The sequence below is a fragment of the Perognathus longimembris genome, chromosome 28, assembly GCF_023159225.1.
Source record: "Perognathus longimembris pacificus isolate PPM17 chromosome 28, ASM2315922v1, whole genome shotgun sequence".
Lineage (NCBI taxonomy): Eukaryota > Metazoa > Chordata > Mammalia > Rodentia > Heteromyidae > Perognathus > Perognathus longimembris.
The window spans coordinates 58,630,632-58,759,120 of NC_063188.1; the positions used below are offsets into that span (position 1 = coordinate 58,630,632).

Here is a 128,489-nt window from a genome sequence, read left to right on the forward strand (position 1 = left end):
TTGTGGTTCAAAGCCAGCCTGAGCAGGAAAGTCCACGAGACTAATCTCCAGCAAACTGGAAATGGCTCTATGGCTCACAGTGGTGGAGTACTAGCCTTGAGCATAAAGAGCTCAGGGACAGTGCCCAAGCCCCATGACTGGGAAAAACAAAAACAAAAACAACTTCACAGGGACACAGCAAAGTCAGTATCCAGAGGAAAATATATAGCTCCCAGTGCCTACATCAACAAATTGAAGAAATCTCAATTCAATACTTTAATGATGTACCTCAAACTCCTTGAAAAACAGGAACAAGGAAAACCTCAAACCAGTAGATGGAAACAAATATTAAAAATTAAGCCAGAAATAAGCTAATTAGAGAGTTAAAAAGTAGGATTAACAAAAGAGTTGGTTCTTTGTTAAAAAAAAGTAACAAAATTGACAGACCCTTAGCAAATCTGACAAAAAGATGAAGAGAACACACTCATTAATAAAATTAGAGTTGAAAATGGGAACATCACAACAGAAATAAGCACAATTCACAATATTATAAAGTAACACTCTGCAAATCTTCATGCCAAAAAGTTGGAGAATCTGGGAGAAATGGAAGCATTCCTAGAGAACATTGTTATACTCAAACTCATCCATGAAATTCAGACCAATTAAATAGACCTATAACAGGTAATAAAACTGAATTGGCAATAAAACACATCAAAGAAAACTTACTCCAATACTCCTCAAACTCTTCAATGAAATAGAAAGGGAACGATCACTACCAAACTCATTCTATGAAATTACAATAAAACTCATCCCCAAACCAGATGGGACCCATAAAAGAAAGAACTACCCACCCAGCTCTGATGAAAATTGATGCCAAACTTCTTAATAACGTTTTGGCCAAGGGCTGGGAATATGGCCTAGTGGCAAGAGTGCTTGCCTCGTATATGAAGCCCTGGGTTACATTCCTCAGCACCACATATATAGAAAATGGCCAGAAGTGGCGTTATGGCTCAAGTGGCAGAGTGCTAGCCGTGAGCAAAAAGAATCCAGGGACAGTGCTCAGGACAGTGCTCAGTTCAAGGCCCAGGATTGGCAAAAAAAATGTTCTGGCCAAATGAATTAAACAACTAACCAAGAAAAACACATGCTTTGATCAAAGGAGATTCATTCCAGGGATGTAACACTGGTTCAATATAGGTAGGTCAATAAATGTAATTCAACACATCAATAGAAGCAAGGACAAGACCACATGATCACCATTGAGGTGATCATGATGCAGAAAAAGCATTTGACAAGACTCAACATTCCATGGTAAATGCTCTGGAGAAGCTAGGAATCCATGGAATAATCAATATAATATAATATAATATAGGCTATATATGACAAACCTACAGCCAGCATTATACTTAATGGTGAAATATAAAACTATTTCCTCTAAAATCAAGAATAAGACAAGGATGTCCACTCTCTACTCCTCTTCAACATAGTACTGGAATTCCTAGGAAGGGCAATAATGCAAGAGGAAAACATAAAGAGGATCCAAATAGGGAAAGAAGTAAAACTTTCCATTTTCAGATGAAATGATCCTGTATGTAAAGAATCCTATAGATGCCTCCCCAAGTTACCTGAGCTGATCCAAAACTTTGGCAAAGTAGCAGGGTGTAAAATTAACCCACAAAAATCAATAGCTTTTCTTTATGCCAACAATGAGAAGAGCAAGGCTGAAACCAGGAAAGCAACTCCTTTTGTCATAACCTCAAAAAAAATGCCTAGGAATTAACTAAAGATGTGACAGACCTCTATGAAGAAAAAGTTAAAAACCTGTAAAAGGAAATTAAAGCAGATTTAAGGAAATGGGAAAACCTTCCATGGGAAGATTAACATCGTGAAAATGGCAATACTCCACACAGCTATCTACAAACTCAATGCAATACCCATCAAAATCCAAACACATTCTTCAATGATAGGGAAGAAGCAATCCAAAAATTCATATGAAATAATAAAGACCCTGAATAGCAAAAATAATCCTTAGCAAGAATGCTGCTGGAAGAATACCAGTGACAAACTTCAAACTCTATTACAAAGCCATAGTAATAAAAACGACTTGGTACTGGCATAACAGGCCCGAGGACAAACAGAACAGAACAGAAGACTCACTAATGAACCCACAAACATATAGCCACCTATTATTTGATAAGAGAGCAAAAAACACAGCTTAGAAAAAAGTCTCTTCAACAAATGGTGCCAGTAAAATTGGCTATATTCAGAAAACTGAAGCTAGATCCTTATATATCATCCTGTACTAGAATCAATTTTAAATGGATCAAAGACTTCAATGTAAGGTCAGACACTGTGCAAATATTACAGAAAAAGGATAAGGGAAAAACTAGGGCTTCTTTTTTTTTGTTGTTGTTGCTATTGTGTTGTTTCTTTTTTTTTGCCAGTCCTGGGCCTTGAACTGAGGGCCTGAGCACTGTCCCTGGCATCTTTTTGCTCAAGGCTAGCACTCTGCCACTTGAGCCACAGCGCCACTTCTGGCCGTTTTCTATATATGTGGGTGCTGGGGAAATTGAACCCAGGGCTTCATGAATATGAGGCAAGCACTCTTGCCACTAGGCCATATTCCCAGCCCCCAGCCCCAGGTCAAAACTTCTTAAAGATCTAGAACCAAAACAAATGAAAGAAAGGCTGGATAAATGGGAATGCATTAAACTGAAGAGTTTCTGTATGGCAAAGGACTTTGCTAACAAGATAAATAGAAAGCCCATAGAATGGGAGAAGATTTTTTTGTTTTTACCAGCTATGCATCAAGAGATCTGAGGATTGTGGTTTGAAGCCACCCGGGGCAGAAAAGTCCATGAGACTCGTATCTCCAATTAACCACTAAAATTCCCCCCAAAAGCTGAAAGTGGAGTTGTGGCTCAAGTGGTAGAGTGCTAGCCTTGAGTACAAAAGCTTAGGGGACACACTCAGGCTCTGATTTCATACCCCAGGACTGGCATTAAAGAAAAAAGAGAGAAATCTTCCATGTAAACTGTGACATCCAGAACATGATGCCTCCCCCCCCCCCCGACCCTTAAAAGGCTCCATTTGGGTTGGGGAAATTCCAGAAATAAGAGACTTGGAGTAAATTAGGGAATTGAATACCAGGTTACTAGAATTTGGTGGCTAGGAGTAAAACTCAGAAGAGTGCAAAAACCTGGAATGTGGTCTTGTCTTAGATCCAAAAAGGAGAACCTGGGACGTGTTCTAGTCAGTATTACCTTGCTTACCAGAATTATAATCATCTGTGATCATTAACTGTCAATTCTGCTTCTATATGTCTATTTGTTTGCTTTGTCTAACTTCCTCGACCACCTGCGTGTGGTTTTTGCCTTTAAAAACCCAGGCCTACTGAAGCTCAGGGCTGCACTTTGCTCCCCTAATGGTGGAGTGCAGACACTGTGTGGATAATAAAATCCTAGCCTGATTAACTGAGTGTCTTGGAGTCTCCTTTGAATTCAGGATAAAACACCCCCAGTCTGGCTGTGGGTTACAGTCCCACCTTGGTGAGTGGGATACAACAAAAACCAAAATTAACTAAGCTAATGTTGATAGGGGTCATTTCCAGAAGAGGAACATAAACACAACCATGAAATTATAGGAAAGAATAAACACTAGGTGAGTCAATGATTAGCAAATACGAAGCAAAATAATTGAGTGTTAATGCTCTCACTTCCCCAGTCAAAAGAGACAGACTGATGTATTAGGGTTTAAAAACGCAGGCTTAGAGTGAAAGGATGGAAAAAGGCATTCTAAGAAAATGGAGCCCCCCCCCACAAAAGGTAGCAATACCCATATCTGATAAAATACACTTCAAACCCACAATTAGAAGAAAAAAAGGAAGTCAATTCCAATTGATAAAACAACCAGGAGGATATAACAATTATATCAGTACCCTCAGTTTTATAAAGCCAACACTCCTGGACATAAGAAAACAGAGCCCAATATAATAGTAAATGACTTTTATCCCATTTTCAACAGCCAATAGTTCATCCAGACCAAAAAAAAAAAAAGAAAAAACATCAACAGGAAAATAATAGACATTCATCTCAGCAATTCATGGAATTTTGTCCAAAATAGATCATATCTTAGGATCTTAAGCAATTATTAATATAAGATAATCAATTTCCTGTATTGTATCAGACCACAGTGGAAAAAACTAGAAATCAATAAAAAGAAACCTCAGAAAATACCCAACCACATGAAAACTAAACAATTCACTCGTGATCAATCAGTGGGTCATCAACAAAGTAAGAATAAGCACTAGGAAAAAAAAGAATCCTAGCATTAAATGAAAAATAAAAAAATACAGTGTCAGGCAGAGATTTGTGGTCCTGATTTTGGTGGTCTTTTCTTCTGGCCAGCAACATCGGTAGCTGATTATAGCAACATGGGGCCACAAGTACATCTCAATACCAGGCAATATGTAATATTTATGGGTCTAGTTCATACTCAGTGCTGGGCTGGTCTTGGTGGTCAGTAGTGCCAGGAGTTGTCTGAAGATATGGTCATCAGAATTGTGATTGAATGCTCAAAAGAGAGATTCTGTCCAGAAGTAGGCAAAATTGTGCAATGTTTGACGACAGGTTGGTTATGATAGTCAAAGTATCTGCATTTAAACCAGATCTGGGCAGAGGTTTGCAGAGACAGAGTACCCTTCATCCGCACGCAAGTGCCTCTGGAATAGCCCTGGTGGCAGGCTGAGACACAGGGTCCAAGACTAGCATCTGACTAGCATCACCTGTGCCTAGTTGCAGTAGTCTTAGGTTGTGAGTTTACCTCATCAAGACAAACCCTAATTAGCAGTGTGGAATCTGGTTCTACCCAGTGCTTTACTGGGCTGATAATTATGACAGCTTTTAATTAAAAAAATTAAATTGTTATTATAAAGGTGATGCACAGAGGGGTTATCATTACATAAGTCAGTTAATGAGTACATTTCTTTTTAGACAGTGTCACCCCTTCCCTCACTTTCTCCCTCCTGCCCCCACCCACAAGTTGTATAGTGCATTTTCCACACAGTGTCAAGTGAGTACCACTGCTGCATTTGTTCAGCCTTTGTTCCTCCATTTCTGTGCTTCCCCATTACCCTCTCCAAAACAGATAAATGAACAAACAAGACTAAAAGAAAACAAAAGCAGCAACAAAGACAAAAACCACTTGCTTCCATTTTCTGGAGTTCATTTGGATAAATATTATTTTATATGATCAGATGCTTATAGGCATTACTCATTTGATGACACAAGGTTTTAAAATTATCTTTTTTTTTTTGCCAGTCCTAGGGCTTGAACTCAGGGCCTGGGCACTGTCCCTGAGCTTCTTTTTGCTCAAGGCTAGCACTCTACCACTTGAGCCACAGCGATACTTCCTCCAGCTTTTTCTATTTATGTGGTAGTGAGGAATGGGGCCCAGGGCTTCATGCATGCTAGGCAAGCACTCTACCACTAAGCCACATTCCCAGCTCTAGAATTGTTAAGTAGTTGTACAAAGGCATTGTCAGTCAACAAAGCAGCTCATGAATACAATGTTTCTTGATCAGTGCCACCTCTTTCATTCTGCTCCCTCATCCATCCAAACCTCACCTCTTCCCTCCATTCTTTTTTTTTTTTTTGCCAGTCCTGGGCCTTGAACTCAGGGCCTGAGCACTGTCCCTGGCTTCCTTTTGCTCAAGGCTAGCACTCTACCACTTGAGCCACAGCGCCACTTCTGGCCGTTTATATATGTGGTGCTGAGGAATCGAACCTAGGGTTTCATGTATAGGAGGCAAGCACTCTTGCCACTAGGCCGTATTCCCAGCCCCTTCCCTCCATTATTTTTTTCCATTCTGGTCCTGGGGCTTGAACTCCTTCGGGCCTGGGCACTGTCCCTGTGCTTTGACTGAAGGCTAGCACTCTACCACTTCCTCAATTTTCTTAATTTTGTGGGATATGTGTTGAATTTTCACTGTATTTTTCCCACCTTCCTCTCTTCATTCATGTACCCTCCTCCACTTGATCTCAACCCCCTTTCTGTGGTAATTCTGCCTAGTGCAAGGAAGTAAACAGTCAAGAGTTTGAGGCATTTTGACATACATTAGCCTGAGAGAGGTTTGTGTAGATGGATTAAACATTTTTTTTTGTCTGTTGTGGGGCTTGAACTCTGGGCCTGGGCACTGTCTCTGAGCTCTTCAACTCAAGGCTAGCACTCTACTATGTGAGCCACAGCGCCACTTCTGGATTTTTGGTGGCCCGGGCTGGCTTTGAATCATGGTCCTCAGATCTCAGCCTCCTGAGTAGTTAGGATTACTGGCAGGAGCCACTGGCACCGGCGATTATACTTTAAAGTTACTTTCCCAATGTACATTGAACAATACATCAACTGCAGAATTGTGAAAAAATCTGGGCTTATTTCATTCTGTGGTACTAAAATGCGACTATATAGAGCAGACTCATGGTAAAAATGGTATTTTGCTGCCATCTAGTGTTGAGATAGAAGAAATGATTATAAGCTTAAAGAAAACTGAATTTCTTGAAAAGACGGACAAACAAACCCAAGTTGCAGAGACTGAAATAAATATCTAGCCATTGAATGTACAGATGATACAGCATTCTGATAACCTTTAAGAAATGTAGACCCTTACTCAGGAGGCTGACAGCTGAGGATCTAGGTTCAGCCCACCCAGGCAGGAAAGTCCTTGAGACTGACTCTCTGTCTCTGTCTCTCTCCCTCCCCCCCCCCCCCCCCAACATCCTGGTACTTGAATGCCCTTGGAAAGTCTAATGGACTTTCCAGCAAAAAGAAAAGAAAAAACAAGAAATGTAGATCCCCATCTCTGAAAACACCCAGAGCTTTTGGGCAGCTATGACCGCAACACATGATCAAAATAATGCATCAAAGCACTACACGGTGTGCTGCTTGAAAAATGCATTAAGCTAAACTTAAAATGTGACACAAGATGTAATAGCAGAATAGATCCTAGAGAAGAAGGGACCTATGAGGTCAAAGATATTTAAAAATAAAGAGGACAAAGAAGATACAAGAAGGAAAAAGAATAAAGTAAGAGGGGAAATATGCTGGTTCATATCCAAAGTTACTAATCTAATATTTAGTAGTTAATAATTCAGAATTCTAGAAACGTCCATGATCCCTTCACTAACTCAGGGACCAAGCCTGTTTTTTGGTTTGGTTTTTTTTTTTGCTTTTGTTTTTTTGCCAGTCCTGGGGCTTGAACTTGGGGCCTGAGAACTGTCCCTGGCTTCTTTTTGCTCAAGGCTAGCACTCTACCACTTGAGCCATAGCACCACTTCTGGCTTTTTCTATACATGTGGTGCTGAGGAATCGAACCCAGGGCTTCATGTACACAAGGCAAGCACTCTACCACTAAGCCATATTCCCAGCCCCGAGCCTGTTTTTTTATTTGAGATGGGGTCATGCTATGTAGCTCCGGCTGGCCTCAAACTCACTATCTTCCGGCCTTAGCCTCCTGTTTTTGGAATTTTTTTTGTTGTTGTTGTTTTGTGCAAGTCCTGGGCCTTGGACTCAGGGCCTGAGCACTGTCCCTGGCTTCTCTTTGCTCAAGGCTAGCACTCTGCCACTTGAGCCACAGCGCCTCTTCTGGCCGTTCGGCCTTAACCTCTTGATTTGCTGGCATAACAGGCATGAGTCACCAGCCATTGCTTCTATCTTCTTTAGTAACAGTGATTTTCTTCCAGCAAGCTTGTTCATTCCTGTAAGTTTACGCTTATTCCCCTTCTGCTCTCAGTTCTCAATAATGTGTGTGTATGTGTATAGTGCCAGTCCTGAACTCATGGCCTGGGCACTTTCCTTGAGCTTTTTTGCTCAAATCTAATGCTCTAGCACTTGAACCACAGCTCCACTTCTGGCTTTTTGGTGGTTGATTGGATATAAGAGTCTCACAGATTTTCCTGCCTGGCCAGGCTTTGAACCATGATCTCAGCCTCCCAAGCAGCCAGGATCCCAGGAGTGAGCCAGTTTTTTTAAAGATAAATTCTGAAGTAACAAATGTAGTTGGGAAAGAATGTGTTAGAATTTTTCACATAGAAACGCAAAGATTTCAAAACAAGCTGCATTCATTCAACTCCATAAGTAGTTTTATTGTGACACATACATGACTTTTGATTGTTTTTTAATTACTCAGGGTGAGCAACACTGTTCAATTTTCAAAACACTTAAGATTTAACAGAAATGGTACATTCCAGATTAGTTCACAAATCTGACTACTTTATATACTGACACTGATTTCCTTTGAGGTATATGGAAGAGATGAAGCCATTCATTATCTTTAGGTTGTTTTGTTTGGGGGCAGGGAGGTACTGGTATCAGAAATCTTAATGCTTGTTAGCCAACACTACATCTTTTGAGCCTCAGTTCACGCAATTATCTCTAAAAACCAATTTGTCACAATTTCACTTATGGAGCTAAGCAGATGTTGAGCTTGCATTTTCTTATTCTCCTTCGGTAGTGGTCTTGGTGGTAGAAACTGAAAGAAAGACTCTTAGTTACTTTCTCCTTTCTACTTTCCAGTAATGCACTCCCACCCCCACCTGTAGAAATGGGTACTACGGAGTCGTGCTGATCCTACACAGGAATAGTCAAGTATTATCAAAATTCAGCTGTATTTGATGCCTAAGTAAAAATATAAAAAGTAAAAACTAGAAAATGTCACCTCTAAATCCTCCCGGGTTATTGGAACTGAAGTAAATTAAAAAAATAGAATCCCAGTTTAGATGTGGACCTAGTTATGCTCATAAAATCAATGTAGAATAAAAGAAGCCATCCTTAGTGAGACACAGACTTGACCTGCTCCACCCTGTATGAGTGAATTAAAAACCAAAAGGTCAAAATGGGCTGGGGATATGGCCTAGTGGTAGAGTGCTTGCCTCGCATGCATGAAGCCCTGGGTTTGAATCCTCAGCACCACATATATAGAAAAAGCCAGAAGTGGCGTTGTGGCTCAAGAGGTTCAGTGCTATAGCCTTGAGCAAAAAGAAGTCAGGGACAGTGCTCAGGCCTTGAGTTCAAGGCCCAGGACTGGCAAAAAAAAAAGGTCAAAATTCAATCCAGTATTATCTTTAGATGGCATTTTTTATTGTTTTTTCTCCTTCCTTCCTTTTATTTTTTGGGTATTTTTACCTCCAACTCTTGCCAGTTATCTTCAATTACTATATTATTCTTTTTTTGATCATAAACATTTTAAATCTTTATTTTAAGTCTTTAAGTAGTTGTACAAAAGGGTTTCAATTAAACACATCAGTTTATGAGTACAAGCCATCTAGATCAATGACACCTCTTTCATCATTGGCCTTCTTCTCCCCAGCCCCACCCATCTCTTATTTTATTATTCTTAAAACTTAAGCAAGTCCTATTAAAAAAAAACGTAAGTGAGTATAGTCAAATTTTAAGCTATTGTCATTCACTGACATTCTACCACAACAAGATTTGGGCAATAAGATCTTATGGTTTGTGTACAAAGTGTACTCCCAAAGGCTCCTATGTTGAAGGCTTGCCCCCAGCATGTGGATCAAATTGCTGAATCATGAAGGCTCTGGCCTGATCAATTGATCCATTCACTGATGGACTCATAGTTTGATGACATTGGTAGGAAATAGTAGAAATAAAGAGGTGGGGCCTGACTGGAGAAAGAGGGTCACTAGTAGTGTGCTTTTGAAAGGTATATACCTTATCCTGGCTTGACCTTAACCCTCTTGGCTGCCATAACACGAGAAGCTCTGTTCTACCATGCCCTCTTCACCTTGAACTTCTGGCCAAAAGCAATGGATCCAGACAACCATGGACTGAAACCTCTGAAATCTTTCTTTGAAGCTACTTTCTGAGAAGGCATTTTGTTACAATGAAAAACAACTAGCACATAAGAATAATATTTCTAAGGTATAAATTGAGAGGCTATTGCAATAGAAATTCTGTCTCCATCCTAATTTTACTATGTGCCGAGGATATTTTCCTGAAAAAAATATATCTAGGCATTGTATATGTGCCAACACATAAAGGGTAAGGAGCCAGGCACTGGTGGCTCACGCCTATAATCCTAGCTACTTAGGAGGGTGAGATCTGAGGATTAAGGTTCAAAGCCAGCCTGGGCAGGAAAGCCTATGAGATTCTTATTTACAATTAAGCACCAATAAAGCTGAAAGTGCAGTTGTAGCTCAAGTGGTAGAGCACTAGCCTTGAGCACAAAAGCTCAGGGTCAGCACCGAGGACCTGAGTTCAAGCCCCAGGGCTGGCACAAAAAATGTGTTTATATGGCTCTACCATAAGCTATTGCAATAATACACATTTTGGTCTAGGTTTTTACACTTGTCTATTCTCTTCAGTACTTAAGAACAGTAATGTATGCTGAGGTCATAATAATAATATTATTACTAAATAAGGTAAACTTTTTTTATTGCTCACATGTTTACATGACTCTAAGCCAGGCAATGAGTAAATACTTTCAAACCAATCGTTTCACCTTTATTTTTCTCTGAAACCATTTAATCCAAAGTAGAATGTTTAATTAATAAATTAAAAGACAAGTCCCAAGCCACTTTTGGCTCACTCAGTTAGTGAGTTTTATAGATTCTTGGATCTAGGAAAATCAGATCTTCATTTATGTTGAATAAATCTTGCCTCTTTTCCTCACTAAAAAAAATTCCAGGGCTGGGAGGTAGCTTAGTGGCAAAGTGCTTGCCTAGAAAGTGCAATGGCCTGGGTTTGAGCCCTAGTACCAAAAATGAATAGACAAAAAAATTCCAGCTGGGCATTGTAATTCTAGCTACTAAGGAGGCTGAGATCCGAGGACTATGGTTTGAAGCTAGCAAGGGCAGACAAATCCCCCAAAATTGAAAATGGAGTTGTATGGCTCACGTGGTAAAGTGCCGGCTTTGACTAAAAAAGCTAAGGGATAGTGCCCAGGCCCTGATTTCAAGCCCCAGTACTAGCATACACACAAAAAAAATCCAAGAAAAATCACTGGGTCCTTTGGATCAGACCTACTTATCTATTTTATTGAGCATAGTACTTCTTTTTCTCAGTTTCCAATAACATTTTCTTCATTTCTAAGAACTCACCAGGAACAGCCTTTACTGTCTTAAATCTCTAGAAGAGACCTAAACCAGATTTTTCTTTTCTGTGAATGTAAGACCTTTGGCTACCACAGGGGGGAAAAAACAATTTTCATTGGACAAAACTAGTTCATGGTTCTCTGACTGATACTCAAGGTGGAACATATCACAAGTGGGTATGTCACATAGGACTTCCAAATACCCAGAATATGGACAGGGTATAATGAAACAAATATAACATTAGTAACAATACAAACAAGAAGGAAGATACCTGATGTAGATGCTCCAAAGTTTTCTCTAGTCCGAGACTTTAACAGCATTTGCCTAGGATACAGACGTACATTGTCATTAACTGTGAATACACTGACATCAGCAATTTAAAGAGTCATTTATATGAGTATACATCCATAAAATATTCGTACTGGAAAGGAGGTCGATTGAAGGTTCTGACCTTAATTTTATAACAAGACATCTTCCAATTAGAGGTGGAGAGACAAATGTGAAATTTGTTTATTTTTTACTTTAGTAATAAAGGAAATATGTGTCCCTTTCTTAAATTGTAAACTGCAAACTAATAGGTAGATTACTAAACAAAACTGAAATGTTCTGACTTTCACAGAACACCGATTTGTACTTTATTATATTTTTACTTTATCAGAGATAAGCTGGGAATGTGTGGTTCTAGTGGTGGAGTGCCTGCCTAGCAAGTATGAGGCCTTTAGCTTAAAACGCAGTACCACCTAGAGAAATAGATTTACTGTGTCTCTTACTCTTTTTTTTTTTTTTTTGGCCAGTCCTGGGGCTTGGACTCAGGGCCTGAGCACTGTCCCTGGTTTCTTTTTGCTCAAGGCTAGCACTCTGACACTTGAGTCACAGTGCCCCTTCTGGCCTTTTCTATATATGTGGTGCTGACGAATGGAACCCAGGGCTTCAAGTATATGAGGCAAGCACTCTTGCCACTAGGCCATCTTCCCAACCCCCTCTCTTACTTTTTTAAGCATGAAAGTTCTCAACAAGAATCACAGCATGCTTACAACAGTAAGACAAACTCCTAAAAAAATTGAATACTCAAAATACAAAACAAAACAAAAACCCAAATCAGCTGTCTTATGCCTGTAATCCTAGCTATTCAGAAGGCTGAGATCTGAGAATCATGCTTCAAAGCCAACCCTGGCAAGAAAGTCTGTGAGATACTTACCTCCAGTTAAGTATCAAAAAGCCAGACATGAAGGTGTGGCTCAAGTGGTAAATTGCTAGCCTTGAGCATAAAAAGCTCAGGGACCACACCCAGGCCCTGAATTCAAGCCCTATTACCAGGACAAAAAAACCCACAACAACCTCCCCCCATTTACCGCCCCCCCCCAGATATTTAAAGTAGTCTAAAGCCATGCTAATTACTACTGATTTAATCAAGGCCTACATTCTTTTCCATATCATATCAAGGGTAATATTCCAAGCATAGGTAATGAATAGGCAAGTTTTACTATCTTTCTGTATTGTGTTTTTCCCTAGATATCTAACAACCTAAGTAAGCTTAAGGCACATACTTCAAAATGGCAGGATTTATTGTTATTTTGCCAATGATGACCCTCACATTATCTTCTGGGTCACTGTCACTGAGGTTATTTTCATCTTCATCCTTTGTGGATACCAATGGAGTGATCAAGATTAAGAGGGAAAGTCAAAGAGGAAAACAGAACATTAGATAGAAGTTCCAGCAGTCTTACTGTTCACATTATAAAGTTTAGCCTGAAACAATGAAAAATAAAGTTGGGACAAGGCTTATCAGCTTTACCCTATAAGTAGCTTTAAACAGTAACACACATAAAACAAAGTTACATCTTGATCAATGGATATGAATATGGCCAGAGGCTCACAGGAACCTCATCTGTATTTATTCTAGGAATAATATAGCTCAGTAATTGCTAATTCAGTATTTGGAGCAAATTTACAGCTCATAGTTAACAAGAGTACTTAAAGACAACTACTGTATATTTGTTGGAACCTAAAAAAGGCATTATACTCTTGATTTTATACTGTTATAAAGCTATGTAATCAAAACAGTATGCATTCTAAACAGCGTGTTGTACTCCATACATATTTGCACAATTATTATGTATCACTTAGAAATAAAATTCAGCTGAGCACTGGTGGCTCCTGCCTGTAATCCCAGCCACCCAGGGGGCTGAGATCTGAGGATCTCAGTTCAAAGCCAGGCCAGGCAGGAAAGTCCATGAGACTCTTATTTCCAATTAACCAGCACAAAGCCAGAAGTGAAGCTGTAGCTCAAGCGATAGAACACCAGCCTTGAGCAAAAAAATCTCAGGGACAGTACTTAGGCCTTACATTCAAACCTCAGGACTGGCACACAAAGAAGACATTTTTTCCATGTAAGATATACTAATAGTCAAAAGCAATGTGGAAGGGTACTCAACACATCACTACTCACCAGGGAAGTGCAATTCAAAACCGGTACAATAAGGCATAAGTTCATACCTGTTAGGATAACTATTGTCAAGAGGTCAATACTATGTGTTAGTGAAAAATGTAGAGAAAAAGGAATCCTTGTGCGGTACTAGAATGAAAGTAAATTGGCACAGCCATTATCTCTGTCAGAGGGTCAATCATATGGAAGCAGTATTCAATTTGTTACATAGTGTTCAAAGGAGTTGAATTAGAATAAATAGTTTAAACTATGGCAAGACAGCTCTCCACTTAGCATGAGTAGAAAAGTTCCAGTAACAGCGCTCTTCAAAGATCTAACAGGTTTTCTTAGGAGGCAACTAATTCCCTATCATCAGAAATATTCAATAGCAGGCTAGAATTATTATAGGAACTAAAAGCACAATCTGACTTTATTAGATTAGATCTTCCTATGACTGACCTCTAAACAGTTTGGAGACTTACAAACATATTTAGGAGCCAATTCTCAAAGCTAAATTACACAGATACATTTGTTTTTCCTTTTTCAAACAAGAGTGGGAAATGCTGTAGTTTGTCTGTCTGTCTATCTATCTATCTATCTATCTATCTATCTATCTACCTACCTACCTACCTACCTACCTATCTTCTATTTATTTTTATCTCAAGGCTCTAACAGGACTTAAGAAAAAGACTATGATGCCTAGCCAAATACATTCTCAGTGAAGTTCAAATTTTAGTGGACATCATATCCTAACAATAAACATATGTTAGCATCTTTGCATCTTTCCCTTTGTCATTTTCCATGTTCCTAAGGTTCCTACATATTAGCATTTTTGTGTTCTCCTTGCCCCACTTACATTTTGCTGAGCATTTATGTCATCATCACTGCTGGCCTCTTGCAGAGGAACATCTTGCAGGTGAAGTGAATTTCTTTGGTTAGAAAATAAATCACATAATAAACATTACTGTCCCAATACCTAATTGTATACAATTTAAAATAGAGACCATATAATGAAACCCATTTCAATATTTTGTCAGAAAGTTAAAGGAAGTTGGGGCAAAAAAGTTATAGAGTGGGGTGAATGGGATCAAAGTATATTATATGCATTATGGAAAGGCTACAAAGAAATTCCTCATTTGTCTAATTAAATTTATTTATTTATTTATTTATTTATTTTGGCCAGTCCTGGGCCTTGGACTCAGGGCTTGAGCACTGTCCCTGGCTTCTTTTTGCTCAAGGCTAGCACTCTGCCACTTGAGCCACAGCGCCACTTCGGGCCATTTTCTATATATGTGGTGCTGGGGAATCGAACCCAGGGCTTCATGTACACGAGGCAAGCAATCTTGCCACTTGGCTATATTCCCAGCCCGTGTCTAATTAAATTTAAAATTTAAGTACTCCAAGAAAACAGAGACCTAAATAGGACTATGTTTTTTACATGGAATACAGGGATTAAAATCAAATGAAGGAATAAGTGGAAATTGATATAAGAATGCATTGAACAGAATGTTGAAGCTGAGTTATTAGGAGTGATGTACAACAATTTCGTTTCAGAGGGATGGATCTGTTTTCACCACAGTTCTACAGCCAGAGGTTTGAATTTATTCTCATTTGGTTGTTTTAAAATATCTTTGTAATTTTAAATGGGTCATGTAATATATTTATTTTGTGTTTTGACCACTTTGTTTTGTTTAGTGACTACCTTAAGAAAAGCTCCAGTTTGGATTTTTTCTCAGTTTGCTCTTGTTTGCTAACCTAATTTTTTATGTATGCTGGTTTTGGGGCTTGAACTCAGGGCACTATCCCTGAGCTTTTTTGCTCAATGCTAGTACTCTATCTTTTTTTTTTTTTTTTGCCAGTCCTGGGCCTTGGACTCAGGGCCTGAGCACTGTCCCTGGCTTCTTCCCGCTCAAGGCTAGCACTCTGCCACTTGAGCCACAGCGCCGCTTCTGGCCGTTTTCTGTATATGTGGTGCTGGGGAATCGAACCTAGGGCCTCGTGTGTCCGAGGCAGGCACTCTTGCCGCTAGGCTATATCCCCAGCCCCAGTACTCTATCATTTAAGCCACAGCTCCACTTTTGGCTTTTTTTGTGGGTAATTGGAGATAAGAATTACACTTTCCTGCCAAGATTGGCTTCACATCTTGATCCTCAGATCTTAGTCTCCTGAGTAGGTAGGATTTCAGGCATGAGCCACTGATGCCCTGCTTATGCTAACCTAATTTTGATTTCCAATATTTGAAATAAAAGTTGGTTTATTAAAGCCAGATGCTGGTGGTTCATGCCTTAATCCTAGCCACTCAGGAGGCTAAGATCTGAGGATATTGGTTCAAATACAACCTGGGCAGAGAAGTCTGTGAGACTATTATCTCCAATTAGCCACCCAAAAGCCAGAAGTGGAGCTGTGGTTCAAGTGGCAGAGCACTAAACTTGAGCAAAAAAAGCTAAGGGACAGCACCCAGACCCTGAGCTCAAGCCCCTGTACTGGCACACACAAAATAACAACAAAAAAGAAAACAAGGGCTGGGGATATAGCCTAGTGGCAAGAGTGCCTGCCTCGGATACACGAGGCCCTAGGTTCGATTCCCCAGCACCACATATACAGAAAACGGCCAGAAGTGGCGCTGTGGCTCAAGTGGCGGAGTGCTAGCCTTGAGCGGGAAGAAGCCAGGGACAGTGCTCAGGCCCTGAGTCCAAGGCCCAGGACTGGCCCAAAAAAAAAAAAAAAAAAAAAAAAAAGAAAACAAAACAAAAAAACCCAAAACATATGCACAAACCAAAACAGGTTTATCAGTAACAAAGTTTTGTAACTAGTAAGATGATGATCCTAAATCATGTGTGCTTTTCTAATCAGTGTAGGCTGTGCTTCTCCAAGAGAGAATGGTTGCTCTCATTATGAAGTAAATAAGCTCCAAGAGAAAAAATCTAAACTGCTTTCTCTCACAGCTCCCAGGAATTCAGTTATCAGTTCTGTATGGCAGGATACATTGCACTTCACTCTTTAGAGTTATTAGAAATGCTGATTTGCTTAGTTTTAGAGGGGGGATTTTCAGCCAAAAACTGAAAAAAGTAGAAATTGATACCAACCACACTCTCTAACAAGGGCTGCAGAATAAGACAAGAGATTAAGATCCCAAAGAACTTGTCAGATGTGCGCTTTTTTGTAATTTATTTATTAATTAAACAATTTTTTTGACAAGGTGTTGTGCAAAAAGGGTACAGTTACATAGTAGGGCAGTGTGTACATTTCTTGTGATATCTTATACCCTGTTTTTCTTTCCCTTCCCTAGGTCAGGTATTGTCAGGTGTTCTAACAGCAATCTTTTTTAAAAAAGACAATCACAGAATCAGCAGGTAGAAGTTTTCTGTGTTGGAAAAGAAACTACTGGCTACTGTTCTTCAGTGCCCTATGGCAGAATGGAATTATGTACTGTTTATCAAAGCATATCAAAGATAGCCTGTTTTCATTTAGCTGAAATCAACTATTTCCACAAAAAAGCAATTACTAATGTGAATAAAAAGGTTTGTATTCAGGAGGCTAAGATCTGAGGATGGCAGTTCAAAGCCAGCCCAGGCAGGAAAGTCCATGAGGCTCTTATCTCCAGTTAACCACTAGAAAACAGGAAGTAGTGCTGTGCCTCAAAGTGGTAGAGTGCTAGCTTTGAGCAAAAAAGCTCAGGGACAGCGCCCAGGCCCTGAGTTTAATCCCCATGATCAACAACAAAAAAAAGTTTTGTAACTTACCCCAGTGATAAGACATCATTCAACTTCCTGGTGAAATCATCTATAAATATGAAAAATAAAGTTAATGTAAAAACCCAAATCAAAAGCAAAGAGGAGTGTGGAAGGAAAGGGAAAGGGTTGGAGGACACATTGAACTTGATCTGAGGATCAAGATTCAAAGCCAGCCCGGGTGGGAAAGTCCGTGAAACTCTTATCTCCAATTAACCACCAGAAAACCAGAAGTGGCACTGTGGCTCAAGTGGTAGAGGGCTAGCCTTGACCTGAAGAGCTCAGGGACAATGCCTAGGCCCAGAGTTCAAGCCCCATGACTGATGAAAAAATACGAATGGACTGCCAGGCACTGGTGGCTCAAACCCATAAACCTAGTTCTCAGGAGACTGAGATCTGAGGATCAAGGTTTGAAGCCAGCCCGAGCAGGAAAGTCTATGAGATTCTTATCTACAATAAACTGCTCAGAAAAAGCCACAAGTGGCACTGTAGCCAGAGCACTAACCTTGAGCAAAAGATGCTCAGGGACAGCTCCTAGGCCCCTAGAGTTCAAGCCCCATGACAAAACAAAAAACTGGAAAACCACCTCTTCAAAACCCAAATAACAACTAATGGATTTAAGTTTAATGGCTGAACCTAAAGATAGCCAACATTTTGTTACCATCCTATAACAAAGTTGGAGGAGAGACAATAACATTTAGCAATGTTGGAACTGGAACCTTTATTGCGAGTGGGCCCATTAACAAGGAGGGGCTGGGATGTAGCTCAGTGGTAAAATGCTTGCCTAGCAAGTGCAATGTCCTGGGTTTGAGCCCCAGTACCAAAAAAGGAAAGACTAAAAAAAATACAGTTAAAAGAAAACACCCACTGGACGCCCGTGGCTCACACTTGTAATCCTAGTTATTAAAGAGGCTGAGATATGAGGGTCATAGTTCCAGGCCAGCCCAGGTAGTAAAGTCCCTGTGAGATTCTTACCTCCAACTAACCACTCAAAAAACTGGAAGTGGAGCTGTGGCTCAAAGTGGCAGGGCTCTAGCCTTGAGCAACAGAGCTCAGGGACAGTGCCCAGGAACTGAGTTCAATCCCATGACTAGCCTCCCCCAAAGCACCCGAAAACCCCCAAAATAAAACAAAACCTTCAAAACTAACAAGGACAAAGAAGGAAGGGGTGAACTGAAAATATTTTATGAAATATTTTTTCTATTTTTGTCAGTCGTGGGTTTTGAACTCAGGGATTAGACGCTGTCCCTGAGCCCTTTTGCTCAAGGCTAGCACTCTACCACTTTGAGCCACAGCGCCACTTTCAGTTTTCTGGTGGATAATTGGAAATAAAAGTCTCATGGACTTTCCTGCCTGGGCTGGCTTTCTAATCAAGATCCTCAGATCTCAGGATTACAGGCAGGGGCCACCAGCCACCAGCTTGAAATATCTTTTTCTGTCTTGGTGCTCTTTAAATGTGCTGGCCTGCTGTAATAGCCTAGGATTCTAGATTTTTTCTCTCTCAGAGCATTGTGTGTGTGTGTGTGTGTGTGTGTGTGTATGTATGTATGTGTGTACATACTGGGGTTTGAACTGAGGGGTCTTGTGCTCTTGCTTGGCCTTTTTGCTCAAGGCTGGTGCTTTGCTATTTGAACCACACCTCCACTTCTGGCTTTTTGCTGGTTAACTGGAGATAAGAGTCTCACGGACTTTCCTGCCAAAGGCTGGCTTTGAACCTGGACCCTCAGATCTTAGTCTCCTGAATATTTAGGATTACAGGTATGGGCTACAGATGCTAGGCTCTCAAAACATTTTATGTGATTTTTTTTTAAAAGGCAGGCCAGATGCTGGTGATTCATATCTGCAATTCTAGTTACTCAGGAGGCTGAGATTGAGGTTCTTAGCTCAAATCCAGCCTGGACAGAGAAGCCTTTAGACTTTTATATCCATTTAGCCAGCAAAACTCCAGAAGTAGAGCTGTGGCTCAAGTGGTAGCGCACTAGCCTTGAGCAAAAAAGCTAAGGGACAGGACCCAGGCCCTAAGGTCAAGCTCCAGTACTGGCGCATGCACGCACACACAAAACAAAAACACAACCCCCTCCCTACAAAAACACCCAACACAAAAACCACACACACATAAGTTGAGGGAGAGGTGGTGGGACAATAAAAAATCCTGAGGAGAGGGGATATGAGCTGGTTTCCCCTCTGCTGCTCAGTTATTTCAATGACTGTGACACAGGAACAGATCATAGGCTCAATAGCTATATGCATATGATCACATAAAATAATATTTTTTGAAATGAACTTCAAGGGGCTGGAAATGAAACCCTGGTTTGATTCCTCAGTATCACATAAGCAGAAAAAGTGGTGATAAGAGTTTCACAGACTTTCCTACCCTGGCTGGCTTTGAACCCTGATCCTCAGATCTCAGCCTCCTGAGTCCTGAGTTGGTAGGATTTTAGGCATGAGTCATCAGTGCTCAACCGTGTGTGTGTGTGTGTGTGTAATTTTTTTTTTTGCCAGTCCTGTGGCTTGGACCTAGGGCCTGAAGTGGTGCTGTGGCTCAAGTGGTAGAGTGCTAGCCTTGAACAAAAGAAGCTCAGGGACAGTGCCCAGGCCCTGAGTTTAAGCCCCAGGACTAGGAAAAAAGAGAGAAATAGAAATAAGATATTTTTCTTGTTGTCTTTTCCATTTGTCTTATTTGTTAGTTTGTCTTTAAGAGGGCAAGTGGGGGCACAGAAAAGGTTGGACAAAGGGTGAACAAATACAGTAGTGGTACTCACTAGAAACTGTGGAAAATGAACTACACAACTTGTGGTTGGGGATGGGAGAAGAAAAACTAGAAGGAAGCGACAGAAGGGGTGATGTGGTTTAAAAACATATGTATTCATTACCACCTGACTTATGTAACTGCAACCCCTGTGTATATCATCTCTACAAAACAATTACATATATGTGTGTATGTATATATGTATATGTATATGTGTGTGTGTGTGTGTGTGTGTGTGTGTGTGCATATATAGCCAGCCCTGGGGCTTGAACTCTGGGTCTAGATGCTGTCCTTGAGCTTTTGTTCAAGGCTAGTGCTCTACCAGTTGAGCTACAGCGCCTCTCCCAGCTTTATTTGTCAAAGTAATGTACAGAGGGGTTATAGTTTCATATGTAAGGCAGTGAGTACATTTCTTGTTAAACTTGTTACGTCTTCCCTCATTTTTCTCCTACCTTCTCCTCTCCCCAACTCCCCCACCCCCAGTAGTACAGTTGGTTTATAGCATATTGTGTTGTAAGTATTGCTGTTATATTGGTTCGCCTTTTACCCTTTGTGTCTCCACTTTGATGATCCCCTTCCCTTCCCTAGTTCTGATAAACATATACAATACCCAGGGTACCAAAATCAGTTTCAGTGACATCAGGGGTAAAACCGTGGGGAAGAAAGACAAAAGAGGAGGAAGATGGCGCTGCCACAGTAGGGAGGCACCCCAACTCGCTCCAACTGAATAGTGAGCTGGGAACTCCAGCACCCAACACCCCATCAAGAATACAGGAAACCCAACAACCAGAAGCAACAGGGGAACTCAGGAAATGAAAAAGAACAAAAAAAGAAGAGCCTATAACCTGCACGGAGCTGGAAAATCTCCGGGGTACCCCTCCCCCACCCGCTGACCCTGGCCCGAACAGGGCCAGGCTGGGAAAGGGGACCTGGCGCCAGCAAACCAACTGCCGAAAAGTCACACCAGGAGCGCAGAGTCCAAACGGCAGGAGCTCCATGGACCCCAGAACTGAGTGCAGACCAACAGAGACACCGGAGCTGCGGGACCGAACGGCCAGGATCAGATGTAAGCAGCAGGGGAACCGGGCGGTGCAGACGGGGAGAGCCAGGGCCACCACCACCAAACGACCGATCACCGCACCCCAGCACCACAGCCCCGAAAAGCCCACGGTGGCGTGACGCTCACACAACCCAGGACCAGTAAGTTCCCCATTACCGCCCCCCCCATGGGAGACCAGATCTAGCAGAGACCCAAAACCTACAAAGAAGCTAGAGCTCCCTTCCTCCCCCTCCCTACTCGGAGGAAACAAAGGAGCCAGTCACAAATCAGGGGGCAAAAGGTCCCTACAGACTCTGGGAGGACACAGGAACTAGCGGGGCAGTGCCAAGGCAGCAGAGGAGCCTGAGCCGGGCTGCACCGGCCCCGCCCCCTCCCCAACAGGGACCCGGGGACCGGTGGGCATTGGAAGCCCCACCTGAGGCTCCTGGTCCTCGCAGACTTTTTGAACAGCAGTCACAGGCTCACTGGGCCCGAACACACGCCCCCCCTCAGCTGAGGCACAGAGTCTGTGGGCACCAACCCACGCCCGGACACTTGGCCCAGCTAGGGCTCACGCATACCGCCTCCCACAGCAAACTTGTGAGAGGGCACAAGCACCCTCTAACAGCTCGGGGCAGCACATCCCCAGAGGAAGCACTAGAGTGCACACGCACATGCCCCCCACCCCCCCCAGGGACAGTGTGGGCCAGTGTGCTAGCCCTCCAGCAAGAGGACTTCCTGCCCAAACCTCTGCAGGAGCTTCGCACAGGTGGGCAGGGCCCCCCAGTGGCAGCACCTGCTCTGGTAGGTGAATCTTGCACAGGTGGGTGGGCCGACCCTCAATGACACCGGCCCTGGAGCAACCCACACAGGAGGGCGAATCGCCTCTCAGCGGCAAATCTTTTTTTTGGCCAGTCCTGGGCCTTGGACTCAGGGCTTGAGCACTGTCCCTGGCTTCTTCCCGCTCAAGGCTAGCACTCTGCCACTTGAGCCACAGCGCCGCTTCTGGCCGTTTTCTGTATATGTGGTGCTGGGGAATCGAACCTAGGGCCTCGTGTATCTGAGGCAGGCACTCTTGCCACTAGGCTATATCCCCAGCCCCAGCGGCAAATCTTAATCTGAGAGGTAAACTACTCTGACCAAGGTACCGAGTGGAAAAAAGAACCAAAGAAGAGAAAAGCCTCCATGCCATGCTGAATCAGCGACCCGCAAACCACCACCAGGGGCACGCTAGGGTCTGCATAACACAGCGGCAGGTCACTATCCCGCAGAGAAGGACACAGAACCTACTCACCCCCAAGTGCAGTGAGGGTGACCACACCAGCAACAACCGAGACGGTCACACTCACAGATTGGGCAGTAAGGTACAACAGCCAAACTCAAACCCAGAGCCAGGACACAAACAAGTCTCCCACTGATGGGCCAGCGGGAACCAGCACAAAGACAACCCAAGGAAACCACCTACAGATCCCCAGATGTGCAAATCACAAAGAAATATTGCAAACTACGTGAAAGGGCAAGCCAACTCCTCAGCTCCAAAAAGCAGTACGACCAAATAGGAGATGGAGAATAAAAAAGCAACCGAGGCTACGATAGCAGAAATGATGGAAAGCCTCAGAAACTAAATCACAAAACAATTCCAGGAGTTTAGAATGGAAGTCTTGAAGGACCTTCAGGAAACCAAGAAAGAAATGGAAGCAAAATTGGATACAGTGCAAACCTCCGTTAAAGATCTTAACATCCTGAGAAGCGAAATGCACGAAAAAATAGATTTAAAATACAACTCTTTAAAGGAAGAAATTTCCACAATCAGAGCTGATCTGGCAACCATAAATAGCTCCCTGACATCCATAAACTACACACTTGAATCCACAGCACAAAGAATTGACCATATTGAAGCAAATAATGTTGAGCGAGACAAGCCTAGAACACAGAAAACAAAGGGGCATGATCTCCCTGATATATGACTGTTAACAAAGGGAGACGGAGAGACAGTAGAGACCAGGTCTGTGAAACCAAAAACTTCTAGTCAATGGTATTTCCCACAGGTTTGGGTCAGCGACCCTACATTATGTAACTAAAACGAAACAACTACTCAACATATAAAGGTCAAAAATTGACCTCTCAGTGGATCGCAATTGCTCAAAAGCTATGTATGTACATTCATATAAGACTATTGTCGACATATTGTCTATTGTCGACATTACATTTTTTTTCTTTTTCTTTTTTTAAGTTTTTATTATAAAACTGATGTACAGAGAGGTTACAGTTTCACACGTTAGGCATTGGATACATTTCTTGTACTGTTTGTTACCTTGTCCCTCATACCCCCCTTCCCCCTTCGACATTACATTTAAAGCACTAGGCGAATTTTCTTTGGCGTCGGCCATGTGGCTATTGTGTATATTCTTGGTACATTTTATATTGTATATATGTCAACCGACCTAGGGAAGGGAAAGAAAAACAGGATGAAAGATATCACAAGTAATGTACACACTGCCTTACTATGTAACTGTACCCTTTTTGCAGGACACCTTGTCAAAAAAACCCTTTTCTTTAATTAATAAATAAATTACAGAAAAAAGAAAGACAAAAGAAAAAGGCATAATTTCACATGGCATGTTGAAAATAACAACAATGATAAACCACTTATTTCCAAAACTTGGAGTTCATTTTGCTTAGCATCATCTTATGTGTTCATATGTACATAGCTATTGAGCTATTGTGGCCTTCTGCTAGGCCTATCTAGGCATGTACTAATTATTACCAATGAGGGAAACCATAGAGTCTATGTTTCTTTGGGTCTTGCTCACTTCCTATGATTTTTTTCCAAGTCTTTCTCTTTCCTTACCAATGAGGAAATGTCATTCTTTCTGATAGAAGCATAGAATTCCATTGTGTATATGTACCACATTTTATTGATACATTCATCTACTGAGGGAAATCTCTGTTGGGCATTTACCCAATTATTACAAGCAAGATCACACTAAAGGTACCAGCACAACTATGTTTATTGCAGCACAATTTACCATCACTCTCTGCTTTTTCTGAGTAGCTTATTGGTGATAAGAGTTTCACAGACTTTCCTACCCTGGCTGACTTCGAACCCTGATCTTCAGATCTCAGCCTCCTGAGTCCTGAGTTGGTAGGATTATAGGCATGAGTCATTAGTGCTCAACCGTGTGTGTGTGTGTGTGTGTGTGTGTGTGTAATTTTTTTTTGCCAGTCCTGGGGCTTGGACCCAGGGCCTGAGCACTGTCTCTGGCTTCTTTTTGCTCAAGGCTAATACTCCATCACTTGAGCCACAGCACCAGTTCTGGCTTTTTCTGTTTATGTGGTGCTTGGGAATCGAACCCAGGGCTTCATATATACGAGGCAAGCACTCTTGCCACTAGGCCATATTCCCAGCCCCCTGCACATTATTTTTTTGGTGTTTTTTTTAAGGACATAGTATCACTTGCATTTTATTTTATTTTATTTATTTATTTTTTTGGCCAGTCCTGGGCCATGAACTCAGGGCCTGAGCACTGTCCCTGGCTTCTTTTTGCTCAAGGCTAGCACTCTACCACTTGAGCCACAGCGCCACTTCTGGCCGTTTTCGCTATATGTGGTGCTGATACGAGGTAAGCACTCTTGCAACTAGGCCATATTCCCAGCCCCTAAAGTAAATTATTATTAAAATAATGAATAATTTAAAAGAAAACAAAGAAAGAAAAGATCGTATGTCTGAATCCAAGACCAGGGCAGGTGCCCTTACTCTTGAGTACAAGGATATGAAAGCAGGGGCTTACCATCGTTGAAATGGTCTTCATTGCCTTTGGGTCTCAGAGGAACATTCATTTGGCAGTTCTCTTTAGGAAATTCGAGTTCGTACTTTTGAGACATATCTACAGAATCAGATGTCTACCTTTGGGGATAGGATAAGAGGAGAAATGTGAGAGGCACCCTGCCCCAGGAGATCAGTGGGGGGCAGCAAGTAGCCCAGCTATGAAGGGAAATGGAGCATCACCGAGCGAGGTGGCAGCAGGGCCTGAGAGGAGGTCAAGTTGAGGGAGTGGATTGGGTGGGGGCAGTGGGGTGGGAATGGGGAACGGGAGTGGGGAGGGGATCGCGGCGGTGACCAAGCCAAGTTGAGGAAACAAAGAACCAAAAAAGTGGTTGAATGGCTTAGGCCTTGACTGGCAGAGTACACCAGAGAAATTTAAGGCCACCGTTGGGGTCAAATTGAGAGGAAAAACAACAAAAAAGGCGATTTCCCCCCAAACCCCCAAACCTAAAACTGGTCGGTCAAGGCCCTTGGTAATGACGGAAAGGTGAGAGTCTATTTTTTTTTTTTTTTTTTTGTCAGCGGCCGGCAGGCAACGGCGGCGCCGGCCTTCGTCCCTTCAGGGACGGGATCTCCATACCTGAAGAGGCTGGTGGCGATCCACTTTCTTTCCTGTCCCCCGGCAGCCAACTAAGATGGAAGTCCGGGTGGCCGTTGGGCCACAACGGAAGACTGCACGTGCTTTGCCTTTTCAACGGCTGAATAGAAGGTTCGAGAGTGGAGCGCGCTCCCCGTGAGGTAAGCAGTCAGTGTGCACACGCATGCGCGCAGTCCCCTTGTGAGGGAGGGGGACGTGGTGCTCACAGCGCGCTCAGCTTCCGGTCTGTCACCTCCAACAGCTGCCCCACCCCCGCACCTGCTTCCCCCCGGTCTCCCCCCCCCCCCCACATCCCAAGTCTTGTGTGAAGCAGTGCCTTTGCTTCTGATTTCTGGGGTGGGGGTTGGGGGAACGCCACCGGTCTGAAATAGGATAGTCTGGGGGAAAAATGAAGCATCGAAAATACTAGCTAGGAGTTCAGAAAAAAACAACAACTAGGGCTGGGGATATGGCCTAGTGGCAAGAGTGCCTGCCTCGGATACACGAGGCCCTAGGTTCGATTCCCCAGCACCACATATACAGAAAACCGCCAGAAGCGGTGCTGTGGCTCAAGTGGCAGAGTGCTAGCCTTGAGCGAGAAGAAGCCAGGGACAGTGCTCAGGCCCTGAGTCCAAGGCCCAGGACTGGCAAAAAACAAAAAAAAAACAAAAAAAAAAACAAAAAACAACAACAACTATATCCATGAATAGCTTGATTAAAAACATACAGGCATTTTTTATTTTGTAATTTTTGTCTTAGGTCTTAAACTCATAATATGCTACAACATTTAGCAGCAAGAGGGGAAAAAAGAGAGAAAAGTACAAAAGAGCAGGTTTCTCCCTGCAACCTTCTCTTTGGAGCAAAGATATCTTTTATTTTATTGTATTGTCAAGGTGATGTACAGAGGGGTTACAGTTACATAAGTAAGGTAATGAGTACAATTCTTCTCCAACATTGTTACCTCTCTCCCTCCTTTTTCTCCAACTTTTCCTCCCCCAAGTTGTAAAGTTCATTTCCAACCAAGTGTCTAGTGAGTGTCATGGGTGCCTTGGTTTACCCTTTGTCCTTTGTCTCTTAACCTGGAGAAAAACTCATTAGAAAATGATTCTGCTCTTGAAAGGAGTGTGTATGTCTTTAAGATTATTCTTGGATTGTAATTATACAGGAACTATATTGCCTTTAAGTATCTCAGTTTTTCTTCCAGGCAATTCAAAGGTTAACTTTCAAGCTCTAGCCTAAAGAAAATCATGTGTCATTTTATTTCTTTCTATTGATAAAAAGCTGGAAGTGGAGCTGTGTGTGTGTATATATGTATGTATATATTTAATGTATATATGTGTGCATATATGTATGTGTGTGTATATATATATGTATATAATATACATATATATATATATATACACACACATGCCAGTCCTGTGGCTTGTACTCAGGGCCTCAGCACTGTCCTTGGCTTCTTTCTCTCAGGGCTAGCACTCTAGGGAACCAAAGTTAAAAAAAAAGATTAGCACTCTACCACTTGAGCCACAGCGCCACTTCTGGCTTTTTCTGTTTATGTGGTGTTGAGGAATCAAACCCAGGGCTTCATGCAGGCAAGGCAAGCAAGCACTCTACTGCTAAGCCATATTCCCAGCCCCTCTACTGATTTTATGTTTTGTGACAGTCCCTAGGGTTTGAACTCAGGGCCTGGGTGCTGTCCCGCTTTTTCCTCCCCTTTCTCCCCCCTCTTTTTTTCTCTTCCTTTCTTTCTTCTTTTTTCCCCCTCAAGGCTAGCTCTTTACCAATTGAGCTACAGCTCCACTTCCAGCTTTTTTCATGTATTGAACAATCTGTTTTTTTAAATTTTTAAATCTTTTGTTCTTATTATAAAGGCAATGCATTTCCACCTTTTTGATGGTTAATTGACGATAGAATGGTAAGGAATTTTCTGCCCAGGCTGGCTTCGCTACTGAGATCTTTATACAGATGTGAGCCCCCAGTGCCCAGGCAGTGTTTTATTTTATATCACTGTTGTAATTACTTTCAACATTGCCATGTGAAACTGTAGCTTCTTTTGTTGATGATCCTCTTGTATCCTCTTGTATCCCCTTCCTTGTATCCCCTTCCTGAGGTTGTCCCCTCGCTATCATTGCATCTTATCTGAGTACCCTGGATACTGTATATACTGGTATTAGAATTAGGGAAGTGAAAGGGAATATCAAATTGAGAGAAAAAGGATAAAAAGACAAACGACTCCAAAAGCAATACTTGCAAAACCATTCGGTGTAAACCAACCAAACAACTCAGGGGGAGAGGGAAAGAGAGAGGGGGGAGGGGGGAGAGGAGGGAGGAGTAACAAACAGTACATGAAATGTACCCATGGCCTAATGTATGAAACTGTAACCCCTCTGTACATCATTTTGTCAATAAATAAGTAATTATTATTTTTAAAAAACTCAAATGGCTGTTGGCATTGCATAATTAAAACATCACAGAAGGCATCCTGGAGTTTGATTATTTAAACAAATGATCTTAATCTGTTTAATTCTGTTTTAGATGCAATTTGAATTTAATCTTCTTTACAAAATATTTAGGTATATTGAAAAGTTTGTTTTTGTAAATTGCTACTGTACAAAATTAAAAATTGCTTTCTTCTGAGCCTTTGTTAAGAGTAAGACTACTGCCAGGTACAGGTGGCTTGTGCCTGTATTCCTAGCTACTCAAGAATCTGATATCTGAAGAACCATGTTTTTTTTTTTTTTTTTTTTTTTTTTTTTTTTTTTTTTTTTTTTTTTTTTTTTTGCCAGTCCTGGGCCTTGGACTCAGGGCCTGAGCACTGTCCCTGGCTTCTTCCCGCTCAAGGCTAGCACTCTGCCACTTGAGCCACAGCGCCGCTTCTGGCCGTTTTCTGTATATGTGGTGCTGGGGAATCGAACCTAGGGCCTCGTGTATCCGAGGCAGGCACTCTTGCCACTAGGCTATATCCCCAGCCCTGAAGAACCATGTTTAAAGCCAGCACAGGCAGACAAATACAAGAGATTCAACTCCAATTACTATCCTAAATTGGAAGTTGGGGTGTAGCTCAAGTAGTAGAGCACCAGCCTTGACCAGAAAAATCTAAGCAACAGTTTGAGGACCTGAGTTCATGCCCTGGTACCAACACACACACACAAGAGAGAAAAATGTCTAAGAATTATTTTATTGGGTAGAAAAGTAATTTTGTCTAAATAATTTTTTGTGTGCTCTAAGCTTTGCTTTTTCCTTCCTTCCTTCCTTCCTTCCTTCCTTCCTTCCTTCCTTCCTTCCTTCCTTCCTTCTTTCCTCCCTCCCTCCCTGCTTCCTTCCTTTCTTCCTTCCTTCCTTCCTCCTTTTCTTTTGCTCAAGGCTAGCACTTTTTTTTATTAAATTTTATTGACAAGGTGTTGTGCAGAGGGGGTACAGTTACATTATAAGGCAGTGAATACATTTCTTGTGATATCTTACACCCTCAAGGCTAGCACTTTTACCAATTCAATCTCACCTCCACTGCAGCTTTTTTCATGTTATTTATTAATTGAACACAAAAATTTTCTATTTGTTTATTAAATGAACATAAATTTTTTACAAGGTGTTGTGCAAAAAGGGTACAGTTACATAGTAGGGCAGTGTGTACATTTCTTGTGATATCTTACGTCCTGTTTTTCTATCCCTTGTCTACATCAGGTAGACATAATACAATATACAATGTATCAAGAACATACACAGTATTCACAGACTTGGTCTCTACTGTCTCTCAGTCTCCCTTTGTTAACAGTCATATATCAGGGAGATCATGCCCCTTTGTTTTCTGTGTTCTAGGTTTGTCTCACTCAACATTATTTGTTCGAGTTCTGACCACTTCCCTGCGAATAACAATATTTCACCATTCCTAATCCCTATGTAGTATTCCATTGTGTATAAGTACCATATTTTTTGGATCCATTCGTCTGTGGAGGGGCATCTGGGTTGTTTCCATATTTTGGCTATTGTGAATTGTGCCGCGATAAACACGGAAGTACAAATGTCTTTTTGATATCTTGGGGTTTGCTGTTTAGGATAGATGCCTAGGAGTGGTATGGCTGGGTCATAGGGTAGGTCTATATTGAGCTTTTTGAGAAACCTCCATACTGTTCTCCAAAGTGGTTGTACTAATTTGCACTCCCATCAGCAATGGAGAAGGGTTCCTCTTTCCCCGCACCCCTCCAGCATTTGTTGTTGCCTGAGTTCAGAGTACAGGCCATTCTAACTGGGGTGAGGTGGTATCTCATGGTTGTTTTTCTTATTTGTTTATTAATTGAACACAATTTTTTATACCATTTATTTGTTTATTAATTGAACACAAATTTTTTGACAAGGTGTTGTGCAAAAAGGGTACAGTTACATAGTAGGGCAGTGTGTACATTTCTTGTGATATCTTCTTATGTCCTGTTTTTCTATCTCTTCTCTAGGTCAGGTAGACATATATACAATATATAATGTATCAAGAACATATACAGTTGCCACATGGCCACGCCCAAGAAAGTTTGCCTAGGGCTTTAAATGTAATGTCGATATTAGACAATATGTCGACGGTAGTCTTATATGAACGTACATACCTAGCTTTTGAGCTATTGTATTCCCCTGAGAGGTCAATTTTTGACCTTTATATGTTCAGTACTTGTTTGGTTTTAGTTACAAACTGTTGGGTCGCTGCCCCAATCCTGTGGGGAATACTATTTGACAAGCAGTGTTTGGTTTCACAGACTTGGTCTCTATTGCCTCTCCGTCTCCCTTTGTTAACAGTCATATATCAGGGAGATCATGCCCCTTTGTTTTCTGTGTTCTAGGCTTGTCTTGCTCAATATGATTTGTTTGAGTTCTGACCATTTCCCTGCGAATAACAATATTTCACCATTCCTAATCCCTATGTAGTATTCCATTGTGTATAAGTACCATATTTTTTGGATCCATTCGTCTGTGGAGGGGCATCTGGGTTGTTTCCATATTTTGGCTATTGTGAATTGTGCTGCAATAAACATGGAAGTACAAATGTCTTTTTGATATCTTGGGGTTTGCTGTTTAGGATAGATGCCTAGGAGTGGTATGGCTGGGTCATAGGGTAGGTCTATATTGAGCTTTTTGAGAAACCTCCATACTGTTCTCCAAAGTGGTTGTACTCATTGGCACTCCCACCAACAATGGAGCAGGGTTCCTTTTTCCCCACACCCCCTCCAGCATTTGTTGTTGCCTGAGTTCAGAGTATAGGCCATTCTAACTGGGGTGAGGTGGTATCTCAGGGTTGTTTTTATTTGCATTTCCTTACTACCAGGGATGTTGAATATTTCCTCATGTGTTTCTTTGCCATTTTTATATCTTCTCTTGTGAAGTCTCTCTTTAGCTCCTTTGCCCATTTCCTAATAGGTTTATTGGGCTTGGAGGGGCTTAGTTTTTTGAGTTCTCTGTAGATGACAGATATCAGACCTTTGTCTGTTGCTGTGCTGGTAAATATCCTTTCCCATATCATTGGCTGTCTTTCTATTTTGGTGGCTATGTCCTTAGCTGTGCAGAAACTTTTTAATTTGTAGTAGTCCCATTTGTCGAGTCTTTCCCCTATTTGTAGTGCCCCTGGGACTATATTCAGGAAGTTCCTACGTGTCCCTATAATTTCTAGCGTCTTTCCTACTCTGTCCTTCAGTAGTTTCAAGGATTCAGGTCTGATATTAAGGTCCTTGATCCATTTTGAGTTGATCTTGGTGCATGGTGATAGGCTTGGGTCTACTTTGAGTTTTCTGCATATGGCTGCCCAGTTCTCCCAGCACCAGTAGTTGAAGAGGCTCTGTGTATTCCATTGTATGTCTTTAGCTCCTTTGTCGAATATCAGTTGGCTGTAAGAGTGCGGTTTTATTTCTGAGTCTTCAATTCTATTCCACTGGTCTTCCGATCTGTTTTTATACCAATATCAGGCTGTTTTTGTTATGATGTGTTGGGATCCATCTTTCTCGCCTTGATGGAAGGGGCTTGATGCCCCTCCCCCAGCCCTGGGGAATGCGGCCCTGCTACCCTCTCTGGATCGGAATCCAGAGAAACCGGTTGGGCAAACAACCCCCAACCCTCTAGCCAGCCTGGCGCCTACCAACCCCGCCCTGGCTTATACACAATGGAATACTACATAGCGATTAGGAATGGTGAAATATTGTTATTCGCAGGGAAATGGTCAGAACTCGAACAAATAATGTTGAGCGAGACAAGCCTAGAACACAGAAAACAAAGGGGCATGATCTCCCTGATATATGACTGTTAACAAAGGGAGATGGAGAGACAGTAGAGACCAGGTCTGTGAAACCAAAAACTGCTTGTCAAATAGTATTCCCCACAGGATTGGGGCAGCGACCCAACAGTATGTAACTAAAACCAAACAAGTACTGAACATATAAAGGTCAAAAATTGACCTCTCAGGGGAATACAATAGCTCAAAAGCTAGGTATGTACATTCATATAAGACTACTGTCGACATATGGTCTAATATCGACATTACATTTAAAGCCCTAGGCGAAATTTCTTGGGCGTGGCCACGTGGCTATTGTATATGTTCTTGATACATTATATATTGTATATATGTCTACCTGACCTAGAGAAGGGATAGAAAAACAGGGCGTAAGATATCACAAGAAATGTACACACTGCCCTACTATGTAACTGTACCCTTTTTACACAACACCTTGTCAAAAATTTGTGTTCAATTAATAAATAAATTAAATAAAAAAAAACTGCTGTTCTCGGATCTCAGCCTCCCGAGTAGCTAGTTTTACAGGTGTGAACTACCAGTATGTGGCTTAAATTAAAATTTTAAAATAGGACTTGTTTCAAGTATAAATTAAAAAGAGAGGCTAGGTGTGGGTGGCTCATGCCTGTAATCCAAGTTACTCAGAAAGCTGAGCACTGAGGATCACAGTTTGAACCCAGCATGGGGAATAAATTTCTGTGAGATTCTTAACTCCAATGAACTAGCAAAAAGCTAGAAGTGGAGCTATAGCTCAAGTGGTGGAGTGCCAGCCTTGGGCAAAAAAAGCTCAGGGAGGATGCCCTGTTCCTGGGTTCAGGCTCCAGTACCAGTACACATATACATAAAAAGAGAAACAAAAAAGGACTAACAAAAAAATTTTAAATGTATAAAAAGCTATGGAAAATCACTTTAAATTTTTGTTTTATTGATATTATAAGAGTGATGTACAGAGAGATTACAGTTACATAAGTCAAGTAATGAGTACATTTCTTTTTGTACAGTGTTAACCTTTCCTTTACTCTCTCCCAGTGTCTCCCTCCTGTATCCACCTGCAGGTTGTATAGTTCACTTTCATCAGGGTCCAGTAGCTCCTTGACTGCACTTTTCAGCCTTTTCCCTTGAGTTCTATGCTCTCCACGCCCAAAAACAGACAAATAAATCATACAGAAAAAAAGGAAACAGAAACAACAAAGAAAAAACTTTTGTTTCCATATCTTGGAGTTGGCTTTGATGTGTGTGTGTGTGTGTGTGTGTGTGTGTGTGTGTGTGTGTAGAAAGAGGCACATAGGCATTGTGCCTTTGCGTTTTCTCCCTAAGAGTATCTTCTTTTTGTCCCGCAGTGTGTAAGTGTCTTGAGTCCTATATAATTTTTCATATTCCAGTGCATTTTAGATCTAACTTTGGCATATGAGGAAAAACATGCCACGTATCTCTCTGAGCTTGATTTACCTCACGTAACATCATTTGTTCTAGGTCCATCCATTTCCATGCAAATGACATTATACCAATGGCTGTGTGGAATTCCATTGTGTATAAGCACCATAGTTTTTGGATCCACTCATCTATTTTGGGGCATCTGGCCTGTTTCCATATCTTGGCTATTATGAACACTGTGGCAATGAACATGGATGTACGAGTGTCCTTATCATATCCTGGCTTGTGGTGTTCTAGGTAGATGCCCAGGAATGATATGGCTGGGGCACAGGGAAGGTCTATGTTTAGTTTTTTGAGGAACCTTCAGAGTGCTTCCCAGAGTGGTTGTACTAGTTTACATCAACAATGCAGCAAGGTTCCTTTCCCCCCACATCCCTGCCAACATTTCTTGTTTGAATTCACAATGTTGGCCATTCTAAGTGGGGTGATGTGGTATCTTGGAGTTGTTTTGATTGGCATTTTCTTAATGGCCAGGGATGATGAGAATGGAAATGTACTTTTAAAAATTAAGAAAAGATCCAGGTGTTGGTGGCTCACACGTGTAATCTTAGCTACTTAGGAGGGTGAGATCTGAGGATCATGGTTCAAAGCCAGCCTGGCCAGGAAAGTCCTTGACACTTTTATCTCCAATAAACTACCAGAAAAGGTAGAGGGCTAGCTTTTAGCTGAAGATCTCAGGGACAATGCCCAGGCACAGAGTTCAAGCACCACGACCAGCAAAAAAAAAAAAAAAAAAAAAAAAAAAAAAGAAAAAAGAAAAGAAAAAAGAAAAGAAAAGAAAAAATTGCCATTGGAAAAGGAAAGATCATATTTATAAATATAAAGTATGATTTTTGTCCTAAACAGAGGCTTTCAAAAAACAGAACAAAAGGAGATAAGGACAGGCCCAGAGGATTCAAAAAGTTTTTTTTTTGGTCTTATTTTAGTTTTTCCCAGTCCTGGGGATTGGGTCTGAGCACAGTCCTTGCTTCCTTTTTGCTCAAAGCTTGTACTCTACCACTTGAGCCACAGCACTACTTGCGGCTTTTTCTGTTTATGTGGTGCGGAGGAATCGAACTGTGGGCTCCAGGCATGCAAGGCGAGTATTCTACCGCTAAGCCATATTACCAGCACTACAAAAGGGTTTTAAAATTGAGTATATATTAAAAAATATAAAAGATGCCAGGATGGGCTGGAGATATGGCCTAGTGGCAAGAGCGCTTTCCTTGTATACTTGAAGCCCTGGGTTTGATTCCCCAGCACCACATATACAGAAAATGGCCAGAAGTGGCGCTGTGACTCGTGGCAGAGTGCTAGCCTTGAGCAAAAAGAAGCCAGGGACAGTGCTCAGGCCCTGAGTCCAAGGCCCAGGACTGGCAAAAAAAAAAAAAGATGCCAGGTGCTGGTGGCTATCACCTGTAATCACAGTTACTCAGGAGACTGAGATCTGAGGGTTGAGGTTCGAAGCCAGCACAAGTGGGTAAGTCCAAGAGGCTCTTTATTTAAAATTAATCACCCTAAATCCAGAAGTCAACCTGTTGGCTCAAGTAGTAGAGCACTAACCTTGAGCAAAATAGTTCAGGGACAGCACCCAGGCCTTGAGTACAATCTCCAGAACCAGCACCAAAAAAAAAAAAAAAAAAAAAAAAAAAGAAGATGGAGCTTATTTTAAAAAAAACTTATGCATATAATCATATTGGTTATAATTAAAGGTTATCTGAAGGATTTTCTGTTTTTCCCTGTGAGAGTTTTTTTTTTTTTTTTTGCCAGTCCAGGGGCTTGAACTCAGGGCCTGAGCACTGTCCCTGGCTTCTTTTTGCTCAAGATTAGCACTCTACCACTTGAGCCACAGAGCCACTTCTGGCTTTATATATATATATATGGTGCTGAGGAATCGAACCCAGGGCCTTGTGCATGCTAGGCAAGCATACCACTAAGCCACATTCCTAGCCTCTAAAGGATTTTCTAAGGTCAAATTTTAACACACTAATGTAAAACTGAAATAGAATTCTATGTCTAAAACAATAATGAGCTCTCTCTGTCTTTCTCTCTCTCTCCTTTTTGATCCAGTCCTAGACCAGTCCTTAAGCTTTTTTTGCTAAAGGCTAACACTGTCACTTGAGCCATAGCTCCACTTCTGATTCTTTTTTTTTTTTTTTTGGCCAGTCCTGGGCCTTGGACTCAGGGCCTGAGCACTGTCCCTGGCTTCTTCCCGCTCAAGGCTAGCACTCCGCCACTTGAGCCACAGCGCCGCTTCTGGCCGTTTTCTGTATATGTGGTGCTGGGGAATCGAACCTAGGGCCTCGTGTATCCGAGGCAGGCACTCTTGCTACTAGGCTATATCCCCAGCCCCCACTTCTGACTCTTTTGGTGTTAGTTGGCGATGAAAGTCTCACAGATTTCCTGCGATCCTCAGATCTCAGTCTCCTGATTAGCTGTGATTATGGACATGAGTCAAGGACTGGAATGTTTTCTTAAAAGTATTGTTCTGCTTTAAATAGCATTTACAAAACTACTGACTTAAAGGACAAAGATTGTCCTTCCTTCCTTCCTTCCTTCCTTCCTTCCTTCCTTCCTTCCTTCCTTCCCCTTCCTTCCTTCCTTCCTTCCTTCCTTCCTTCCTTCCTTCCTTCCTTCCTTCCTTCCTTCCTTCCTTCCTTCCTTCCTTCCTTCCTTTCTTTCTTTCTTTCTTTCTTTCTTTCTTTCTTTCTTTCTTTCTTTCTTTCTTCTTTCTTTCTTTCTTTCTTTCTTTCTTTCTTTCTTTCTTCTTCCCAGTCCTGGGCCTTGGACTCAGGGCCTGAGCACTGTCCCTGGCTTCTTTTTGCTCAAGGCTACCACTCTATCACTTGAACCACAGCACCACTTCTGGCTTTTTCTATATATGTGGTGCTGTGGCATCAAACCCAGGGCTTCATGTATGCGAGGCAAACACTCTACCACTAGGCCATATTCCCAGCCCTGTCTGTATTTTCTTATGAAAATAAGATGACAGAGTCTCATTCAAGTCAAGATTCACTTTAGTATCTCCTAATGTCAAAGCTTTTTGTGATCACTTAACAACTATTCATTAATTTAGGTAATTCCAGTATGCCCTATATGATAGTGACTAAAACATGTAAAGCTATGTATCTAAACTTTTAGTGCATCTAAACTTTTTAAAAAATTTGTTTTGTTTTTGTTGCCAGTCCTGGGGCGTGGACTCAGGGCCTGAGCACTGTCCCTGTCTTCTTTTTTCTCAAGGCTAGCACTCTACCTCTTGAGTCACAGTGCCACTTCTGGCTTTTTTCTATATATGTGGTGTTGAGGAATTGAACCCAGGGCTTCATGTATACGAGGCGAGCACTTTACCACTAGGCCACATTCCCAGCCTGCATCTAAACTTTTAATGTTATAGAAACTTAGAGTTAAAGGTAGCCAGGCATCATGCCTAAAATTCTAGCTACTCAGGAAGCTAAGATTTGAGGATCACAGTTTGCAGCCAACTGGGGTAGCAAATCTATGAGACTCTTATTTCCAATTAACTAGTAGAAAAGTAGAAGTGGAGATGTGGCTCAGGTGGTAGGGTACCAGCCTTGATTGGAAAAGCTAATCAGCAGTGCAAGTCAGCTGGGCACTGGTAGCTCATGCCTATAATCATTGATACTCAGAAGGCTGAGATCTGAGGATCAGGGTTCAAAGCCAGCCCTGGCAGGAAAGTCCGTGAGACTCTTATCTCCAATTAACCACCAGAAAACAGAAAGTGGCTCTGTGATTGTAGTGGTAGAGTGCTTGCCTTAAGATGAAGAGTTCAGAGACAGTGTCCAGGCCCAGAGATTAAGCTCCATGATTGACAAAATATTTAAATATTAAAGGCTATGTACCAGTGGCTTATGTCTGTAATCCTTCCTACTGAGGAGGCTGAGATTTGAGAATCTCAGTTCAAAGTCAACCGAAGCCGGAAAGTCTATGAAACTCTCCTCTCCAATTAACTACCAAAATGCCAGAAGTGGGGCTGTGGATCAAGTGGTAGAGCCTTCAACACAAAAGATGAGGAATAGTGCCCAAGCCCTGAGTGCTAGTCCCAGGACACACACACACACACACTATTAAAAACTGTGTGTGGTAACACACACTCACACCCACAATCAAACTTGGGATATTGAGGTAGGAAGATCACAATTCTCAGTTAAACTTGAGCCATATGAAATGTGCCTATCTCAACAAAACCAAACCAAAAGACAAAACAAAATGCTAAGACAACAGTAACAACAGCTAGAAATAAAGAGGGAATGACAAAGCAGGTCCAACTGGTTGGATATTAAATGGAGAAGTAATATGAAGGAATTGTGAGAATGAAGTAAATAGAAAAATTGTATAGAAGTAGAATATAAATTTAGATGGCTGGGTGCTGGTGGCTCAGGCCTGTAATCCTAGCTATTCAGGAACCTGAGATCTGAGGCTCCAGGTTCAAAGCCAGCCTGGGCAGGAAAGTTTGTGAGATTCTTATCTTCAATTAACCACCAGAAAACCGGAAGTGGCACTGTGGCTCAAGTAGTATGTATTTAAAATAAAAAAGAGAACTGGCATCAGTGGCTGATGCCTGTAATCCTAGACACTCAGGAAACTGAGATCTGAGGATGCTGGTTCAAAGCCAGCCCGGGTAGAAAAACCCAGGAGCAGCGTGCGTCTCCAATTAACTAGGAAAAAGCCAGAAGAGGTAGAACTCTCAACCTTGTAAAGCACAATCATGAAGCCGTGAGTTCAAGCCTTAGTACCAGCACACAACAATAAAAGTACAGATTTGTAATTCTCAGCAGTACAATGTTAATCCTTCTCTAGCCATTCCTACTTCTGTTCACCAGGTGGCAGCAGAGACCGCATGCTAGCTGGCACTTTACGTTTTTCCTAGATGTAGTTTGCCTAGCAACCAGAGGGCGTGGTTTGTGAGCTGAGCCAGAGGTAATTTACTCTTCAGGAATTAGGCTCCGGATAGGGCAAGCCAAACGCTGTTACGTGCTGTTTCTGTTTTTTTTTTTTTTCTGTTTCTGTTCTCTCTCTCTCTCTCTCTCTCTCTCTCTCTCTCTCTGTTTCTCTCTCTCCCCCCTCTCCCTCTCCCTTTCTCCCTCTCTCCCCCTCTCTCTCCCCTCCCTCTCTCTCTCCCCCTCTGTCCATCTCTTTCCCCTCTCTCCCCCCTTCTCTCCCCCTCTTCCCCCCCTCTCTCCACCTCTCTCTCTCCCCTTCTGTCTCTCCCCCTCTGTCTCTCTCTCCCCTCTCTCTCCGTCTCTCCCTCCTCTCTCTCCCCCCTCTCTCCTCTCTCTCTCCATCTCTCTTTCCTCTCTCTCTCTCCTCTGTCTCCCCTCCCCCTCCCTCCCCACTCCCCCTCCTCTTTCTGTCACTCTCTCTGTGTGTCTCTCTCTCTTTGTTTTTTTTTTTCTCCCAGGAGTCTTCAAGTGTCTGGTTCCTGTGCAGGGAAGTCCTATGGAGATTCTGGGCAGACCTGCATCATCAGCCCGGACTCTAAACACATGGACCACCTGTTAGGTCTCCTCCCTCTCTTTGTTCCCATGTGGGAAGTAATTAAGTAATTTCCACTCCACTCTCTGACAGTGCCCAGTTTCCCATCCCATGGAACGCTTCATACCTGGTAGCAGATCAATGTCTCCAGGCTAGCAGTTTGTGGATAAGAGTCTGATCTTTGCTGTAGATTCCTGGAGACAGGACAATGCAGGGTAGGCTGATTCCTTCCCGCTCCCCCCCGCCCCCCCCCCCCATTTCTCAGAAATGGAAAATTAACTCAAAGCCTCATGCATGCTAGGCAAGTGATCTGTTTCTTAAGCCAACCCCTCCCAGCCCTTTAGGTTTTGCATTTTGTCTCTGGCAAGGTCTCACTACTTTTGCTTGGGTTGGCCTTGAACACGTATTTTGAGGTGTACATCACAAAACGTTGACTCTTATTAAAGCTGCAGACACAGGACACAATGGCTTCTCCCATTGTGCTATAGCTTATTCTAAGAAGGAAGTAAGTCCTTTCCTAGTGCCTTTATGCTATTTGGACCTCTTTGACTAGCACAAAAATCTGCTTGTTATGGTCAAGTGCTAATTGTCTTTCATCTCTGCAATGCTGCTACTACCCAGTTCACTCACTGAAGCTTTCTGTCTCCTTTTTCTTTTGTGCTCCCTAGTTTTCTGCATTTCCCCTCTGAAGAGTATTGTTTATCCACAACCAGCTTCTCATATGCTTTCTTTTTGGCCAGTCCTGGGTCTTGGACTCAGGGCCTGAGCACTGTCCGTGGCTTCTTTTTGCTCAAGGCTAGCACTCTACCTCTTGAGCCACAGTGCCACTTCCAGCCTGTTCTGTTTATGTGGTGCTGAGCAATCAAACCCAGGGCTTAGTGCATGCTAGGCAAGCACGCTACCACTAAACCACATTCCCAGCCCCCTTCTCATGTTCTTTTGCCTTGGTCCCCTTTCTTTACAACAGGGTTTTCACACTCCATGCTGGGCACTCTATCTCTGTTCAGCTTCCTGAGATTTCCAATTGAAAAGATAAGGCTGTATTTGTTCACTACTGAAACTCCAGTACCTTCTATGGTCCCCCACATCAAAAGGTACCCATTGAGGGATCTACCAATGTGTGTGTGGTTGTGTGTGTGTGTGTGTGTGTGTGTACCACTAGTCTACTACCTCTTGGTAATGGGGAGATTTTTCTTTCCTTCATATTTCTCCTTTTTAATAGACACAAGTATTATTTTGATAAAGGAAAACTATCCTAATAGGCATTCTTTTCATCCATCAGAACCTAATATAGGACCCATTGTAGCAAAGACTGACTTAGTTCTGGTTGTGATATCTAAACATACTGAGTTTAGCCTTTTTTAGAGTCTCCATTGTCTTTTTTTTTTTTCCTCAAATTTTTATTCTCCATTGTCTTTTTAGATTAACATCAGGAAGTGGTGCTTGTGGCTCAATTGGTAAAGTGCTAGCTTTGAGCTAAAGTGCTCAGGGACAATGTCCAGGCCCAGACTTCAAGCCCCATGACTGATCAAAAAAATTGAGATTTATCCCTGGGCTCCCATGGCTCACACCTGTAATCCTATAATCCTAACTACTCAGGAGGCTGAGATATGAGGATCCTGGTTCAAAGCCTGGACAGGAAGGTGTGTGAGATTATCTCCAACAAACTACTCAGAAAAAGCTGGAAGTGGTGCTGTGGCTCAAGTGGTAAAGCACTAGCCTTGAGCACAGACAGGCTCAGGAACAGAGCCCAGGCCCTGAGTTCAAGCCTCAGGTCTGGCAAAAAATTCCAGATTTATGACATTTTGTTGAGAAATCTCACATACAAAGAATCAGCTGGAGTTATTAGCCTGTCCCTTTTAGATGGGGCATTTATTTTCTGATTTCCCATGGTTGCCACTATTTCCTTTTGCTCCTGATTGGGTTGTTTTTCTTACAATATAATTAGAAGGAAAGTAAAATATTTCTTTCCATTTGAGGGAAAATACAGACCATATTTATATTCATTTGTGTATATATATATATACACACACATTCTTTTTACAAATGGAATGGTCTAAAGTGTGTGTGTGTGTGTGTGTGTGTGTGTGTGTGTAAGATGGCAATGTTTTACATATGACCTCGTCACTCTTTGATGTTACTGCTCTACCACTTTGAGCCACAGCACCACTTCTGGTTTTCTGGTGGTTTTATTGGAGACAAGAGTCTCTCAGACTTTCTTGCCTGGGCTGGCTTTGAACCACGCGTGATCTTCAGACCTCAGCCTCCTTAGTATCTCAGATTACAGGCATGAGCCACAGGCACCTGACATAAATCTAGATTTTTATGTTGTCAATCTGAAATACTAGAAACTACTTCAGAAAGTGTGAGAAGAAATCCTGCAGGTGAAAAAGCCATGTGACAGGGCTGGATATAGTTTTGTTTATAACTTTGACTAGCCCAACCCCCTTACCTTGGGTATAACGAACAGAATTAGGCTTGCTGAGTGTCCTGATTTTTGCTAGAGCACCATAACTCAAATTTCCTGGTAATTACAACAGAAGAATTCTTGTATCCTTCAGAGACCTTCCTACACTTATTTAAGTTAAGTATCCTCTGAAGTGTTAAGCATTATATAATGTCAGGTTTAAAGGCATGTGGCTTCTTCCCTTAATGTAAATGTAATATAATGTATTTCCAACCTAGTACACCTTACTTCCCATTTAAGATGTCATCAATAATGGGTACAGATTGTGTATCATCAATGAAGTTTCAAAAACAATTCCAGAGGCTAACGATACAGCTCTATGTCAGAAAACATGCTCAGTACATGCAAGACCTTGTGTTCAGACTAGGAATTCCTGGTATGAAAAGAAAAAGAATTTCAGGGTTGGGGATTTTGCTCTGTGGAAGAGCATTTGCCTGGCAAATGCAAGGCCCTGAGTTCAATCCTCAGCTCTGGAAAAAAAAAGAATTTTAAAACAAAGTATTATGAAACATTATGTCTGCCTTAACCTTTTGTAATCTATAGTCTTTTTGAAATATGCAGTAAAATTACCAAAGATACTGTAAAAAAGTAAACTTTTTTGTTAATTTATAGCTTGTAGATTTTTGATGAATTTGCAAAACTTAGGCCTACGTTTAAAAATTATGCCAAACACTTGGCACAATAAAGACTCTCAAAGCCAATATATAGCATAAATTAGAGAATCAGACAGAACACTGTCATATGGGAAAATGAACTACGTAAAATAAAATCTTTAGAAGGAAGCCTCAAGTAATTATTTTTATAATGCTAAACACATAAAAGGAAAGAAGACACACTCTGAACCACAATTCATTAACATAGATTTGCACTTTATTTTAATTTTGCATCCTGAGAATAAAATGTTATCTGACAAGTGAACAACAACAGAAGCAGCAGTTGAAAGTCTGAGAGGCAGATACCCTTCATTTTGGCACAGCTGTATAAAGGTTGACTTCTTCCAGGGGAGTCATTCCTGGACTCAGGGGAGAATGATGAATTCATTCCACAGGCTATGTAACACTACAAGATGCATGAAAGTTCTTGGTTTCGATGGACATATCCACTATTATTCTTTTTCTGGTAAAGCTGTCCCAACAGGAATTCTTTGCTAAAAAAAATAGAAATTGTAGGCTTTGGGGCCAGATTTTTTAAAAATCAATGCCAACTTTCTAGCTATCCAGATATTTTGTCCTGTTCTTGCAGGTGAGACTCATATTTATATGTGGTTAGTCCAAAGATGGCAAACTAGCTTGTAGATTATATAATTTCAAACATTCGCAACGTGTTCCAAAGTCCAGGCATTAAAACAATTTTACACTATTTTCTTACAAGGAAAACAGAAAACAAAGCCCAGATAAACGTGAATAAAATAATCAGAAATCAAAAGAACATTTGTGAAATTATTGCCTTGAATCATCATGTAGTTTATACACAGATCTACTTTAAGAGACTCCAAAACTGATATTTAGTTCAATGCTAGAGCATGACATTACTACACATCTTACATTTGTAATACTGTGTGCACATGTACACATATCAATAAATTAGCTCAGTTATATAATCCTGAAACAGAAAAAAAGTGACAGCAAATTTTAATCTGAATTTATATAGCCGAATGTATACACACACCACACACACCACACACACACACACACACACACACACACACACACACACACACAGTCTAGCATTGCATTATTTAGGGACTAGGGAAGCAAAATGTGGAGAGGGCCAAATGTTGTTAATTCCTTTATAAAAGTGGCTCCCAACATTTTCCCCATATGAGTCTTATGATTCCTTCTCCATTCTGCAAGTACTTATTACATCACATGGAATAAAAGGCTTTGTAAAACTTTTATTAATCAAAATCACACTGCCACTCACAGCTTCTGATCAGTGTTGATAAGCAGTATTAATAGACAATTAAAAGGATAAGGAAAACACATGGGAATTCCATGTCGTATTTGGCTTATGCAGAAGGAATACTATAGGTCAATGTAAGGTTTCTAGCATAGTTTTTGAAATAAGGAAAGCTCAAGTGTATCTCTTACTGTTATCTTCATCTGCCCCAAGTTGGGAACCACTGGTTTGTCTCCATCTGTTTTTCCTCCCTAAACCAAGTACTAACATAATACAGTTACTCATGTTTAACAAAGTAGAATTAATAACAAAAACTACTTAAAGGATAGATCAACTATAACACTTATTCTGTAGGGTCTTACTGAGAAAGCAAGCTGACAAACATGAATTTAAAGGACTCTCTAAAACAATTATGTATATCTCTCAGCTGATTTCAAAGCACACTAATATATGAAAAAAGTCCTCAATTCTCCTGTGAGGTAGGTCCACATTATTGTCCCCACTTCAGCAATGAGGACATGAGGTACAGAGGAATTAAGCAGCAGAGCTAAGAATTAAATCAGAAGTGACTTGGGTTTGGTTTGAATTCTATACCATTTTCTTTTCCACCTAACTTGATCCATTTGTTCCAACTGATCTTTTTGAGGGTATGGAACTTGTTAAGACATGGAAGCAGATGCTGAATAGGATATGAAACTCTTCACATAGTCCAAGTGGATCCTCCCATATCTCTATTATTGTCACAGCTATAATTCTTGCCTGGATACCAACTGCATTGTCAGATTGCACATAGGCAAACAAAGACCTCAGTCCACTCAGTCCTAGGGAAAACTACATTCATGGAGGAACTAAGGTCTAGCAGGCATCAAGTTCTTTGCATCAGTGATATTATCACACATCAACTAGCAGCAAGATGGCAACTTCACTTTTATTGTGTGCAAGGAAGGCACTGTGAGAGTTTCTAAGGGTAGTAGATCTGAGAATAATTATTCTGAGATTATGGAGAGTAAAAATTTCCTAAAGATTCCTAGTATCACAGAACATTAGGCACTCTCTAATTTTCTGTCCTAGCTCTAGGTTCAACTCCATAATTTTACAGATGAAAAAGACTGACATGCAATTTAAGTGACTTGTCTGGGGCCCACAAGATTAGATCACTGTCATATAGTATGGGTTTGACAAAGTCCACAAAAAATGGAACGTATTCTCAGGTTGCCAACAAACTAAAAAGGCTGGCTCAGAATCAGGTAAGGGAAATCTGGGACAAGATAAGGATATATATATATATATATGTATATATATACACATACATACACACATACATATATACATGTTTATACATATGCATATGGGAAGGTATATACATATATATCCTTCAACTGTTTGTTTTTAGTCCACAAAATATATGAATAGGTATTAATAAAACCTATTCCTTTTCTGTGAAAAAAATCCCAACAGTTAACCATTTAAGGAAACCTTAATAATTTGATAATTGTAAAATAGACTGTTTTAAAGCAGAATTTTTAAGTATTCAATAGGACCTAATTTCAATGAACTTGAGAAATTAGGACTGAATAAGCAAAAAGTATTTCCACTATGTGAAGCTATTCCAATTAATCAGACAAATATAATTTCTACAGCCTCCTCTGTCAATATAGTAGATTCTAATGGAATAGTTTTGGGGACTTTAAGTTCAAGTAGTAAGGTTATTTTTTAAGTGACAGCTTATCTGTAGACAAAAATAAAAATGCTAATGGTGTTTAAAACTGTTTGTTCAAAGGCTTACAAATGGTACTGAACTTTACTCAAATGACCAAAAAAAAAAAAAAAAGAACAAATTTCATTTAAAATAGTAAGGGGGATAAATATTAATATAGTTTAATTTCTCAGGCATTAGTGTTTACAAGTTATAGTAATATGAATACAAGGGCTTCAAAGACTAGTGTTCTTCCACACCATGTTAAATCACATTTACTAGCATTAAAATTACACCAATACTAAGTGACTTATATTCCTGTCCTGCGATATTTTATTATTAATTTATCACATGATTGGAGCAAAATAAGGAAACAAGTTTCACATAATAAATAAATACATTACCCTTGTATCTAGTAAAAACAAAAAAGGATGATTTCTAATCAAAGCAATCCATTTATTCTTCCTCCTTCTGGATAACAAGTTATCTGTTCAAAAAAGACAAGGCACTTCTCCTTCTATTTCTAAAATTTGACAACAATGGTCTCTTTCCTAAATTAAAATGAGTATAGAAGGGTATAAAGTAGAGGACATGTTTGAGAAGGAGTCAAGAAATACGTAAATGACACTTGCTCATGGTTGTTATTAATAATACACATGCTACTGGCCTTCTGGATACCTTTTTTTTGTGTGTATGTGTCAGTCATGGGGAGTGAACTCTGGGCCTGGGCACTGTCCCTGAGCTCTTCAGCTCAAGGCTAGCACTTAAGCCATGGCGCCACTTCTGGTTTTCTGGTGGTTTATTGGAGATAAGAGTCTCATGGACTTTCCTGCTAGGGCTGGCTTTGAATCATGATCCTCAGATCTTAGCCTCCTGAGTAGTTAGGATTACAGGTGTGAGCCACCGGCACCTGGCTTGGATACATTTTTAAATGATCTATTTACTAAGCTGAAATCTGAAATTATAACCTCAAAGCTTAGTTGAGATTTATATACTTTGGCAAATACATGCTATTTTTCTCCAAAAACTAACATGGCAGATTTCATAAAAATATTATGTAACAAAGAAATTAAAAAAGAATGCCTGCAATCTGATAATAACTTTCACAAAAATACTAACTTAATGGAAAAATACAAGTATGGGGTATCCTGAGGATTAAAGAAGCAAGGTTCAGTGGGGGAGGAATTAATCACCACAGTATACTCTGTCATTTCAGCATTTGCTACTGCCAATTTCAATGAAAAGGAAATAATCCCTTCAAAACACTCAACTTCTAATGAGCTTCCAAAAAAAGGGAAAACTGGTTGAAAAAGCAGTCACATAAGGAAGGAAAAAGAAAATTAGTTGTTTACTAGGTAGTTTCAAAAAACTGAGATTAGTCAAACAGCAAAATGAACAACAAAGATAATAAATTTAAGAGCAATTAGTTAAAATTAAGTTTACACATGCTGGCGAACTTTTTTTGGTTTATGACAAACATTATTGTGACTTTGATTATACACTCTATTTCTCTCTTAATACTTGTTTCGTGGAAACAATCACTATATTTCCTGCTTTTTTTCTTTAAGCAAAACTAAGTGTGATTTATACATGGCAGAAAAGTTACTGTAATACCATATGGTCAATTTCTAAGGATACAGAAAAATGACATGATTTTTAAGGGTTGACACTTAAAAAGCAATGATTGTACTAGTGAGAATGAAGTCTGTATTATGATGAAAATCAGTTTTGGTATTAAAATGTCACAGTTTGAAGCATAAATCTGATCACAATAGTTGGAACATACACCATAGATACCATTTTCCCATGATCTTAGTTATAAAACAAGACATTGGATATGCACTTTCAGTTTCCACATGGTCTATATAAAAATACATCTTCCAGTTTACAGTAGGCAGACACAACATATTTCGGATGGTGGGGTAGCATGGGGGAATGGGGTTCCACAGAGGGAAGTGGTAGTGTTTGTGCAAACAATTATAATCACATATCAATTAGCGCATCTTTCTTCCCTCTTCTACTAGTCAAAGACAACAGTTCTCAGGTTAGGCATACACTTTAAAGGTGACTTCACCTTGTATGAAGAAATGATTGTTTTTTCCGCTGGGATGAGGGAGTGCCTAAAAAGCTTACTAAAACAACAGCAGCAAGATGACAAGAATATAATTCAGTCCCTTCACTTGACATTTATTTTCAGTGCTATGAGTTAACGAACAATGCCTACATACAGGCATACCTGTGCAGTTGAATTACTGTGATATAAAGCTGTTGCTTTGCTGAAATTAAAAAATTCAACTGAGTGTGGTAATCTATGGAATGCCAATTAGAGGGCTACATTTGTGGTAAAATTTCAAATGAAAACATTTTTTGTCTAAATACTTGTCTTTCCTCAATAATTTCCAAATGTTTAAAAAAAGATCCTCCAAAAGAAGAGAATATTTTGTCAAGTATGATTTGGCCACTATAGATTTTAGTTATAATTTCTCAATTATCTCTTTCCCAAAGCAGAATAACTGAACTCTAGAAAAGGGTTAGCAGTGGCTTTCACAGGAGTCTAGCTACCTCCCAAGACATGAAATCTCAAAATACTTAATGGGGAAAATTTTGGAGTTTTTTTTAAAGGAGGGAAAGAATATACAAAAGAAAAGAAATGCAGGAGAGTAAGCTAGGACATGTGTCAGATATCAAATAAAGTCTTTTGAAGGTGGGGGGAGGATAAAATGGGAAGTATTGAATTAAATGGGGAAAAATAAGGATCTTGGTTCCAGGTGCAATGAACAATGTTTGAGCTTGATAATGATTTCAATTTGAATCCACTTGTTACAAAGGGCAACCATGCCCTACACCTGAAAATTTAACATACTTGTATGGCTGTACCATAAATAGCATGTTAATAAGTCTCTACATTCAAAAGGATGCTTGCAAACTTCACTCATATTAAAATCTATGCAGAATTGTTGGCAATACAGTAAGATTAATATTACATTCTGTAAACCAAGGCATACCACATTTTACATTATGCAAAGAGACAATATTTACAAGGCTTTAGGAGTTTAAATATTTATCCACTAACATAAGTGATAATTAAGCAAAGTGCAGGACAAAACCAGTGCTATTAATTGCATGTCCTTTAAAAGCAGAATAAAACCATTTCTAAAAGCTACCAAAAGCTTTATTTAAGTGTGTTTAGTAAGGAATTACAGAGCATTAAATAACCTAGAAAAAATGATGCATAATTAGAAACAGTGAGTATGAAAATTATAAGGCAGCATGCTCAGAACAAGGTTTTGTTTTTTTAAAACACCATCACTGATGTTTCCTTTTTGTGGCAACTATATATATATATATACATATATGCATATATGTATATATATGTGTGTAGTAAGTAAAAATTGAAAGTGCAAAACACAAGCTTCATTTAAGAACAAAAAAGATGTGCAAATTTTCTTCTTAAACCAACACAAATAAAAGAGTGAGGAGAATATTCTACCATTATAAGGAATAAGTTGAACACAGCAAAGGAGACCATCTTCATTCCAAAATCATCTACAAGGCACTAAGGGTAGGAAATGACAGGAAACACAGAAGTGACTGAATAAAACTCCTCAGTCAGGTCGGAATATGGGGTATTTTGGTAAGAACTCTATTAGAATTACCTGCAAAATAAAAACAAACAAGGCTATGTTGACAAAATATTTTTCATTTAACATATAACATACGACCCAAAAAGTCTATATTCAGTTTTGAGATGACTGTATTTTGTTCATTGAACCACATACAAACACTTATATAAAGAAATGACAAGTTGCCATTAGACTGGCAATTTAAATATTAAACTGGCAACTCTCCAGTATTACTCAAAACAGTTTGTAGTTTTAGTATATTCAATCAATACCTGTATGCAAAGCATTTAAATTGGGATGAGGACAGTACTAGGGTTTGAACTCAGGGCTTGTGCAATCTAGGTAAGGATTCTACCTTGGAGCTACCCCTCCAGCCCCGGACATTTCATTTTAAGTGTGAGTGTAACAGAGTCAATGACAGTTTCTGTCATGTTATGCAGTGTTCTGTACAGCAACGACAACAACAACAACAGGGAGAAACTTAGGAGATTTTAGGAGCCCTGAAGTGACTTCTTCCACACAGAACTCTTTTGGAACATAAGATGATAGAGTCACAGAGCATCTCTCTGGGCTTCCACCCACACACCCACTGCCTTTTTTTTTTGGCCAGTCCTGGGGCCTGAACTCATGACCTGGGTGCTGTCCCTGAGCAGCTTTTTGCTCAAGGCTAGTGTTCTAAAACTTGAGCCACAGAGCCTCTTCTGTCTTTTTCCAAGTAGTTTATTGATAGTAAGAGTCTCACAGACTTTTCTGTCTGGGCTGGCTTCAAACTGTGATCTTTAGATCTCAGTCTTCTGAGCAGTTAGGATTACAGGTGTGAGCCACCGGCATCTGGCTCCACTGCCATTTCTGACTGGTAAACAAATCTCATTTTTGTAGCTAAGAGTTGTTATGACTGGATTTACAATAGCTAGTGATTTAAAGTGAGGAGAGAAAACTATAAATTTTCATGTTCTCCCCTTACCTTTTCTATTAACAAAGCAGAAGATATTGTAACTATGTTACACAGATTAGGAAAAAAACACCTATGTATATTATGCTCATATATTTTTCAACCCAAGAAGGTGATATTAGTTGAGGATTACTATGTTTTTTAAGTCATTCATGAAAAATAAGTGTCCAAATGGACTGACTAAATGGATTTAATTGCAAAAAGGCTGATAAGTAGAATAATAAAAACCTCAGCTATTTTAAGTATTTTATTTATAATAGAGTTTAGATTGTGTCATTTGTACATTTCCCCTACAACTATTCAAGGTGACAGAATACCATAATAATAATTTAGAGATGCAAATGGGGTGTTTCTTCTTATTATATACATACCACATGTCAGCACCTTGTAACTTGGATAGTTTAGTATTTTTCTTTTCATGCTGGTCCTGGTGCTTGAACTCAGCCTGGATGCTGTCCTTAAGCTTTTTTGTTCAACCACTTGAGCCACAGCTATACTTCTGGCTTTTTAGTGGTTAATTGGAGATAAAGAGTCTCATGGACTTTTCCTGTCCAGGTTGGCTTCAAAACTATGATCCTCAGATCTCAGTCTCTGGCATAGCTAGGATTACAGGCATAGGCCCCCAGCACCTAGCTTGGTTTAATATTCCTTCACAAGTTAATGATATGGAATAGATCACACTGGTTTGATGTGAATTTCTTTTGGTTATGTATGTGCTAGTAACTAGGGCTTGAACTCAGTGCCTCATAATCGTGCTTGGCTCTTTTCCCTTCATAGTCAGGGCTGTCTGCTACTTGAGTAATACCTCCACTTCTGGATTTTTGCTGGCTAAATGGAGATAATAGTCACTTGTATTTGTCTCTCTGGGCCAGCTTTGAACCTCAGTTGTCAGATTGAGGCCACCTGAGTAGCCAGGATTACAGACATGAGCCACCAGTGCCCACCAGTTCTATATGTATTTATGTCTCATGATTAAGATTGCATAGCTTTCAATAGAAACACTGAGCCTATATTAGAATCCATCTCCTTCTTTCACTACAAGTTAAATGTCAGCCAAGAAAGAAAAAGCCAGAAGTATGAAGTCAATTCCAACAAGTTTTGATGAGATTCCAAATTTAGAAATATTTGGTACCACAACAGCTGTTCTCACTATCATGTGTTAAGGATTGTGTCTATGTTACAAGAAATCAGAGTTGCACAATGTTTTCATTCGAGAATACTTGCCGAAATGTTTCTAAGATCTAAATCTCAGCTTTCAACAAATTTTAGTTTGGCTACAAATCTAAAGAAAATGAAAGGAAATGTCTACATTCCAACTGACAAAAGTTCAGGCTGAGAAGAAAAAAGGCAGAAAGAATAGTTGACAGATGCTAAACACAGTAAAATGTTACACTTAGGATGAAATCCAAAAATGTAATTAAAACAACTTCATACTTACATACTCCATCATATTGCTCGTTTCACATTTCCTTTTAGTCAACTTCCAGTGCAAAGCAAGCTAAGAAAGTAGAGTTTCATTAAGAATTCTTATATCTGTTTAAACTTATTACAACGTGAGCATTTGAAAAGGTCACAGAAAACAATCTCGGTTTAAGATATAAAACCCACCTAAATACTTCATAAAGGGTGTGTGTGTGTGTGTGTGTGTGTGTGTGTGTGTGTGAATTCTCTAATCCATTTTTTTGTGGTCTGAAAAATTCCTGTTTAATACAGGAATTTATTTGCTTAATTTTTCTTACCTTGTGATATAATCTGTTATTTTCCCATTCTAGTAACTTCTGAATTGATCTTCTGGTCTAAGAAAAAGGATCAAGACTCTGTTATAAAATGATCTGAAAAACATTGTAAACTACATGCCTCTATATTATTCTGCTTACTTATAAGATCTTGTTAATTTCTCCTGTTGTTTTCCTATTAGAAATAAGAAAAAAGGAAAAGATCTGACTGTAACCATCCAAAGTGAAGGAATATTTTGGATAATTACTATAGAGTTATAATAATGACTCATGGTTTTGTTTTTCAAAATGAAATATGTACAAATTGCTTTGTGTTATGTGGTCATTCACTTGACTATTTATGAAAATATTATCAATATTGCTTTCTTGAAACAGTGGTTTCTTCAGACCTAACCTAGATTTTCACGTACCTTCACAGGATTTCTTTTTTCTTTCGTATGTGTGTGTGTGTGTATGTGTGTGTGTGTGTGTGTGTGTGTGTGTGTGTGTTTGAGCGCGTGTGTGTGCGCTGCTCTTGAGGCTGTCTCTAAATTTTTGTGCTTATGGCTAGTGCTCTACTATTTGAGCCACAGCTCTACTTCCGGCTTTTTTTGTAGCTAATTGGCCATAAGAGTCTCATGAACTTTCTTGCCAGGGCTGGCTTTGAACCATGATGCTTAGATCTCAGCTTCCTGAGTAGCTAGAATTACAAGCATGAGCCACCAGCACCTAGCCAGGATAAGTTTTTCATAAACATCTAATATACAAAGCTAAGCTGATTCCTCACATAAAGTTTCCTAATCAGACCTCCTAGTGTATAACACCTGACATACATAGCAGTAGGTTAAGGTCAAAAGGCTGAGTAATACAAGCCAGAATTTTCCATAAAAAATAACATAACAATTTGCAACCTCGGATCAAATATCCAGCGAAATTGGAGTTCACATTCGAAGGGAAAGCCAGATCTTTCCACACCAAAGAAGAGCTAAAGGAGTATGTGAATAAAAAACGAGCCCTACAGCGAATTCTAAGAGGGGAGCCCCAACCAACAGAGAGTGTAAAAGACACACAGACAGAATCAGAAAGAAACTTCAATAGCCAAAGTCCAACAGAAAGAACAGATCACTAAAGACGAGAAAAAAAAAAGAGGAAAAAACAGCCCAACAAGAAAATGGAAGGAGAAAAAACACCCTTATCCTTGATCTCTTTAAATATAAATGGTTTAAACTCCCCGATAAAGAGGAACAGACTGGCAGAATGGATTCGCAAACAAAAAGTTGACATCTGCTGTCTACAAGAGACCCACCTTACAGCAAGAGACAAAAACAGGCTCTGAATGAAAGGATGGAGCAAGATCTACCAAGCAAATGCACCCACCAAAACGGCAGGTGTAGCCATTCTGATCTCAGACAAGCTGGACTTCTCATTAAAGTCAACTCAAAAAGACAAAGAAGGACACTACATATTAATACAAGGAAAAATCCAGAATCAAGACATCACGCTGATAAATGTATACTCACCGAACAAAAGAGGCCCAACATATGTCAAATAAATTCTCACAGAATTACAGAACAAGATAGATGCAAACACAATCATAGTGGGTGACTTTAATACCCCTCTCTCTCCAAGAGACAGATCCAACACCCAGAGGATTAGTAAGGGAGCTGAGGACCTAAATAACACCATTTCCCAAAAGGATCTAACAGACCTATATAGAACCTTCCACCCTACAAAGACCCAATACACCTTCTTTTCAGCAGCCCATGGATCATATTCCAAAATAGACCACGTCATAGCCCACACAAAGAACCTCAGCAAACACTACAGTATTGATGTCTTCCCATGTATTATAGCTGATCACAGTGGATTAAAGGTAACCCTCAACAACAAAGGATACCACAGAGGCTATACACACTCTTGGAGGCTAAACCCCATGCTGCTATCCAACACTTGGGCCACAGACCAAATTAAAGATGAAATCAACGAATTCATAAGCCACAATGACAAAGAAAACACATCACAAAGGAACCTATGGGACACAGCTAAGGCAGTACTGAGGGGCAAGATCATTGTCCTCAGCACCCACATTAAAAGAATGGAAGCAGCGCAGGTGAATACCCTCACGATGAAACTAAAACAACTGGAGAAACAAGAAATGACAGAATCTAAAACGACTAGGAGGGGAGAGATCACAAAGATTAAAGAAGAGATAAATCTGATTGAAAATAGAAAGACCATTCAACAAATAAATAAGACTAAAGGCTGGTTCTTTGAGAAAATAAACAAAATTGACAGACCCCTTGCAAGACTTACAAAAAAAAGAAGAGAAGAGACTCATATACGTAAAATCAGGGACTCCACCGGAAAAAGTACAACAAGTACACAAAATATTCAAACAATCATAAGGAGCTATTTCCAAAACCTCTACTCAGCAAAAAACAATAATTTTACAGAAATGGATCAATTCTTAGAGAAGTACAAACTACCCAAACTGAACCAAGAAGAAATAAATCAACTAAATAAACCAATAACTTACAGTGAGATACAGGAGGTAATCAAGAACCTCCCTACTAAGCAAAGCCCAGGCCCAGATGGATTCACCAACGAATTCTACAAAACCTTTAGTGAGGAGCTAATACCAATACTCCTCAAACTCTTCCGTGAAATAGAAACAGAGGGAGAAATCCCAACTCATTCTATGAAGCTAATATACTCATTCCCAAACCAGGCAAAGACCCAACAAAAAAAGAGAACTACAGACCAATATCACTAATGAACACAGACGCAAAGCTCCTCAATAAAACATTAGCTAACAGGATCCAGAAACTGATCAAGAAAATCATACATCATGACCTAAGTAGGCTTCATCCCTCAGTCACAAGGATGGTTCAACATCCGTAAATCAATCAACGTAATTCACCACATAAACAGATCTAAAATTAAGAATTACATTGTTATCTCAGTCGATGCCCAAAAAGCCTTTGACAAAATACAACATCCATTCCTATTAAAAGCTTTGGAGAGAACAGGAATAGATGGAACATTCCTCAAAACAATAAAAGCCATATACAACAGACCAACTGCTAATATCATATTAAATGGAGAGAAACTTAAATCATTCCCCCTAAACTCAGGAACAAGACAAGGATGCCCACTCTCCCTAATTCTGTTCAACATAGTGCTGGAATCCCTAGCCATAGCAATAAGGCAAGAGGAGGACATCAAAGGGATCCACATCGGCAAGGAAGAAATCAAGTTATCCCTATTCGCAGACGACATGATCTTATATCTGAAGGACCCAAAAAACTCAATACCCAAACTCCTACACCTAATTAACCAATTTGGCAAAGTAGCAGGATACAAAATCAATCCACGAAAGTCAGAAGCTTTTCTGTACACCAGCAATATATAAACAGAAAAGGAAATTATGGAAACAATTCCATTTACAGTAGCCAAAAAAAGAATAAAGTACTTAGGGATCAACTTAACCAAGGACATGACAGACCTATTTAATGAAAACTACAAAAATCTAATAATGGAAATCAAAGAAGACACAAGGATATGGAAAGACCTCCCATGCTCATGGGTAGGCAGAATCAATATAGTGAAAATGGCCATATTGCCCAAATTGTTATACAAATTCAATGCAATACCTATCAAAATCCCAGCCACATTCTTCACTGAAATAGAGAAACCAATCCATAAATTCATATGGAACAGCAAAAGACCTAGAATAGCCAAAGCAATTCTAGGCAAAAAAAGCAGTGCAGGAGGTATCACAATACCACACTTCAAGCTCTACTACAAGGCCATCATAACAAAAACAGCCTGGTATTGGTATAAAAACAGATCGGAAGACCAGTGGAATAGAATTGAAGACTCAAATAAAACCGCACTCTTACAGCCAACTGATATTCGACAAAGGAGCTAAAGACATACAATGGAATAAACAGAGCCTCTTCAACTACTGGTGCTGGGAGAACTGGGCAGCCATATGCAGAAAACTCAAAGTAGACCCAAGCCTACAACTCAAAATGGATCAAGGACCTCAATATCAGAACTGAATCCTTGAAACTACTGAAGGACAGAGTAGGAAAGACGCTAGAACTTATAGGCACAGGAAGGAACGTCCTGAATAGAGTCCCAGGGGCACAACAAATAGGGGAAAGACTCGACAAATGGGACTACTACAAATTAAAAAGTTTCTGCACAGCTAAGGACATAGCCACCAAAACAGAAAGACAGCCAACGATATGGGAAAGGATATTTACCAGCACAGCAACAGACAAAGGCCTGATATCTGTCATCTACAGAGAACTCAAAAAACTAAGGCCCTCCAAGCCCAATAAACCTATTAGGAAATGGGCAAAAGAGCTAAAGAGAGACTACACAAGAGAAGATATAAAAATGGCAAAGAAACATATGAGGAAATGCTCAACATCCCTGGTAGTAAAGGAAATGCAAATAAAAACAACCCTGAGATACCACCTCACCCCAGTTAGAATGGCCTATACTCTGAACTCAGGCAACAACAAATGCTGGAGGGGCTGTGGGGAAAGAGGAACCCTTCTCCATTGTTGGTGGGAGTGCAAATTAGTACAACCACTTTGGAGAACAGTATGGAGGTTTCTCAAAAAGCTCAATATAGACCTACCCTATGACCCAGCCATACCACTCCTAGGCATCTATCCTAAACAGCAAAACCCAAGATATCAAAAAGACATTTGTACTTCCATGTTTATCGCGGCACAATTCACAATAGCCAAAATATGGAAACAACCCAGATGCCCCTCCACAGATGAATGGATCCAAATATATGGTACTTATACACAATGGAATACTACATAGTGATTAGGAATGGTGAAATATTGTTATTCGCAGGGAAATGGTCAGAACTCGAACAAATAATGTTGAGTGAGACAAGCCTAGAACACAGAAAACAAAGGGGCATGATCTCCCTGATATATGACTGTTAACAAAGGGAGACGGAGAGACAGTAGAGACCAAGTCTGTGAATACTGTATATGTTCTTGATACATTGTATATTGTATATATTTCTACCTGACCTAGAGAAGGGATAGAAAAACAGGACGTAAGATATCACACTGCCCTACTATGTAACTGTACCCTTTTTGCAGAACACCTTGTCAAAAAATTTGTGTTCAATTAATAAACAAATAAAAAAAGAATTTGCAAAGCCTTTGAAAGCATTAAAAGATTACTAGGCATTTTAATTATTATTGATAGAGCTGTATACGGTTTTTGATTTAAAAAACCCTGCTGGTAGGCACTGTTAACTTTGAAAATTACTCTTTTTTACAACTAAAGGATTTATAAGCCAGGCTATATCTGAAATGATTTCTAAAGTGCCCACACAAGAAACTATCTTACCTGTTGAACTGTGCAAGTTAACAACCCATGGCAACTGAATTCTAAATAAATTCTAGCTATTTACAATTGGCTACATCAGCAAAAAAAGTTGAGTGTATTGTGGAGTCATTACGTTTCATAGAGTCTGGATAAAAATCAGATGGATAACAAATAGAGACTGAATAGTAATTAAAAAGCTTTCAGGGGGCTGGGAATACGGCCTAGTGGCAAGAGTGCTTGCCTCGTATACATGAAGCCCTGGTTTCGATTCCCCAGCACCACATATATAGAAAACGGCCAGAAGAAGCGCTGTGTCTCAAGTGGCAGAGTGCTAGCCTTGAGCAAAGAGAAGCCCAGGACAGTTCCTAGACCCTGAGTCCAAGGCCCAGGACTGGCACACACACACACACACACACACACACAAAATCTTTCAGGAAGGATAAAAAAGGCTGATTATTTGCAACTATGAAAACAGAAGGAAACCTGCCATTATGTTTATTGGGAGAAAGGAATAGGAAGTATGAGACAATGGGTGAGATTGATTGGAATACAGTGTAAATGTAAAAATAAGATCCTGCTTGTATAACTAATATAAGCTAATTTTAACAAAGAAAAAAATATTTCCAGAAGGAAAAAAAATTCCAGGATCAGAAGGCTTCAATCATGAATTCTTCCAAACATTTTAAGAAATAATACAAGTCCTTCACAAATTCTTTCAGAAAATAGAAGGAACACTTCCAGTTCACCATATGAGGGCAATATTATTGTTACCAAAGTCAGATAGACATCACATACGCGCACAGTGCCACAGATCAATATCTCTCATTAACACAAACAAAATATTCTCAACTACATTATCAAACTGAATCATGTTCAAATTGAGTCCTGTCAACACAAAAATAAACTCATATTATAAATAAATAAACTCATTATATTAATAGAATAAATGGGAAAAAAACACTTCCTTTTTTTGAGACAGGGTTTCACTATGTAGTCTCAGCTGGCCTGGAATTTTCTATGTAGCTCAGGCTGGTCTTGAACTCACAATTCTCTTGCCTTAGCTTCTCCAGTACTGGGATTACAAGCTTGAAACACCACAGCTAGCTGCATATGATTAACACCCCCACAAATTAATCAACAAACTTCACCATTTACAATAGCATCAATAGTAATACTTAGAAACTTAACAAAAGAAGCAAAAATCCCTGTGTTCATGTAAATATGAATATTGGAGAAGTTCCAATATCCATTCATGACAAAAGCCATAAGACACTAGGCCTAGATGTGACCTTTCTCAGCTTGAGAAAAGACAAGTATGGAAAGCCTGGAGCCACCATCATGCTTCATGGTGACACTAAATGTTTTACCTCTGAAACTGGGAATTTATGGTGGTTTTCTCTCACTGCTTTTTCAACACTGTATTAGAAGTTATTGCTAAGGTAATTAGATAACCCTAATGGAAACCACTAAAACACTTGTTAATCCCTTATCAGATATATGACTTGCAAGTATTTCCTCCTGTTCTGTGGCTTATCTTTTCACTCTGAAAAACACCACTTAATACACAATTTGCAAACTACTAAGTAGTTCAACCAGGTTTGCAGCATATAAGATTGTGGGAGGCACAATTCTTGTTCCTCTGATCTTCAGCACCTGGCATTACACCTTTGACTGTGTGTGTTACATTACAAAAGGGATGGTACAGATGTAATTAAAGTTACTGATCGACTGGCCTTAAAATAGGGAGATAATCCAGGATTATTTAGGAAGAATGAATGAATTCACACAATCAGAGAAACTTTCCTGGCTAGGAGAAGGAAAGATTTGAAATACAAGAGGGATCCAACTCACCATTGCTGGCTTTATGATGGAAAGGGCTACATAAGATGTGTAAAAAGGAAATGAGTTTTGCCAAAACCTGGATGGGACTAGAAGCAAATCAGTTCACCGAGGAATAGAGCCCTTTCAACATCTTGACTTTGGCCATTGAGACTCTTAGCAAGAGAACCCAGTTGAATAGGTTGTGCCTAGACTTTGGACTATAAAATAACATATGGACATTATTGTATACCACTACGTCTATGGAATTATGTTACTGCAGAATGAAACAACAATAAGAGGCTGGAGATGTATCTCAGTTGTACAGTACTTGCCTAGAATGTGTAAGGTACCACACAGAGTAAAAACAAAGATTAAAGTTAAAGAAGAAGTAAATGAATGGGTGAAAACATTCTATGAACTAGAAAGATTTCATGGCAATGCTTTGGAAGCATTCTCTAGGGAAGATCATATGGTAGGTCACAAAACAAGTCTTAAAAATTTTAAGAAGACTGAAATTATAGCAATTGTCTTTTCCAGTAACAACAAAATGAAGTGAGAAGTCAATAGCACAAGAAATCTTGGAAAATTCACAAGTATGTGAAAATTAGACAGTGTGGTCCTAGACAGCCAATAGGGCAAAGAAGACAATAAAGAAGAGAAGAAAAAGGAAATAAAAATATCTTCAGAGAAATGAAAATGGAGACACAACATATCAAAACAAATGAGATGAAGCAAAAGCAGTCCAAGAGGGAAGTTAACAGAAAAAAGTGTACACTGGAGAAAAGAGAAAGCACTCATGTTATATTTCAAAGAATTAGAAAAAGAACAAACTACCCTCAACTTTCATAGAAGAAAGGAAATAAAAATCAGAGCAGAAATAAGACACTGGAAAAGAACAGAAAAGAACAACAGAACTCAGAATCAGTTTTTTTGAAAAGAAAAAGGAAATCAACAAATCAAAATGAACAAATTTGTGTGTTAAGTGGTATTTTTAAGAGAGTGAAAAGATAAACCACACAATAGGAGGAAATTCTTACAAATCATTTATCTGACAAGTGATTAACAATAGGAATATATAAAAATACCCACAACTCAAGAACAAAAAATGTAGTAACAAATGGATAGAGGATCTGAACAGACATTTCTTCAAAAAAGACATATAAGGGCTGAAGGTGGCTGCGCTGGTGGCTCACACCTGTAATCCTACCTACTCAAGAGGCTGAGATCTGAGGATCATGGTTCAAAGCCAGCTTGGGCAGGAAAGTTGTTTGACTCTTATCTCCAATAAACTACTCAGAAAAGCTGGAAGTGGCACTGTGGCTCAAGTGGCAGGGCACTAGCCTTGGGCAGAAGAGCTCAGGGACAGTGCCCAGGCCTCAAGTTCAAGCCCCACAACCAACAACAAAAGAGCTGAAGTGTGGGGCTTAAATTCCACGTTCCCCCCTTTTTCCCGGGGAGATGCCAAGCCCCAAATTGTGAAGGACACTCAGCTCTGCCTCTCCCACCAGCAGGAGGGGTGGAGCGTGTTCCTGTTGGGCTAAGACAACTGAGGTATGGCTGCCGAAATCTCCGCCCCCCCCCTCCCCCTTATGCATTAAGAGCAGATGCGGGACAGAGATTCAGGGGAGCCAGTGCGATGTTCCACCAGTCTCAAAGGATTTTATTCAAGGGAGGGGTTTATATAACAGTAATGGCAGGCAGGAAGAGGAGGGACTAACTGGGTATTAATGATTGGCTAGTGAACTGTCCATCAAGGTGATAGAGGAAGTTCCTCTATGGGCGGAGACCACAGCCCCACCAAGGACCGGGTCTCCAGGGCCTCCCTTGCCATTACACACGTGGCCAAGACAGAAGGTGGGGCTGGTGTGCTTTTCTTCTGGCAGAACCCGGAAGATGGGAGTGGCTAGCTCTCACACTGCCCCAGGGTGGGAGGGAAGGCAGGGTCTCAGGACCGCCTTCTCCCCCTCAAAGCCAAGCTGAATCCACAACACTGAAGGCGTGGCTCAGCAGTAACATGCCAGCCTAGCAAATGTGAGATCTGGAGTTCAATCCCCCCAGTCTTGCCCCAAACAAAGAACAACAAAACAAAAAGACTGACAAATGGCCAATAAGTAAAACTGCTCACAATTTATTATGGGAAAGAAAAGTAAAACCACAGGAAACACCATTTCATATTTATTAACGTGGCTATTATCAATAAAATGGTAAATAAATGTTGGTGAGGATCTGGAAACTCGGGGATGCTTGTGCATTGTTGTAGGGATATAAAATGGTACAGCTACTATGGAACATTTGGTGGTTGCTGAAAGTGCTAAACAATGGCTATTATGATCCAGCAGTTGCACTCCTAGGTAATACTTGTACAAACTGAAAACAAGGAATGAAACAGATACTAGTACAACAGTGTTTATTGGAGCATTATTTATAGTAGCTCAAAGGTAGCAGCAACTCAGGTGTCCAAAAGATAAGTGAATAAACAATATGTGGTGCATAAATAAAATATACTCTAATTCAGTTGTAGATGTGAGCAAACTTTCTGAAACATGATATGATATGGATGAACCTTAAATACTTTATGTAAGTGAAATAAGAAAATTTGTAGAGACAGAATAGGTTACAGATGGTCAATATATAAAGGAAGAGTGAATGGGGAGTTATTACTTAGTGGAGATAGAATTTCTTCATGGAGTAATGAGAAGACTTTAGAAACTGTGGCAATGGATGTACAACCCTGGGAATATATTAAGGCTACTGAACTGTAACACTTGAAATGATTAAAAGGGCAAATTTTGTGTATATCTTAGCAAAATAAAAACCTTTAAATTGAATTACAATACTGGAAACCAAGAGAGAATTTGATCAGTTGACAAAAAATGAAAGGAACTTCTGGATTGTGGAAAGATCATCCCTTCAATTGAAGGCTCTGAGCTCTAAAACATTAAAACTTGATGGCAATGATTTGTAACAGAGGTTTAGGAACCAGAAACAATGAAAGCAAAGCTGTGCTTCAGTGGTACAGTACCTGCCTACTAAGTCTGAAGCCTTGGGATCATACCTCAGTACTGCCAAAAAACCAAACAAAAAGCAAAGATGAATTTGATGCAATTTTAAACATTCACAGCCACACTTTGTGTTAGGGGGTCAGGCAGGTATCAGATGGAGATGAGGACAAATAAGGGTGAATATGATCAAAATACTTTATTTGATTGTAAATATAACAACGAGACCTGTTAAAATTGTTTTAAGAGGGGAGGGGGGATGAAAGACAGTGATAAAAGGGGATGATGGTGATTGAGAAACATTGCATATCTGTATGAATAAAACAACTTCAAAATCCCCAAGCTTGGGCTGGGAATGTGGCTTAGTGGTAGAGTGCTTGCCTAGCATACATGAAGCCCTGGGTTCCATTCCTCAGCACCATATAAACAGAAAAAGTTGGAAGTGACGTTGTGGCTCAGGAGGTAGAGTAGTAGCTTTGAGCAAAAAGAAGCCAGGGGCAGTGCTCAGGCTCAGAGTCCCAAGCCCCAGGACTGGCAAAAAAACCCCCAAAACAACCCCCCCCAAAAAAAATCAAAACTCAAAACCACAAACCTAAAACAAACAAACAAAATGTGTGAAAGAGACAATAGGATAAGAAATTGACCCTGAGGAAACAAAATAAACATCTAGCCAGGTGTTGATGTCTCCCTGCCATGATCCTAGCTACTCTGGAGGTTGAAATCTGATGAATATGATTTGCAGTCAACTTGGGGGAAAAAAGAGTTCCTAGAGACTTATCTCCAATGAGCCTTAGAAGATGGCCAGCCTTGATGGAAAAAGCTAAGGGACAGCTCTCTGGCCCTGAGTTCAAGTCTCAGTGATAGCACAAAAAATGTCAATTAATAGTCTCATATATGACAAAATTAACTTTGTAACATAAGGGTGATCCATTTAGGCAATGTATGGGGCATAGACATAATCTATCCTGGCCACACAATAAGGAAAATACAAGACAAACTGGAGAATAAATAATTCCTCTAAGATGTGTTTAAGAAGTGGGATCATGGTATATACATGTACCTCAAATATTGAAGACATAGGCAATTATGGAGAAGCACAACCTACCGAAAGCAAATTGTAGAAGATAACTGCATTTAAACCAGGACTTGGGTAGCAAAATGTAACTTTAATTATTGAACTGCTGAAAGCTCAGGGGAACAATATTGAGTGTTAAGGAAACAACAAATGAATGTAAAAATGAAATAATACTATCACACTGGTGATTAGCGTAAACATAGGAATTTTGGAGAAATGTAAACAAAGCATGTGTAAGGTCTGTATCAGGAAAATCACAAAACTGATGAAAGTTCTCCTACATGATAAGCATGTCATGAATATGGTGAAAACTCAATATGTCAAGGTATCTGATATTTCTAACTTAATCTACAGATTCAATGCAGTCCCAATTAAAACCCCAACAATTTAGCATGTATTAGTAAACTGTTATAAAGTTTATACAGAAAGGCAAAAGATCCAGAATAAGGAGAATCAAGTCAGAAGACAAGAAGTGGAGGTGTGGTTCAAGTGATATAGTGTCAGTCTAGAGGGAAAAACCGGAAAGGCAGGAGGCCCTGAGTTCAAGCTCCAGAACTGGCACAAAGTTGGAGGACAGATGTAGCTGACCTCAGGACTTATTATAAACATACAGTAATCAAGGTAGTGTGCTACTGATGTATGAAAAAGAACTGATTCAATGATCAGTACAACAAAACAGAGAGGCCAGAAATACATCTACAAAAATAGAGCCATCTGATTTTTGACAAGTGGTGAAAGACAATTTAGTGGTGAAAGGACAGTGTTTTCAGCAAGTGCTGTTGGTACAAGTGGAGATTCACATGCAAAATTATGAGTCCAAAGTCTTTATATCTTTTAGAGAAAATGACTCAATATGGATCACAAACTTCAATGTAAAGTGCAAAACCATAAAGCTTCTACAATACAGCAGCAAATAAAACACAGATGACTTTAGATTTGGCAGATTTTTTAGGTACTATGCCAAAAAAGCATAAAAATGGGTTAAGGCTGGGAATGTGGCTTAGTAGTAAGAGTGCTTACCTAGCATGCATGAAGCCCTGGCTTGAGTTCCTCAGTACCACATAAACAGAAAAGCTGGAAGTGGTGCTGTGGCTCAAGTGGTAGTGAGCTAGCCTTGACAGAGCCCAGGCCCTGAGGTCAAGCCCCAGGACTGGCAAAAATAAATGGTTAAGTTTAAAGTCAATAAAAGAATGACTTCTGCTTTACAAAAGACAGAATAAGAAGGTACACAACAACTTCATGAAACTATTTTCAAAACACACATCATATAGAGTACTGACATCTATGGTATATGAGTATGTTAAGAAAATTCAACGGTAATAAAAGAAATGGCATAATTTGAAAGTGGGCATGGGTGCTTCAGTTTCTGCCCTGCTAGACCCTCCTCTAGAAATGAATGGGTGAAGGTCCTCTGGAGGGCACACAGCTTTCTTCTTCTCCTGAAAGCACTAAGAAAAGAGCATAAAGATGATGTCTAAATAGCAAATAAGCCTACATAAAGCTGTTCAATATGATGTAAGTGAAGAATTGGAAATGATCCAATAGTGAGGTAAAACTACATGTTTCTTAGAATGAGCAAACTATAAAACACTGACAACAACAAATGCTGGTGATCATGTGGAATTGCTGGTATTGAGGCTTGAACTCACTCATTGGGCACTATTCTTAGCATTTTTGCTCAAGGCTGGCACTCTACCACCTGAGCCACACCTCGACTTCCAGCATTTTAGTGTTTGATTGGAGATAACAGCCTCACAGACTTTTCTTGCCCAGGCTTTGAACCTTGATCCTCAGATCTCAGTCTCCTGAATAATGAGGATCACAGGCGAAAGCTACCAGTGGCCAACCAGCAATATTATCTTTATTCATTGTTGACAGGAATGCAAAATTGTAAAGCCACCGTGGAAAGGTATTTGGCAGTTTCTCATAAAACTAAGCATCTTCTTACCAAATGACCCAGCAATCATACTCCTTGCTATTCAACTAAATGGGTTGAAATTTTCTGCTGATTCGTCTTTTTTATAATTGCCAAATCTTAGAAGCAAATGAAATGTTCTTCAATGTGGTGGATAAAAAATGGTATATCCAAACAATGTGGTATTCTATGCTAAAAAAATGGAGTTACAAAATCAGAAAAGATAAAGAAGGTTCTTTGAATAAATATTGGTAAGCAAAAGAATATGAAAAGACTATTTTGTACAGTAATAATAATTATAGCTGGGCACCAGTGGCTCATGCCTGTAATCCTAACTACTCAGGAGGCTGAGATCTGAGGATCGAGGTTCGAAGCCAGTCTAAGGAAAGTCTGTAAGACTCATCACCAATTAACTACCAGAAAACTTGAAGTGGTGCTATGGCTCAAAGTGGTAGAGCACTAGCCTTGAGCAAAAAAGCTCAGAGACAGTGTCCAGGCCTTGAGTTCAAGTCCCACAGCTAACACCACCATCACCAACAAGTAAATAAACTCTTCAAATTGCAAGAAAAAGAAATCTGTTAACTAAAATTACATACAAAAAGTTGAAATCAAAACATTCTTAGATTAAAAACTGAGACTGTACATTTTCCTGCAAGCCTACCTTAGGAGAAACATCAAAGGAAGCTTTGTAGACCTGGTTTCAACCAGGTGATGTCGGGTATTAACTTGAATTTGCACAGATATAAAAAGAAAATTCAAAGAAGCCTAATGAATTCCAAATAGGATAAACTTAAAGTGAGCCATAGGAAGAAAAAGTATAATGCAACTATTAAAACCCAAACAAGCCAAGTGCTGGTGGCTCATGTCTGTAATCCAAGATACTCAGGAGGCTAAGATCTGAGGATTGCAGTTCAAAGCCAGCCCAGGCAGAAAAGTATCCAAGACTCTATCTTCAAAAATTACCACAAAAGGGCTGGAACATAGTTTAGTGGTAGAGTGCTTGCCTAGCATGCATGAAGCCCTGGGTTCAATTCCTCAGTACCACATAAACAGGGGGAAAAATCCAGAAATGGTGTTGTGCCTCAAGTGGTAGACCCAGGACTGGCAAAAAAGAAAAATAATAATCACAAAAACCCCCAACAGGCTGGAGGTGGAACAAGCAAGCTGAGCATGCAAACTAAGCAAATTCAAGGCTCTGATTTCAAACTCCAGAATACTGGCAAAATATTTTCAAAAACAGAAGAATCCTGAAAGCAGTAAGAGAGAAGCAATTTGTATAAGGGATCCTTGGTAAGACTACTAGCTAATTTTATATTAGAAATCATGAAAGTCCCAGGCAGTAAGATGACATATTTTAAAGTGTTGAAAGAAAAATTGTCAACCAAGAATTATGTATCTAGCAAAATTATCCTTTGAAAAAAAGTAGAGGGGCTGGGAATATGGTTTAGTGGCAAGAGTGCTTGCCTTGTATACATGAAGCCTTAGGTTCAATTCCTCAGCACCACATATATAGAAAATGGCCAGAAATGGAGCTGTGGCTCAAGTGCTAGCCTTGGGCAAAAAGATGCCAGGGACAGTGCTCAGATCCTGAGTCCAAGCCTCAGGACTGGCAAAAAAAAAAGTAGAAACAAAGAAATTCCTAATAAAAAGACTGAAGGAATTTATTGCTATTGGAACTGCTTGTAAGAAATTCTAAATGGAGGGGGTTGGGAATGTGGCTTAGTGGTAGAGTGCTTGCCTAGCATGCATGAAGCCCTGGGTTGGGTTCCTCAGCATCACACAAACAGAAAAGGCCAGAAGTGATGCTATGGCTCTAGTGGTAGGGTGCTAGCCTTGAGCAAAAGGAAGCCAGGGACAGTGCTCAGGCCCAGAGTTCAAGCCCCAAGACTGGCAAAAAAAAAAAAAAAGAAATTCTAAATGAAGTCTTGCTGGCAAAAATGAAAGGACACTATAGAATAATTTCAGTTGTGTTATGAGGTAAATAACACTGGCAAAAGCATATGAATATATGAAAAGTCAGTGTGGTAGCATTTTTGTCTGGTAACTTCTTTTTTCTTCCGACATGATTTAAAAGACGAAGCAAAAATTAAAGGTATACATTTATGTTAATGGGCCCATGATAAATTAAGAATAACAATAGGGAGGAAAGGAGATACTAGAAGCAGAGTTTATATACTACTGAAGCTAAACTAGTAGTAATTCAAACTCATGTGTTGTAAAGTTTGATTAATTGTAACAAATGGGAAAATAACAAAAAATACACAACAGGAAATGAGAAGGCCCATGGGCTAGCACAAGACCAGCTAAACACAAAATAAGGAAATAATGGAGGTACTAAGGTGCAATAAAGCTATGAAAGGTTGAAGACAAGGTTGGGTGCTGGTGGCTCACATCCTAGCTACTCAGGAAGCTGAGATCTCAGGATCAAGGTCTAAAGCCAGTCCAGGCAGGAAAGTATGTGAGACTCATCTCCTATTAATCAGCAAGAAGCTGGAAGTGGAGGTGTGGCTCAAGTGGTAGAGTACCAGTTAAGCAAGAGGCCCTGAGTTCAAGTCCCAGTATAGTCCTCTTCTACCCAAAGAAAACAAATAGCAAAACCAAAAAAGTAACTATTCACTTATTTGATGGGCTTAATTACATTGCCTCAAAATTCATACATTGAAGTCTCAACCTCCATACCTCAGAATATGATTTTTGGAAATAGAGTACTTATGAAGGCAATTAAATTAAAATATAATCTTTTGAGTATTCCCTCATCTAATGAATGGTATTATTTTAAGAAGAGGACATTAAGACATAGACATGTACAGAGGAAAGATGGTGTGAAGATGCAGGGAGAAGGCTAGCTAGAAACCAAAAGATTCAGGAAAAAAAAAACACCCCAGCTCCATGCTGACACCTTGATCTTGGACTTCTGGCCTCCAAAACTGTGAAAAAAATTTATTTCTGTGGTTTAAGTATCGACTTGATGGTACTTTGGTACAGAAATATCAGTCAAGTAATATATTATCAGTAATCACTTCAAATGTAAATTAAACTCTCAATTAAAAGGTAGAGGTCTGCAGAATGAATGAAAACCATGAAGTGGCTACATGCTGCCTACATGAGACTCAATTTAGATATAGAGATACAAATAGGTTGAAAGTAAAAAGACAGAAAAAGATATTCCACACAAACAGGAGCAAAAAAATAGAGCTGGTGGTTATATTATCAGACAAAACAGACTTAACATCTATTTACAAAGCTTGCCAGGTACGTGGCTCACTCCTGTAATCCCACTTAGTCAGGAGGCTGAGATCTGAGGATTGTGGTTCAAAGCCAGCCGGGGTAGCAGTCTGTGAGACTCTTATCTCCAAGTAAACACCAGAAAACCAGAAGTGGCACTGTGGCTCAAAGGGGTAGAGCATTAGCTTTGAACTGAAGAGGTCAAGGACAGCACCCAGGTCCAGAGTTCAAGCCCCACGACTGACAAAAAAAAAAAAAAAAAGAAAAGAAAAGAAAAAGAGAAAGAAAAATATAGTGAAAAAACCAATATATATTGGGGCTGGGAATGTGGCTTAGTGGTAGAAGCCCTGGGTTTGAATCCTCCTACCACATAAACAGAAAAAGCTGGAAGTGGCGCTGTGGCTCAAGTGGTAGTGTGCTAACCTTGAGCAAAAGAAGCTCAGGGACAGTGCTCAGGCCCTGAGTTCAAGGCCCAGGACTGGCAAAAAACAAAAACCAACATATAAGTGAAAAAGAGAGTCTAGGCACAGTAATCCTAGCTACTTGGGAGGTACAGTTAGAAAAGTCAGGGTTCAAGGCCAGCCTAGTAAAAAATAGTTGGCAAGACTCTATCTCAAAGAATAAGGCAGGCACGCTTATAATCTCAGCTACTTGGGAGTTGTAGGTTGGAGGATCAGGTCTAAGGCTGACCCTTGGCCAAAAAAGGAAAAAAGCATGAGACCCTATCTGACAAATAACTAAAAGAAAAAGGCCAGAGGTATGGCCAAAGTGGTAAAATACTTGCATGGAAAGTGTGAGGCCTTGAGTTATAAAACCCATATACTGAAGGAAAAAAACCCCAAACTCTCTGACAGTGTGCACATGTGCGCACGTGCACACACACATGCACACACACACACACACACACACACACAAATTGGTCTGTTTAGATTGCTATGAAAAAATATTGTAGACTTTTTTTAAAAAAAATCATTTCTCACAGTTCTGGAGGCTGGCAAACCTGAGTTGAGAGAATCCATATGGCTGGGTTCAGGTGAGGAGTCTTTTCCTGGCTTACAGACAGCTGCCTACTTGTTATATCATCACACGGTAGGGAGATACAGAAAATGGTGATAGAGGAGAGCAGAAGGATGAAGGGCAAGAGGGAAAATTTTCTCATAAAGGCATTAATATCATCATAAAGATCCAGCTCTCACCAATGTATTTAAGCATTATCACTTCCCAAAGGGCCTATCTTTAATACCTTCACATTGGGTGCTAGGACTTCAACACATAAGTTTGGGGGAACATAAACATGCAGTTCATAAAAGCATATGCGGGGGGGGGGTGTGGGAATATGGCCTAGTGGCAAGAGTGCTTGCCTCGTATACAAGAAGCCCTGGGTTCGATTCCCCAGTACCAAATATGTAGAAAATGGCCTGAAGTGGCGCTATGGCTCAAGTGGCAGAGTGCTTTCAGCAAAAAGAAGCCAGGGACGGTGCTTAAGCCTTGAGTTCAAGCTCCAGGACTGGCCAAAAAAAAAAAAAAAAAGCATATACTGGTAAAAGGACAAAGCCATCAAGAAGAAATAAACACACATGCAAGAAGCCCCAGATGCACAAAATATGTGAAAAAAGAAAACTAAGAGGAAAAATAGATAGTTCTACAATAATAAAGATTTCAAAAATGGATAAAAACAACTATACAGAATATCAATAAAGAACCCCAAAACTTGAACAGTATCAACCACTTAGAATGGACATATAGCCCATTCTACCCATAGCAAAGCAGTGACAAATTCTTCTCAAGTGGACATGGGGCATTTTTCTGGTCTGACCATGTGTTATGCCACAAGACAAGCCTCAATAAACCTAAAAAGATTAAAGTGATCAAAGTATCTTTCCAAATAATAAGGGAATAAGCCTAGAAATCGTAAGAGAAGAAAACTGGAGTACTCACTTTGAAATAACCAATGGACTAAAGAAGAAAATACTGTAATAAATGAACACAACGACAAAACATACCAAAACTTATGGTGTGTAACTAAAGTAGTGTTGAGAAGGAAATTAAGAGTTATAGTGCTTACACTAAGAAAGGTCTTAAATAAAACATTGAATTTTATACCTGAAAGAGCTACCAAAAAGGAAAAAAAATTAAACCCAAAGTTAATTGAAGAAAGAAAAAAAGGAAACCCAAGAGTGGTGAAAAAGAACACAAAAACAGGGGTTAGGACCATTACTCAAGTGGTAGAACAGTTCTCCAGAAAGTATAAGGCCACCTGAGTTCAAACACCAATAGCACCAAAAAATGTTATTTCTCTGAAAAGACTGCTAAAACTTACATTACTATCAATTTTATAGAAATTAAAAAGTTGTAAGAGACTAATAAGAACAACTGTAGACTGAGAAACTAGATAGCTTAGATGAAATGAACCTCTTCTTAGGACTCACTCAAGCAGAAACAGAAAATCTGAATAAATCTGTAAGAAGGCCAAATGAGTAATCAAAATCTACCAAGAAAAACAAGTCCCAGGAATAGATAATGTCACTAGTATATATGAATACTAATCTTGTGTGTGTGTGTGTGTGTGTTCATGTGTGTATTTGTGCATATGCCTGTTTCTCTGTCCATACTAGGGCTTGAACTCAGGGCCTGGGAGCTGTTCTATAGCTTTTTCAATCAGGGCTGGAGTTCTACCACTTTAGTCACATCTCGACTTCTGGATTTTTGGTAGTTAACTGGAGATAAGAGTCTCATGGACTTTTCTGCCTAGGATGACTTTGAACCTTGATCCGTAGATCACCATCATTTTCTGATACACGGCTATAGCCTAATGACTCAAGTTCCTTACAACTTAGAAGGTTTAGCCAGGTGCCAATGGTTCACTCCTGCAATTCTAGCTGCTCAAGAGGCTGAGATCTGATGATCATGGTTTGAAGCCATGCTGGGCAGGAGCGTCTGTGAGACTCTTATCTTCCAATTCACTTCCACAAAAGCCAGAAGTGGAGCTGTGGCTCAAGTGGTAGAGCATCAATCAGCCAAAAGCTCAAGGACAGTGCTAAGGCCTTGAGTATTGGCAGGCGTGCGTGCGCGCGCACACACACAGATACACACACACCTTAAAAGGCTCAAAGTGTGGGAAAGGCAGGTTATGACCAAGTTGAAATTGTTTATGCATGTTGTTTTTGCCTAAGTACATACTTTACATTTCTTGAAAAGAGTAAATCAATGGCTTAAATGGAGAGTACATGTAATTTGTGTTAAATTTCAGCAGGTCTGTCTCTTTTATAGAGGCTGATTTTCTTTTCCATATGACATAATGTACAGATGGAGCTCTTGTTCCTATACTTTTCTTTTTAAAATTAGATAAAAATGTGGAACCAAATATGACACGAATTATAATGTTTATCCCCTAAAACAAAATCACATTTGTAGCTGTACACTGGTAGCTCAACCCTGTAATCTTAGTTACTCAGGAGGCTGAGTAAGATGTGAAGATTGACTTTTTTTTTCAAATTTATTTTATTATCAAGGTGATGTACAGAGGGGTTACAGTTGCATGTGTAAGGCAATGAGTACATTTTTGTCAAACATTATTACCCTCTCCCTCATTTTTTGCCCACTTTCCCTCCCCCCAATTTCCTCTCTAAGTTGTACAGCTCATCTTCAACATATTGTCTTATGAGTATTGCTGTTGCATTGGTTCACCCTGTGTCCTTTGTCTCACCATTTTGTTCCCCTTCCAAGCTTGACGTTTGTTTTTTTAAAGTTGGATAGCACATTTAGCACTAAATACCACTTTATTTTTAAAACACGGAGTTTACGTTCACTCCAATCACTGTCAGAGATGCAACAGGCTCCAAGATTGTTCATTTAACATAACAGAAAATTACAAATAAATCATTCCTGGCATCCTCCCCAGGAGGAGACTTGAGATGTCATGGGTAGTTCATGCCCACACACCACACCATACAATGTGTGGCAATGCATTGCAGTGTATCCTCAGGCTGTCCTTTACAAATCAGAGATTACACACACAGGAAAAGAAACATATAATGAGCAGCCCCAAATATTGAAAGTGTAGCTTTAAAACTTCCTCAATAGCTGCATATAAAAATATCCTATTTTCATTTTTGATATTAATGTACTTGAATCTCTATTTCAATTTTTAGGACTAGCAAAAAAACCCTTCACATTTATTTCATTTAGCACTATCAGTTTTTAATAGTGCCTGGTTTCTTATCTTCCTCCTTATTAATGTGTCCCTTACTCTTTGAGGATTGAGGTTTGAAGCCAACCAGGACAGACAAATTCTAGAGACTCTTACCACCAGACAGTAAGCAAAAAGCAGGAAGTGAAGGTGTGGCTCAAGTGGTTAGAGCACTTCTCTGGAGCAGAAAAAGCCAGGTGAGAGCATCAGGCCCTTAGTTCAAGCCCCAGAACTTGCAACCAAAAGTCACATTCATATTGTGAGACAGAAAATCGCTTCTTTCTGAATATCCCTCTCCGTTTATCAAGTAGTAAAGTACAAAAGGGAAATGTTACAGTTAATTTCAAGGGCTGGGAATGTGGCTTACTGGTAAAGTGCTTACCTAGCATGCATGAAACTCTGGGTTTGATTCCTCAACACTATATAAACAGAAAAATCCAAAAGTGGTGCTGTGTCTCAAGTGGTAGGGTGCTAACCTTGAGCATAGAGAGGCTCAGGGACAGAGCCCAGGCCCTGAGTTCAAGCTCCAGGACCAGCCAAAAAAATTAATTTCAAGCTTTAAGAGTTGGGTCAGGCAATGAGCCTGTTCTCACTGCTGTTTAGATGTAAGATCAGGTAAATGACAACCCTAATTTCATACAGCATGTTGCTATGGGAATTCCCACCAGAGCCAAAGGTTATTTGAGGGAGCTCAGATTCAGAAGCAATAACAGAGGTATACTGGTTATTTCACTGAATTTGACTTATTTCCCCTTTACACACAAAAAGCAGGGAGGTGCTTTAAATCTCACCATCATCACAAGCACCTTAAAAGTAAATACTATTATCCTAACTTTATAGGTGAGGACACTGAGTGCCTTTCACAAGGTTATCAGCATGTGCTTAAGTTTTCGTTGTGTACTGCGGTGTTGACAGTATGGCATGTACAAAATCAGGGACCATGAACTAATGTGCCTACAGAGCAAGACAAAGAAGGTAATGCTGAGTGGTTTCGTGGCAAACAAGAAACTATGTGTTCTATTTAAAAGCAGCCTCCACTCAAATGGAACCAATGCTGACAAACAAGTATGTGGATCCAGTACTGCCAGAACTTTAGATTTTATGAGAGTCTGGTTAACACACATTTTATTTTTATTCATTTTATCATTTTACTTGTTTGTGGTGCTGAGAATCAAACCTCAGGCTTTATACATGCTAAGCAAGTGCTCTACCACTGAGCTATACCCCAGCGTCAATATTCTGATTTTTAAATGACAGTTGATTTAAATGTTTAAAAACAGATTGAGCTGGATTTGGCTCCTTGGATGACAGCTTGAAAAGTCTGTGCTAAGTTATCTTTTTTAAACAAAGATTAGACTGAAGATACACTCGTATTTCAACTTCAGTATGAAATCTCTCTCTCTCTCTCTCTCTCTCTGTGTGTGTGTGTGTGTGTGTGTGTGTGTGTGTGTGTGTGTGTGCTCCCATCAGTGCTCATCCTGGGGCTTAAAGTCAGGGCCTGGGCGCTGTCCCTGAGCTTTTGTGTTCAAGGCACTCTATCACTTGATCAACAGCTCCACTTTGGTGGTTAATTGGAGATAGAAATCTCAGGGACTTTCTTGCCCAGGCTCTGGCTTCAAAGCATGATCCTCAGATCCTGAGTAGCTAGGATTACAGATGTGAGCCATTAGTGCCTAGCTTCAGCGTGAACACTTAATTCGTCAAAGTAATGGAGCTATGATAGGAAGGGATCATATCACCAATATTATCACTATTTCCATTGATCATTCTATTAGAAGTATTCAAAGTAAAATTACATAATTGAAAAAATGTTCCCTGTTTCAGGCTTAGTGGTAGAAGTATTAAGAAACAGGCAAAACATAAATAGGTCATCAAAGAAAAAGATCTTGTATGACAATAGCAGAAAAACCTAACCTTGTTTTAAAGTATTTCAGATTGGCTAGATTTACACGATAGGAAATCCAAATCATGATTAATTTACATTGAACTTTAAAAAAATGCAGTGGGTAGAAGTTATTGATTGTAACATTTAAAAGTAAGACTACATTATACTAAGTGAAGTGAGCCAGACCCAAAGAATCATGGACTCTATGGTCTCCCTTATAGGGAATAATTAGCATAGGTTTAGGCAAGTCACAGCAGAGGATCACAAGAGCCCAATAGCTATACCCTTATGAACACATAAGATGATGCTAAGTGAAATGAACTCCATGTTATGGAAATGATTGTTATATCACTGTTGTAACTACTTTCAATGTCCCATGTTTTATCTGTAGCTTCTACTATTGATGATGTTCTTGTATCACCTTCCTGTGGTTGTATCTACACTATCTCTGTAATCTTATCTGAGTATATTGGAAACTGTCTAAACTGGTATTAGAACTAGGAAATTGAAAGGGAATACCAAAATTGAGAGACACAGGGTAAAAAAAGACAAACAACTACAAAAGCAATACTTGCAAAACTGTTTGGTATAAGTGAACTGAACACCTCCTGAGGGGAAAGGGAAAGGGGGAGAAGGGAGGGGGGAATGAGGGACGAGGTAACAAACAGTACAAGAAATGTATCCAATGCCTAACATATGAAACTGTAACCTCTCTGTACATCAGTTTGATAATAAAAATTAAAAAAATAAAAGTAAGACTATGACAATTAAGAGATATTTATACTGTCAACTTTTTTCTTACTTATAGAAAGCCACTTGAGAATAATTTTATGCGCTTTGATCAACAAAGGAAGCTGTATAAAGCAAACCTATTGGTGGCTACCATGGGAATCAGTAAAACGCTTAACGTTTTATTAAAAATGTCATGAAGTTGTAAATATTTTATTAGTTGTCTTTTTTTTTTTTTTTTTTTTTGGCCAGTCCTGGGCCTTGGACTCAGGGCCTGAGCACTGTCCCTGGCTTCTTCCCGCTCAAGGCTAGCACTCTGCCACTTGAGCCACAGCGCCGCTTCTGGCCGTTTTCTGTATATGTGGTGCTGGGGAATCGAACCTAGGGCCTCGTGTATCCGAGGCAGGCACTCTTGCCACTAGGCTATATCCCCAGCCCTATTAGTTGTCTTTTTGAAGTAAATATGAAAGGTAGGAAAAATGGAGAGAAAAAATGAGTTTTTCTTGGGAATATTTTTTACCTTAGTGAAACAATTGTACCATTAGTTATTCTTCTGTAAGGTGCTTGTAATTCTGAATCTGACTTGTAGACTATTATTAAAAAGTTTAAACAAAATCATTAAGATGGCACTGGAAAAGAACTTTACATAAAATCAGTGTTTTCCTCAATGGCTTCCATTATAATTTTTAAAGATGTTTTCCCATGGGAGAAAACTTTCCCAAGACAAAAGTTAAAAAAATTTAAAGTATTTGTTTGAATATTTCTTTTCTTTTGGTTACCTTATTAAAGTATTGTCACCAACAGAACACCAACATATAACTGAAAAACCAACTATAACTGGGAAACCAACATATAACAGAAAAAGCAACTATAATTGAAAAACCAACATATAACAGAAAAAACAACTATAACTTCCACTGTATCTCAGACGTGGCATTTCAATCCAATAGAAGATCTATGATTGTTCAAGCATCATCTCTTATTTGCCTAATGGACTGTACCATGTTTGGTGCAAGCAAGTGGAGACTTGTGATTGATGCAGATTTCCCCTTATAGATATATAAATAGGTCCAGTCACTTACTTTGTGAGAAGCTAGGAAAAATGAAATTGTAAAGAAGACAAGATTAAGAGATCAGTCTTAAATTCATGACATAACTAATTCTGTGCTATGTTAGAACAGTATTATAACAAGTTCAAAAAGAGGATTCCCCCCATCCAACTTTGTAGGTTACATTTTCTGTCTTTCCTTAGGTCAGAGGTAGTATAGCTTCAAGAATTTTTAAGTCATAGCTTCAGTTTTTTTCTTTTCTATAAAAAAATAAGCCCTCTACCTGTATTTATATTTAATTAAGCATATCAAGTACATTGCCCTTATTTAAAATAATGGAAACTCATATATGAAGTGCCAAGTTATATAAAGGTTGGACAAATGACTTAATCTTCCCTTAGTTTTCAATTCTAAAATAAGGACAGCATTGTTATGGGAATTAAATAAATCATTCAAAGTATACAGAAACAGCCTGTAACATAGTATTTAGTAAGTATCTCTAACAGTTATACAATAGAAGGGTTATACTCACTCTTTTGTTGAGGCAAATAACAGGCCACAGGCTGCAACCCAGTGTGCAACAGCAGCAGAGACATCCACACAGCAGCCATTTCACATTGACTGGGAGAGCCTTTTTCAAACATGCATTCACACGGCCAATGCTGGTCTTAAATTCTTCTGGGGCCACCTATAATAAGGGTACTATCTTTAACAATTTTTGGGCAGTTTCCCACTATTTACCTTGAACTTTAAGGAAAACGTCTTATTACAATGGCAAATGTCTCAATAGTTTTCTTTCCCATCTGTCTTACAAATATGTATCACATATTCTTGGAAGACATCAGAAAGTAAAACGATAGGACTGAGGGGCATGGCTAGAGTGACAGAATATCTGCCTAGCAGGTGCAAAGCCCTGGGTTAAAACCCCAGTGCCCCTCAAAAATGTTAAGATGATATATTAGGCGGGGATGTAGTTCAGTGATACAGTGCTTGTCTAGCATATATAAGGCCTTGTGTTCAACTGAAAGCAACATAACCAAAAGGACATTATAATTTCATGTTCACAGAACTTAGCTTAATATTCACAAACATCTTCTGAAAGATCAACAATAAAATATCAGCAGTAAGCAATATGGTAATAGATATCCATCAAGCAGTTTTGTTACCAAATATTATCATTAAAGCAACATTGCTTGTAGACGTCAGATGCTCTAAGACTGGAATAATAAGTAAAGAATAAAGACCTAAATACTACCAGTGAAAACAGAGTTAAAATTAGGCTTTGATAATAATTCCTGGATTATGTGTGCACACACACGCGCGCGTGCGAATGTGAATGCCCCAGACCTAGGGCTTGAACTAAGGGCCTAGCTGCTGTCCATTAAATTTTTTGCTCAAGGCTAGTTCTCTACCACTTGAGCTCACAGTCCCATTTCTGGCTTTTGGGTGGTTAATTGGGATGAAGAGTCTCACAGACTTTATTGTTTGGGTTGGCTTTGAATTGCAATCCTCTGGTCTCAGCCTGTTTAGTAGCTAGGATTACAGGCATAAGCCACCAGTGCCTGCCTGGATTACATCTTTTTTTGTGTGTGGGGGGGTCAAGAGACGCCCAGATTTTTCACTCAAGATGAGTGCTCTACCACTTTGAGCCATAGCACCACTTCCAGTTTTTGAATGGTTAATTGGAGATAATAATCTCATGGGAACTCTTCTGCTCCAGCTGGCTTTGAACCACAATCCTCAACTCAGCCTCCTGAGTAGCTAGGGCTATCAATGCCACAGCACCCGGCTTGAATTACTTTAAAAGGCAAATTTTAAACTTTTTTTCACCCTGGTAAATTTAAAAAGGACTTTAAGGCTTGTCATTGTTGGCAGGGAAATATTATACTAACAAAATAGAATGCTTACTAATTATATTTAAAAGTTTTAATATTCAGCACAAATTGGAATCATAACTGTAGTAAAACTTGATAGTCACTAAATATACAGGTTTAATATTTTTAGTTGCTATCTCTCTGTTCCTGGAAGTGACTGTGTCACACTAAAAACAATGACAAAGTCAATTCAGAGGCACAAGCGTGATCTGCATAATTATATTTACCAAAAATTCTGCTTGAAGGTTAGTCAAAGGCATACTAAAATAGTTTTCTTTATGTTAAATTACATTTCTGGATCCCCCAAATGACTCTCTTGTATTTAGAATGCTGTTCAGACTAAAACTTATGGGAAAATTTTAGTATCTGGCTGTGGAAACAAAAATTCTGTTATTGTTAGGGAAAGTTGCTGTAAAATAAAAGCCCAGCACTATGTTAGGTATCAGAAACAATAGAGCTTTACTGTACCAGATAAAATAATTGGACTAGAAGAATCATTTATTACATTTTTCACTTTTAATAGCTATTTAATAGAGTCAACACTACAGAACATTTGTATTAGCAGATGCTGTAAAGATATATGAGTTCAGCATTATCATGATTAAAACATCAAATATATAATCATTGCTGGAATTATTTGTATCACTCAATAAGGTTTTGGCTCATGAACCTCCTGTTTGACCTATCAATCAATTAGTGACATTGTAAAGCCCAAAATTTGGTTTTTATGAAACAAATAAATGAATTTCATTCTTCATCTATACTGTCAGCAAGGTGACACAATGAAAACCACTGTACATACTTAACAAAAATTTAGGACGTTGAAACATGTCTTCTCTGACCTGTAGGTACTAGTGGGAAGGGGGAAGATGAATAGAGAGGGGGAAGGGTGAATAGAGTAAAAAATACTTTTCTATACATGTGTGAAAATGGAACAAGGCAAAACTTGATGAGACTGGTCTGAGGTAGTGGGAAGGGGAGGAGGAAGAGTGATGGAGTGATTATGATCGAGAAGCCTTGTACATATAAACTTGTTCAAAGGAACCTCCTTTGTATAACTAATTGATGCTAAAAAGAAAAATCAGTGTGCATAAAAAGTTCCAACTACCTGACACAATACCTGGGGTAAATATGAAAATAAATTCGGAGAACTAGGTCTTATTAATTCTGAAAACAGAAAAACACAAGATAAGCACATTAGACAATAAATCAAGACATCAGTATCTTAGTTCTTTTTTTCTTTTGCCACTCCTGGGCCTTGAACTCGGGGCCTGAGCACTGTCCCTGGCTTCTTTTTGCTCAAGGCTAGCACTCTACCCCTTGAGCCACAATGCCACTTCTGGCTTTGAACCTCGAGGCAAGCACTCTTGCCACTAGGCCTTATTCTTAGCCCAGTATCTTAGTTCTTACTAGTTCTGGAAAAAAATCTATGGAAAGATCAACTAATTTTTCTGAGTTTCATTTTCCTACCTATACGTACTCACTGGGAGTGTAAATTATACCTTCAAAAGAACCTCCTGACTAGAATACTTTGCAAAAGAAAGCCTGTAAATCACATTTCTAAATCGATTTGGAGAAAGAAAAAAAAGCTCTCTTTTGCATCAAATCTCATCTGAAGGTAAGGGGTCCCATTGAGCAATTATTAATATTTCGGTCTTATTACATTTTATATTATAACAAAAAGATAATCTGCTACATTTTGAATGTAGATTCAGTGCTCTTCAATTCTTTGAGATCCAATCCTCTCTTCCCCTCTCTTCTGTGCTGAAGATGGAATCCAGGGCTTTGCCCATGCTAAAGTACATGCCATGCCACTGATGTTCTTTTTAAAAAACAGGAATCAACTTGTTATCTAACGATTTACCCTTCAAAACAACAATATTTAACTTTTCCCCTCAGTGAATTTAAAGTAAAGACTAACGAGGAAAATATGTATTGAGATTTAATCTGTTTTATATAACACTAGTACCAAATCTAAATTATGCACTCAGAATCAATAGCACATTAAACATATGGTGAACTGTGATGTAAACATATATCATAAAATTGCTAACTCTGCCCCTTAATAAATTTAAGAGCTTGTAAATGGAATTTAAATTTTTATTTGAAAGTAAGTACACAAGAGGCTGGGAATGTGGCTTAGTAGTAGAGTGCTTGCCTAGCATGTATGAAGGCTTGGGTTCGATTCCTCAGCACCACATAAACAGAAAAAGCCAGAAGTAGTGCTGTGGCTCAAGAGGTAGAGTGCTAGCCTTGAGCAAAAAGAAGCCAGGGCCAGGGGCTGGGGATATAGCCTAGTGGCAAGAGTGCCTGCCTTGGATACACGAGGCCCTAGGTTCGATTCCCCAGCACCACATATACAGAAAACGGCCAGAAGCGGCGCTGTGGCTCAAGTGGCAGAGTGCTAGCCTTGAGCGGGAACAAGCCAGGGACAGTGCTCAGGCCCTGAGTCCAAGGCCCAGGACTGGCCAAAAAAAAAAAAAAAAAAAGAAGCCAGGGACAGTGCTCAGGCCCTGAGTTCAAGCCCCAGGACTGGCAAAAAACGTAAGTACACAAGCACAGATGACAAAACTAAAAGTAAAGGGTGAGATTAATTGAAAAAAAATGTTCATAGCTCCCCCAAATATATGTGTATGAGGGGCCTTAGAATGGAAAACTCTACTTCTACTAGCAAAGAATGACTGAGGGAGACTTAAACTAGAGAAGAAAAGGATGGAAAAGGGAAATGGGCTTTTAACTTAAAACACAATGAATGACATCAATTATATGCCAATGTATATACAATGTCATTAAACTTTTCTTATTATATGCTTCTGAAAATGAAATGAGTAACACTTCTGAAATATGGCAATTTTCTTCTTTCCCACCAATAACATTCCACTTTTAATAAGTAGTTTTATTTTAAACTCTTATTATAGACCAATTCAAAAGTAAAGTACTCAAGTTACTAAAACTGAGAATTCAAATTTATAATCATAACACAAATATACTGAAAAGGGAAGCTTTTAGTGAAATTTAAAGCAACAAACTAGTCTACTTTTTTTCTGTTTTTATTTTCATTTATTTATTTATTTATTTATTTTATTATTTTTTTTTCAAATTTTTATTATCAAACTAGTCTACATTTTTGTCTTTAAAAAAAGGCCAAGATTGTCTTTGGAAAACAAAACAAAACTACCCTGTATTTGAATAATAGTAAAAGTCATAAAATAGAGATATAGTCATAGGAAAGTAGACTTGGTTAGCTCTCAATGTTGTGTACAATGTGAAAGAAATGTTCAGCTAGAATGTTCAGTTTAGAATCACAGTTAATAACTTTTAAACATTCTCTTCCATCTAGTTGAGCATCTCTAGTACTGAGAGTTAGCTTGAAACCCCTCACTTTCTAGCTGAACACTAAGTTGTAAAGAAACATTTCATTCCTATTCACTCTCTTGGAAAGAAAAAAGAAAACCACATCATGAAGGTGGGTGAAAGGGTAATAATATTTTATAACAGGATGCAGGAGACTCCACAAACACAAGAAAATCTAAGCAAACCCCAGCAGGACTGATTCGCCTTCTTTAGTTGTGGGGAACACACCCCTATCAATCACTTGTCATATTGGCTCACAGTAGGAAAGGTCAATTTTTATGGCTTAGGATTCCCAACCCTGCACACTAATTTCCTCATAATACTATTTAATTGTTTCAAGATGGGAGCCAGAAACTTTCATTTCCTTTCTAAAGTTTGGCAATTCTCTCATTTTTCTGCTCAACAGAATCTGTGTGCTCATACCTGCTTGATATTTCTTATCATGAGAGGAGAACTTACCTTTAGTGAAACAGGGAAAAGATCTATTTTCTACACTTCATAGAAAAGATTACTTTATTCTTTGCATGATAAGTATTAACATAAAAGAAGCAAAAATCCTGAGCCACAGAGCTTGTCAAATGATCCTTTAGGTTTTTAGAGTTTATGCAGTTTCGCTCAGCTCAGACTCTCATTCATGCTGGATGACTAATTTTGTAAAGGGCAGTTTTCCCCCCTATTTTTGTTATTGCATTTATTCATTTTAAAACAGTTTCATATAAGGACTATTAACCCTAGAATTCAGACTTTTTTTTTACATTTTACTTTCAAATTGGTATAAAGGTCTTTCTCCCATTAAATCAGGAAAACTTTTTGGTAACCTAAACTAACATATCCAAATAAAACAGTACTTCTCGGAGAAAATTTTCTCATTAACGAAAAATAAGAGTAAAACTAATGTTATAACAATGTGTCTTTTAAAAAATCAGGTCTCAAGGGTGGAAGGTTTATCTCACTATCAGAGCACATGCTCTACTCACACAAAGGCCTGAGTTTGTTCCCCAACAGCAAAATAAATAAATGGCCAGATGCAGGTGGCTCATGCCCGTATTCCTAGTTACTCAGGAAGCTAAGATTTGAGAATCGCAGTTCAAAGCCAGGCAGGAAAGTCCATGAGACTCTTATATCCAATTAACCACCAAAAAATTGGAAGTAGAGCTGTGGCTCAAGTGGCAGACCACTAGCTTAGAACAAAAAACCCAGATCCAGGGGCTGGAGATATGGCCTAGTGGCAAAGAGTGTTTGCACCGTATACATGAAACCCTGGATTCGATTCCCCAGCACCACATGTACAGAAAACGGCCAGGAGTGGCGCTGTGGCTCAAGTGGCAGAGTGCTAGCCTTGAGCAAAACGAAGCCAGGGACAGTGCTCAGGCCCTGAGTCCAAGCCCAGCATTGGCAAAACCCCCCCCAAGCAACCCCCCCCCAAGATCCAGGGTTCAAGGCTCAGGACTGGCACCCTCCACCCCAACAGATGAAGCTAACATTAAGGCTGGTATCATTTTCCAGACAATATTAATAAATTTTCTACTGAAGAGATTTAAATCCACATTCTTTTAAATCTTTTTTTGAAGGAGAATTTATTTTATTTCTTAAAAAAAGGAAGAAGAGAGAGCTAGAGGGAGAAAGAGGAGAAAAAGAAGAGAGAGAAGGAAGGGAAGAAAAAAGAAGAGAAGAAAGAGAAAAGCAAAGGAAGAGGATAGGAGAGAAAAGAAGAAGAGAGGAGCAGAGGCTTAGGCAAGCAGCAGTAGGTGACAATTTGTATATGCACACTGGTCTTTTAAATCTTAATTTTGCAGCTATCATCTTTTTACCAATATGTTATTACTCAATAGGTATTTTCATGGTTATTCATTTGGAGAAAATATTTTAGATTTATGTAAAACTATGTCTCTGCTGATATTCTAATTGGTGAAGTCTTTTAAATGATTAGAAGAAGGTAGAATATTCTAAAGACAGAGGCTAGAGCTTTACCAAAGGATTTTTTGTGTGTCAAAAATAGTCACATATTTTCAAGTCTTAACTTTGCCAGGGACTATGCTTCTAATTCCTTGGCAGGATCTGACATACCTCAGAAGAGATGGAAAGGGCTAACAGCAAAAAGGATAAATTAGTAGTGGGATCCTAGAATAAATTATTACTCAGATGAAGAGAAATTGGGGGCTGGGAATATGGCCTAATGGCAAGAGTGCTTATCTCATATACATGAAGCCCTGGATTCAATTCCCCAGCACCACATATATAGAAAACGGCCAGAAGTGGCGCTGTGGCTCAAGTGGCAGAGTGCTAGCCTTGAGCAAAGAGAAGCCAGGGACAGTGCTCGGGCCCTGAATCCAAGGCCCAGGACTGGCAAAAAAAAAAAAAAAATGAAGAGAAATTGGCAAAATACACCAGTACTGAGAATACCTTATGACTCCTATATATGCTCTCATTTAGTCCTCAGAAGTGGCTTAACTACCAATACCACCTATTTTTTCACCTAAGAACCTAGGCTTAGAAGTAATTTGCCCACTGCCACATAGCTGGGAAGTGGCAGAACTTGGAATGCAACACAGATCCAATGGTAAAGCTTGGTTAACTTCACTATTCTGTGTCAAACTGACTTCAATTTTTCAGGGGGAAAATGAACCAAATAAACTATAAATTACTCTTTAGGGTTAAATTAAATACGATTTCTTACGATTGCAGAGATATCTACTAGAAAAAAATGTCTGCTTTCTATCCTTTTTCTTTTCTCTCAGCCAGGGCTGGAGACATGGCTTAAATGGTAGAGCACTTGCCTAGCCAAGTGCAAGACCCTGAGTTAAAAACTCTGGCATTAAGTAAAGGAAATGCAAATAAAAACAACCCTCAGATACCACCTCACTCCAATTAGAATGGCCTATACTCTGAACTCAGGCAACAACAAATGCTGGAGGGGCTGTGGGGAAAGAGGAACCCTTCTCCATTGTTGGTGGGAGTGCAAATTAGTACAACCACTTTGGAGAACAGTATGGAGGTTCCTCAAAAAGCTCAGCATAGACCTACCCTATGACCCAGCCATACCACCCCTAGGCATCTATCCTGAACAACAGGTCTCAGGATACCATAAAGACATCTGCACATCCATGTTTATCGCGGCACAATTCACAATAGCCAAAATATGGAAACAACCCAGATGCCCCTCCACAGATGAATGGATCCAAAAAATATGGTACCTATACACAATGGAATACTACATAGCGATTAGGAATGATAAAATATTGGTATTCACAGGGAAGTGGTCAGAACTTGAACAAATATGTTGGGCGAGACAAGCCTAGAACACATAGAACAAAGTGGCATGGTGTCCTTGATATATGACTGTTGGGGGGGGTGGACAGTAGAGACCAGGTGTGCAAAACAACAAACTTCTTTTCAAATGGTATTTCCACAGGTTTGGGTCAGCAACTTTACATTATGTATCTAAAACCAAACAACTACTAAACATAAAAAGCTCTGGAATAGACCTATCAGTGGATCACAATAGCTCAACAGCTATGTACACATGATTATATAAGACAAGGATAAGCAAAAACAACTCCAAGAGAAGAACACAGGAGGATTCTATTGTTGACATTATGTTTAAAGTTCTAGGTGAATTTCCTTTGGCGTACCCTATGTGGTTACTGTATATGATTTTGGTACACAGGATATTGTATATATGCCTACCTGAACTAGGGAAGGGAAAGAAAAACGAGGGTGTAAGATATCACAAGAAATGTACTCACTGCCTTATTATGTAACTGTACCCCCTTTGCACAACACCTTGTCAATAAATTTTAATTAATAAAACCTCTGGCATTAAAAATATTTTCCCTCAACCCCCAGTGGCTGTGTGGAGGGGAAGACTGGGATTAGGCTATAAATGAGGAGATTAAACAGCTAGAAAACACAGTTTAACAAAAAGAGCTATTATTTGCCATTCTCAAAGAGTTTAGAATAAGGGAGAGCAAATTAAAAGCAAATTAAGGTTCAAAACGAGATTACAAAGGCTCAATAGCTATGTACATATGAAGATATAAAATGTTTATTGAATAAAGCCCTGGGTTTGATTCCTCAGTACCACAAAAAGAAAAAGCCAGAAGGTGCACTGTGGCTCAAGTGGTAGAGTGCTAGCCTTGAGAAAAGAAGCTCAGGGACAGTGCCCAGACCTTTGAGCTCAAGCCCCAGGACTAGCAAATAAAATGTTTATTGAAATGAACTTCAAGAAATAGAAGCAAGAGGTTTTTTGCTATTTTGCTTTTTATTTTTGTGTTTTTCTCCTTTGTCACTGTTTTTGTTTTCTGTAACTTTTTGTCTTGTATGTAAGTTTATCTGTATTAGGGAGGGTAAGGGAGAGCACAGAAACGGTGGGACAAAGGGTGAACAAATGCAGCAGTGATACTAGATACTATGCTGATAATGAATTATACAACTTGTGAGAGGTGATGATCAGGAGGGAAAAATGAGAGAAAATGAGGGAGCACGTGACAATGTTTAACAAGAAATGTACTCTCCTGAGTGGTCTGTCCAGTTTTCTCCTGTAGTCCCTTCCTGTGGCTGTACCCTTGCTACCACTGTATTACATCCGAGTACCCTGGATATTGTCTATATGGGTAATAGAACTGGGGAAGGGAGAGGGAATACCCAAACCAAGAGATAAAGAACAAAAAGACAAACTATTCAAAAAGCAACACTTAGAAACCATTTGGTGTAAACCAACCGCACAACTCTTGGGGGGAGAGGGGAAGGGGGAGGCGGAGGGGAGGAAATGAGGGAGGAGGTAACAAATAGTACAAGAAATGTACTCACTGCCTTTCATATGAATCTGTAACCCCTCTGTATCACACTTCGACAATAAAGAAAGAAAATGTCAAAAAAAAAAAAAGAAATGGGGGCTGGGAATATGGCTTAGCAGTGGAGTCCTTGTCTTGCATATATGAAGCCCTGGGTTCGATTCCTCAGCATCACATATGTAGAAAAACAAAGCCATAAGTGGCACTGGGGCTCAAATGGTAGAGTGCTAGCCTTGACCAAAAAGAAGCCAGGGACAGTGCTCAGGCTCTGAGTCCAAACCCCAGGACTGGCAAAAAAGAAAAGAAAAGAAAAGAAAAGAAACGTACTCTCATTACCTGACTTATGTAACTGTAACCCTCCATATAGTACCTTTACAATAACACTAAAAAGGTAATATACTCATAGTTCCAGAATTAAAGTAATACTAAAAACTTCATAGAACAGTCTCATCTTTTCTTCCATCTACATCACTCTCCTTTCCCATTCAAGGCAATAACTTGAGTTAGTTTCATGTATATTTTTCTAGAACTACTTTATATAAAATACAATTATCAATGTGTGTATCTCTTATGTTTTTTAAATATCCTAGACACACTGGTTTATACCATGCTTTCCTATTTCCTATCTAACAATACGCAATAAATTAACACAAATTAACACCAAAATAGCATAAAAGTCCTTTAGGGAGCAGAATGATTTTATTGATTGATTGCCAGTCCTGGAGCTTCAACTCAGGACCTGGTCACTGTCCATGAGCTCTTTTCCTCAAGGCTGGTGCTCTACCACTTGAGCCATATCTCCAACTCTAGCTTTTTTTGCTAGTTAATAGGAGATAAAGAGTCTCACAGACTTTTCTTCCCTGAACTGCTTTGGATCACGATTCTTAGATCTCAGCCTCCTGAGAAGCTAGCATTATAGGTGTGAGCCACTGGCACCTGGCTTTATTTTTATTAATTAATTTTTTGGCAGTACTGAGGGGTGAACTCAGGGCACTGTACTTGTTAGGCAGGTACTCTACTGCTTGAGCAATGCCCCCATTTTCATTTATTTTTAAATTTTAATTTAATTATCTTTAAGCAGTTGTACAAAAGAGTTGCCATTCACCAAAGGAGTTTATGAAGACTGCATCTTGATCAATGTCACCACTTTCAACATTCTCATACACCCCTCCCAACCCACCCTTTCCCTTGCTTATCTTAATTTTAGGTTATGTATTGATTTTTTAAAAAATAAATCAGTTTATGTGTACAATGCATCTTAATCTCTGTCACCACTTCAACATCTTCACCCCTCCCTTGGACTCATCCTTTCCATTGTATTCTCAATTCTGTGGTTTATACATGCATTCTTGCCTGCATTCTCCCTTTTCCCTAGGCCTCACCTTCTCTTTTTTTTTTTTTTTTTGGCTAGTCCTGGGCCTTGGACTCAGGGCCTGAGCACTGTCCCTGGCTTCTTCCCGCTCAAGGCTAGCACTCTGCCACTTGAGCCACAGCGCCGCTTCTGGCCATTTTCTGTATATGTGGTGCTGGGGAATCGAACCTAGGGCCTCGTGTATCCGAGGCAGGCACTCTTGCCACTAGGCTATATCCCCAGCCCCTCACCTTCTCTTACATACCAATTTCCTGGTACTTAATTTGTTAGGCTTTGACTTTGATGTTACTTTCTAGTAACTTATTATCATCATTTCAGCTACTCAAGCCTTCAGCTAATAATCATTTAGAAATTATTGAATATTTTGTAATATTTTCCTCTCTTCTACATTTATCCAAGTAGCAAACAAGTAAAAATAACTTTTTGTCTTAGGCAGAGCCTTCTCCTTTTGGCCTAGAAAGCATTGCTGTAAGAGAATTTTCCAAGTGTAGTTTCTTTTCAAATTGTATATATTTAAGGTATAAATATGGTAGATTTTGTTTGTTTTTGTTTTGTTGAGACAGGATTTATGTGGTCTCAGGGTTTATATAGTCTCAGTTGGCTTCATATTCACTAGGTATCCAAGCCCGGCCTGGAACATACAATCCTCCTGTCTCAGCTAGCTAGCATTGCAGACATATTCCACTATGACATGCTCAACATGATGTTTTGATACACACACATATACATGGTAAAATGATTACAGCTCTTAAAATTTTAACATATAAATCCTGACAAGGATTTTCTTTTGTGCTGTGGGGCCTTGAAATCTAGTCACTTAGCAAAATGTCAGTATGTAATACAATATTATTTACATTGGGTCTCCAGTTTTGTCATTTTGAATCCTGAGGAGTCTGAATTCTGAACCTCAATGCTAGAATATACTAAAATGCAGGCAATAGAAAGGTAATGATTTATCGCCACAAGTCCAAATTTAGAAACTCAAACTATATGCATCATACCACAATTTTAAAATAATAGACTAAGACAGATATTGGTGGTTCATGCCTGTATTCCTAATTACTCAGGAAGCTGAGATCTGAGGATTGAGGTTTGAAGCCAGCATGGGCACAAAAGTCTGTGAGACTCTTATCTCCAATGAACCACCAAAAAAGCTGTAAGTAGGGGTGTGGCTCAAGTGGTAGAGCATCAGCCTTGAGCAAAAAGGCTAAGGGACAGCACCCAGGCCTTTAGTGCAAGTCCTGGCACAAAACAATAGACCAATACAGTTAAAAATAACTTTGGTAATAAAACATTGGAAATTATTGACCTAAATAAAAATAATTACAGCTACCTGCCCTGGGGGAAAAACACAATTGCAAAAGCTGAAGAAGTAAACCATGTATACTGGTATTAGAACCAGGAAATTGGAAGGGAATACCAAAATCGAGAGACACAGGGTAAAAAAAAAGACAAACAACTACAAAAGCAATACTTACAAACTGTATGATGAAAATGAACTGAACAACTGAACATCTCGTGGGGGGGGAGGGAAAGAGGGAGGGGGGAGGGGGAATGAGGGACGAGGTAACAGTACAAGAAATGTATCCAATGCCTAATGTATGAAACTGTAACCTCTCTGTAATTCAGTTTGATAATAAAAATATATTTTAAAAAAAGCTGAAGAAGTAAATAAAATGATGGTGAGCATTAATAAACAATAGATGCAATAACTGGACAGAGATTGGTAGTCATGAGAATAGCTTTCAGTTACTAACACACCTTCAGTTATGGAGGCCTCTTGTTCTTTGAATTCATTACTAGTAAGTCAAAGCATTTGTCATAACACTGGATAAGCCATAAAAATGTATTAGAATTCAAAAGTTCAAAGCAAATTCACACTTACCTTCCCTGTTAGAACTGAGGGAAATTCAGTATCAAACTTGTTGCTCAAGCCAAACCTTAAAAACAAAAGACAGAACAAAATATATTCTATCCAGTATATTTAACACTCTTATTTTCTTTTGTAAAAATGCCACATATCCATGCATTTTTCTATTTGTCTTTTGATTAAAAAATCTGTCCTGAATATGTACAACTTTTATGGTTTATGTGCAGTAAAAATTAAACTTAAATTTTAAAAAGATACAGAAGTCCTAGAATAACATAAAAATATACATTCTAAATTAAATTTTACATTAAAGAAAATAAATAATTGACTATTAATCCATATTAACATAAAAAGCTCAACAAAAGCAACCATTACAGTAGGATTCTAACTACAATCATGACATGGGATTTAAGAATTAATAAATTTGAGAAACATTTTACGAGAGCCAAAAATGTCATAGTATTTGACTAAAATGTTTTTCTGTTAAAAACCCACTTTAGTTAATAAATTGTTGGACCAGGTGATGGGTTGGTAGTATGCAGGAATGCATTATACTTTTCTTACTACTTTTATGTATATATAGAAACGTTCCTAAATAAATGCCTCTCCTCTCCCACTAATCTAGCCTTTGGAGCTATAGAACTTGGTAACTTTGTTCAGTTACTCTCCAGATATCCAAAGGTTGATCTTTATGAATGTATTTCATGTACTCAATTAATTTTGAGAAGAAATTCCAGTCTCTAAAAGACTTTCTCTTTTAGTATACTCACTAAAATTTGTAATAAGAAGCCAACATGAATTTTATAAGTCTTTGCTAACCTAATTTTGACTTTAGCAGAGATAACACAGGTCATACTCTAAATGTTAGATGATACCACATCATTGTTATTACAGTTTTCTTTTTTTGTTTGTTTGTTTGTTTTGGCTAGTCCTGGGGCTTGGACTCAGGGCCTGAGCACTGTCCCTGGCTTCTTTTTGCTCAAGGCTAGCACTCTGCCACTTGAGCCACAGCGCCACTTCTGGCCGTTTTCTGTATATGTGGTGTTGGGGAATTGAACCCAGGGCCTCATGTATAGGAGGCAAGCACTCTTGCCACTAGGCCATATCCCCAGCCTGTTATTACAGTTTTCTGTTAGTGGATGATAGGTTGTAAGCAGAAAGGAAGATACTAACATTTACTGAGAACTCCATGTGAGGAAGGCAATTACAGTAACAGCTACCAATAACTATGTACTTACCAAGCTAGACACTGTGCTAAGTAGTGTAGTTAGTACTACATTACTTCAAAATTTTAAAGGCCTTCAAGAGAAGTATTGTCATCCCCATTTTTCGGACAAGGAGGCTGACATTCAGAAAAAAAATTTAAAAACAGATTAATTAAATGACTTTTCAAAGTCAGGTATCTATCTCGTTAATAAGTAGGGATGATTACAATTCAAATACTGACCCCTGTATTAAATTTATTTTCTGTATTAAGTTCTTTGAGAACAGAAATAAGTGATTGTTTTGTTGTTTTCTATTATGTCTAGCAGTATAGTGTAATCTAGTAGATGTTTACTAAGTTTGTGAAATAATAGTGATTGCACTGTTTGATTCACCTGATTTCTGGCACTCTGGTCACTTTAAAGAAATGTAGGGGCTAGGAATGTGGCTTAGGCACTTGGGAACTGCTCCACTGTCATTTTATTGATTTCATGAAATATAAAATCTATTGTCTTTGAAGTTGACCCAGCTGGTGGTTCTCAACTATATTTTCTTTGTTAAGTATCTACAGTGCCCCGATTTTTAACTTATTGGAACAACTGTTAGGAGTAAAAGAAACCGAAACAAAGAAGAATGGGTTCTTTCAGTTGCACTCTCTTCCTCCTTCATCTCTAACTTTCCTTTTTTTTCCTGTCCTGGGGCTTGAACTCAGGGCCTGAGCACTGTCCCTGAGCTTCTTTTGCTCAAGGCTAACACTCTTATCATTTGAGTCACAGTACCACTTCCTGTTTTTTCTGCATGTATGGTACTGAGGAATCAAACCCAGGGCAAGCTAGGCAAGCACTCTACCACCAAGCCACATTCCCAGCTAGCTTTTTAATTTTATACTTAGTCATTTTCTTGTTATTGCTCTTGCTAATGGGATTGTTTTCTTAATTTTGGTGCCTATATAGTTTGACTTTAGTATATAAATATGGTTCTAGTGGTTGTGTGTGTATGTGTGTGTGTGCACATGTACGCCAGACCTGGGTCTTGAGCGCAGGGCCTGGGTCCAGTCTCTTGATGCTTTTTGTACTAGGCTAGTGTTCTACCACTTGAGGCACTCTCCATCTACTTGGTGCTTAATTGTAAGTAAGTGTGTCACATAGAGTCCTGACTGGGCTGGCTTCTAACTATGATCCTCAGAGCTTAGCCTCCTCAATAGTTGGGATTAAGGGCATGAGCCAAAAGCAGTCTTTCAGGGTGCTGGGGGCTCATGCCTGCCTGGTTAGGACTCAACATTTGCACATGGAATCCTAGCTATTCAGAAGGCTGAGATGTGAGGAGAATGGTTAGTATCCAGCTGAGGCAGGACAGCCCATGAAACTCTTAGGTCCAATTAATCACCAAGAAGTCAGAGTTGGTGTTATAGCTCAAAGGGGAAGGATGCAAGCTTTGAGAGAAGAATCTTGGGGACAGCAGCCACTCCCTGAGTTCAAAAACCAAGTCTGCCACTCACCTTTTATTATGTCTATGCATCAATGTGACAGACAGGTTCTATGCTGGACTGCAGCAATTTGTTTTTAAAAGTCTCCCTTTGTGCCTCACTAACCTGCAAGGGATAGCACCCAATTTGAATAGATATTGCAATACTTGTGGGCCTAAATAAAAAGGGAGAAAATATAACTTGATCTGAACCAAAGGTAAGTTACCCCCTGACCTCAGTGTGCTGTGGTGATTGGAATTCTCTGCATTGGGGTGAGTATTGGGGTGCCGTTAAATGATAGGACATTCTATCTCATGGGTTCTTTTTGGCCATTCTTGGGGCTTTAACTTTGGTCTTGGGCACTGTTCCTGGTTTCTTTTTGCTCAAGGCTAGCACTCTACCTCTTGAGCCATAGTGCCACTTTCAGCTTTTTCTGTTTATGTGGTGCCGAGAAATCGAACCCAGGGCTGCATGCATGCTAGGCAATCACTCTACTGCTAAGCCACATTCCCAGCCCACACTTCCCATCTTTTGAAAATGGTTGTACACCCACCTCTCAACACCTTATGAAAATTAAAGTTAATGTGCTCAGGTTGCTTATAAAAACAATGCAATCAAATTCTGCCAAGAAGAACCACAATTGTGCTAGAAAACTCTGCACTTAATAGTAACAACGATTCTAAAGCACATTCACTGGAACTCTATTATACAAAGGCAAAGGCAAGTCTGTGTCATACAGTTACAAAGAGGTTTTTGAAAGTATCTCTGAGGGAAGGGGGGATGTTGAGAGGGAGGGATGAGAATCTTCAAAAGGGTGACACTGATAAAGATATGTATTCATAAACTACTTTGTTGAATGGCAACACCTTTGTACGACTAAAGATAATAAAAAGATGAAATAAAATTTTAAATAAAAAATAAATGACAATGGAAAAATAGATACTAGTTAGATATCTTTAATCTTTTATGTAGAAAGAATCATGTCTTACCACACTGTATAACACTAAATAGACAGATTTGCTATTCTCAAAGTCTGAAACTTTATATTCATCTTTATTTTAATACAACTTAAATGTAACAGTATAATTTCTTAAAGACAACCATTGTTTGAGTTGAGAAGTATCAATATGCATAGTGCTATTTTTTCAGAAAATGTACTGCTTATCATATTTAATCATCTTTTTCAATTTTTATTTAATAATTTCAGGTGTGTGTGTGTGTGTGTGTGTGTGTGTGTGTGTGTATATACTAGTATTGGGGCTTGAATTCAGGGTCTTGAGCTCTCATTTGGGTTTTCAGCTCATGGCTGGTGCCCTACCACTTGAGCCATGCCTCCAATTCCTATTTCAGCTTTTTAAAGTTAATTTTAATGAGATAATTTTATTATGCGTCCATGAAAATTGCTAATCTATTATCTCTATGAGCTGATATACAGATGCAATACCAAGGGTAAATGCTATACATTTTAATTAGTACAAAAATATGTGAATGTCTATAAGAGGGGGGTCCTCTGTAATTCTTTTTTTCTTGTTTTTTTCTTTGTTCTGTGCTGGTACTGAGGCTTGAATTCAAGGCCTCACATTCTTCCTTAGCTTTTTCTGCTCAATGTTAGTGCTCTAGCACTTGAACCACAGGTCCGCTTCTGGCTTTTTGTTGATTAATTGGAGATAAAATTTCTCAATTTTGTCTGCTTGGGTTGGTTTCAAACCATGATCCTTAGCCTCGTGAGTATCTAGGATTACAGGTATGAGCTACTGGCACCTGGTAAGGTATAACTTTTTTCTGTATTTCTATGTATTGCACACAAGTATTTATCCTGAAAAAAAAATCACAAAGAAAAGTGATATATACACTTACATGTGCTATCACTTAGAAATACAGAATTTCTGAAACAGTTAATATTTCCAATAATTTTTTTTATCAATTTAGAACATCAAATCTTTCAGAGTTAATTTTGCTACATAAATACTTTTTTAATTTGGGAAAAGATCCCCAAATTCTAATTCATGACTTCATTTCAGAATTGGAATTACAATTAATGTGATTAGGTCATTCTATTTTTATGAAATAATAATTAATTGCATATTAAAGGATTACCATTTTGTTATAATAATTAGCTAAAATATTAAGATAACAGAAGTAAACAGGGATACTCTGATACATAGGGGCTGGCTTAGCAAAGCTTGCAGAGATAAGGCCATGTCATTAACCCCATTACTGGAACTGGGGATATTGTATCCATATATATGTACTACCCAGAAAAAGTCCTCTCCACAGCATGGTTCATGATTCAACTAACAAATATCTTAGAGGGACTATAGTGTAATAGCTTGCACTATGATATTCATTCAACTCCCTTTATGCCAGGCATTATGCTATGCTCTGAGGATTCAGAGGTAATGAGAAATTGTTCTTGCTATTGCAGCTTACAATCTAGTGGGGGCAAAGAAGATTTCTAAGAGGTGGTAACACAGAGAGCTAGGATGAGAGGGAGGTGGGCATCTGAATGTTAGATAGAACAGAGGTATGAACTAAGAAATAATATGCTGTGAAACACAAGCAATGGTAGGAGTTGATGCCGACTTAAAGGTAGGATATAGTTCTGTATGCCATGTTCCAGAGCTTACACTCTATACTGTAAGGGGAAACTATACAATAATTTTGAGCAGGAAAGTAATTTGGTTAGATCCACACTTCTTGTGTCTTAATCTAGCCGCAGGTTGAAGGATTTTGTCATGTGATAAGGATGGAAGCAAGAAAACTAGTTAGGGTAATGAAAAGGGTCTGAATCAGAGAAGTGGTAGTAGAGAGAAAAAGAAGCAAAATTTAAGTCGTTTCTTATGAATTGCTGATTGTTTGGCTGTGGGAAATGTGAGAAAAGGAGATCTAAGGATGGGTAATGAGATAGGAAGAGAAGGAAAACACAGAAATAGAAGGAGTTCTTGAGAGTTTGAGGGTGTGCAAGGATGAGATTTGTTTCAATATAGTGAATTTAAGATGACAATAGGTTGTTATGCATAATGATAAGAGCCTAAACAGAGTGGGGAGGAGAGATACACATTTTAGGAAACATGGGATCACTGAAACCATGAGAAATAAAATGAGAGAGGAGAGAATAAGAAAAGTGGAGGGTTGAGCACAAAATTCTGGAGATCACTGATTTTAATAGGCAAGAAAGGAAGAGGAGCCATCATTGAGATGGTTAAGGAACAAAAGGCTGAAAAAACTATATTTGAAGTTGTAATCTATTCTTTCCTCTCAGCACTGGAGATTGAACCCAAGGCCTTGCACATATTGAGCAAGGACTCTACCTCTGAACTACATCCCTAGCCCATGATCATGGCGATTTTAACTGAGGCTGGCTCCTCTTTGGTTGAAGTAGCAGAATTCATATCAGAGGAAATAAACATGGTATCTGTGTCTCTTCACAAATACTTTTCAAAAAGAAATGTACTTATTACCTGACTTATATATAACTGCAATGCCTCTGTACATCACCTTTACAATAAAAATTAACTAGTAGCTTTAAAAAATTAAAGGTAGCTTAAAAATGGGAGTTTGGAGGAAAAAGAAGAGAGATCCAGTAGCCAAAGGGAATAAAAAATAATTTAAAAATCAGAAGGATTAAATATGATTACAACCAAACATAGCAGAGTGGCACAGAAAGGTTATACTGGAGCCTAGAGGTGTTTGATACAGTAAGACTTGGAAGGAGGGTGGAGGAAAAGGGTATGGAAGGCCCAAGAGAAAGGAGAACTTCAAATAAGTGGAAGGACTCCTTGAACTTTGAGGTTGGAAGAACTCAGATCTAATTAAGATCCAGTGCAGCTCTGCAGCAGGAAAGGGGCATGACTGAGCTGTGTTTTAGAAAATTAGTTTGGCACAAGCATGCAGATGGATTGAAGTGCAGGAGAGACAGAAGACTTGTCACAATAATTCAAGAAAGAGATGAGGGAAAGCCAAACTAGAGTTGTGCCAAATAGAAATAGAGAAAATGAAAATCTAGAAGACATTTCAAAGTATGGTGGCAATTCTGGGGAAGACTGGCATAGAGCAATTCAAGAAGGAAGAGTGGAAGTGACAAAGACTTTAAATATGAGACTGAGAGATTAGAACAGTGGTACTATAGTTAGAAACAGGGAAACTAGAAGTACAGTCAGTGTGGAAAAGGAAAAGAAAAGTTGGGTTTTAACATATACCAAGTTTGGATCAGGTTAGGTATATATCTGTCCTCAATCCCTTCTTCAGGATGAAAAACATGATGAAAGTACTTCCTTTGTTTTTTTATATATACAGTTGGAGGTGATAGTTCTCAAATTTTCAACTTTGAAAAGAAATGAAGTCTTATGTAGAATGAAGACTGTACAGAGAAGGGAAAAAATCAGGATGAAAGAGAACAGTGTTTCACTCAGAGGTCAGAGCTGGGCATGTAGCTCTGTGGCAGAGCACCTGCCTAACTTACACAATGCCTAGCACTACAACAACCAAAAACCAAAACCAGGGTCTGTACTTTAGGACAACTCAGCTATTCTTTTGCCAGAAAAGAAACATTCTTTACCCTAGATGTATCAGAATAGGACTAAATATTTTTACTTGCAGTGTTGGGGTTTGGACTCAGGGCCCTGTGCTAACCATGCAGGTGCTTTACCATTTGAGCAACATCTCCAACTCCAAGATTATTTTCTAAGAGTTTTACACCATTTAATACAATGGTGGCTTTACTACTATAGCCTCTTTCTCAGATCCAGTAAGCTTCTCCTAAATGTTCTTTTTCTTTTCCAAACAGAAGACATCCTTTAATGTCAAATGTGCTTTCAGGGTGAGATAAAGTGTACAATAAAGCTAAATAACTGGGGGGAGGGAAGGTGGGAGAAAAAATTAGGGAGGGGGTAACAAGTATTTCAAGAAATGTACTCATTATCTTACGCATGTAACTGTAACCCCTTTGTACATCACCTTGATAACAAAATTAAATTAAAAAAAATTAACTTAAAAAATAAAACAAAATGGCATGCCCAATTGTCTAGTATACAGGCTTGCGCTTTTTAGATTTTAGCTTCAGTTAATTAATACCAAGTTACTACCAGTACCACTCCTTCACACTCCAAACTGCAGAATTTTTAAGCTGGGAGAGACATCACACCTATTACAATGGCTTGGGCACAGCCAACTGTCAGTTCTGTGTGTTAAATAATGAAAATAGGTTAGTAAGTACTTGACCATGGTTGTGTGGAGAGTCGATAAGTTTGGGGAGCTAAATTCTATTTCCTTGCTCTTTGCACAATGTCTGAATTAAAAAAAATAACGGAGGAGGGATGTTAGAGTATAAAATTATAAACTTGAATAAGAAACCTTTTCTGTATTGAGTCACATAAAATAATCTTCATGAAGGGAACCCTTGGTGCCAGAATCATAATTAGTCTGAGTAATGAACTGTTTCCCTAGTGACGAAAGGAATGAGAGTAAAACAGCGCAGCAAGCTGGCATCTGAACACTATCTGCAAAATTGTCTTAAAATTACCTAATCAAAAAGCAGATCTAAAAGCGTTCCTAAACTCTTCCACAATTTAAAAATATTTGTTAATGTATTTCATGCAAAGATTAGAAAAATTTCTCACAATTAAAATACTCAACATGTTAAAAATTAAAAAGCTAACACAATATAGTATAAATATTAATCATATAACTTCAGTTGAGTCACTGAAGTGAGCTATTATCAAAATTGGAGACAGCATGATATGATAGGAAAGAACAGGCCTACTTTTGAAAACGCAGCAAAAGCACAGTAAGGAGAATGAACATAATATAATACTCAAACTTCCATTATTTACAATACAAGCAAATAAAAATTGGAGGCACTCCTCAAAAAGAGAACCATCATTTCATTTTTCTAGTCCTTTCTTTTTTTCTTTGCACCTAATGTTATTGAGTCTCTCCTCATCTTATTTTCTGAAATATGATCCAAGATTTCAATTTTCAAACAAAGCCACTGTGGATAAATTTCCAAGAAATCATTCTCAGCTCCTAGAGGACTGATTTCTACACGTTTGCCTGTCTATTTAGTACTTGGGTATACAAATGATTTCATCTCCTGGAAGAAATGCTTTTGGAGCTGCAAGGGTTAAGAAACCATCATTCATTTTACAGATGGAGAAACCAAGGCCCAGAAATAAGGTGCAACACATCAAGGTCATAGGTCCATTAAGAAAACAAAAAACAACAGGAACAACAACAAAAACCCTAAAAAACAAAAACCCTGAGACTAGTAACCAAGATCCCTGGCTTTGTAATCCATGGTTCTTTCTACTTTCCATAGCTGCCTATCAACCTGAATCTTTAATGATGTGATATTTAAGGAACGTCAGAATACAGCACACAAGGAAAAGACGATTGCACTCATTCATATAAGGATTTCATCGGAAGAATGGCTGAATACGTGGTAGATGTCTATTTGTAATGTTATTCACAAAACATAGCACTGTTTTTGAAGAATCCAAACCTAGCTCTTGTCACATGTCACATCAGTCGCTGTTTTCTACTAGACACCAATCTCGGTAGCAGAGAAAACCTCTAGTACATCCTGCAGTTGAGAGATTATTCACCTGCCAGCATACAAGCATACTCCAACACCTCTGGTTCTCAATTTCCTAACTGCCATGTCCTAGACACTATTGGCACTGGTGCCGAAAATCGGCATCACGATCGCCCCCCCCCCCCCCCAGCCCCCGGCAGTTCCTTTACACCTATTCACCCTCCGGATCGCTCTCTATTTTTTTTGAAACACCAGGTGTCCTTTGCTAACTGTGCACCTCAGCCGGCCCTCCCCCATCCACAGGCCCGGTGATCACCTCGATCACCTCTTATCTCTGTCGCCACATCTCAGCCTTTCCAAACCCCACGACCCACGCTTGCTTACACAGTGATGTGGCCGGCGCCCCGCACCAACACAGGGTCGGGGGCATATCTCCGCAGATGCTCTTCACTCACTACCCGAGGCGGGGGCGGCGCCTCTTCTTCCTCCTCCTCCTCCTCCTCCTCCTCCTCTTCTTCTTCCTCCTCCTCGTCTTCCTCCTCCTCATCTTCCTCGTCATCGTCGGGCCCAGAGACCGACGACGACGACGGCGACGACGACGACGACGACGACGTTGCGGCTTCTTCTTCCTCCTCCTCCAGTTCCGAGATGGTGTCGAACTCCGCCATGTTGGGCAGCAGGATGCTCATCACGTGACCCCGCGATCGCCCGCACTCTCCCGGAGAAGAGTGTGAACCTGCGGAGCTGCTGGAAGAGGAGGGGGAACAGAATGAGAAAGAGGAGGGGGGCAGGGACTGCACTGTGGAGACGCGCCTGCGTGTTGGACGGACGGGAGGGGGCGGGAGGGAGTTGGAGGCGGGGGCACGAGGGACCGAGGAATAAATTCGGTGTACGCTTGCGCGGCTCTGAGGGGAGGGGGCCGTTAGAGGTGAACTCCAGGGAATTCTCGAGGTCCGGTCTACGGGTGCTGATCTCGCGCTTCGCATTGGGCGGGAGCTTTTGTATCCAGGGGACTTAGGTTCTGATTTGATTTCCTTTTAATTAATGCTGTCCTCTGTTGCAGGCGGTCGAGGGCAAGCATATTCTATAAAAGTGAGTTCAGAACTTTTTGCCCAAAAGAACTCAAGGTACACAGATACCAACTCCTTGTATTTGTTCAGAACTACAGTTGAAGAGCAATCCTAGCAGATAGGATAAATATGTTTTGCCAATGTACAATATGTTTACATAAATATGTAAATACGCAGAAAAATGCATATATGCATCCATTTTAGAGTACTAGAACAAAGCCAATGAAAACTACAATATACATGTACTAATTATACTATAAAAGATAGATGTGGGGCTGGGAATGTGGCTTAGTGCATGCATAAAGCTCCGAGTTCGATGTCTCAGCACACATATATAGAAAAGGCCAGACGTGACGCTGTGGCTCAAGTGGCAGAGTCCTAGCCTTGAGCAAAACAAAGCCAGAGACAGTGCTCAGGCCCTGAGTCCAAGCTACAGGACTGGCAAAAAAAAAAAAAAAGATGGATGTGCGTTTTGGGTCTTTGTCATCTTTTGTTTTTTCTAATTAAATTGAAATACATGACTTCAAAACCCCAGCCAGAACTGCATATTAACAATGAAATACTCCTGACCATAAATGTATAACTTCTTTGAGATTTTCCAGACCAATCCTGGTAAGCCTCTTGGGGTTCTGACAGCGTGACAGGATAAACATTTTAGTTAAACATTTTACTAAAGAGGAAACTTTTCTGTTACCATTTCTCCTACTATATAGCAGTGTAAGGAGGACTTACTGTCTCAGACTACTAAGGGCACTGTGTGCAGAACTCACTTAATCCTCCACAACTCTATCAGGTTTGTGCCTCAGTGATCTTATTAGATATGGAAAATCTAAATGTAGAAGTATGGAAGTGCCAAAGGCCAGGAAACTATTGAAAGTAGACACGGTTTCAAATTTGGAAGTCTCTTCTGATTCCAAAAGCTTAGTATTCCAAATGGTGATATGGACTGAAGTTGTTTGGAAAGGCTTTGTACTGTGATGCGTTTGGGGCTGTTTTATAAAAAAGAAAAGATATGAGTAAGAACATGCTAGTTTCAATTCTGTTTTATTGGGAAGTGTGAAAATTGGGGTGTATAGGAACATTTTGACTTAAGGTAACGTGAGTTAGTATTACCCACTTTTTTCAGCCATGGAGCTACACTCTTTCCCATACAATATCTCAGTTAATTCAAACAATCATTGTAACCCTTTTGCAGATGACAAAACTAAATCTCAGGAAGTTGTAAGTAATGTATTTAGGTCTATAGCGACATATTGTCCAAATTGTTCCATTTCAAATGTTCTATCCTCTCCACACCACCAAAATACAGCGGTCACATATTTTCAGTTTCCGAATAAAGTACAAAACTGGTTTATACTTGGCAGCAACACATAACCTGATATTAACACAGTAAAGTCACATAGCTGCTGGGTAATAGAAAAAGTACTGTAATTCAGGCATTCAAACACCTGGTTTCCCACTCTTTCAGCTATACTACAGCTGAATTCCAATTAGGTGATGAGATTGGGAAAATGGACATACCTGCAATTAGGATGAACCTTGTGTTAGCTGTGTAACAATATAAACAAATTAGGGTGTAAGAGGAAGAAATAAGTTGCATAAGAGGATCAAACCATTATTATTATCAAGGAGTTTTTGTTACAGTGAAGATGTAGTTCAAGTGGTAGAGTGTCAGCATTCAGTGAAAAAACCTAGTGAACAGTTCCCAAGCCCTAGTCCAATCCCCAGTACTGGCCCTGTGTTACTAATAAAAGAAAAAAAAAACTTTCCATGTATTCAAAGGCTTAATTATTTAGGAACTTTAAAAATAAGTTGTGACACTAAAAATAAGCAACAAAATCTAGACTATTGCAGTATAGGGAACTTCATTAGCTAGAAATTATAATAAAAGAGACTCCTTTTTGAAAAAACTTTTTATTTATTTCATTTTCATTACTATTTGACTTACTTGGTTTTTTATTGACCCAACTTCATTAACCTGTCTCTGTGTGAAGGTATGCTGTTTGTAATTATCAAAAGAGTTGCAGCAAGCTCCCTGGCTATTTGTGGCTCCCTGCCTGCCCTCTCATCTTCTGTGATCAGCTTGGCATTGGTGAATTCCGTAGGTTACCAACTATCCTCCCTACCTGAAACAGTATCCTCTCTGGATAGCTAAATATTGTCTGTACAGACCCCAGTCTGTCAGAGGAATGTAAAACTATGATATTGGCAGAGCTTCTGTGAGAGATTGTGTTGGACAACAGCCCCTGAACATTGGCCTTCTGGATATATAAGGTTAGTATTTAGTTTAGTCTTTCCTTAACAGTATAATTTGAGATGTTACTAATATTTTTCCTTCACAATTTTAGTCATTGGTTTCCAGAGTACTAAAAAATATTTATTGTGAAAATCTGAAAGTAACATACTTTTTTACTCAGAGATACCCATTGTCAATATTTTTGGTTTAGCATAAATATGTATTATACATATATACACATACACATTTTTTCTGTACAAAAGTAAGACAATGGCACACATACTGGTTATATGATCTGTGAAAATGGGCAGGACTGGAGATTGTTGGTGCTCCTAGCAAATCCCTTGGCTAGTATGCATGAGACCCTGAGTTAGAGCCCCAGCACCAAAAAAAAAAAAAAAAAAAAAAAAAAAAAAAAAAAAAAAAAAAAAGAACATAAGCAAGTCAAGTTGACAATGTGTTATATCTGTTAGGAATAGTTTGCCAAATATTTTTCAGATAACAGTTCTATGATCAGAAATTCTTTCCTCCCCTTTCCCCCCCACTTTTGCTGGTACAGAGGTTTCAACTCAGGACCTGGTGCCTGCTTAGATTACTTGCTTGACTGGCCCTGTAACATTTCAAAACACCTCCAGTCCAGCTTCTTGCTGGTTAAATGGAAATGGAGTCTTTCAGATGTTTCTGATGGCTTCAAATCTCAGTCCTCCAGGTTACAGTCTCCCGAGTAGCTAGGATTAGAGCCATGGGTGCCTGGCTATAATCAGAAATTCTGATGTCTGCTCAAATTCCCATTATTATTTACTAAGATTAAATTCCTTAAAGTAGATAGATATATTTGAAGGCTTAAAATTGTAGTAATTTTTTTCTCTGGTGATGATGTATGTCTCTTTCTTGAGAAATAATGTGATAGCTCACATTCAAAGAATCTGAAGACTTTTTGAAGTAGGAAAGAGGGCATTACTGAGATTTAAACCCCAGGGCCTCACATGCACTAGGCAGCTACTTTATCACTTGAGCCATGCCCCTCACCCTCAAAATATTTCATAATTATCTTCTGACAAAACATATATTTCTTGTTTTTTTGAGTGTTAATAAATATGCCATATCAACTATTAGAGTAAAATATCTTAGGCAAGATCAAATCCAATATTCTCTACCAATTCATCTCTTTCAAGAAGGACAAAAAAAGTGGGCTGGGAATGTGGCTTAGCAGTAGAGTGTTTGCCTAGCATGCATGAAGTCCTGGGTTCGATGCCTCAGTACCACATAAACAGAAAAATCCAGAAGTGGCATTGTGGCTCAAACGGTAGAGTGCTAGCCTTGAACAACAAAAGCTCAGGGACAGTGCCCAGATCCTGAGTTCAAGCTCCAGGACGGGCAAAAAAAAAAAAAAAAAAAAAAAAAAGAAGAAGAAGAAGAAAGGAAAAAAATCATAGATGAGATTAAATATTTTCCAGACATTATCTGTAAAGGCCCACTAAGTCAGTGTGTACAGAGAAAAGTATTTTGCTGATTACTACTTCAATGGTAGTAGTCGCTCCCCTCCTCTCCCCTCCCCTCTCTCTCTCCTGCTTGTCTCCTCTCCTCTTCTCTTTCCTTGTCCTCTTCCTTTTCTCCTCCCCTCCCCTCCTGTTTTCCTTTCCTAATAAAATTTCCTATAACTTGGGCTGGGGATATGGCCTAGTGGCAAGAATGCTTGCCTCGTATACATGAAGCCCTGGGCTCGATTCCCCAGCATCACATATACAGAAAATGGCCGGAAGTGGCGCTGTGGCTCAAGTGGTAGAGTGCCAGCCTTGAGCAAAAAGAAGCCAGGGACAGTGCTCAGGCCGAGTCCAAGGCCCAGGACTGGCCAAAAAAAAATTCCTATAACTTTCATTAGGCTTCATATCTTGCCTGAATTCTTAACTCATTGGAAGCAAGGACTGAGGTAGATACCTGTGTTAACTTTTTGATGACAGTGTCACAGAAAGTGAATTAGGATGCAGATATTTTTTATCAATGCAAGACAATAACAAACTCTTCCACACCAAGGTGTTAATAGAGACCACATAGGAAGCCTAACCTTCCAGCTCACCTCTCATTATGAAGGTGCTCTTTTTATTCCCACTGCAGTGGTGTCAGTAATTTTAGCAGAGAGTCAGGACTTTCATGACCGTTCAGTGTTAATGAGGTCAACACTGGTAGCCATGTCAATGGAAGCCAAATACATAGCACTAATGAGGCATTACTACTTCTTCCAGCTAGCAAGTTGTACGTAAAGGCCTATCAGGGAGCCATAACTTTGAATGTTACCTAATAATGAGGAGGAGCCTCTGCTCCTTCATATCAACAGTGACAAGTAGGAAAGTTGGATGTCTACCAACCACCAGTGATAATGGAGTGTGATACTCCTGCACTAACAGAGCAACATCAGAAGCAGTCAAATAAAAGTGAGGTTTACGCAAGACCCGCAGTCTTATCATATTAACATGAAAATATCCAGGTTTCAATAAAAGATTATTCATTATACCAAGGATCAGGAAGATCAACCTGAAAGACAAAATAGAGACAATAAATGCCAATAACAAGTTAAGGAAGAAGTCTTTAAATCAACCACAATGAAAATATTTCAATAAACAATTATAAATTTACTGGAAATAATTGAAAAGAAAGTTACTTTTTAACGGAGTTTATGTTAACAAAAATGGAGAGGTGGGGGGGACTTTAAACACTCATCCTTCCACAAATATAGTGAATAAACTGGAAAAAAACATGGTAGTGATACAGTTTATTGACTACAGGAAACAAATCACAAGTTTACAACAACAGGATAAGGCTTAAGCAAAGAAAAAAACATCTGAAGCCAGGCACAGGTGGCTCTTATCTATAAACCTGGCTGCCCAGAGGATTGCAGTTCTAAGTTGGCCCAGGTAGAAAAGTCTAAGGTTGACTGGAGGTTTAGTTAAAGTGGTACAGCACTAGTCTAGTAAACTGAACTAGAGTGTAAGGCTCTAAGTTCATAGTACCAGTACATGAAGAGAGAGGAATTATGTGTTCCTGAGGAACAACTGAAAAAAAATAGGGGCTGGGAATGTGGCTTAGTGGTAGAGTGCTTGCCTAGCATGCATGAAGCCCCTAGGTTCGATTCCTCAGCACCACACAAACAGAAAAAGCCAGAAGTGGCTTAAGTGGTAGAGTGCTAGCCTTGAGCAAAAAGGAGCCAGGGACAGTGCTCAAGCCCTAAGTTCAAGCCCCAGGACTGGAAAAAAATAGTCACTAAACAGTGGACCTGAGATCTTGTCTGAGATATAACCATTAATTTATTGTAAGGCCAGTAACTTTGTTGAAGAGAAAGGGAATTTTAATTGAGCTGTAAGTTGTTTTAGGTTCTAGGGTTTTAAATTTTTTAAAAAAATTATCTTTAAGTAGTTATACAAAGAGGTTCCAATTAGTCTCTAATTTTTTAAACTACAAAATAAGGAGAACTATTCCTGTGTATCTCATGAAGCTATTGAATCAAATAGTATAACATGTATTGAAATGTAAAAGATATCATACACACATGGCATTATTAAGATTATTAATAAAAATCCCCAGATTCGCTGACTTAGAGAGCAAGAGAGCTAGTAAACAAAGGCTGGTTTCCTAGGTGGTGATTGCCCACTGATTGGTGTTTGGAGAGTGGTGTGCAATTTCAATGGTATCTTCAGATACTAAATGAATACAGAGGAATGCTTTGACTTTGAACCTATCACTAGAGATAGAGGAAGACCACCCTAGGTAGCTGAGTGTTCTCGGCAGTATCCACAACTGATTGCCATGTGTCTTTGTAAAGTGACCCGATCGCTAACACCCCATTGTCCTCATGGGGCAATTGATACCTTCTTAAAATGCTTATGAAAAACATATTACCAAAAGTACTGGTCAAAGATGGTAAGTTTTCTCTTAAGTCTTTTCAGCGCTAGTGAAGTACCCTGTGGAGCAGCCATGGAAACTGAGCTCTTTTTCTTGAGATTTCTCATAAGGAGAGGGAAGATAAGTTTCTTATTTTCAATCCCAAGACAAGTAGTTATGCTCAATATTCTACTTTTTCAAAGAACTATGAAGATGTGTCTTGCAAAAGAGAGAGTAGTTGGGATATGGTTGCTTTTTATACTTTGATCGATCTTTCCTTTAAACCACCTCAATTTAGGACCGGAGGTTTGATTAGGTGATAGAGTGCTCACCTGTTTAACAAGCATGGAGCTTTAAGTTAAAATTCCAACACTACAGATCAACCAACCAAATCAAATCAAACCAACATCACTTCAATTGAAAAATTATTCAGAGCTTATCTCTCAGCAACTTTGATATGGAAACTGTATAGTGGACCAACATAAAAACCTCTAGCTATCCTCCCTACTGCTGCTCTTTCCCTTACTCAAGTTGTGTGTTTGTTACCTATAAACAGTAGCTCTTTGATGATATGATGTGGAGAAAATGGAACTGGCTGAAAGGTAATGGCAGAAGGACTAGCTCACTGTCTTTGTGCTTATGTAAACCTGATTAGCACTGAATCACAATAGTAATAGCTGTGGAAAACAGGAGGGCAGAAAGGTTTATACCATGTGATGAGTTATCTGACTAATCACTTAACTAAGCTAGGTATATTCTTATAGATGATTTCATTTGAAATTGACACTGCAGGTTAAGTCCTAGGATAAGATAATTGATGACAGACATAGTATAAATGAGGGACAAAATTGATCTTTTTTATTTGCTATTTTTATTAGATAGTGCCAACGGATTCAGAATCACTTCTTGATTTTTAAAAAAGTTATCTTGTTAGGAAAACTGTTAACTTTTGAATTACACACTTGAAAAGATATTATAGAGATAATTTTCTGCTTACCTTATTCCTACTCCCTAAAAATAGCATCAAAGAACACACTCCGTATCAAATAATAAACACCAGAATACACACAAGAGCACTTCCTGGCAGAGCTGTGTTTTATGGTCTGTTCACAAGCAACTTTCTGAAATAGTGAACAGAGTTTCCAGAGCTTATGAGTCTAACTTTTAATTAAGAGAGCTTATAACTAAGCTTCCTGAGGGATTGACAGGTAACATAGAATGTTAACAAGAATTTCCTGGGGATCTTTTCTAAAAGAGTCCTATGAGACATCTTAACTCTGACTCATTGTGATTTGACTTGTTGAGAATACTATCTTACAAGCAATTTCACCCTGTACCAACTCTCTTGCTGGCAAGTCAGAAACCAAAGAGGCTTTGCTAAAGAAAGAGTATTTTCTGTTTCTTTTGACCTTTTTTTTTCATTCAGAGACTATGACCTGTTGTATCTCAATAGGTTGAAATCCACGGATAGCAGATGGAGTGGTGAAAAAAGTGTTAGGCAATTCCCCAGGGCTGATGGAGCCAGAGTCACTTTGCACCGAGCCTCCTCCGCTGTTCTCAAACTGGGAGATTTTCTTTTTGATCATCTTTCTCTCCTTGGCTCTGCGATTCTGAAACCAGATTTTCACCTGCAACACAACGTGCTTTGTTTTTAATGGCATAACATATTGTATAGGGTAAATACAGGGGTTGCTGATAGTGTACTGGGACTTCAGCGTTTATAAAGCTTCACTTGAGTTTCACAATGGCCTTGTGAAGTATGCCCATTTAATGTTTTTTAAAAGCTGTAGCTCAAAGAGAGGCAAATTGCCTTGCAAGAACTTAAGCTGAATGCAGTGTTCTTTGTTACATCTCACCTACTTTTATTGTTGTTGTTTCTGGGACTTGAACTCTGGGGCTGGGCACTGTCCCTGAGCTCTTTAGCTCAAGGCTAGCACTCTACCACTTGAGCTACAGCACCACTCCCGGTTTTCTGGTGGTTAATTGGAGATAAGAGTCTCACAGACTTTCCTGTCCGGACTAGCTTTGAACCATGATCCTCAGATCTCAGCCTCCTGAGTAGCTAGGGTTACAGGCGTGAGCCACCAACACCTGGCTTTCACCCACTTCTTTACATAACTTAAAATGAATGATGATAGTGACAGATACTGAGGAATGTTGGTGAGAGGGAGGGATTCAAACAGGTGATTATAATCAATCATTAAGAGAAATATATATTCTAATAGAAAAAGGTTAATGCAACATAGAACTAGGTGAATATGAGCCATGGCATGCCATATATCTCTCATTGGAGATGAAGACTAGTGTTATTACTGTGCTTATACAAGTAGTAGTAATGCAAGATTATTGGGATAGGACAATGTATTAGTGAACTTTATCAATTTAGAATTCTATGATTCCAGGATTATTACTAGACTTAAGTGAAAAAATGCTAGCTTACTATGTAATTGTCAACTTTGAACACACTGAAAATTGTTGATCCCTGCCATAATTTAATGTTTACAGTAAGCTAAATTTAAGGTAAGAATCATAGGATTACAATCAATTTTCCTCAGAAGATCAATTTTTCTCCTCTGAATAATGGAAAAACTTGGTTCAGGTTGCCAACTAAAGACAGATACACTTGTAGTTTGATGGCAGGAACTAGATAAATACTATTGTTGGTGATCTGCACTACACACACTGGTTTTGATTACTTGAGGAACTCTGCTCCTCTCAGGTCCCATCTTTTGCTTCTGTGATCACACGATGTCCACCACATTCAACAGTTAATAAATCCACTGACCAAAGAAGGTAAGTTAGGAGAGCCACTAGGATGAATGTGGGCTATAGGAGAACTTGAGGAATATCTTGGTTCTATGTTTTGTTTTCACTCCTGCTTACAAACATCCTCAAACCCTCAGTCTATTGAAATGACTATATGGAACATATTGGATGTATTTCTGGGATACCTGTCTCTCAGAAAGGCCCAAGTTAACTGCCAGCTCTGATTTCCTCCGGATAGTGATGTATCTATTGCAGTGGAATTCCTTTTCCAGCTCCAGCCTTTGATGATCTGTGTAAACCACACGGTATTTTTCTTTTGTTCTTGTTTTCCCTATTGGAGGAGAAAGCATTTCATTTAATCTTACTCTGTTTCTTTGCAGACTTTTTGTTTTTGCTGTTGTTGAGGGAATCATAGCTGCTTTTCCCACCATCATCTATAACTTTAAAATACAAAGAAAATATATTTCTTGAATCATCTATATCACAACTAAATTTCTCCATTAATTACATTCTCATCTGTGGTTATGATGTCCATATATCTAGCTGGCAGTAGATATAGTGTTTGTCTGTCTTTCTTCCTATATATGAAACCAGCATCTCTTTAACATTTCTACTAAAATGATCACTCAAGTCACAATCACTCTACCATTGGTGTACCGTTAAACCAAAACGTTTAAAATGATTAAACACTAATCAGTGGTTTTCATTCCTTCCTCACTCATCACAATGGCATTGATAGTAGTACCAACATCCATTACTCATTATTTTATATGCAATGCTTTCTTATTGCTTTCTACCAAACATCTTGAATATCCTCTTGAATTACCCAGAACATGTTTATTCTCATTGCACAGATAAGGAACCTGAAGTATAGGTAAGAGAATTTGTGTAAGTGAGCTCTGGAGAGGACTCAATCATACATCTTTAACTTCCAGTTCCGTATGCTGTTATTCCCAGTCTACACATGCCGGGAACTGTAAGAAAGTCCTTAGACTTTCTGGGATCTTGAAATAACAGTTATGTACAGTACCTAGAGAGAATTTGACTTTAACAGTAATTGTAAGAAAATTTTTATTGTCATTTAGAAGGTGCTATTTCAGACTAGTCCCTATTACCTATTTAAAATGTCGGGCTTTTTTTTTGTGGGAGTTTGAAGCCAAGTTTTATTCCCAAGTGAATACTGAATGGGGAAAGGAGTGTTGACTTAAGCAGACTAAAGTGAGTATTTCTTGTCCTTTGAAAGGATGTCCAAACATTTGCTTTGTATTACAACATTAACTAATTTCTCATGCCCTCCTTCAAATTGAATTTTATTCCTCCTTTCAAATTTTCCAAAGGTGATTAGGAAGTTTCTTTTCAGTTTCTCTAACCCCCTCCAGGATCTTCCTCCGTTTCTCTAATGGCTTTTAGAAACTCCTTCTGATCTTCCCTGGTTGTTTTTGATGTGAGGTTTTGGGGAGCTATCTGTAAGACAAAGACTTCTTTAAAGTGGCTCCCTAAACTCCATTGAGGTGTTAAGGTGCAGCACTGGCCTAACAAAGGAGCTACATAGCATCAGATCCCATCCTGAACCCTCTTTACATTCAGGAACACCAACCAATTGGTTTGGAATTTACAAGCCCTAAACAAATGTCAGACACCCTTTCATCTCCAGGAAAGAACAAAAAAGAGACACGAAAGTAGAAACAAATTCCACTTGAGAAATCTATCTTATGATTAAACTAAATGCCCAAGTAACTCACGGACTAATGATCTAAACAAAGTTCTTCCTGAAAATAGAAACTGATGAATGTCAGTTAACCTGACTCAAAGGCTGAACATTTGGTATTATTTGCTGAATGTGAACAGAAATTTAGTCTTGTAGCAAAGGAAGAATATGTGTTGGGGAACAAAAAAGAAAACCTGAGGTTTAACTTACTCCCATAACCTCCAATCTTGGAAAAAATGTATCTTTGAGGAGACATTTTCTAAAATCCCTCCTAATACCAAAGGGCTGGATGTTTAAATTTTAATTCAAGGCAAGATAAGTTAAAATTCAACTTGTCTGTGTCTTCTGCTTCTTTATAATCAGTAAATATAACCAGACTTCAAGAACTCTGGAAAGGTTGTGGTTCTTCCCTACCCCCACTGGTCATAAATTCCCCTCTTGCAGTTTCTTCTGAGGACAATAAAGTCAAGACCAGGCCTCTTTATTTGCCATGAAAATTCTCACTCTTTCCGGCAATATAATCCCTAAAGAAAGGAAGGACAAGCAAGAGCCTGGATGCATATCAAAGCCAAACTAAGTGTTAAACAGGGTCTGTAGCCCCAATCTGACAGATAAGACCTAAAACAAGGGATGACATAGCTCAAGGGAATATAGTACCTGCACAGTTTACAAAGAGAAAGGAATTTCAATTTCCTGGTGTTCCTCCTGTGCCACTTTCCCAACTGCTTTTCCTCTACCCCACTGCATCTTGTCCTTAAATGACCAAAGGGGATCTGGAGCATTTTTCTGGTAGAGTATGTTGTCCATATTCCCCATAAGCAACACTAACAGAACATTAGGAGCTGTAACACTTGCTCTTATTGCCATACTCCTAGAGATAGTGATATTTTAGAGACTGAGGGATTATTCTCAGATACAACTGTGAGTTAATTTAAGAAAGGAATTAAGTTTAAAGTTTACTAGACAACAACTTTCATCTCTTTGCAATGGGGATTTCATTACCTCTTTCCTCAAAGACTTGAGCACATCCCTGTAGTTCAAGATGGATGGAATGTTATCGTCTAGAAGGCACTGTCCTTGTAAGCCATTGTCATCATGTATGATGACTGTCACCCTAAATGAATTTTTACAAGTACTCATCAGAGAGACTGGCTGTGAGGGAAAGTCCTGGTAGGCAGAAGATCACTCTCCAAACCCAAGAACTATGAAGATGATTTCAGTAGGGGAAAACATGCTAAAAACCATTTTCTTCTATAGAGACAACTGTGTAATTAACTTCACTGTGATGAGTTTTCTCACAATGGCACTTCATCGAATTCATTTAAAAAGTGGCAAAATGTAATAAGCAAAACCAAAGAAGACAATGACAAGCCTCAATACTGATTAAGCTATTCCATTTATGAAGTGCCATAATCAAGGTAAGCCCTTTAAGCATGACTTCCTCAGAGTTGTAGAGTAGCTTCATGACAACCAATTAAAATTATTTCTTCTTCTCCTCCTCCTTTCTAATCCTTAACAAGAAAGCCTTTCCCCAGCCCTGCTTAGGATACCACTTTGCAAAAATTCATCTTGGTCCATAACTGGACCTGCTCTAATATGGTAAGTGATTAAAATATGAAAATGTAAAAAATATTTAACTTTCCATAGAAATTTCTGCAACCTTCTTCTTAACATAATCTTTAAAATGAAATGTTTACTGGAATAGATGACTTAGATAACTAAATAGAAACAAAATGTCTTACTTTTAAACCACATCACCTATAACACAATTATTGATTCTATACATTGGTCCTTTTAGACAATCAAATGCTATAATGAACACTATAGAATATTTTAAAGTATGCATATTAGGGTACAATCAGAATCTATTCCATAGTGATAATTTTCAAAAGTATACATATTAGGGGATAAATTAAATAGACCTTAGGTCTACCTAAAAACATTCTTCAGGACTAGAAAGAACTTGCCATAATTGCCTTAATTCAAGGAAGAATTGCTTCCATTATGTAGTTCATCTATTTTTGTCTCAGCCACAAACCAAATGTTATCCTACAACACTACAGGGTGAAGTGAAAAATGTAGGAGGATCTGACTCACTCATTCATTTAACCAATATTTGTTTAACACCCTCTCTATGTGTTAAGCATATAAATGGGTGCATTTTGATCCAAAGTGACCCAGTTAGGTGATCAACTTCTTTTTTTTTTTTTTTTGGTGAGTTTTAGAACCTGATGTCCATAAAAGAGCCACAGTGGAAACTATGTGAAATCTTTTGTGAGTGTGTGTGTGTGTGTGTGTGTGTATGTGTGTGTTCTTGTGTGCTTTTGTGTATTTTCTTGGGAGGATAGCCATATTTTAAGTTGTTACTGAAAATGCACCTTGGGCTATCAGGATATAGCAAAGGTGTACATTAAAAATGAAATAAAGGTTGAATTTTATAATGCGTCATCTGTAGGATAGCTGCTAAGAGTCAAAAGTATTCCAACAGCATTCAATTTTAAACTTTCCATAGAAAGTGGAGAGAAAAATCCTCTAAAGGCCACATGGGAAAGTCAGGTTTTAGGGTTAGTAAATGATGGAGATGCCACAGACTTAGAAGGCACCAGAGTTTCCCAAGAGAGGCTACCACTCATGAAAACATACGTAAATGGAAGATGTTAAAGCAAAGAAGCCAGTCATATTTTCCCTCAGTAACAGAAAATTCATAACAACACAATATTTTGTCATATCCTTTTTCCATTGTTCTCTATTCCAACCTGCCAGTGACTTTAACAACATGTCAATGACGTCTGTATCCTAAAGTGCTTCAGAACATAATCCTGGTCTAAAGGCTGATATTTTTTCTGGTTATTTTTGTGTTTATTACATTTTAGTAAATGGATGTTAATTACAACCCTGAGATTAGATGTAATAACAGCTCTAGAATGGCCCACGTTACTTCTTACTTGATCATCTAATTTACCGTGAGTGTGTGTGTGTGTGTGTGTGTTTGAATGAGCACACTTGTGTGGGTCCTGGGGCTTGAACTCAGGGCCTGGGCACTATCCTTGAGCTTTTGTTCTCAAAACTAGTGCTCTATCAGTTGAGCCACAGTTTCACTTCTGGCTTTTTGGTGGTAAATTGGAGATAAGAGTCTCAATGGACTTTCTTCCTTGGTCTAACTCTGAACCACAATCCTCAGTTTTCAGCCTCTTGAATAGCTAGGACTCTAGGCAGGAGCCAGTGGCGCTTTCAGCTCTACTTTTAATTGGGCTTACCACACTAGTAGTGTTATAGTCAACTTGCATTTCATCTTCTGGCTAAAAAGTCCTCCTAATGGTAAAAGTTGATACCATCCCATTCTCCTTCCTGTCTTGGCTTTGTAGAGGAGAGAGAAAACATATCTGTGAATGGGGAGAATAATCATTGTGGGTAAACGCTATTGAAAAGTCATTCCTTCCTCTAGAGGGATGGAAGTAATAGAATCAAATTTTACTAATTTTTCCTAATGCTAGGAAGTAAGGATTGGAATAAGAACGCGATTAAAGAACAACCATAACTGAAAACAGACGTCACTCCCTTTTCCCCATCCAAGATGAAAGATTTCCAGCTTTCTCTTCCTCCAGCTTCCAGCAATCTGGCTTTCTGGTAGGCATTAGGCTACGATACCTGCCGCGCCTTCCTGTAAGGTGCCACTAGCTCAGATTTGCATATTTAACCGCCAATTCCCTGATGCTGGTCCCAATACTGACTACAGCCACTTGTAGGTGGGGCTGCTATTCCTGTTCGAACGGGCTGGGGTGAAGATTGCCTCGAGTAGTCTATGACAGTTTAGTAAGGGTAACTTTCTTGCCCGCTTCAATGATTGCATTGGGGGAAAGGAGCTTTGTAGAAGGCAATGAATTTGAGAACTCGAGTCTGCCAATTTGGGCAAACCAAGCTAGAGATGTAGTGTTTTGTCGTCCCAATACCTTTGTAGCTAAACTGGAAGGTCCCAAGCACAGCTCGTCATCAGCTCTTTGGGCAAGCCACCTCACCCGGATGGTGAACGAATTGAAAAGAGCAAGCCTTGCGCGCACTGGGAAACCACATCTGGACTTCATAGCTGCACTCATACCTCGGTGATTCACCCGTTGAACTTTCCCCACATATCTGTTTCTTGACTCCTGATCATTCTGGCTAATGGTGCTCATTTCCCACGCGCTCACTCCCCTGGTTGACCCTCTAACCCCTGCCCCTTTCCCTGTAGGTTTAGTCATACATTTAGCAAGCTTTGAGTCCCGGAGCTGCTTGCAAGGTAACTAACTACTGGGCCAGCTAGCAACGCCTGACTCTCCTCACTTAAACTCTCTCTGGAGACTTCTCAGAAGTAGGAGGGAGGGAGGGCAGACAGAGGAGAGGAGCGCAGACGCGGAGGAAGGAAGTGGGCCGCGTGTCCCGACTGCTTACTCACCGGTCACCTGCACGCTTTTGCGCATCCACGCGTAAGGGCTGTGGCGGCTCCTACTGGGAGAGGTGGCGTCTGTGGTCACTGGGTCAATGGAGATCAGTGACCCACTGGCAGCGGCTGGAAGGCTATTGCTGCTGTTTCCACCGCCCGTGGGACACAGGTTGCTGTAATCGGGTGAGCCAAAAGCCAGAGGACCCGGGGTCACATCGTTCATGGGCACGGCGCCCATTGCACTAGACGGTCCTGGATACACACTCCAGTCTTCCCGGGGGGGACTGTAGGGTGAGCTCCAGGCCCCCAGCGATAGACCATGAGGATCCATGCTGGCCATATGAGGATAGCCCATATAGTGTGGATAAGTCGGGGTCGCAGTGAAGTTGGAGGCAGGCAGCGGACTCTCACCGTTCCCAGAGTGACCCACCCCTGCGTTGCTGTCTCCTCCAGGGCTCCTGAGAGTGCCCGGGTACATGCCCGCTTCTTTCTCCAAAAGGCAGCTTCCGTACATGCTGGCTTGGTGAGAAGGAAAGAACTCCCTAAGACATCCTGAGGCTCCCTGCAAAGGCCCACAACGTGACTTTGAGAAAGCCAGAGGGGCAATTGGTGCGTAGCTATGCTGCAAGCTCCTCTGCCCAGTCTCAAACTACTCCATTCCACGTTTGTTACCCCCGACAGTTTCCAGGTAGCTTGGTGTGGAAGGGCCAACAATGGTTGGGCTGACGTCAAGGGGCTTCAGGTTTTACATAGCATTTGCATTCAAATGAAGGGCCATTTCACTTTCACAGGAACTTGGTTTCACTATAGGCTCCCTTTCCCAAGCTCCTGGGCCTTTCGAAATCATCTTTCTTGACTCTGTCCATCCGGTTCCCAGAGCACCAGGTTTTTCTTGAAACACGAATTCTTCCAGTGCCTTTGGACCAACTCTCTCCAAAGTGGAGTTAAGACACCAAGTCGTGCTCTGGGATTTAGCCCTCAACACTGACACCTCTCTTTTACCTATCTTCTGGAGCCCAGCCTGCATATACTTTCTCTCTCCTGCCCTAGCTACCTGGTAGGGATATTTTTCCCCAACCAGGCAATGGCCTATGAGTCCACTGAAAAGGATTTTCCTTTCTCCTTCCTCTCCCCTGTTACCTAGGGAAGATATTCTGTTCATAACTCCGTATTGAGAATTTACTATGTGCCAGATATTATTGTAGACAGACACTGAGGACATAGCAGTGAGCAAGCAACAAAATTTTTGTTCTGTTTTCCTAAGGTTATATTCTAGTGGATGGCAGGCTGAATTAATCAGAACTACTATGAGGAATGTAGGTTATGAAAAAGGAAGGGAGATGGGGAGGGGGAGACCGACAGATCAAGTGAATTAGAGAACTGTTGTAACTTCATATTAATTTACTAGTTTCAGGTATCTCTGTCAAATATGATTTCTGTCCCAAAGTTGATGTCCCAAAAGGCCAGATTGTTTTTTCATTTTGATAAATATTTTATCTGATCAGAGGCACAGAGGCAATGCATCTATTGTGTTCCTTCCCTAAGAGTATCCTCCTTGAGGCCAGAATTTTTGCAGTCTGTAGTCAATGGCTGTTGCTAAGACTTGAGATTCTCTCTGAAAGCTCTAGTTGTTGTAAAAGACCTGGGATTGCTAGTAGAAAACCCCATCACCTTCTGTGTTCTACTTGTCCATTCCCTCCCACCAAGACCCACGCCACCTGTAATTCAGGCCACCCTCTCCTCAGGGAATGTGCTCCTCCACAATGACTCACCCAAGCTGACACTCCCACTTAGGTAATCCCTCTCTGGTTTTGGGAAAGTCATTTAACTTCTGAGCTTTCCACCTCCCCCCTCCCCCACGCCCCCTCCAGAGGATATAACCTAGGGCCTTGTTGTGCTAGGCCCTATTGAATTATATCCCCAGTGTATCCCCCTTTTTAAAGGCAGAAATACTAATGTTACCTACATTACAAGGCAGGACTTACTGTGATAATGCATATGAACTGCTTAACTTAGTGCTTGGCAGACAGTGTGAGCCACTATATTCAATTTATTCAAGAAATATTTGAGTATGAGGTGCTGTTCTGTGTATGGAGACAGCAGTAGTGAGCTTATTAGTTTGCACTGTGGTGAGGAAAGACACTTCTAAGTAACTAAATTTTATTGTATGTCGTATTGTAATACACACTCTGAAGAAGAAAGAGGAAGGGCTGGGAATATGGCCTAGTGGCAAGAATGCTTGCCTCGTATACATGAAGCCCTGGGTTCGATTCCCCAGCACCACATATATAGAGTGCTAGCCTTGAGCAAAAAGAAGCCAGGGACAGTGCTCAGGCCCTGAGTCCAAGCAAAAAAAAAGAAGAAGAAAGAGGAAGCTGATGGGGAATGCTGGAGAGGGGTTACAACTTTAAATGTTCTAGTCCAGGAGAACTTTTCTAAGCAATGTCAGTCAATTATGAGAGTGGGTAGATAGAATCATAAAGGAAGAGGATTCAGTTAGAGGGAACATGTGAAAAGGGAATGTCTTCTATTAGAGAAACAGCAAGGAAAAATAGTAGATAAGTTGCCTGCTGCCAGTTGTTCATGCTTGTAATCCTAGCTACTCAGGAAGCTGAGATTTGAGGATTACAGTTCAAAGCCAGCCCAGGCAGGAACGTCTTTGAGACTTTATCTCCAATTAACCAGCAAAAAGTCAGAAGTGGTGCGGTGGCTCAAGTGGTAGAATGCTAGCCTGAAGTGAAAAAGCTAAGGGAAAGTGCCCTAGCCCATAGTTCAAGCCTCAGTACTGGCAGAAATAAAAGAGTAAAGTCCAAATGCTGAGGTTAGATAGGATATCATAAACATTCTAGATTTTGGCCTTGCTTTAAATGAGGCAAGAAGACATTGTAGGGCTTTGAGCATATGAAAGATACGATGGATTGCTCTGGCCATTGCATTATGAGAATAGACTAAGCAGACAAAATATAACCAGGAAGACAATTGAAAGAGTATTGCAATTTGGTGAATGGCAGTGGAGATGGGGAGAAGCCATTGGATTCTGATTATATTTTGAAGCCTATTTCAGAAAACAGAAGAGAAACAAGTAATTGATAAGCAAGACTAATTGAAGCCCTGTGCTGGAGAGAAGGGACTAAGATGCAGGACAATAACATGTCTGTGGGCAGTTTTTATGCTTGGTTTCATTTAATCTTCACTACAGTCCCACAACTTATTATCATTTCTATTTAGAGATGAAGAGACTGAGGCTCAGAGAGGTGACATGAAGTATTTAAGCATGCATAGCTGGTATGTAGTAATGCTAGGTTCCAGTGTAGGCTGCCCTGAGTGTAAAGGAAATGTTCTTACATTGGTACCAGGCTAATTGTATAGTGTCAGGGCATAGGTCGAGAGTTGGATTTTGTTTTCCTTCTCTGCTCAGGATCTGAGGCCTAGCCTGCAAGCCCTTAACCCACCCCCCCCACACCTTTTTTTGCCAGTCCTGGGGCTTGAACTCAGGGCCTGTACACTGTCCCCCAGCTTCTTTTGCTCAAGGCTAGCACTCTACCACTTGAGCCACAGCACCATTTCCGGCTTTTTCTGTTTATGTAGTACTGAGGAACTGAACCCAGGGCTTCATGCATCATAGGCAAGCATTCTACCACTAACCCACATTCCCAACCCCTTTAAGACTTTTTACAACAGAAACTCAATAACTCCTGGATTATTCTTTGACTTGTTTTATCTGGGGGCAAATACCTGATATTTGAAACATGATGTCAGAATAGAGGCACACAGGGGCTTTCAAATTTATCTCACCCAGGGACGAGTTCCCTTTTTCTTGTCAGTTGTGGGGCTTGAACTCAGGGCCTGGGTGTTGTTCCGGAACCTCTCTGTGCTCTACCACTTGAGCTACAGCACCACTTCTGGGTTTTGAGTGGTTAATTGGAGATAAGTGTCTCATGGGGACTTTTCTGCCCGGGCTGGCATCGAGATCCTCAGATCTTAGCCTCCTGAGTAGCTAGGATTATAGGCATTAGCCACTGGCACCCAGCTATCCTTTTTTTTTTTTATCACGAGGAGACTGAGGGCTTGCCCAAACAGTTTTCTTTGTAATTTTGCAGTATGGAGGGAAAAAAGCTGTTCAAATTCTCTCTGTTCTACTAGACTGAAGTTGAATGTCCCCTTTCCCTAAAGCCTCCTTGCGGTGATGTTTCTCTCAGAATACACTTATTGGAATTCCACTACCAACTGCTGTTTAGCCTGTCTTGGAGCTATTTGCTGTCTTTTCTAAATCTTTTGGGGTCTGAGTACCTTGAAGGAGCATAGAGAGGTATATTTGAAGCCAGGAGAATGGAGTGTCTTTGTACTTGTAGGGTCCTGGGAAGTACTTATGAACAGAGTTGATGAAACACCTCAGAACTGTGGATTTGACCCAGCTATAGGCTTGTCAGAGAAAATTAAGTCAGTAAAGGGCATTGTAGCTGGGCACCAGTGGCTCATGCCTGTAATCCTAGCTACTCAGGAGAGTGAGATCTGAGGATCCCAGGTCAAAGCCAGCCTGGGCAGACAAGTCTATGAGATTCATATTTACAGTTAAAGAGCAAAAATCTGGAAGTGGAGTTGTGGCTCAGCAGAAAAAGCTTAGGCACAGCACCTAGTCCCTAAATTCAAGCTCTAGTACCAGTACACATACACACACACACACACACACACACACACACACACACACGCACACACACATTGTATAGTGCTTAGCAGAGCCTGGCTTCAGAATTTCGTGTGTGTGTGTGTGTGTGTGTGTGTGTGTGTGTGTGTCTGTGTGTGTTGGGGATGTAGAGACTCTAGTTTATTTGACTGTGACTTTTTGATTTATTTCTTACTCTGAAGATCAATGAGAAGAGCTGTTTTACTACAGTGATCTTAGTGCCATCAGGAAGTGATCTTTTAGTTTTTGAGACTTAGGGATCAAATGAGGGTTCAGACTCTGGACTAGTCTCCAAGTTAATTGTAAGGCTTGTGAAAGGTTGAAAAAATGCAGAATTGCTTTTTAAATGATCCAGTGCACTTATTTTAGACTGTAGAGGACTGGGTAAACATTTTCCTTATCAGTCTTAATGCTTTGGAGACTCTCATTACCTGGTCAATATTTTCTAAGCTTGGTCTGACCTGACAGTGTTGCCAGAGTAGTCCAGGGCTACTCCCCACCCTATCACACTCCTGTCTACCCTTCTACCTACTTCCTTGGACCTGATATAGGCCTTGATTGAATATCTTCTGGGGATAGGAAGAGAAGGAGTCTTTTTGTACCAAGGATCCAGGCATTAATCACTGGGGAGTTCTACTACTGAGAGTTAGATGAAGAATGCAGACCTGTGTCTTTCTTTACTGATATGATAATGGAGGCTGATAATAGGGCAAGGAACTACCCAAGTCATTACTAGTAGGCAATCAGAGTAACTTGGATTTAAACCCAACCATAATTGATTATATGGACCGCCACAAGGCATTCCAGTCCTTTTAGCATCAGTTTCCTACACGAAAATGGGACAGACAATAGAAACCATTCTATAGAGATACTGGGAAGACTCATTGTACCAGGAGTGTGCTCCATTATTACTGTCATTCATGAAATGGCTGAGACTCCATGGTATACAAGTTTATCATGCATCTCTGGCCCATCTATATATGGAAAGTACCTAGTGATCGGAGCAATGACCCACAGAAGTTTGAAAATCCCCATCTATTCTCCTTTCATTCACACTTTTCTTTCCAGGCTCTGAACACAGGTCACTTCTACTCACTTACTGTGATGGATGTTGGAGTTTCTGAGGAAGGACCTTATAGAGAATGAACATCTCTAGGATTTGGGTGAAGTATGATTAATGTATGTTTTGGAGAAAATCTGAAGTTTCTTCTGGGAATTTGAATAGTTACAGTAAATACTCACTGAACTGGTGGAGTAATATGGCTCAATACTCACCTTGAACCCAGGGGTAGCTTCTAAGTTCTAAGTTGGGAGAATAAGAGAAATGAGGACGGTCCAGTGATAGAGGAGAGCCCAAAAATACTGAAGAAATAGGCTTCTAGCTGTCCAAGGATGGCTTAACTCTGAGAAACAGAAGTTGTGTGTGTGGATATTAGCACCTAATGCTAACATCCCAGAATAGGAGAGAATTGTTGGGGGAGCTTTTATTTATTTATTTTTTTGGTTGGTCATGGGCTTGAACTTGGGGCCTTGGCATTGTCCCTGAGCTCTTTTGCTCAAGGCTAGTGCTCTACCATGTTGAGCCATAGCACCACTTCCAGTTTTCTGGTGGTTGATTGTAGATAAGGGTCTCATGGATTTTCATACCTGGGCTGGCTTTGAACCATGTTAGTCAGATCTCAGTCTCCTGAGTAGCTGGGTTAAAGGCATGATCCACCTGCTCCTGGCTTTTGGCGGAGATTTTATAGAAGAGAGAGGGAGGAGGAAGGCAAAGAAGAACAACCAAACTAGGGAGACATAGAAAATTTGGCATTGTAGACATGATAGGGAATCTCAAACAACAGACAGAGAATGAAAGAGGTTTATTCTCTAGAGGAAAATGAAAAATGCAAATCCTGCCTGTTTGCTTGGAGGAGAAGACCCAGAAGGTCAGTTCACAGAGCACTTCCTCTAAGCCAGAACTTGTGCTGGGCCATTTGGTACAAACTTTCACCAGGTTCACTATAAACCAGTTGTTCAAGAGTGGGGAATCTCCAGTGTGGGCCACGTAAGGTCTAAGAAATCATTCGATCTGGCCTTGCCAAGGTAACCACAGGCAGGACTTGAAATCCAATAAATCCAGGAGCTTATTGTTCAAAGAATTTAAATTTTTAAAAAATCAATCTAGGCCTGTGAATAATGTTATAAATACCCAAATGGTTTTTGGCAGAATAAAGGTTTCCCACCTCTGGATCAGCCCTCTTATATAGAGGTGGAAGTAAGAGGATGGAAATGGTGGCTGGTGAGGTCAAATAATTGGCCCACAGTACAAAATAAAATGCAGCTAAAAGAGCAGCTGGTAAATCATTCTCCATTCCAATGGTTTGGGCCTTGGAAAATAATAGCTTGGGTGTTATGTCCACACTTACTGAACACAGGATTAAAGGGAAAATTTGCAACATTACAATAGAAAAGATTTAGATCATTTTGAAGAATAATATGCCCACTATGAGGGCCAGAAAGTATAGGAATGAGTGAAAAAGTTGATGAAAGTCATATGGAGACCCCCTTATTCTCAACTTCTGCCACTACCAACATCCCACATTCCAGTGGTATATTTCTTGGCATTGTTTATATTATTGTGCTGGTCATGGGGTTTGAACTCAGGGCATGGGTGCTGTCACTGAGGTCTTTTGTTCAAGGCTAGTGCTCTACCACTTGAGCCACAGCTCTTCTGGTTTTTAGGTGGTTAATTGGAGATAAGAGTCTTACAGACTTTCCTGCCTGGACTGGCTTCGAATCTCAATCCTCAGATCTCAGCCTCCTAAGTAGCTAGGATTACATGCATAAGCCACCAGTGCCTTTATCACTCAAATTCATAGTTTACATTAAGGTTCACTGTTGGCACTGTATATTCAATCTATGAGTGTTAAGAAATACATAGCACTCATCCACCATTGTAGTGGCACACAGAAAACTTTCACTGCCCCCAAATTCCTCTCCCTCACTTTAAGAAACCACTAATCTTTCTACTATCTCTACAGTTTGACCTTTTCCAGATGCCATATGGTTGGAAATATACAGTGTATAGTCTTGAAATTGACTTTTCTGACTTAGCAACACATGTATTTAAGGTTTCTCCTTGCCTTTCATGACCTAGAACTTGGCTCATTTCCTTTTAGTAACGAATAGTATTTCATTGTCTGAATGTGCCTCTGTTTATCTATTCATTCACCGAAGAACACCTTGATTGCTTCCAAGTTCTGGAGGTTGTGAAAAGGCTTCTATAAACACCCATGTAAAGACTTCTTTTTTCTTTTTGCTGGTCGTGGGGCTTGAATTCAGGGCTGGGGCACTATCCCTGAGCTTTTTTCTCTCAAGGCTAGTGCTCTACCACTTTGAGCCACAACGCCACTCTATGTAAAGATTTTTGTGTGAACACACATTGTCATTTGAACAAATACTAAGGAACATGACTGTGGTTCCTATGTCAAGATTATACTTTTGTGAGAAAGCAATCTTCCAGCTTTCCAAGTGACTGCACTAGTTTTCCTCCTCCTCAGCAATGAATAAGCATTCCGAATGCTCCACATTCTCACCAGCATTTGGTGTCTTTTGGTTCTAGATTTTCAGTGATTATAAGGAGTGGATAATATTAGCTCACAGTTGTTTTGATTTGCAATTCCAAAAGACATATGATGTGGAGTATTTTCCAGATGCATTTTTGTCATCTGTGTATTGTTTTTGGTGAAATGTTTTTCCAGGAATGTTGTTCATTTTTGCTTTCGGTTTTTCTTTTTAAATACTGTGGTTTGAACCCAGGGCTTCATGCTTATTAGGCAGGGACTCTACCACTAGAGTAATGCCTCTAGCCTTTTTGCCTTTTAGCCTTATTTTTTGGCGGTACTGCAATTTGTACTCAGGACTTTGTGCTTGCTCACCTGGTGTTCTACCACTGAGCCACACCTGTAGCCTTAGTTTTCAAGGTTATTCTTAGAATAGGATCTTTAAAAATTAATTTATTGTTATTATAGAAGTGATGTAAAGAGAGATTACAATTACATGAGTCAGGTAATGAGTACGTTTTTTCTACAGTGTCTTCTGTTCTCCCATTCTCTCCCAGTCCCTCCCTCCCGTTTCCATATCTTGGAGTTTGTTTTAGTATGTATATTATTTTATATAAATATGAAGAAGCACTTAAGCACTGTGCCTTTGTGTTCCTCCCCTAAGAGTATCCTCTTTTGGTTTCACTGTGTGTGTCTAGATTCCTGTATTTATCATATTCCAGTGTACTTTAGATCTAACTTCCACGTATGAGAAAAAACATGTGCTGTGTGTCTCTCTAAGCTTGGCTTACCTCATTTAACATCATTTGTTCTAGGTCCATCCATTTCCATGTAAATGATATAATATTCTTTCTAATGGCTGTGTAAAATTCCATTGTGTATAGCCATCATACTTCTTGGGTCTACTCATCTATTGTGGGGCATCTGGGCTGTTTCGATATTTTGGCTATTGTGAATAGTGCAGCAATGAACACAGATGTGCAAGTGGCTCATGCTGTTCAGGGTAGATACCTAGGAATGGTATGGCTGTGTCATAAGGAGGATTTATGTTTAGCTTTTTGAGGAACCTCCAGATTGCTGTCTAGAGTGGTGATACTAGTTTACATTCCCACCAATGGTACAATAGGGTTCCCTTTTCCCCACATCACTGCCAACATTTGTTCAAATTCACAATGTTGGCCAATCTTATTTGGATGAGATGGACTCTTGGAGTTTTGATTTGCATTTCCTTTTATGGCCAGGGATGATGAACATTTCCTCAAGTGTTTCTTTGCCATTCTTATCTCTTTCCTCTTCCCAGTTCCCTTCCCCCCAAGTTGTAAGGTTCATTTCCAGCACAGTGTCTTATGAGTATCACTGTTGCATTGGTTTACCCTTTGGTTTTTTTTAGATTTTCACATTTCCCTAACCACATTTCCCAGCTCAGAGATTGTTTCATTCTTCATGTTTAGCCTACTAACAAGCCCCTGTAGGGGCTCTGTATTATTTTAAACTCTTTCTTAGAACTCCAATCTTTCTGCTACCATTACCTCTTATTACATATTCTCTACTTTTTCTATGAAAGTCCTTTACATATTAATTATAGTTTTTTTTCTGATCCTGGAATTCAAACTCAGGATCTAGGAGCTGTCTCTGAGTTTTTGTGATCAAGGCTAGTGCTCTACCATTTGAGCCACAGCTCCTCTTCTGGATATTTTGGTAGTTTATTGGAGAGAAGAGTCTCATAGACTTCCTTCCCAGACTGGCTTTGAATAGCAATTCTCAGATCTCAGTCTCCTGAGTAGCTATGATTACAGGTGTGAGCCACCAGTGTCTTGCTTAATTATAATTAAAAAATACATATAGTATGCTGGGACTATTGCCTAGTGGTAGAGTGCTTGACTCATATACATGAATCCCTGGGTTCAATTCCTTAGCACCACATATATAGAAAAAGCCAAAAGTGGTGCTGTGGCTCAAGTGGTAGAGTGCTAGTCTTGAGCAAAATGAAGTCAGGAACAATGCTCAGGCCCTGAGTTCAAGCCCCAGGACTGGCAAAATAGGAAAAAAATACAAAAAATTGGCACTCTGGTATTTATTCAATCTCTTCAAACTGTACTTATTGTATTTTAGTATGGCTTATGTTCTTTTTGAAGTGTGGACGTGATATATTAGGTGAAAGAAACTGCAGCAAACTGGACTTTTCCAATGTGCTGGTAAGGGTGGAGGAGAAAAGCATTCTGTTGCTATCATTATGCTCAGTTTTTCAGTGTTGAGGTGCTAAGACAGGGATTTTACCTGTGTTGATCAATCTCACCAAACACGTGACCTTGATAATTAGAATGGGCTGAAAGTTGCTATTTCTCTTCCTTTACAATTGAGGATTTTCTTTCCCCATGGTAGTTTCTGATAAAATCTCAGCAGGTTCTAGTAAAATAGTTTTCCTTAGGGAAGGTCTTTTGAAGTAGATAATTCCCTGGCATATTTCACAACAATTTTCCATCCTTGCAGAAAACAGGAGGGTATTTATCTCCCATAATCAGTGTAATGACCTAGTAGAATTCCTAGAGTAAACCTTTTCACCTTTTGAGTGGGCTACTCTGGAATGTTTAACTTTCCAAACTTCTCTACACTAGGTATCCATCCATTGCATCATCATTGAGTGCATGTTTTCTTACCCTGGCATGGGTTCTTGCAGAGGTCTCTATTCATGAATTTCTGATGAACAAAGTTGTGATTCTCTGTACTCAGCTGTCTTTTCAATTTTAGTGACAGTAGTTTGCCCTATGACTTCACTTCTCTAGTGATTTTAAGGATTCTTGAGAGAGAGAGAGAAAGAGAGAGAGGGAGAGCATGAGAGAGTAAGCATCCCATTACTGGGGCTTCAACTCAGGGTCAAAGTACAGCTTTAGCTTGTTTGCTCATTGATGGTGCTCTACCACTTGAGTTGCAGCTCAAGTTATGGATTTTGTGGTGGTGAATTGAAGATAAGAGCCTCACAGACTTTCCTACTGGGGTTGGCTTCAAATTTTGATCCTCAGATCTCAACCTCCTGATTAGCTAGGATTACAGATATGTGCTACCCGCCACCTGGCTTAGAATTCTTTCTTTCTTTCTTTCTTTCTTTCTTTCTTTCTTTCTTTCTTTCTTTCTTTCTTTCTTTCTTTCTTTCCTTCCTTCCTTCCTTCCTTCCTTCCTTCCTTCCTTCCTTCTTTCTTTCTTTCTTTCTTTCTTTCTCTCAATCCTTTTTTTGAACTTCTAAAGTCCATACATGCTAGACAAGGTTCTGAAAGTCCAGTTTTTTATATTTTTAATGTGCTCTGCCAGGTTGGCCTTTTCATTTTCCAGAATGGACCCTTTGTTTCAGCCTTCCAAATGTATTCCACTTCTTTTAAAAATACAGTTTAGTCCTGTCGGGCACCAGTGTCCCATGCCTGTGATCCTAGCTACTTAGGAGGCTGAGATCTAATGATTATGTTTCAAACCAGTCAAGAAAGTCCATGAGACTCTTACCTCCAACTAACTACCAAAAGCCAGAAGTGGAGGTGTGGCTCAAGTGGTAGAGTGCTAACCATGAGCAGAAAAGCTATGGGATAGTACTCAGGCCCGGAGTTCAAACCCCAGTAACTACCTTTCCCCATTCCCAAAAGAAAGAAAGAAAAAGAAGACAGTGAGCCTTTTAGAAAAGAGTATACTAGCAGTGGGAAAAGGCTACAGAAATAGATGGAGCCATATAAAAAAGATAAACCACTAACATTCACGTACTCCATGATGTGAGAGCTGGAAAACATTAAACTCATATTGTTTAGCAACTTAGAAGAAACAAATGAAAAAAAGTGGAATTGATTTGCCCTATGATTTGTAGAGAATTTGTGGCAGTAATAAGACTAAAAACCTGTGTCTTATGAATTCTCAAAATATCCCACCTTCTCTTAATACTGACTCCTTTCTTAGAAGGCAACCCCTGAACTTCTTGTCAACCCTGTATGGAGCAAGAAACAGGCCAAATGAACTCTGAAACATCCTGTGGATATGAAGATTTATAGGATTTCATGAAGAAGTGGAATGAGACGGAAATAGTCCAAACTTGAAGGAAAGAGTGAAAACAGTGGCTCAGACTGAGTCACTGATAAAAAACAACTGTATTTAGTACTAATAGAATAGCCCCAAACCACGTGATGTTTTCAGCATTCTCACAGAACTGCTCATGTGTGGAATTACAGAGTTTCTCACCTTTCCACACATTCCTGCTTCTCTTCTAATGGGAAGAGAGAGCATTTCTGGTGGCCAAGAAGCTCCATACCATATTGATCATCTATGGAACCTGTTTTCTGAAATAATATCCTTCTCTGAACGAATGAACTAAACATGGCAGGCTTGGTAGTAATTAAATTACTCTTGTTTTCTCTCTTTCTGAGAGAAGCTACTGACTAGCTTATGTATATTTTTGAAAGCTATGAGTTAGATATCTACCTGCAGCTGAACAATGAAATGTGAATGTTGCTCAGAAACATTTATTCAGGGAAGCATACCAATTCTTGCGAGGGTGATTGTTCTTTTATTAGGGATTTGCTCATATTAACAAAGAGAGGTAGGAGAAATTTGTCTTGATATTTAGTAACAGTTTCCATAAAGTCAATTGCTTAGAAAATTAGAACAATCTGGGGTTGTGTAGAAGGCTGTTAGTAGATTTGAATAAGTTCAAGGGAGATCTTCAAATAATTTTGCTTTCAAAAATTGCTTCAGTGGCTGGGGATATGGCCTAGTGGCAAGAGTGCTTGCCTCGTATACATGAGGCCCTGGGTTCAATTCCCCAGCACCACATATACAGAAAATGGCCAGAAGTGTTGCTGTGGCTCAAGTGGCAGAGTGCTAGCCTTGAGCAAAAAAGAAGCCAGGGACAGTGCTCAGTCCTTGAGTCCAAGCCCCAGGACTGGCCAAAAACAAAACAAAACAAAAATTGCTTCAGCTTCTCAGTGTAAGATATTCAGTCACATTCGGATGCTACCAAGCTACGTTTTTTTTTTTTTTTTTTGGCCAGTCCTGGGCCTTGGACTCAGGGCCTGAGCACTGTCCCTGGCTTCTTCCCGCTCAAGGCTAGCACTCTGCCACTTGAGCCACAGCGCCGCTTCTGGCCGTTTTCTGTATATGTGGTGCTGGGGAATCGAACCTAGGGCCTCGTGTATCCGAGGCAGGCACTCTTGCCACTAGGCTATATCCCCAGCCCCCAAGCTACGTTTTTTATTTCTCTTTTTTTTTGTGTGTGTGCTAGTACTGGGACTCAAATTCTAAACGTTGTGCTTTTCTTGTTCAGTTCTTTTGCCCATGGCTGGCACTCATTTTTTTTTTTTTTTGCCTGTCTTGGGGCTTGAACTCAGGGCCTGAGTGCTGTCCCTGAGCTTCTCTGTGCTCAAGGCTAGCAGTCTTCCACTTGAGCCACAGCGTCACTTCTGACATTTTCTGAGTTGTTTATTGGAGTTCGTGGACTTTCCTGCCCAGGCTGGTTTCAAACCTCGATCCTCAGATCTCAGCCTTATGAGTAGTTAAGATTATAGGCGTGAACCACTGGCACCTGGCTCAACAACTTTTTACTCTCACCTTTTAATTCATTTTTATGTGTCAGTCTCTGAACCCAGTCCCTATACTTTTCATGCTTACTGAAAACATTTATTATTTACATGGTGCCATTTCTGTTAGGGATCTTTTTTTTTTGCCAGTGTTTGCTGCAGTCTCACACATTCATTAATCACACCTGACATGTGAAAACTATTGGATATCCCCTTATTAGATAAAGAAAGTGTTCTTTCAAGGAGTGAAATGTTTCACTTGGTTTCTTATGCTTCTATATAATCCATTTAGTCACCATTAATTATTCCTATGGCTTCCTTTTATGAAGACATGCATTTATTTCCAAAGTAATAAAATATTTGGCAAACATTGAGAAGACTTTTAAGTGTTCTGCAATAAAATATTGGATAAGCAAAGATACATTCAGATTCCTTTTTATTGGAAAAGGTTGAGCTACCTCAAGTGAAAGCTGTTCAGTTTTGTAGAGTGATATCTCAAGTAGATATACACAAACATGCTTTGGATTTTGCCTTTCTTAGCTTATTGAATGTAACATAAACATTCCCTTGCTCTCTAGTAAGTGGCTATTAACAACGACTCACTCTACTTCAGCCATTTTTTTATGCATTATTTCTCTTTTGAAGCCAGGGTAAGCTTTAACACCCTTAATAAATAGTTATTTCTGCTCTTTGGAGATTCAGCACTCCTATTTGTTTAAAATGAAAGTAAACAACTTGTGTAGGAGAAAAAACAAATTACATTGTGACAGATTAATTTTGCTCATGCATATGGTTTTCCCCATAATTGCAGATAGTATCTTTTAAAAAAAAGGCTCAGATTAGAAGATTCATTTTGTCATTTATGTACCAGCTATTTATTCAGTGACTACTCACTATATTCTTTTTTCTTTTTTGTTAGTTACATTTTAGAAAAATGACATGAAGTCATGTAGCTGCAAATAAATGTAGTTTA

The 128,489-nt window shown here is 39.6% G+C and overlaps 2 protein-coding genes across 2 annotated transcripts; both read right to left on the minus strand.

Annotated features, from left to right (window-relative positions):
* Positions 1-45,611: 45,611 nt before the first annotated feature.
* Positions 45,612-98,484, minus strand: Chic1 (cysteine rich hydrophobic domain 1). Its single transcript, XM_048336247.1, has 6 exons — positions 98,050-98,484; positions 88,481-88,535; positions 75,735-75,890; positions 50,970-51,026; positions 50,669-50,728; positions 45,612-48,311 (listed from the first exon to the last, which is right to left on the minus strand). The coding sequence occupies exons 1-6, from the start codon at positions 98,352-98,354 to the stop codon at positions 48,261-48,263; spliced, it is 684 nt and encodes a 227-aa protein (XP_048192204.1). The 5' UTR covers positions 98,355-98,484; the 3' UTR covers positions 45,612-48,260.
* Positions 98,485-106,265: 7,781 nt separating this feature from the next.
* On the minus strand, positions 106,266-114,255 carry Cdx4 (caudal type homeobox 4). The gene is made up of 3 exons (XM_048336832.1): positions 113,754-114,255; positions 107,799-107,944; positions 106,266-106,475 (listed from the first exon to the last, which is right to left on the minus strand). Exons 1-3 carry the CDS (start codon positions 114,253-114,255, stop codon positions 106,266-106,268), a joined length of 858 nt encoding a protein of 285 aa, XP_048192789.1.
* Between the last annotated feature and the right edge of the window lie 14,234 nt (positions 114,256-128,489).

Excerpts from the sequence above, each read along its gene's own strand:
- Chic1 (XM_048336247.1), bottom strand. The coding sequence starts at position 98,354 with ATGAGCATCCTGCTGCCCAACATGGCGGAGTTCGACACCATCTCGGAA. Across the intron at positions 75,891-88,480 it reads CCTCAGTTCTAACAGGGAAG|GTGGCCCCAGAAGAATTTAA; the intron begins GTAAGTGTGAAT and ends CCCTTATTATAG. Across the intron at positions 48,312-50,668 it reads CGAGCAATATGATGGAGTAT|GTAATTCTAATAGAGTTCTT; the intron begins GTAAGTATGAAG and ends TTTATTTTGCAG.
- Cdx4 (XM_048336832.1), bottom strand. The coding sequence starts at position 114,255 with ATGTACGGAAGCTGCCTTTTGGAGAAAGAAGCGGGCATGTACCCGGGC. Across the intron at positions 107,945-113,753 it reads CAAAAGCGTGCAGGTGACCG|GGAAAACAAGAACAAAAGAA; the intron begins GTGAGTAAGCAG and ends CTCCTCCAATAG. Across the intron at positions 106,476-107,798 it reads TGGGCCTTTCTGAGAGACAG|GTGAAAATCTGGTTTCAGAA; the intron begins GTATCCCAGAAA and ends GTTGTGTTGCAG.